General features: G+C 38.8%; 6 protein-coding genes, 78 non-coding genes and 2 pseudogenes across 85 annotated transcripts; 4 read left to right on the forward strand and 82 right to left on the reverse strand.

Moving 5' to 3' along the window:
* The first annotated feature begins 19,375 nt into the window (after positions 1-19,375).
* On the forward strand, positions 19,376-21,592 carry LOC114533077. The gene has a single exon (XM_028554662.1). The coding sequence runs from the start codon at positions 19,376-19,378 to the stop codon at positions 21,590-21,592; it is 2,217 nt and encodes a 738-aa protein (XP_028410463.1).
* A 341-nt stretch (positions 21,593-21,933) lies between these two features.
* LOC114533078 lies at positions 21,934-23,403 on the forward strand. The gene has a single exon (XM_028554663.1). The coding sequence runs from the start codon at positions 21,934-21,936 to the stop codon at positions 23,401-23,403; it is 1,470 nt and encodes a 489-aa protein (XP_028410464.1).
* Positions 23,404-28,124: 4,721 nt separating this feature from the next.
* On the reverse strand, positions 28,125-28,871 carry LOC114533079. Its single transcript, XM_028554664.1, has one exon. The coding sequence runs from the start codon at positions 28,869-28,871 to the stop codon at positions 28,125-28,127; it is 747 nt and encodes a 248-aa protein (XP_028410465.1).
* A 15,402-nt stretch (positions 28,872-44,273) lies between these two features.
* On the forward strand, positions 44,274-45,177 carry LOC114533080 (annotated as a pseudogene).
* Positions 45,178-52,254: 7,077 nt separating this feature from the next.
* On the reverse strand, positions 52,255-52,326 carry Trnad-guc. Its single transcript has one exon. It is a non-coding gene; the product is annotated as a tRNA-Asp (tRNA).
* Positions 52,327-52,451: 125 nt separating this feature from the next.
* Positions 52,452-52,523, reverse strand: Trnad-guc. Its single transcript has one exon. It is a non-coding gene; the product is annotated as a tRNA-Asp (tRNA).
* Positions 52,524-52,810: 287 nt separating this feature from the next.
* On the reverse strand, positions 52,811-52,882 carry Trnad-guc. Its single transcript has one exon. It is a non-coding gene; the product is annotated as a tRNA-Asp (tRNA).
* A 125-nt stretch (positions 52,883-53,007) lies between these two features.
* On the reverse strand, positions 53,008-53,079 carry Trnad-guc. The gene has a single exon. It is a non-coding gene; the product is annotated as a tRNA-Asp (tRNA).
* A 284-nt stretch (positions 53,080-53,363) lies between these two features.
* On the reverse strand, positions 53,364-53,435 carry Trnad-guc. The gene has a single exon. It is a non-coding gene; the product is annotated as a tRNA-Asp (tRNA).
* A 125-nt stretch (positions 53,436-53,560) lies between these two features.
* On the reverse strand, positions 53,561-53,632 carry Trnad-guc. The gene has a single exon. It is a non-coding gene; the product is annotated as a tRNA-Asp (tRNA).
* A 124-nt stretch (positions 53,633-53,756) lies between these two features.
* Trnad-guc lies at positions 53,757-53,828 on the reverse strand. Its single transcript has one exon. It is a non-coding gene; the product is annotated as a tRNA-Asp (tRNA).
* A 124-nt stretch (positions 53,829-53,952) lies between these two features.
* On the reverse strand, positions 53,953-54,024 carry Trnad-guc. Its single transcript has one exon. It is a non-coding gene; the product is annotated as a tRNA-Asp (tRNA).
* Positions 54,025-54,309: 285 nt separating this feature from the next.
* On the reverse strand, positions 54,310-54,381 carry Trnad-guc. Its single transcript has one exon. It is a non-coding gene; the product is annotated as a tRNA-Asp (tRNA).
* A 125-nt stretch (positions 54,382-54,506) lies between these two features.
* Positions 54,507-54,578, reverse strand: Trnad-guc. The gene has a single exon. It is a non-coding gene; the product is annotated as a tRNA-Asp (tRNA).
* A 285-nt stretch (positions 54,579-54,863) lies between these two features.
* Trnad-guc lies at positions 54,864-54,935 on the reverse strand. Its single transcript has one exon. It is a non-coding gene; the product is annotated as a tRNA-Asp (tRNA).
* A 125-nt stretch (positions 54,936-55,060) lies between these two features.
* Positions 55,061-55,132, reverse strand: Trnad-guc. The gene has a single exon. It is a non-coding gene; the product is annotated as a tRNA-Asp (tRNA).
* A 284-nt stretch (positions 55,133-55,416) lies between these two features.
* On the reverse strand, positions 55,417-55,488 carry Trnad-guc. Its single transcript has one exon. It is a non-coding gene; the product is annotated as a tRNA-Asp (tRNA).
* Positions 55,489-55,613: 125 nt separating this feature from the next.
* Positions 55,614-55,685, reverse strand: Trnad-guc. Its single transcript has one exon. It is a non-coding gene; the product is annotated as a tRNA-Asp (tRNA).
* A 123-nt stretch (positions 55,686-55,808) lies between these two features.
* On the reverse strand, positions 55,809-55,880 carry Trnad-guc. The gene has a single exon. It is a non-coding gene; the product is annotated as a tRNA-Asp (tRNA).
* Positions 55,881-56,356: 476 nt separating this feature from the next.
* Trnad-guc lies at positions 56,357-56,428 on the reverse strand. The gene has a single exon. It is a non-coding gene; the product is annotated as a tRNA-Asp (tRNA).
* A 125-nt stretch (positions 56,429-56,553) lies between these two features.
* Positions 56,554-56,625, reverse strand: Trnad-guc. The gene has a single exon. It is a non-coding gene; the product is annotated as a tRNA-Asp (tRNA).
* A 285-nt stretch (positions 56,626-56,910) lies between these two features.
* Trnad-guc lies at positions 56,911-56,981 on the reverse strand. Its single transcript has one exon. It is a non-coding gene; the product is annotated as a tRNA-Asp (tRNA).
* Positions 56,982-57,106: 125 nt separating this feature from the next.
* On the reverse strand, positions 57,107-57,178 carry Trnad-guc. The gene has a single exon. It is a non-coding gene; the product is annotated as a tRNA-Asp (tRNA).
* Positions 57,179-57,303: 125 nt separating this feature from the next.
* Positions 57,304-57,375, reverse strand: Trnad-guc. The gene has a single exon. It is a non-coding gene; the product is annotated as a tRNA-Asp (tRNA).
* A 125-nt stretch (positions 57,376-57,500) lies between these two features.
* On the reverse strand, positions 57,501-57,572 carry Trnad-guc. The gene has a single exon. It is a non-coding gene; the product is annotated as a tRNA-Asp (tRNA).
* A 125-nt stretch (positions 57,573-57,697) lies between these two features.
* Positions 57,698-57,769, reverse strand: Trnad-guc. The gene has a single exon. It is a non-coding gene; the product is annotated as a tRNA-Asp (tRNA).
* A 448-nt stretch (positions 57,770-58,217) lies between these two features.
* Trnad-guc lies at positions 58,218-58,289 on the reverse strand. Its single transcript has one exon. It is a non-coding gene; the product is annotated as a tRNA-Asp (tRNA).
* A 125-nt stretch (positions 58,290-58,414) lies between these two features.
* Trnad-guc lies at positions 58,415-58,486 on the reverse strand. Its single transcript has one exon. It is a non-coding gene; the product is annotated as a tRNA-Asp (tRNA).
* A 449-nt stretch (positions 58,487-58,935) lies between these two features.
* On the reverse strand, positions 58,936-59,007 carry Trnad-guc. Its single transcript has one exon. It is a non-coding gene; the product is annotated as a tRNA-Asp (tRNA).
* A 125-nt stretch (positions 59,008-59,132) lies between these two features.
* Trnad-guc lies at positions 59,133-59,204 on the reverse strand. Its single transcript has one exon. It is a non-coding gene; the product is annotated as a tRNA-Asp (tRNA).
* Positions 59,205-59,328: 124 nt separating this feature from the next.
* Trnad-guc lies at positions 59,329-59,399 on the reverse strand. Its single transcript has one exon. It is a non-coding gene; the product is annotated as a tRNA-Asp (tRNA).
* A 283-nt stretch (positions 59,400-59,682) lies between these two features.
* Trnad-guc lies at positions 59,683-59,753 on the reverse strand. The gene has a single exon. It is a non-coding gene; the product is annotated as a tRNA-Asp (tRNA).
* A 124-nt stretch (positions 59,754-59,877) lies between these two features.
* On the reverse strand, positions 59,878-59,949 carry Trnad-guc. The gene has a single exon. It is a non-coding gene; the product is annotated as a tRNA-Asp (tRNA).
* Positions 59,950-60,074: 125 nt separating this feature from the next.
* Trnad-guc lies at positions 60,075-60,146 on the reverse strand. Its single transcript has one exon. It is a non-coding gene; the product is annotated as a tRNA-Asp (tRNA).
* A 4,831-nt stretch (positions 60,147-64,977) lies between these two features.
* Positions 64,978-65,049, reverse strand: Trnad-guc. The gene has a single exon. It is a non-coding gene; the product is annotated as a tRNA-Asp (tRNA).
* Positions 65,050-65,174: 125 nt separating this feature from the next.
* On the reverse strand, positions 65,175-65,246 carry Trnad-guc. The gene has a single exon. It is a non-coding gene; the product is annotated as a tRNA-Asp (tRNA).
* Positions 65,247-65,370: 124 nt separating this feature from the next.
* On the reverse strand, positions 65,371-65,442 carry Trnad-guc. Its single transcript has one exon. It is a non-coding gene; the product is annotated as a tRNA-Asp (tRNA).
* A 284-nt stretch (positions 65,443-65,726) lies between these two features.
* On the reverse strand, positions 65,727-65,798 carry Trnad-guc. The gene has a single exon. It is a non-coding gene; the product is annotated as a tRNA-Asp (tRNA).
* A 125-nt stretch (positions 65,799-65,923) lies between these two features.
* On the reverse strand, positions 65,924-65,995 carry Trnad-guc. Its single transcript has one exon. It is a non-coding gene; the product is annotated as a tRNA-Asp (tRNA).
* A 125-nt stretch (positions 65,996-66,120) lies between these two features.
* Positions 66,121-66,192, reverse strand: Trnad-guc. The gene has a single exon. It is a non-coding gene; the product is annotated as a tRNA-Asp (tRNA).
* Positions 66,193-66,672: 480 nt separating this feature from the next.
* Trnad-guc lies at positions 66,673-66,744 on the reverse strand. The gene has a single exon. It is a non-coding gene; the product is annotated as a tRNA-Asp (tRNA).
* Positions 66,745-66,869: 125 nt separating this feature from the next.
* Positions 66,870-66,941, reverse strand: Trnad-guc. Its single transcript has one exon. It is a non-coding gene; the product is annotated as a tRNA-Asp (tRNA).
* Positions 66,942-67,225: 284 nt separating this feature from the next.
* On the reverse strand, positions 67,226-67,297 carry Trnad-guc. Its single transcript has one exon. It is a non-coding gene; the product is annotated as a tRNA-Asp (tRNA).
* Positions 67,298-67,420: 123 nt separating this feature from the next.
* Positions 67,421-67,492, reverse strand: Trnad-guc. Its single transcript has one exon. It is a non-coding gene; the product is annotated as a tRNA-Asp (tRNA).
* Positions 67,493-67,617: 125 nt separating this feature from the next.
* Positions 67,618-67,689, reverse strand: Trnad-guc. Its single transcript has one exon. It is a non-coding gene; the product is annotated as a tRNA-Asp (tRNA).
* A 125-nt stretch (positions 67,690-67,814) lies between these two features.
* Trnad-guc lies at positions 67,815-67,886 on the reverse strand. Its single transcript has one exon. It is a non-coding gene; the product is annotated as a tRNA-Asp (tRNA).
* A 125-nt stretch (positions 67,887-68,011) lies between these two features.
* Positions 68,012-68,083, reverse strand: Trnad-guc. Its single transcript has one exon. It is a non-coding gene; the product is annotated as a tRNA-Asp (tRNA).
* Positions 68,084-68,532: 449 nt separating this feature from the next.
* On the reverse strand, positions 68,533-68,604 carry Trnad-guc. The gene has a single exon. It is a non-coding gene; the product is annotated as a tRNA-Asp (tRNA).
* A 125-nt stretch (positions 68,605-68,729) lies between these two features.
* Positions 68,730-68,801, reverse strand: Trnad-guc. The gene has a single exon. It is a non-coding gene; the product is annotated as a tRNA-Asp (tRNA).
* A 124-nt stretch (positions 68,802-68,925) lies between these two features.
* Positions 68,926-68,997, reverse strand: Trnad-guc. Its single transcript has one exon. It is a non-coding gene; the product is annotated as a tRNA-Asp (tRNA).
* Positions 68,998-69,279: 282 nt separating this feature from the next.
* On the reverse strand, positions 69,280-69,351 carry Trnad-guc. Its single transcript has one exon. It is a non-coding gene; the product is annotated as a tRNA-Asp (tRNA).
* Positions 69,352-69,476: 125 nt separating this feature from the next.
* On the reverse strand, positions 69,477-69,548 carry Trnad-guc. Its single transcript has one exon. It is a non-coding gene; the product is annotated as a tRNA-Asp (tRNA).
* Positions 69,549-69,673: 125 nt separating this feature from the next.
* Trnad-guc lies at positions 69,674-69,744 on the reverse strand. Its single transcript has one exon. It is a non-coding gene; the product is annotated as a tRNA-Asp (tRNA).
* Positions 69,745-69,868: 124 nt separating this feature from the next.
* Positions 69,869-69,940, reverse strand: Trnad-guc. The gene has a single exon. It is a non-coding gene; the product is annotated as a tRNA-Asp (tRNA).
* Positions 69,941-74,755: 4,815 nt separating this feature from the next.
* Trnad-guc lies at positions 74,756-74,827 on the reverse strand. Its single transcript has one exon. It is a non-coding gene; the product is annotated as a tRNA-Asp (tRNA).
* Positions 74,828-75,491: 664 nt separating this feature from the next.
* Positions 75,492-75,560, reverse strand: Trnad-guc. The gene has a single exon. It is a non-coding gene; the product is annotated as a tRNA-Asp (tRNA).
* A 121-nt stretch (positions 75,561-75,681) lies between these two features.
* On the reverse strand, positions 75,682-75,753 carry Trnad-guc. The gene has a single exon. It is a non-coding gene; the product is annotated as a tRNA-Asp (tRNA).
* A 313-nt stretch (positions 75,754-76,066) lies between these two features.
* On the reverse strand, positions 76,067-76,138 carry Trnad-guc. Its single transcript has one exon. It is a non-coding gene; the product is annotated as a tRNA-Asp (tRNA).
* A 122-nt stretch (positions 76,139-76,260) lies between these two features.
* On the reverse strand, positions 76,261-76,332 carry Trnad-guc. The gene has a single exon. It is a non-coding gene; the product is annotated as a tRNA-Asp (tRNA).
* Positions 76,333-76,457: 125 nt separating this feature from the next.
* Trnad-guc lies at positions 76,458-76,529 on the reverse strand. The gene has a single exon. It is a non-coding gene; the product is annotated as a tRNA-Asp (tRNA).
* A 124-nt stretch (positions 76,530-76,653) lies between these two features.
* On the reverse strand, positions 76,654-76,725 carry Trnad-guc. The gene has a single exon. It is a non-coding gene; the product is annotated as a tRNA-Asp (tRNA).
* A 120-nt stretch (positions 76,726-76,845) lies between these two features.
* On the reverse strand, positions 76,846-76,917 carry Trnad-guc. Its single transcript has one exon. It is a non-coding gene; the product is annotated as a tRNA-Asp (tRNA).
* A 282-nt stretch (positions 76,918-77,199) lies between these two features.
* On the reverse strand, positions 77,200-77,271 carry Trnad-guc. Its single transcript has one exon. It is a non-coding gene; the product is annotated as a tRNA-Asp (tRNA).
* A 125-nt stretch (positions 77,272-77,396) lies between these two features.
* Trnad-guc lies at positions 77,397-77,468 on the reverse strand. The gene has a single exon. It is a non-coding gene; the product is annotated as a tRNA-Asp (tRNA).
* Positions 77,469-77,593: 125 nt separating this feature from the next.
* Trnad-guc lies at positions 77,594-77,665 on the reverse strand. The gene has a single exon. It is a non-coding gene; the product is annotated as a tRNA-Asp (tRNA).
* Positions 77,666-77,790: 125 nt separating this feature from the next.
* Trnad-guc lies at positions 77,791-77,862 on the reverse strand. The gene has a single exon. It is a non-coding gene; the product is annotated as a tRNA-Asp (tRNA).
* Positions 77,863-78,137: 275 nt separating this feature from the next.
* Positions 78,138-78,209, reverse strand: Trnad-guc. The gene has a single exon. It is a non-coding gene; the product is annotated as a tRNA-Asp (tRNA).
* A 125-nt stretch (positions 78,210-78,334) lies between these two features.
* On the reverse strand, positions 78,335-78,405 carry Trnad-guc. Its single transcript has one exon. It is a non-coding gene; the product is annotated as a tRNA-Asp (tRNA).
* Positions 78,406-78,530: 125 nt separating this feature from the next.
* Positions 78,531-78,602, reverse strand: Trnad-guc. Its single transcript has one exon. It is a non-coding gene; the product is annotated as a tRNA-Asp (tRNA).
* Positions 78,603-78,724: 122 nt separating this feature from the next.
* Positions 78,725-78,796, reverse strand: Trnad-guc. The gene has a single exon. It is a non-coding gene; the product is annotated as a tRNA-Asp (tRNA).
* Positions 78,797-78,921: 125 nt separating this feature from the next.
* On the reverse strand, positions 78,922-78,993 carry Trnad-guc. The gene has a single exon. It is a non-coding gene; the product is annotated as a tRNA-Asp (tRNA).
* A 285-nt stretch (positions 78,994-79,278) lies between these two features.
* Trnad-guc lies at positions 79,279-79,350 on the reverse strand. The gene has a single exon. It is a non-coding gene; the product is annotated as a tRNA-Asp (tRNA).
* A 125-nt stretch (positions 79,351-79,475) lies between these two features.
* On the reverse strand, positions 79,476-79,547 carry Trnad-guc. The gene has a single exon. It is a non-coding gene; the product is annotated as a tRNA-Asp (tRNA).
* A 125-nt stretch (positions 79,548-79,672) lies between these two features.
* Positions 79,673-79,744, reverse strand: Trnad-guc. Its single transcript has one exon. It is a non-coding gene; the product is annotated as a tRNA-Asp (tRNA).
* A 124-nt stretch (positions 79,745-79,868) lies between these two features.
* Positions 79,869-79,940, reverse strand: Trnad-guc. The gene has a single exon. It is a non-coding gene; the product is annotated as a tRNA-Asp (tRNA).
* A 125-nt stretch (positions 79,941-80,065) lies between these two features.
* On the reverse strand, positions 80,066-80,137 carry Trnad-guc. Its single transcript has one exon. It is a non-coding gene; the product is annotated as a tRNA-Asp (tRNA).
* A 285-nt stretch (positions 80,138-80,422) lies between these two features.
* Positions 80,423-80,494, reverse strand: Trnad-guc. Its single transcript has one exon. It is a non-coding gene; the product is annotated as a tRNA-Asp (tRNA).
* Positions 80,495-80,619: 125 nt separating this feature from the next.
* Positions 80,620-80,691, reverse strand: Trnad-guc. Its single transcript has one exon. It is a non-coding gene; the product is annotated as a tRNA-Asp (tRNA).
* Positions 80,692-80,976: 285 nt separating this feature from the next.
* Positions 80,977-81,050, reverse strand: Trnad-guc. Its single transcript has one exon. It is a non-coding gene; the product is annotated as a tRNA-Asp (tRNA).
* Positions 81,051-81,175: 125 nt separating this feature from the next.
* Trnad-guc lies at positions 81,176-81,247 on the reverse strand. The gene has a single exon. It is a non-coding gene; the product is annotated as a tRNA-Asp (tRNA).
* Positions 81,248-81,372: 125 nt separating this feature from the next.
* On the reverse strand, positions 81,373-81,444 carry Trnad-guc. The gene has a single exon. It is a non-coding gene; the product is annotated as a tRNA-Asp (tRNA).
* Positions 81,445-82,834: 1,390 nt separating this feature from the next.
* On the reverse strand, positions 82,835-82,906 carry Trnad-guc. Its single transcript has one exon. It is a non-coding gene; the product is annotated as a tRNA-Asp (tRNA).
* Positions 82,907-91,481: 8,575 nt separating this feature from the next.
* On the reverse strand, positions 91,482-93,104 carry LOC114533081. Its single transcript, XM_028554666.1, has one exon. It carries the CDS (start codon positions 93,102-93,104, stop codon positions 91,482-91,484), a length of 1,623 nt encoding a protein of 540 aa, XP_028410467.1.
* A 162-nt stretch (positions 93,105-93,266) lies between these two features.
* Positions 93,267-94,027, forward strand: LOC114533082 (annotated as a pseudogene).
* Positions 94,028-95,390: 1,363 nt separating this feature from the next.
* On the reverse strand, positions 95,391-96,809 carry LOC114533083 (myb/SANT-like DNA-binding domain-containing protein 4). The gene is made up of 2 exons (XM_028554667.1): positions 96,428-96,809; positions 95,391-95,767 (listed from the first exon to the last, which is right to left on the reverse strand). The coding sequence occupies exons 1-2, from the start codon at positions 96,807-96,809 to the stop codon at positions 95,391-95,393; spliced, it is 759 nt and encodes a 252-aa protein (XP_028410468.1).
* Positions 96,810-99,714: 2,905 nt separating this feature from the next.
* LOC114533093 lies at positions 99,715-108,570 on the reverse strand. Of its 2 annotated transcripts, none has more exons than XM_028554676.1 (5): positions 108,504-108,570; positions 103,036-103,049; positions 102,064-102,421; positions 101,463-101,485; positions 99,715-101,039 (listed from the first exon to the last, which is right to left on the reverse strand). In XM_028554676.1, exons 1-5 carry the CDS (start codon positions 108,526-108,528, stop codon positions 100,575-100,577), a joined length of 885 nt encoding a protein of 294 aa, XP_028410477.1. In that variant the 5' UTR covers positions 108,529-108,570; the 3' UTR covers positions 99,715-100,574. The 2 variants fall into 2 exon arrangements, with proteins under 2 accessions (XP_028410477.1, XP_028410476.1); XM_028554675.1 differs by lacking the exon at positions 108,504-108,570 and adding an exon at positions 107,595-107,788.
* Positions 108,571-118,354: the final 9,784 nt, after the last annotated feature.

Below are 118,354 nucleotides of genomic sequence, written 5' to 3' on the forward strand. Positions count from 1 at the left end.
TTTTCAACAAGATGTGCTGTTCTTGAGATCTGCAATATGTAGGCTGACTTGTTTTTTTAATTAAACTATGTACAATTAGTTTCTGGTAATTATCTTGTTATTTTTATTCTAATTATTCAAGATTTTTAATTAATATAAGGCATAGTGTGGCCATTAAGTGTTAAAGTCAGAGGTGTAATCAGATTTAAATGATATCTCCTAAAATTAAGTATGAAAACATAATAATTGATTCAAATGCTATAAGCCTACAAATTCTTGCTGAGCATGATTCTACATGTTATATATACAAATTAAGTGAATAGTTTATACCCTCACAGAGGAAAGGTCTATTATTCCAAGTTTAATAGCATGAATATGCTTTAGATAAATATATTGCAGTACAAAAGGAAGGAATATAGCAGTACAAAAGGAGGGAATTGGGCCTTTTTAAAGGTAAAACAGTAGGGAAAAGCCCCTTTCTGTCAAAATTGTAACATTATTATGTAGTGTCCTGAGGGGGAATTATTTGCCACTTTAACCTCTATAACTCTTTCCATCTGTTTCATGATTTCTTAGCAACTTTTTAATGGTTAAGTACAAATGTGCATACAGTTTCTATTGTATGGTAGGCTATACATACAAACTTCACACCTTAAACAATAACCTGTCCTGTAATTTAATAGTTTGTAAGGCTAAAAGCTACACCCCACATCTTCTATGTTGAGATTCCTTTTCTAATTCAGTTAGGATATTGCTTTTTGGTTGGCTTTTTATTCAACGCAATAAAATGTGTGCCATCAAGAAGTCAGCAAATACAACAGCTATCCCCACGTCTGAGCAGAAATGGTTTAAAACCAAGCAATGAATTTTTCTCATCTATCAACTACCGATATCAACAAAGGATGTCGAGATAGTCATGGCTAAATAGACTTATTAAGCGAGAAACTAATTTTTCGCCACTCTTCGCCAGCATTTGAATGCAATATTTTATCAGTATTATGTGGTATTAACGTCAAAGCTGTTTTGTGACACGGAAAAAGTTTCTTCGTGAAAACCTCAAAACTCTCTTCTTTCCTTTGTTTCTTAAGTGAGGTATTCGAAGAAATACAGGCCACTATATCTCTCCATTTAGGCTAAAATTAACAGCCGCCATTTTGTATTTTCGCTTCACCAGGAAACCTGGTCAGTCGGGTTTTTGTTTGTTCTACCAGGAAAATGACCAGAATCCTGGTTGACTGAAATTTATTTGACCCATACGTGGTCAAAAATTTTTGACCAGGATATCTTAACCAGGTTGTTTTTAGAGTGTGTGTATATATATATATATATATATATATATATATATATATATATATTATATATTCACTTAGCCAAAACATAAAAGCATTTTATGTCATGATCATTGAAAGTTTTGTACAGAAATTATAATTTCCTTGACATTGATATAAGAAAGCTTTGGGATCTGAAATAATATATACACAGAAATTTTAACTGTCAATCGGTCTAAGTGGTCTCTCCATCATGAACTGAAGATGTCTATTCCGTATGTCTCTGGATTAGTCTATGTATGAATTTACAATAAATAGGACTAAGGTAAATATAGAAAATTGTTTAGGCAACTACACTGTCACCAATCAGAATCAAGGAATTCACTCTATATTGCATGGTATATTAATCAAAGCTGGCCTTAGCTGGGGCATTCATAGTTACTGCCACATCAGTACAGTTTATGCAAGTGTTCTAAAAATGACATTTTACACTTCAAGATTAAACTCTCTAGAGACAGTCCGACTAGAATTTCTGTTTCTTAACATCTCATTTATCCATAGTTGCTCGGGGCACTGGTTTCCCTCAGTGCTTATAGGTGCTCTGTTATGCCCAGCTTTAAAATTTTCCAAACTATAGTTAATTCTTGGCTGGTAAACAAAATGAAGAGCTGCCAAATGGCATTCATTAGAAGCATCTAAAATCCCAGATTCTTCCATGTGAACAAAGAGATTATAAAATGTGGTTGCGCATCCAGAAAACACATCTCTCCATAATCGTTCGATGCGCTGGTTATGAACACTTCGTCCAGTGATATGACTTCCATGATTAGGGCCATGTAAGAGATGAGTCAACATGTACCTTGCAACATCGACATTTTCACCTCCTTTGTCCGAACGGACACGCGACGGCAAACCAAACTCTGCAACAGCATGCTCAAAATGCCTTAACACAGTGCTAGCCTTGTTATTTGTTGAGCAAGCCAAAAACACTATCATTCGTGAGAATCCATCTATGCCAGCGGTAGTAATGTACTGGCCCTATAGTGGGATTTAGTGGGATTTTTTGCTGACATTAGCATTTTTTATAGTGGGATGACGTCACATTTCATTTATGCACGTTTCGTTTTAAGAGTGTGGATTAAGAGATTAAGGGATTAAAGACATCATTTCAATAATGACGTCATATTATTGCACGTGTTTTTTTTAAAACGTGATAACAATAAAACAATAAAAGTTGATTAATTATTTTATTCATTTATTTATATCTTATGATAGGGAGTGTGAGTAATATTACGAAGTAGTAGTAGTAGTAAAACTTTATTTAAAAGTCACACGCTAGCCCCGTCAACTTTAAGCTGATTTCCACGAGGGCGTGTGATTTACATTTAAAAACATATACACAATTAACTAAATACTATTATACAATACAATTAACCACTACATACAACACGCCACTCTACAATACACTACGTAAACAACTTACATGTATTAATAAAAGTATTGAATATGGAGAGTTATAAAGAAGAATAAGGAAGTTAAAATTTATACCTAGAAGTGTTTGATTTGTATGAGTACGAATTCTTTCTTTAAACATTGTCAATGAATCCAAACTACGCATATCCATAGGTAGAGAGTTCCAGACTTAGCGCCATCGTATGAAAAACTTTTCTTTAGTTTCTCAGTCTTTGGCTGAGGCAATTGCAGCGAGGTGGAGGAACCCCTGAGGTTGTATCTGGTAATGTTTCTCTTATGTTCAAACAGTTTCGTAAGCGAACTCGGAGCCAAATTATTTAGAACCGTATACATTGTTTTAGCTTTAGACTTGGCTCGACGAGTCTCCAGATTTTCCCACCCTAGTGCTTTTATTGCTTCTGGTCCAAAAATATCGTTACTAAAGTTTATGATTACCCTTGCAGCTCTATTCTGAAGTTTTTGCAACCTGTTTGAAAGACCGATACCCATGGTATCCCACACCTCGCTACAATAGTCAAAATGAGGATTGATTAAGGCATTATAAATTGAAATTAAAGTGTCTCGGTTTACAAAATCACGAATTTTCCTAATGGCTCCTATTCCCGAAGTAACTTTGTTGGCCACTTTGTCAATATGTTCATTCCAAGATAATTTATCATCAAGCTCTACCCCAAGTAGGTTAGCTTTATAGACTTGTTTAATTTTTGCTTGATTTATTTTGAGATCTGGCTGTGTAATAATATTATTTAGTTTGCGAGCTGAGCCAATAAGTATAAATTCTGTTTTTGTGACATTAAGGCTCAGTTTATTGGCTAGTAGCCATTCATTTATACATATAAGATCACTGTTCATTCTTGACTCAATTCCCTGGATATGCTCACCGGCTATTGTAAGGTTTGTATCGTCGGCAAACAGCCGGGGAGTAGCATGGTTTAAACATTTGGGGAGATCATTTATATATATAAGGAAAAAGAGGGGCCCCAAAATTGACCCTTGGGGAATACCACATGTAACGCGCCTTGCAGTTGACATCACGGCACCCAACTGACACTTTTGGTTACGGTCAGGTAAGTATGAACGTATCATAGCCAAGGCACTTCCCGTTACACCGTAAAGTTCTAACTTTCTCAATAGAATACCATGATAGCGTGATCAATAGTATCGAGTGCCTTCTTAAGATCTATCAAAACAACCAAGTTGAACATTTTGCGGTCCATATTGACATACCAACTGTTCGTACTATCTAGTAATGTCGAGGCAGTAGAGTGATATTTTCGAAATCCAAACTGGTGTTCAGAGAGTAGAGAGTTATCAGTAAGATATTGGTATATCTCATCATACATTATTCTTTCCATTATCTTACTTATTGCAGGCAAGATAGAAATAGGCATATAATTTTCTGTTAAGTTACGCGGACCTTTTTTGTAGATTGGTACAAGTCTTGCCAGTTTCCATTCATATAGAAAACAGTTTGTAATTAAACCATTATTAAAGATATGCGTCAGTGATGGGGCAATGGTACAAGCAGCAGCTTTTAAAATTTTACCAGATATTTTATCAAGACCAGCAGCTTTACCATTGGACAAGCCATTCAAAAGCTTAATTACTCTACCCACCGACACCAGCGTGAAACGATCCATTTTTGATTCAGCAGATTTAACAAATGTTTCAAACGAAGAGTTTGAATCGTCAATAGAACTGGCTAAGTTCGGGCCAATGTTGGTAAAATATTCGTTGAAAGCATTAGCTATTTCTTCATTGGAAGTAATGTTAGAATCATTGACCTTCAATTCATTGACAACAGTGTCCTTAGAAGATCGGCCTAATAAGTCATTTATCGTTTTCCATGCCTCTTTACGATTATTTTTTTCATGAGCTATTTTAGTGTGATAATACTCAGCCTTAGCATATCGTAACGCAATGTTGACCCGGTTTCTGGATGCTTTATACACATCCCAATCGGCACTTTGTTTTGTCACAATTGCTTTACGTTTCTTTCTATCTCGGTCAAATATAAGTTTTTTAATATCCGCCGTGGGCCATGGTACACTAGACGATCGTTTCCTGATGTGTTGAATTGGGGCATGCTTATCAAGAACATTCAAGAATAGTTCCTTCCAACAGGCCCACATAGAATCAGTATCTGACTTTAATACAATCTGTTCCCAAGGTTGGGTCAATAAATCCTCGTTAAAGCGCTGTTTATTAAATCGTTTCATGTTTCTAACTTCAACCTTATTAGCTTTACGGGATTTAAAACAGGATTTATTTTCCTAATACCATAGATTATGTTATGGTCACTAATTCCTGTAGGTATTACTCCAGACTGCAAGATTTTTTCTGGCATAGATGTAATATAATGATCTATAAGAGTGCTCGAACTAGTCGTTATTCGTGTAGCCTCGATAATAAGTTGAGATAATTGATATGTTTCAAGAATACCTTATACTACACGTATTCAAATGGCACGTGCTATACTACACGTGTTCAAAATGGCTGACACGTCGATTAAGAGCTCTAACAACGAAAGCGAATTTGATGTGGATAACAACGAAAATAAAGAGCCTAATGCGATAATTAACGCCACCAAACATCTAACAGTTAACCACAAAGGCAAATTTAGCTGGCATGGTTCGTTTGAAAGCCTTCAAGCTTTCATGAGTAAAGTTACTGAGACAGAGACAAGATTGACCCTGCCCGGTGGCTCGTGCAAAATGCTTGAATTGAACGAGGCGGTGATCAGATGGTATGCCGATAGCAAATCACTGATAATTAAAGGGAAATCTAGCGACAAGATTATTACACAGCTTCGCATAATCCCAAATTTAGCTCAGACCAACAACGAGGAGATAAATATCATCGAAAAAGCAAACAACTCTGACGACACTTTGGTCGATAACACTAACAGTAGCGGGGGCGAGACCATAAATGGTCCGGCAGATGACAAATTAGAAAAACTAAGTGTCGCCGTACACGAACTTGAAGCAAAATTCGAACAAAAGATGAGTCAACTTGCATGCGAAATAAATGAGACAAGAATCGACTTATTTAACGAAAAAATGATCAGAGGAGAGAACGAAACCTTGAATAAATTAACGAACAATGAACAATCATCGGTTCTAAAAGGGTTACTCGCGAAACAAAACGAGAATTTGAAGAAAGAAAACGACAAACTTAAAGAACAGATCGATAATTATAAATGCGTTATGTCTGATCTTAACCAAAAAGTGAAAGACCTAGAAAACGAAAAAAGCAGCTTAGTCACAGTCATCAAAATTCTACAAAACGAGCAAGAACAACATAAACCTGAGTCAACATGGAATATCGCAAATAGCTGCAAAAGAACGTCTAAAACCCAAAACATCCCAGAACGAAATCCCAGCGGTATTAAAGTCAACGATGAACAATGTGATTTACATCTACAAAATCAATTCGACATTCTAAGCGACGACAGTGAAATTAACCGAGACGTCTCGATAGAAAGAACAGATAAACAAAACCAACGCAAACATATTAGTGGTGATAATACTAGACGACACCGAGAAACCAAAAGAAACACACAGGATCGTGGACCATACATGCACAAAAAAAAGAAAGCAATGACCCAAAAGCAGTAAAACAAAGTCAGCCCAAGAGTGACATTGTAATCTTGGGAGATTCAATGTTAAAGCATCTAAATCCTTGGCGAATTCAGCATGGAATTGACCAAAAGATTTCAATAAAAACCTTTCCTGGGGCTGGTGTAGATGATATAATCCACTATGTTAAACCGACCGTCCAAAACAAACCAAAGCATATTATTCTACACGTAGGTACCAATGACTTAAAAACGAAGTCTCCAGATGCGTTGATTAAAGCGGTAACGAAACTTGGAAAGGCTATTACGGAAGAAGAATGCGGCATTGAATTAACGATGTCTCAAATCATCACAAGGAACGATGATCAACAACTTGATAACAAGGTAAACTTATATAATAAGAAATTAGATGATTTATGCACTGAACGCAATTGGGGACTTATCTCTCATGAAAATATCACTAAGACTCATTTAAACAGTTATGGTTTACATTTAAACCAGAAGGGAACAATCACATTAGCTAGAAACCTGAAACAATTTTTAAAGAATCAATCCTTAAGTTGAAGTCAAGTTGAAGTCAAGAATACCGACAACCATAAAACTTTTAAACATGCAACCGGCCCTAAAGCTACAAAAGCTACAAAAGGATTTAAGATTGCTCACATTAACATACGCAGTTTAACGAAGCATATCGATGAGTTAAGATTATACCTAGATAAACAACAATTTGAAATAATTAGCATTAATGAAACTATGCTGACTCGTCGGTGTCTGACCAGGAAATCAAAGTTAAAGGCTACGATGTTGTAAGGAAAGACAGAAATAGACATGGCGGTGGAGTCGCAATATATGTACGAGACGTAATAAATTTTACAGTAAGAGACGATTTTAGTGATGATAGTCTTGAGACAATCACCCTTGAAATTTCGAAACCAAAATCCAAGCCATTTATAATTAATTCTTGGTACAAACCACCTAACACCACACTTGAAATTTTCGATGCATTTGAGCATTTAGTTAACCAAATGGACTCTGAAAACAAAGAAGTAATTTTACTTGGAGATTATAATTGTGACTGGTCTTGTCTGGCTTCTAATAACGCTAATTCTCAAACAAACAGGCTTGCCGAAATTACTCAAATACTACAATTTCAGCAATTAATTACTGAACCAACACGGATTACATCAGATAGCAAAACGTTAATAGATTTAGCATTCACAAATAAACCTGAATTGATTAATGGTTCGGGAGTCATTCACTTGGGGATTAGCGATCACAGTTTGATCTATATTCAGCGGAAAATCGCTGCCCCTAGTGAAAAACCAAAACTTATAAAATCAAGAAATTTCAAACACTATAATCTAAGTTACTTTAAGTCAGACCTCTCTACATACCTGTATGATCAAACGTATTATGATATAATACTTGATCCAAATATTATGTGGGAAAAATGGAAAACTATATTTCTGTCGGTTGCAGACTTTCACGCCCCAGAGAGAACAAAAAAAGCTAGAAGCGAATATGCACCATGGATAACTGATAAAATTAAACAAACAATGCATCGAAGAGACTTTTTAAAGAAAAAAGCGGTTAAAACTGGTTCGAAGCAATTTCATGACGCTTATAAAAGCGCACTGAATGATTTAAATAGACTAATTAAGAATACAAAAGCTATATACTTCACAAATACGTTGAATGGCTGCGAAAATAACCCAAAGAAAATGTGGAAAATAATTAATAATCTTACAAACAAACAGTCAAAAACAACCCTTATATCTGAAATTCATTATGAAAACCAAAATTTAACTGAAAGGAAAGATATTGCAAACGCCTTAAACCTACATTTCAATGAAGCTGCCTTTCGGCTGGCTGAAAATATGCCACAGAGCTCAAGGACGCCCGATCATACATAACAATTCCCAATGCACAATTTGTATTACAAAATGTTTCAGTAGATAAAACATATAAATTACTATCTACAATCAACATATCCAAATCAGCAGGACATGATAGAATATCAGGTAAACTTCTAAGAGATGCTGCCGAAGTAATAACTCCATCACTAACAGCAATCTTTAATACATCTATAAATACTGGCATATTTCCTGAAGATTTTAAGACAGCTATTATTTCGCCAATACATAAAGCTGGAAGCAAAACTGATTGCGATAATTATAGGCCAATTTCAGTTTTATCTTCTGTTGCTAAAATACTTGACAGACTTATCACAGAACAACTAGAAATTTTTCTTGAAACTAATGAAATACTAGTAGAACAACAAGCAGGATTTAGGAAAAATCACTCTACTCAAACTTCACTACTTAATAATACAAACCACTGGCTAATGAATATGGACAAGGGTTTATTAAATGGAGTAATTTTTTTGGATCTTAAGAAGCGTTTGATTGCGTTGACCATAACATATTATTTAAAAAAATGCATTGTTATGGAATAAGGGATCACGCGCTCGCCTGGTTCCAGTCTTATCTTTCTAATAGAACTCAAATGTGCAAGGTAGATCAAATATTATCTGAACCAAGAACTGTTAAATGCGGAATACCTCAAGGATCTAACCTTGGACCACTTTGTTTCTATTATATATAAACGACCTGCCAAATTGTCTAACTTCATCATCAGCAAGCATGTTTGCAGATGATACAAATATTTCAACCAGTGGCAAGACTAGTGAAGAATTAACTTACACTCAATAAAAATAAAACTGAATATATGATTATTGGCTCAAGACAACGAATTTCAAATCTAATATCAAATCCTAAAATTGAACTCGGCGAATCAGTTATTAAACAGGTCCAAAAATCAAAAACATTAGGTGTTATAATTGACCAAAATCTTTCATGGAGCCATCAAATCCAACACATTTTCACCAAAGCTTCACGAGGAATAGGAATGATGCGACGAATAAAACAGTTTGTCCCAAAATCAACTCTAATAAAAATTTATAATGCTATTGTGTTATCACACTTTGACTATTGTAGCCTTGTATGGGATAACTGTTGTGAATACTTAAAAAATAGACTTCAGAAATTGCAAAATAGAGCCGCTCGCGTCATAACTGGTAAAACATACGAAGTTAGTAGCGAAGATGTCCTAAAGGAATTGGACTGGAAGCCTTTAAATCAACGATACAATGTCAACAAAGCAATCTTTCTGCACAAAATGCGAAATCAAAAAAATCCATCATCAATTTCTAACATGTTCAAAAAAAAAGCAACGATAGATATAATCTAAGAAGCAACTATAACGATTACGATCTTGGGAAACCTAAAACAAATTTCATGAAAAAAAGTTTCAGTTACTCAGCTGCATCACTTTGGAATGGTTTATCCAATGAAGCGAAAGAATTAGGCATAAGTACTAAAAAATTTAAACGTATTCTTGACGACACTTGACTCAACACCAAATGTATATGTATAGTTATATTTGTATATTTCTGTAATGTATTTTAGTTCTTTTTAATTGCATGCGTGTGATACACGGCCCTTTGAAAATCAGGCTAACTGAAAGGTTACCGTGTTTAAATATTTTTAAATAATAATAATAATAATAACCTTCAAGTGTTTTGGTTGGATGATTAGGATTATTTGTCAACAAATTACAATTTAAGTCTCCTAAGATGTGGAGTTCTTTGTTTTCATCATCAATCATTTTAATAATTTTTTCAAATGTTAAAAAAAACTCAGGTGTAGAGTTCGGCGGTCGATAAACTGATACAACAATGAAATTCCTGGAATATGGCTTAGAAATTTCCAAACAAATTGCTTCGATACCGTCAGGAACCAGATCATTTCGGATTTTATAGTTGATAGTACTACGGAGGTAGATACAAACACCTCCCCCTCTACGTGATCTGTCTTTCCTGACTATATCGTAGCCCCGAATTTTGACTAGACCGTCCGAGATTGACGAGTCCAATCTAGTTTCATTCAAGGCAAACAAATCAAAATGGAGAAAGAGTTTAGATATGCGTAGTTCATCAACATGACTTGGAAGACTAATTATATTAAGTAATGCCATTTTAAAACCACTAGCATTAGGACAACTTGGGGTAAGGTTAGGGATTACATTTGAGGTAGGTTTGTCTAATTCATTTAATAAGGTAAGTTCATCTAACTCTGAATCAGCACTCATACTCTCAAACTGTCGCTTACTAACGGCGTCCTTAAAGTTATTTTGCAGTAACAGGCTGCCAGTAGGATTTAGGTGTAATCCTCTGACATTTAAGTGCATAATTTTAATGTTCAAATTTGGTATAAACATCAAGTTATTATGAACTAATCTATTTGTTTCTCTTACCCTGCTGGACGCACACGAATCATCCGATCTGACGATAACTCCCGAAACAATGATCTCGGTATTGGGACACTGCTGCTGGATAAAATGTGCAATATTGATTGTACCATCGGCAACAGTCTTGGCGTCATCATTTCGTAGATTGTTGGTTCCAATGTGAAGAATGATCTTTTCGGGTTTTTTACGAAGAATCGGCTTTATAAAAATCTTGCATGTCTTCAATACTGGCGCCAGAGAATGACTTAACTGTAACACGATTAGTTACACTCGATAACTCCCAGCCTTTTACGTAATTGATGATAGAGTCACCAATAATGACTGTATTCGTTTTTGTTTTCTTCTTATGGCCATTCTTCATAGCAGATGCCGATTTTTTTGAACCTGATTTATCATCAGCAGATTGTCTACCTTCGAGGCCCTCCTTTTCAATTGTGTCCACGTTTATCTCCGATATTTCCACATCCTCTACTTGCAAAGTAGAGTACTTGTTTTGTAGGAGTGGGGGCTGACATGCAGGACTACGTACATTTGCGGGATGTGCAGGAGCTGCGCGCCAGGAATTAGTGCTCGATGGATTATTAGCTTTAAGTTGAATGAATGATCCATCTTCGTTCAGCAAACGAATGGCTGTTAGTAAACTGGCTTTATCGTTTTCAGCGGCTGTTAATTTCGTGTTCAACTCAGTTACAACATTCTTATAGCCTTTTAAATTTTCTTTAAGTGATTTGTTTTCTTGTTTCAGTAAGGTAATTTCCTGCACTAAATTATCATTGCCAGTTAGGTTTCCACGGGTTTCAAGTGAATTTACAAGTTCATTTAAGACAATTGATGATTCGCTTTGGTGCCTTTCAAATTTATGTGTTAGCAAGTCCAGCCGTTTGGAAACATCGCGGAGAGAAGGTTCTTCGCAGTTTTTTCTTTGATCTATATTAGTCGATTCACGAGGACATATGCTTCGTTGATTGTAAAATCGTCCTGAGAGCCGTTCGATTTCAACGACTGGGTCATAGACAAGTTCGAATTATCTAAGCCGCGTGACAAAGAAGTGGGCGCCATGAATCTATTAAAATAGTTACGCTCCAGCGAAGGCATATGCAAGGGCGTATAATCAGCATCGCTAACACCCATATTCTGTTCGTTTTGACGTTTTCCGAACAAATCTTTGTTAATCGCTCTAGAATCTTTCTATATTCCTCAACCTTTGGTCCTTCTAACAATATGTTTCCATTTTCATAAGATCGGATGGTGATATTGTCCGTTTTTATCTGCTTGAATTTGAATTTAATCACTTTATTACCAGAAAGTAGAGGTAACAGGTGGCTGAACAGAGCATGGCCCCAATTGACATCAGCTACCGGTAATAACTATATATACATGGTAATATGATCCCCGAGCCGGTGCGGAGCACCGTGCGAGGGTACTAATTCCGCTCGGATATTTACACCCAGGATGTGCAAAGGCGAAATCAAAGTTGTCCGCCATTATGCAATGGACCTCACACCATGGACGGTCTTCTACGTTATGCGCATGCGCCAGTGTAAACTACTCAGCTCTTGATTGGTCGAGACAAATATTTGTATTCTTAAACCTGCATAACTGTCATTTCGCAAAATTTTGAAGAAACTTATGAATATATTTTCATATTACTTATATTTTCATAAATATGGAATATATATATATATATATATATATATATATATATATATATATATATATATATATATATATATATATATATATATATATATATATATATTAATCACATTAGAGGGAAACTCGAATGAGGTCAGGACTTTTAACGGTTTAACAAAGAAAAAGTAGACTAAATTTTCGACCGAATTCACCGTGTATAATGAAGTCGGAAGATTTTACACTTGAAAATAAGACCCGGCACAGGTATAAAAAGTCATTCTTTTGTGGTCATAACTTTAGTATTCTCAAACGTATTTCACTACAAATCTGAATGTATTATGTGATAGACGACATTATAATTTCATTTATAAACTCAGTTTTTTCAAAATATTCGCGTGCAAAAACCAGTCGAAGCGTAAACATAAAACTTCGGAAGTCGTATGAGACGTCTGATGTTATATTTCATGGTAATTAATAATTGAAATAATTTACCATAAGACTGACTATAGATGAGTAACTTAACTTCCAGAAAATGGTTAGAATCTTGTCGTATTTTTGCTTTTTTTCACAAAAATATGAGGGTAAACTTTGATTCTTTGAAAATATACGGCCGTTGCGATGTTGGTTGCGAGTTGCTATGACTACAGTGCTTCCGCTTCCAGAAATATATTTCCATACTTCTCTTCTCACATACCAACAATACCAAGTACCCTCCAAACACCCCAACCCACACAAAATTTTCCAACTATCATGTCACCATCCCTATGCTTAACTAATTTCGCTTAACCAAGGCGAGGGGTTGCTGCATGCATGTATTTCTAGTACTAACTATATAACTTAAATTATATACATATATAATTTTATAAAAGTATTTAGAATAGTTTAATATAACAGTTCTAAAGGTAATTTTTTTTCAATTTAGATAAATATGTATTCCTTAGAGCAGTTTTGAAATGTCCAAGATTTCTTATGCATATCACTTCAGGGAGCAAATCGTTCCATATCCGTATTGTTCTTGGAAAAAACGAATTTCCCAAATAATTGGTCTTGTATCTGAACTCTTTAAGGTGGTCATGGCCAGGTTCTCTTAAGTTATAACGAGATACTGGCTTCGGTTTAACGTAATCATCAATATTATTAAGGCTGTACAAGTTATTTTTACATTTAAAAATAAATACTAGATCCTTGATTTCCCGGCGGTACTTAAGGGGAAGAAGACCGAGCAACAGTAATCTGTTTTTATAATTTGTGTTATGAGCCGCGAGGGACAGACCATTTTCCTTTAATATTAAGCCGAAATCTTCGACAAGCTCCTGAAATGAATTTGGATCACCTTGCCACTTGAACTTCACACTATTTGCAGCAACTAGCGGGTTTACTATCTTGGTAGTTTCCTTCAAGTTGTATGCCATAATTTGCAGGAATATGATTCTAAATTATTTTAGTTCGGAGCTACAAAACACACGTCTGAGTCGTCTCTGAGAACTTTCAATTCGATTCAAGAAGCGAATCCAAGATGCTATAATTGATGTGAGAGTTCTTTCAATCTCAAGTTTTGGATGTTAATGTTGATTCTATGTTAACTTTTGTTTATGTTTTGAGGAATCATCCGTTCAGATATGTGCTTGTACAAGCAACGAGACCTGCCCTTGCCCCCGAGCCGGCGCGAAGCGCCGTGCGAGGGTACTAATCCCGCCCAGAGATTAGGAATAACACCCGGGTATTCTGACAAAATATAGGCGAATCCAAAGTTGCCCAAATGTCATGGACGTCCAATGGTCATGGTAGTTGTGCGCATGCGCGAAATTTGAACGAAGAAAGAATGTCGTCTACAACTTGCTGATTGGCTAAGACAAAAGGAGAGCATGCATGAGAGCGTCAGCATTTTAACCGTCATTTTGCAAACTATTTTTTAAAAATATAAAATGAAATCATGGAGTCAAATATTAAAACAATAACTAGAAATACATGCATGCAGCAACCCCTCGCCATTTCAAACAAAGCAAAATATTTCCTGAGCTAGCCAGACCTAACCTTCTATATTATGAAATGTCCTAAATGTAAAGCCGATAGCTGATGTTTCAAATTTTTCGGAAACAAACACAGTCGTAACTTTAGGTGAAGTGAAATCACCCGTTTTCCTGCTGCTTTCCGTTGCATTAAGTTATAGACTTTCACAGTTTAAGTGAGAGTTAATACTCCATTATAGCTAAACCTTCAAAACATCAAAAGAGCACAAATAATATAAATAAGAACTCTTTTTGAAGTTAAAACGATGATGTAAAGCCTTAAATAGTCGGTCACGTCTTCGCAAAACCGAGCAAAACAACATACTGTACCAAGGTCATAAAATGTATTCGTACAGCAAACACGAAAGAAACCTCGAAATAAACAAAATAGACTCCTACCATTTCAAGGATTATAAACCAGTTGTTCCTTTTCACCGCTAATTCTTCCAGTTCTGATAATATTTTAAACTCTTCCCAGTGTTTTATCTGTTATTTAATTCCACATTTCATATTGTGTTTTTGAAACATTTTTTTAAAAAAATAGTTTGCAAAATGACAGTTAAATTGCTGACATTTTTCACCGAAACACGAACGTTTCGTTTTAGCCAATCAGCACGTTGCTAATTACCAGTCGTCACTCGTTCAAATTTTGCGCGTGAGCAAAATGACCATTGAACGTCCATGACATTTGGGCAACTTTGGATTCGCCTATGTTCTGTCAGAATACCCGGGTGTAATTCCTAATCTCCGGGCGGAATTAGTACCCTCGCACGGTGCTCTGCACCGGCTCGGGGATAAAAGATTTAAAGATCATCACAGCACAGAAACAGTTGAAGAACTAGGAACGACTCGTAGTTTATAATCTTTGAAGTGGTAGGTGTCTATATTTTGCTTATTCAGTGTTTGCTGTAAGAATGCATTGTTATTTTGACAAGTACGAGCTTGGTATGTCGTTTTAATACAAGGAGCTAACCGACCGTTCAAGGCTTTACATCATCGCCTTAACTTTAAAAAAGTTCTCAAAAGTGTACTTCAGAGTTTTGATAAAACTTTGCAGCTTATATAGTCGCTAAAATCATTGAATAATATAAATAATCGAAAAACAACATTCGACGTTTAGTGCTTGTATGGTTATAATAATTATTTGTGCTGCTTTGATGTTTTGAAGGTTTAGCTATAGAAAAGTTTAACACTCACTTAAACTGCAAGGTAATGCAGCAGGCAAACAGGTGATTTCTCTTCACCTTTACGACTGTCTTTGTTTCCGAAAAATTTGCATGAGTTTTTTCATAATATTAGCGTAGAAAGTTAGGTCTAGGTAGCGCACAAAATATTTTACTTCGTTTAAAATGGCGAGGGGTTGCTGCATGCATGTATTTCTAGTATATATTATCGAGTATATGTTTTTGAAGCATATTCAGTAAAAGCAAATAAGTCGAGGGTATTCATTAATAACAATAAATATGAATGATGATGATAATGATGATGGCAATGGTGTCTTTATTAAAAAGCATGTGTATTTAATGTAAAAAACACGTGTAGTTAAAAGTATAAATAAAAAAGGGGAGAGACTTTTATGGAGTAATCACCATGTACGGTGTTGGCATGATAGGTGGTGTTGTGAATCAAATTCAAAATGTGATAATTAATGTTAAATCTCCAACAAAACGGGATATTAAAGGTATATTTTATCGTTATCACCGAACTTATGTTCGACCGCTTGATATATTGATTCTCTTTTCACATTTGTTTGGGTTTTGAGAGTTCACCTGTTTAGAAATGAGCTTGTGCAGGCATTGAGATCGATGTTCATGTATATGGTTCAACACATGCTCAAGAAGGACATGAAGGAGATTCTTATCGAGTATGCACCAGTGAACTATAATAAATAACTAGAACAATACCTCCTCATTGTTTTTGTGAAGCCAAAATTTGCGGGACACGCGTGTCTGGAGGTAAAGTCTCGCAAATTTTGGCAAATTTTTGGCTTCATTCGCGCGTGACTCGCGAGATCACTGTGGGGGTCGAAGGCCGCGAAGCGTGCTTTTATTCATGAAGAATGAGCGAGCAGAGCGATCCGAAGAATTTTTTTGTTTTATGTTTTTAATTGAATGTTCTTTTGTTTGGACTATAATGGATTAATCTTAAGTTCAACTGAGTGGAATGTTGTACAATTGGAGTTGCCGATCGGCTAGGAAACAAATTCTATTAACGAAACAAGTTGGCGATGTGCAAATATGACAATAATATTTGTACGAACAACACTATGCTGTGGAAGATTTTATCGAAACAAGTGGGTAAACGCTTTTATTTTAACATAGTATTTGCATTTAATAATTATTGAACAACGTAATTTTATTTAACAAGTGTCTGTCACTTTGTTTCCCCTCATTTACAACCTCTTTCACATATTTCTTGCCAAAGTTGAACAGCCGCAACGTGAAATATTTGTCTGTGACACGTTTTAATAAATTTGTTCTGTGATCGTCCACAAGAATTTCGTCGTCGTCATCTTCATGATCTGTGAACAGCGCGGATGTTGAGTCAATCGTGAAATGTTGAAAGACGTTTACGATCATCTTTTCTTTCAAGTTTCCCTCTTTACTTATTTGTTTACCGTCTTTGCCCGTAACAGTTGCAGTATTCAACCGTTCGAAACACATACGTTGATGGGATCTGCAAACCACCCTTGTTGACGAATGTTGTGAATGCTGATGCCTTTCCTGCTTCATGACATATCGTTGAGGTGTAATCATGTCCATTTGCAGGCAGTTCTTTTGGCAGAGGAAGGAGGCTCTTTTTGCATGCTGGGCAAGCTAGGTTCTTTACAAGTTTGAAAACAATGTACCCTGCGATGTAGAACAGTACATTTGAGGTAAATTCACTATGGCCGCCTTCGCTAAAATGTTCACAAATGGATAGTACGTCACTCGAATAATTTCTGGAAACAGGGGCCTCGTTGATAATCTCTTTTGATTTCTTGGGTTTTCTGATATGGAATATCGGAATGATGTTGTTACAGCCAGTAAAATCCACGCAGTTGGCATATTTGGATGCGGTGATGGCGTTTCTCATCAACATCTTGCGAATTGCATACTTGAACTGTTTTGATCTTCGTAATTGCTGCTGTAAGTTTCGTATTTTCTGTCTAAGTTTTGCTTCCAACTGATCTCTTTCCTCTTCTTTTGATCCATTCCTGGCAATTTTTTCTGGGGGCGATTGGTTTTCCAAATCGGTTGGAGGGGTTGGTCTTTTGTTGGACATATCTAGCCTACATCTTATGTTGTTGGGATTGTTGCATACAACCTGGTTGCTGCATCATTGGACTTAGGACTGCTTGATGGTATGACATTCTTTTTTAATTGGCATGTGCCATTTACAGAAGGAGGGAATGTGTAATCTTCTGTTTGGAAGTGCTGACTGCAGATACGGCTAGCACTGGTTGCACTCCAAGGTTCTTGAAGTATTTTGGCCCCATTGGCTTCTTGAACAAAATGCTCCCACTGCTCTAGGACATGCGTATTGTTCATTGGAAATCTATAGTAGTTACAGCATTTGTATTGTAAGTGGCATTTTGGCTAATTTGTGGGTTTTGTTTGATGCTATCATAGGCAATCCAAAAGATATCTTTTGTGCTATAGATAGCAAGTTAATTGAGGGTCAGTCTCAAATGTATCAATATTAAAATTTTATACTGAGAAAATGACACAAAAATTTACACATTTATCAGATACCTCACATACAACAAACAATTACTGTAAATCCCTCAGATTTTTGTGTTAATCTAGAGTTGACCCTCAGTTAAATTTATGACATCATATGAAATTCAAGAATAGGTTTTGTATTGTCAAAGTAAAATCGATTGAGTGGCAAAAGATAATGCAGTTTAGCATGTAGAAATATGTGCTTGTAGATATCTCTGTACAGGAAATGTCATTTAATCTGTTTTATTAAACATTCAGAGTTTTTTCCATGGTTTATTTTCATCCTTTAAAATAATGTAAGTCTAAATAAAGAATCTTGCCATTACCTTTGAAATGCTACAGTAGCATCCTGTCCATGGTGAGGAATACCCCTGTTTGTACACCCAAGTATGACACAGTGGAGTGGCATGATTTTTACTAATCAATACAGTGACAAATATATAAATTTCTACTTCAATTTAAATCTTTTTTACTAAAACAAGACAGTACTTTTGCGCTTTAAAAAAAAAAAGGACTGGTTAGAAATAAAACTTCTGCGTTTGGGACATCCTAAAAGCTAAAATTTCATCACAAAATGCACTCGATACGACATTACTTAATATTTATAGTTATATTTATTTAATTCCCATTCCCATTGTTATTTATAGGGTAAAACAAACACGGCTACATGGTCATGCAAAACTTCACGCTCTTATTCGCTCTATTCTTTCCTAGCAATTCTTAGTCTTACTCCGCATATCCATAAAAAAGTTCCAAAAAATGCAATCGACTAACATAAACCATGCCTCAACCGGCTGGAAGCACTAACAAACTCGGTTATTTATTTCCCTAAAACAATTTTTTTGGATTATTATAAAATCATATTTGCGAGATCGCTACAAAATATTTTGTTTTGGTCGTGTTTGTTTTTGCGTGGAAAGACTGGGGATGACTTGATTGCTTGGCTTCAACTTCCGGTCATAAGGTAGCGTTCCAGTTATATTAATTTCACTGGTATGCACATATGCGACCTGGAAAGTATTGCATAGAGGTTTCAATTTTTTTTTGCGTCCCATATATGTCATATGTACGAGGAGTACATTGATGTTTGGGGTCGTCTTAAAGATATGATAAGACTACTGTTTTGGAATTTATAGTTAATCCCATACCCCAAAGTTGCACGGGGGAATGGGGCGACGCGAACAAAAAACTGGGCGCGAGCATAATAATTAAGTGTGGTTGATAAAAACATTTTTTGTACGACATAGTGTGTTTCAAGAATAAACGTTTCTTTTTATATATTTTTGTACCGGGATAGATTCAAAATCCTCTGCCTGATTAAGACTGTTCAAATTCGTGAACAATTGGTCCTTCGAGCCGGATCTTATTCGAGGATTCTTGAGTCATTTCGGCGGAAAAACTTCGACTTTGAAGCGAGCGACTATGGCCGAGGCCGACGAAGATGCTGAAAATACGTTAAATACGGGACTGGATAGTGGCCAAGTGAGTAATCAAAATATAGAAGAGGACGTTAATAGTCAGGTAGGCGTGAAATCATCAAGATATTTGACTTTGAAAAGCAGAAAAAAGGCAGCAAAATGTAGACTAACTAAGGCGAGAAATCACATTGACGCGATGACCACAGGACACCCAAGTTCTAAGACAGAAATTAGACGAGCAATAAAGAAAGTGATTGCGGAACGAGACATTGTTGAAAAATTAATCCAGGCATTAAAAGAGACAGTCACATTAAGTGAAGACGAGACATTGGAAGGGATTGAAATTGATAATGTTATTGAAAACTTAGACCAGGAACTCTTGGAAATTTTAGATTTAGTGGACACTAGTGTCCAGGCTGCTAATGAGCATATCCGAGAGCGATTATTGAAGGGCGAAAATGAATCGGACTCGTCAACAATAAAATCAAGTAAATCATCTGTGAAATCAAACATAACCAGTTCCTCAAATGATAAGATCCCAAAGTCAGTGAAAGAGGACTCAATTGTTGAAGTTCGAGAACAAGAAGCAAGGGATGCTAATGAACGACTAGAAAAATTAGAGGAAGAGCAGAGATCTCTAGAGGAAGAAATGCGAAAGAAAGCAGATGAAGTTGAACTCAATCGAAAAAGAGTCGAGGATGCACGATCCATTGCCCTTTTAAATGAAACAAGGGCGAGAGCATACAGCAAGAATAGCAAAAAGGCAACATCTGTGACGGACGATCCGGAACCTCTTAAAATGTGCCTACCTCGTCCTAATCCCGATCCCCCATCTTATACACGAGTGAAACTAAAAGGCGTAGAGCTGCGAAACTTCTCTGGAGATGATAAAACCGATTTCGAGGCGTGGAACGCGGCCTTCACATCAGTTGTTGATGAGACCAACATGCCAGTAAAGGAGAAAATGCTACGGCTGCAGAACTGCCTGAAAGGAAAAGCGTTAGAGACGGTCAAGGACCTTGGATTCACTCAGCATGCGTACGAGAGAGCGAAAGAAAAGTTACAACGCAAGTATGGTGGTAAACGTAGACAGACCCTGACACATTTGGCAGCCTTAAGAGCACTACCCAAAGTACGACGCCATAACCTGGAAGAATTAGAAACCTTGTTGTCAACGTTAGACCGTATTCTTATCGCATTACAAGACGATGATCGTGGTGATGATGAAATTAGAAGTCAGCACCTTTGCTTAACAGTGAAGGAAAAACTCTCAGTGGAATACGTCAGAGAATACAAGTATTGGTTAAATGAGCGGGATGAAGATGATGATTTTAAAATGCTGGTCCAGTGGATCGAGAGGCGTGTTTGCATCATGGATGAGGCTAAGGAAGAAACGGAAGAATTCGTCAAAGCGTACCATGGAGGACGACGTCATAATCAAGGCTTTAATACAGATAAGAAAGTTAGGAAATGTATCGTTATGAATTGCGACGCTGATCATCCGCCTTGGGTTTGTCCAGAATTTAAAAAGCTCCCTGTAGCTACACGAAATCAACTAATAGCTAAAACAGGACGGTGCTTCTCTTGTCTAGCGGCTGGTCACCGAAGTAAGCAGTGTGGCAGAAAGAGAAAATGTGGAGTCAGCGGATGTGAAAGTAAAGGACATAGCAGCTTGTTACACGACCCTGAGAGAATGGAAAAACAGAATGAAGATAATGACAACAACAAAGATCAGACCAATCCTTCAATTGGAGGGACAGATGCAAGAACCTATACGACAAACCGAGTTGAACAAATATCATTGATGGTTCTCCCAGCAACTGTCGAAATTGGCGGCAAGAAGATAAAAATCAATGTTATGCTGGATCCTTGCTCCACGGGATCATACGTCACCGAAAGCCTAGTGGGAGAATTGCACTTGAAAGGAGAAAAACAGGATTTGACCATATCAGGAACTGGTGGGACGGAGATTAAGAGACAGTCGAAACGTGTAAAGTGTGTGATCACATCCGTCAATGGAACCTTCTCATCGCCTGTGGAAGCAAATGTGTTAACTAACGTAACGGGGAACACGCCGGCAATTGAGTGGAACGAATTAAAGGGCAATTGGGCACACTTGGAGACCATCCCATTTGAAAGAGTTTCAAAGCGAAAGCAGATCGATGTTTTAATCGGAAGCGATCACCCATTGGTGAATGGTATTTATTCCATAAAGTATTAAGAGAAGTTACGGGACACAATGCCAAAGACCCAGTAGCACGACAAACGCCCCTCGGTTGGGTCTGCTTCGGTCCAACGAGTAAGAACCCGTCGACATGGACTACCCAATCCCACATGACATGTACATACCATACCGAAGATATCCAAGAAGTAAGTGACAATCTTCGGAGTTTTTGGGAACTAGAAGCCATCGGCATTAAGGACGAGAACGTTCGACCACTGACACCAGACGAGAAAAAGGCAGTTGAAATTGTGCAATCAACCCAAAATTACACCAACGGGAGATATGAAGTAGGTGTTCCTTGGAGAGATGGTGAGCCAGATTTCGCCGACAACTACGACATGGCTCATTCAAGACTACTGAAGCTGGAGTCATCCCTACGAAAAAAACCGGATGTCGCTATGGCCTACAACCAGATAATCCTGGATTACCTCCAGAAAGGGTACATCAAGAAAGTACCAAAGAAAACGGGTGACCAGTGGTTGTTGCCGCACTTTCCGGTGATCAATCAGGAGAAAACGTCGACCAAAGTTCGAATCGTCTTTGATGCGGCAGCGAAGCACAAAAACAAATGTCTGAACGACGCGCTTCACCCTGGGCCCAAGCTCCAACGAGAATTGGTAGACGTGTTAACCAGGTTCCGAAGAGAACCCGTGGCAGTGTCAGCAGATATCTCTCAGATGTTCTTACAAGTCGGACTTGCCGAGAAAGATCGACCTTTTCATCTCTTCCTTTGGCGTGATTTGAACAAAGAAAGAGAACCCGAAATTTACGAGTTCCAGCGTCTACCATTCGGAAATACCTATTCACCATTCTGCGCACAATATGTACTTCACTCCCACGCGGAGAAGAATAAAGATCACTTTCCGAAAGCCGCAGATACAGTGGATAATGCAATGTACGTGGACGATGTGCTGGACTCTTGCGAGACGGTTCAGGGAGCCATAACCCTTAGACAACAAACATCCGAGTTGGTGTCTGGCGCAGGCTTCAATTTGAGGAAATGGATGTCAAACCAGGCTGATGTTATCAAAGATGTTCCTGTTGAAGATCGTCTTCCCGGATTAGAGCTCAGTGATGGTAGCCTGCCGATGTTGAAGACCCTGGGAGTTCTGTGGAATGCCCGGCAAGATATCTTCAAGTTCGTGGTTCACCCTCCATCGCTGACTGAAGGCCCGACCAAAAGAGAAGTCCTGAGTAGTATAGCAAAGCTGTTTGATCCATTACAGTTTTTGGCTCCCTTCACTATACGAGCGAAATTATTGTTGCAAAAGACATGGGCAGCTGGAATTGGTTGGGAAGACAAAATGCCAGAAAATTTGTGCAATGAATGGAACAACTGGGTAAAAGAACTGAGCGACTTAAACGGATTCGAAGTCCCTCGCCCTCTACGCTTGCCTGGACCTACGGACGTCTGGTTGCACACCTTCTCAGACGCATCCCAAGATGCTTACGCAGCAGTGTCTTATCTTGTCAGTAATTACGAAGATCACGAAGCCACCTCACGGATCCTCGCATCCAAGAGTCGTGTCACGCCACTAAAGTCAGTTACTATCCCAAGACTGGAACTCATGGGAGCAGTACTCGCCACCCGACTGGCCAACAGCATTCTCCAGACATTGACAGTCAATGGAGCAACGTACTGGACGGACTCAAGGAACGTCCTGTATTGGGTGCGTAACCAGAGCCGTGCATTCAAGCCATTTGTGGCCAATCGAGTGGCAGAGATACAGAGACATTCCAACCCAGAACAATGGCGACACATACCTGGTGGAATAAATCCAGCCGACATACCAACTCGTGGACTTTAGCAACCAACCTTTGTGAAGACAAATTATGGATGGAAGGACCAGAGTTTTTAACGGATGAAGAAAAACCATGGCCAGAGAAATTATCGAATCACGGTCCATGTAGTGGCACGGTAAAACAAGAAGAAAAGAAAGTCCAAGTTTATACAACGAATAAGGAAGCCAGTGACGACAGCCGCCTCGATCCAAAACGTTATTCATCTATGACCCGCCTTATTCGAGTTACGGCCTGGGTTAAACGTTTTATCAAGAATTGTAAGTCCCCGATAAATTCACGAGCTACGTCTATTGTTCTGCAAAACGTCGAGATTAAAACAGTGGAACTGTTCTGGATCCGAAAAGCACAAGTCGAAAGTTTCGTCAACAAACAAAAGGACAAACGCCTATTGAAATTCTGCCCTATAGTCGACAAAGAAGGCATATTAAGAGTGGATGGCCGCCTCCGCCTTGCTGAAGATTTACCTTACGACACAAGACATCCAATCATATTGCCCAAAGATCATCCGATAAGCCGACTGGTTATACTTGCTGCTCACGAAAAGATCGGACACGGAACGGGAACAGAATACCTCTTGACAGAACTTCGTTCGAGATTTTGGATTATAATAGGAAGATTGACAGTTAGAACCCTAATTGGTAAATGTCCTGGATGCAGACGAAGATTCCTCACGAGCCTTGTGGTCAAAAAATGGCTCCCCTGCCTACTTCAAGAATAACTTTACCCTTAAGAGCATTTGAACGAATTGGCACAGATTTCGCCGGACCATTTCTGACGAAACAAGGACATGGGAAGCCGCGGATGAAACGATACCTTTGCCTGTTTACCTGTCTAACTACCCGCGCAGTCCACCTGGAAATGGCGTACAGCTTAGACACCGATTCGTTTATAAACGCATTTGTGCGGTTATGTGCACGGAGGGGGACGCCTTCTTATGTTATCTCGGACAACGGGACGAATTTCGTGGCTGGAGAGAAGGAAATACGAGAAAAAGTCAAGAGCTTCGATCAGCAGAAGATAATGAATAAGACGACTCGACACCAGTTAATCGAGTGGAAATTCAACCCTCCCTCCTCTCCACATTTTGGAGGAGTCTTCGAGAGTATGATTAAGAGTGCAAAGAAGGCGATGAGAGCAATTTTAGGAGACGCTGACACACGGGTGGATCCAGCACTAGTGCACTAATTTGCATCACAAAACAAAATGGTTATTTTTAGCAGTTTTCTTGTGTCATGCAAATTAGTGCACTAGTGCTGGATCCACCCCTGCGCTGACATTACCGACGAAGAATTACATACAGCGATTTGTGGAGCAGAAGGACGCCTTAATTCAAGACCAATCACCTATGTCAGCTCAACTCCCGACGACCTGGAACCACTGACTCCTAGCCACTTCCTGGTTGGGCAACTAGGTGGACAATTCGCTCCTGACGTCACCCCCGAACAAGCCTTTAACCCCAAGAAACGTTGGAGACGTATTCAACAACTAATTGCTCAGATCTGGAAAAGATAGCGTAAAGAGTTCCTCCCAAGCCTCAACGTAAGAGGAAAGTGGTTCGAACCGAAGAGAGAGCTCAAACCCGGAGATGTTGTTTTGGTGGTGGATCAAAACGCTAAGCGATATGAATGGCCTCTAGGACGTATCCAGGAGATCTATTGAGGAGGTGATGGACTTATCAGAGTCGTAAAGATTCGAGTAGGAGACAACGAATATATCCGTCCTGTACACCGGCTGTGTCCGCTAGAACGGGACAACGGAAACGAAAGCGACAAACAATAATTAAACTTGCTAACCTTATTAATATTTTGACTCTGTTACGAATGTGATCACATTCGGGAGGGGGATGTTTTGGAATTTATAGTTAATCCCATACCCCAAAGTTGCACGGGGGAATGGGGCGACGCGAACAAAAAACTGGGCGCGAGCATAATAATTAAGTGTGGTTGATAAAAACATTTTTTGTACGACATAGTGTGTTTCAAGAATAAACGTTTCTTTTTATATATTTTTGACTTGTTTTGTACCGGGATAGATTCAAAATCCTCTGCCTGATTAAGACTGTTCAAATTCGTGAACAACTACCGAAAGGGATGATTAAGTGCGACTCCATTGCTCAAATTGAAGATAGTCATTACGGAATGAATATAAATTAATATGTGATGCGGTTAAGAGTGTTTACATGGATATAAGAGCGAATCGTGAGTCGAATTTTATTCATGTTCATGGTCCTTATTGGGTGAATAAATTATGTACAGATATTGACGACGTGTTATGGGATGTGATGGTTTGATGTGATGGAGAGTTATGGAGACAGAACAAAATAGCAAGGGTTTATTTAGCTCGTTTAATACCGTATTATCACGATATCGATTAAAAAGATGTGTTTTTATAAAAAGGTACGTGTTTTTTATTAAAGAGACACGTGTTATTAAGACCCCGTTTACACTATACCGGATTGCATCGGAGCGCAGCCATTATCGTACAGGATTGGGCTGCTTTTTACACTACTCCACTGTAATCCGGTACATGCCGCGGAGCGAAAATCACTCCGGTTTTGAGGTGATATAAAAAGTAATCCGGTATGTATCGGAGCAGTGTAAACAGACCAATCCGGTACAAAACTTATTTTGGGGCGAAATTTGTGAGCCAAGTCGTGCCTTACGAGAATGACTCAGACAGTATTTAGCGGGAAACTGGCTTTGTTCTATGGCAACATCAAAAAGTGATGAGCTGGTAACAAAGCGAAACGGTGCAATCCGGCATAGGGTAAACACCCTTATTTTTTGCTTCGGAGTGAAAATTAATTCGGTATGGAAAGTAATCCGGTATAGTGTAAACGGGGCCTTGATGTATAAATATGTGTGGGTTTTTTAAAGAATCAATTTTCGTTACATTATGAGGTGGGAGAAGATTGTCAAACAGTGGTACGAAGGGAAGAAGAGTTGCAAAGATGTATCCAATTGTATCCTGTGATTCCAATTGAGTCGGACATTGTTACCGAGATGACATTCACAATTGATTCCAACATAAGTGTTCCGGTGGATGTTGATGTGCTTTTAAATCTTGTAATTAATATATAATTAATCTGTTCTTTAATAGAACTTCATTTACAAGATGTCAGAGTATATATAGAAAGAACTCTTTCGTTTATTCAAGTGCTAGCAAGATCAAAACCGCAAGTACAAAAAGCCATTTTTCAATACGGATCACCCCATTTAATTTTAGCAATTTGCGAGATTGTTTTAAATGCCCTTAAAAGAGTGATTGAAATAACTCCACGTCAGAAACGTTATTTGACACGCTACAAGAAACAACTACCAGCTCTAGTGAAGAAGAACGTTTCAATTAAGAGGAAGAGAAAGTTCCTTGTTCAAAAGGATAGTGGTGTTCTTTCAATACTAGTACCGTTAGCTTTATCTGTTTTGCTTGCCTAAAATTTTATTTTTATTCATGAAACGTATGGTATTATTTCCCGAGGGGAGACTTTTACGTTATGAACAACGTGAGAGTGAACAATTAGGAGGTCAGACTGAAAATTCATTTGAACCGGAGAGCGAGTTAACGGATGATGTAATTGTACGTTGGATTCCAAAGACCACGAAGGCAAGAGCTTTAGCTCTTTTAGAACATTTGAAAACAAGACCTGAGATTATTTCATGGGATAATACAGGACAAGTTAAGTTGGATAGTGTTTTTATCCCAAAGTCTAATATCTCCGATTTGATTTCGGATGCTATGAGATTTCGTAAATCTTTTAATCCAGAGGGTGTACGTGAGTTTTTTCGAGTGTTAAATAAGATTAATGCTCCAAGAGATTTGGTGAGAAACGACGAGAGATGGAAAAATGCAGAGAGCAAGGATAAATACATAGATTTATTAAGGACAATAAGGAGAGTGATAAGAAGAAGAAGAGTCAAAAAGGGGGAATTATTTTTATGCAACGGGACTGGCTAGGGCTACGATCGTCCCATAAAAGATTTTCGATGAAGAAAACGAGGACGAGGAGGGTTCAAAAAAGGAAAGATGATAAGATAAAGAGGAAGACGATGAAGAGGAAGAAGGTGAACTAAAAAGGAGGTTATAAGCGCTATGAAGCAAAAAGGAGACCTTTTGGACTTCCAGTGTATAGTGAAAAATGAAAAATATGAAGTTGTTATTAAAGGATGTATTAAATTTTTTTTTGAATAAATACAATTTTTTATTAAAAAATGTCTTTATTTTTATTTTTCAAAGTAATTTTTTACAACATTGACTAAGCCCACAAACGGGTTGGTTAGATATAACATCATTAAAATGTTTCTTAACATAGCATGCCACTTCACAATCATTCACGACGTATTGTCTGTAAACATGTTTACAATTTTGTTCATGGTATATCCACGACATCGTTGATATAAATAGAAAATACAGTATTGTCCGCATACTTCGGTCCAATGACTTTGTAAGGTACGCCTATTCCATTTGAGATTTTCAAAAGAGGGTCTGAATAAATCTTTGTAGTAATGAGGAGGTTTTCCATAACTATCGAAGAATTCTCCCTTATCTTTAGAGGAGAAGTAGAAAACGACCCAATGCATCCCAGGTTTTGAACTAGGGTCGGTATTGACAACAAATCCACATGGAAAAGTATTTAAATATTTAGGTATTTCATCTGCAGCAAATACTCCGCAAAAATATTTTTTAGTTATAGGATGATGTTCAAGTACGTTCTTGATTTGGTTAGTATTCATGAAGATATATCGTAGATTACATTCCTTTCGGAATCGATTTGTATAACATTTTCAAAATCTCCATAGCATACCAAGGAAAAAGGATTAGTTGGAACATCCCCTGCAGCAAACGTGATGTCAAGTGTCAACGATCCTCGCTGTACTGTATTAAAATAAGGAGAGGCACCACACATATCTGGAGTGAGATCCCATGCGTAAATGGTGAATCCCTTGAAATAATCTTCTCTAGAGATATCGACACCTGTGTTATAGTTCATTTTTTCTGTACCAGAGAATAATGTGTTGTACGCTTGAATGAAACTCTCTTTGTTTTCTTTGTAGTTAAGGACAAGTTGTTTGAAGGGTATTTCTTCACCGTTTGCAGTTAATGTCACCGACGACACATTAAAGTGTTGAAAGTTATATGGATTTTTTCCATAGACTCCGCTGAAAGCATCAGCGTCCACAAATCCACATACAAATGTCTTAGGAATGATCCCTGCGAACATATTATCTTTTCTTATCTGTGGAAGATTTCCGGGAATGGTAAAAGCTTTATATTCCACGCGACGTATAGGATAAGTGGCAGGTACTGATCTCAAATCTAACGCGTGTGCTTTACTGATAGTTTCGCTGACTTTAACTTTACGCACTTTAAAAGTTGCATCCATGAGCTTGATTTTAGCATTCATAAGATTTGCATTTTTATCCATCAAACAGAATTTGTCAGAGTTTCGATTTATGACTATTTTGAGATCCACCATGTTAAGCAATAATCAATCGACCATAAATGCATCGCAAAAAATAGGTCCTGCCATTACCAACAGTTTTCCATCTTGAATAAATTTATGGCGTTTTGCAAAGCCTTGATTTCCACTTCCAGGTACTAAGAATTTCAGAGTTTTTTTTGTGGGATCGCCCCAAGTTTTACCACTAGTATCAGTTTTTGAATGATTTACAACAACTTCAACCGATTCTTCCGTTGGAAGACTTCCAGTACTGTCCATATGTCCAGGGGTATCTTTGTAGTATAATGCAGAGGTGAGCTGAGATTTTTTCGCCGATACATCATAGTTTAGGAGGGTTTCCAAATAGGCACGATTAGCATAAGTACCCATGGCGGGGGTGACTTGTTTTCCATTCAAGTAAACATCGACTTGTTTAAACAAGCTGTGCAAGAAATTGTTAATAGGAGCCACACTTGATTGTTCACCACCACCTAAGGGGGTTCCATCAGATTTTGTAATTTTTAGTTCAACCACAAGAATCATTTTTGACATATCGATGTAATCTTCGGTGCCAGCCGTTAAAAATATAATAAGTCCGTCGTCATTTTCCACACTAGAGAGAGCATGATAATCAATCCATCGTCCTTTTTCCAAACTTAGTTGTGTGGTAGGAATATCGAATAAATCGATTTCACTTTTATCGCATCGAGCAGAATTTGGATGCACGTAATTCTTCATTATTATTATTAAGTATATGTGGACTTCTTGTTTACTTCAATATCAAGTGAGATATGATTGCTTTTTCAATGTTCATTCATATATAAGTTCTATAAGTCTATTTGGTCGTCGATTTCTTCGATTCTTTTACCAGGGAAGGATCGTTTATGTACTGTTTTTTTGGAGAGCTTTCAGGGGTCTATATTTTTTCATTCACCAATGATTAATACTGACTTCCGTTTATCGCCTAGCTTGTCGAGACCTTGGCCATTTGTTTCTTTCTGAGGGGCACCATTAGGCATTTCTACTTCAATAACTTGCGTTTCCTGAGTAGTTTCAACAGGTTTTTCTACTTCGACAACTTGTACTTCTTTCTCACTCGCTTTGGTTTGATTTTTGAAAGAATTTCCTGCTTCAGGGATTACTTCTTTCTCACTCGCTTCGGTCTGAGTATTTTTGAGAGACTTTCCTGCTTCAGGGATTAGATTAATAGCTCCACTTCGTTGCTGATAATGACTTGGCTGTTGTTGTCGCTTTTCCTGTCGCTTTTGTTGCTGTTTGGGTGCTTGTTATTGAGAAATCCTTTTATCATTATTTGCTAATTTCCATGGATCTTGTTCACAACTATTTGCTTGTTCATTTCTTATCAATTTAATAACCATGGTTAAGTTGCTATTTTGATCTTCTAGCTCTTTAACTTTCAGTTAAAGTCTGAAGCTACGCATTTATAATTATTCAGTTCATCGTTTAGTTTCTCATTCTGTTCTTTGACATAGGGATTTTCCTCTATAAAGAATTCCCTAATTGCTGTACTGGATTGTTCACAGTCCGTATCAGCGACGTTATGTTTGTCACGCCATGTTTTTTCTGAGTTCAGGTTGGATTTTAAATCAGAAATTTCGCTTCTAGAATTGCTTAGTTCACTGCAGACTTTTTCTTCGATATTTCACATAATGTTGAGCGGCTTTCTGATCGTCACGCGCTGTGGATTCAATACTTCCCGACTTTACTACATTCGATAGGGCACGGAGTTTTGATGTAATTTCTTCTTTCTTGTTTCCATTAACAGTCAGTGATTTATTCTTTGCATACCATCTCACCTCTGCTTCCTTTAGAACTAGCATTTTACAGTCACCACCGCTTAAACACCAGGCATGCTGACCTGTTAAAGTGGCTCCCTACAGTTTTAAGAATATTGAAAACTAATGATTTACATTGAAATTTTTGGCAGGAAATTTCTTGCAAAACGAAATGAAATTTTCCAGATATATTAACCAACATTCGAACAGTCAGAAATCGCCCATAAGCATGACGTCATTACCGTTGTTATGGTAACAATGGCGCTTCAATATGGCCGACATTTTACCTATTCACGCATTTTACTCGAAAACAAGTTCGGTTACCCCAATTTTTTATTTTATAAAAAGTTTTCTTACAAAAAAATGGGAAATTTGAGCAAGTTTAAAAAAATTCTATACAGCCAAAAAATTTCTATAACGAAAAGTCACGTTTTTTAATTTTTAATAATTTTGGCTCTATAGAATTTTTTTTAACTGGTTCAAATTTTCCATTTTTTTTGTAAGAAAACTTTTTATAAAATAAAAAATTGGGGTCACCGAACTTGTTTTCGAGTAAAATGCGTGAATAGGTAAAATGTCGGCCATATTGAAACGCCATTGTTACCATAACAACGGTAATGACGTCATGCTTATGGGCAATTTCTGACTGTTAGAATGTTGGTTAATATTTCCGGGAAATTTCTTTTCCTTAGCAAGAAATCTCGTGCTAAAATTTTTAATAAAAACCACAAGTTTTCCATATTTTAAAAAATTGTAGCGAGCCACCTTAATTCAGCCATGAGCTCTTTAAAGTGCCTATATCACTTGTGGGATCTTTACGGATTTGAATAGGGCTTGAAAAATTTGTTTATAAGTTCTACAACCTTTTTTGATAAAATTAAATAGTTTCGAAAATACGTCGGTTGAGGGGACTGGGACTCAGGAATGATTTGCAAACACGCCGTCTTTTATAATGTAAACATGAAGAGTTTCACTAGGCACTTTAAGCTTTTCGAAGGAACCATTCCATTTAATTTTACCGTTATCTCTTACTACAATATAAGTAGCGATTTGGCTTTTACTTTTCTCTTCATTAGTTTCATCAACTACAATAGATAGCTCTTCTAAAACGTTGTCAACATCGGAGCGTAAATTCAAACATCCTTCAGCCATGGCTGTTGACACGTATGACGTGGCGGGGATATTCACCGCTATGCTAGAACACACGTAAAAACGCACGAGATGTAACAAGCCTGCAGCAAGCTTGTCGCAAGCTCGTTTCAACAAGCTTATTGCAACGTTTATTTGCACCGCTTGTCCCAAGTTGTTGCGACGGACTTGTAGCAAGTTGTTGACAGACTTGTTGCAAGTTTGTTGTGACGATGCTGTAACAAGCATCGTCATTTATACATTCAACAATATTCATTTATACGGCCATTGAATGGCTTCTTTTATAATATAATAACTATTCTCAAATTTGTACAAATTATTTAAAAATATATACAGATTACTTCGTAATACACATATCTACAATCTTATGTTAATGAGGTAAGAATTATAACCATTGAATTAATTTAGCGTCAAACATCAAACATTTTAAATTTTCATCCGGCAACATCTTAAAAGAATTGCTTTGAAAATTCATTAATTGTACATTTCTTTCAACAACTGACAACTGGCAAATTCATCAAAATACAATTAAATTTCCATCATGTGAGTTGTGAAATTTGTCAGACATGGTGACCATATACGTATTTTTGTATATAATATGAACTGCTTTTTGAATAAGCCTATTGTTGCTGTTGATCAGGAATGTAATGGCATGCTTCCCAAAGGTAAAACCTATTTAAGAGGTACCTCTTGTTTGAATAGTCATGTTCGTAGGTAATCCTTTCCAAAGTAATGATCTCTCTCTGTTCAACAACTTGCTTTTCTCCATTCATATACATGCAATTGCCATCACAGTTATGCACTAGACTTTATCACTTTTTCCAAAATTGAATTGGAGTCCACCAGATCTTTTTCTTCACTCTCCTCAAGAACGGGGCATATGAATTTTCCATGAATGACATCACTAAGTTCATCTTTTAATGGGTAGATTGGTGTTGTTAAAATCCAGTTTTTGACATGTCCTTCACCAGAAATTTGGACTGCTTAGTCAAACCTTCCAAAACAAATCTGTAATGATACAAAATTTATTGATCTTATTTATTATGAACTTAACTGTTAATATTCTTTTTATTATAATACTTATTGGAGACATAACTGCATCAATTGCAGCAAACCCGGCCTTTAGTTAGTGTTCCATTGATATAAAAGAAAACAAACGCCCCAAAAAACTTTGTTGTGATAAATATTTTCAAGATGATATTTTGACTTTTAATGCCATAATATGGCATATTTGAATGCACTAGCTGTTTACAAGCATACCAGATTACCAGTGTACAAGTTTAAATAGCTTTCATGGAAAGAAAAATAAGAAGAATTTCCAATAAGAAGCAAATCATCTGGTTTTTGTCCAAACTCCATAAAAAAGTACCATAGGGCTGGCACATTTGGGGCACAATGCAGCTTTAAGAGTTAATTAACACTCATAATGACTCTTTGTATATATAGATTATTATCTTATATACCTCATTGTTCGAGTTTAAATACACAAATGCGTCTCCAGTTTGAACAAGCGTTTTGTCTTGTGCAATGCATCCTTTAAATTTCTTGCATTTCTGATGTAGGTTGTGAGTCAGAATATCATCTTGAAGAACATTCGTCAAAAAAACTAAAAATATTTGCTTAATATTTACTACTTACAAGCCTTACGCCTGTATTCTAAAAGCTCACTCACACTCACACTTAACGAGTGGACGCTTATGCTCAATGAGTGAAACTTACAACTCAATGAGATCCCCCTCGAACTCATTGAGTTAATTGTTACACTCACCCTCCAGTCATTCAAAGACGTTACTCACCCTCCAATGAGGCCTAAAAATGGAGTGAAGTGTGAGTGAAATGTATACCTCCCTTGACCTGCCCTCACGAGTGTGTATGTCATAAAAACATGGCCGGCAGATGGCTAAATAGACTGAATGCCGTCGATAATATTATATTCAATAACAGAAATAAACGGAAGACATGTACGTTCAATATAGACACGTAGGACGATGAGCAATTTAGGAGGAGATATAGGTTAACAAAGGATGCTTTTCAGGAGTTGCTGCGAATTATTCGACCACATATACGTGCACATAACGACAGGGGAAGACCTACTCCCGCTGATATTCAACTGCTGATAACTCTCCGATTTTATGCGACTGGTACGTTCCAGTTAGCATGTGCGGACTTATGTGAAATATCCCAGTCATCAGCAAGTCGCATTATAAAACGCGTGTCGGAAGCTATTGATCGTCTAAAGAATAATCACATAACATTCCCTAATGAGAATATGCTACAGCAAAGCAAGCTTAATTTCTGGCGGATTGGTGGATTTCCCAACGTTGTTGGAGCAATAGACTGCACCCACGTTAAAATTACATCTCCCGAGGGTCAAAATGCAGAACTGTATCGAAATCGAAAAGGGTATCTTTCCATTAACGTGCAAGTTGTTTGCGGAGCAAATCAGTTTGGAAATTCTAAATATTGTCACACGCTGGTCAGGTAGCGTTCACGATGCGAGAATTTTTGATAACAGTCGCTTATGTGCAAAGTTTGAACGAGGGGACATTGATGATATTTTACTGGGCGACAGTGGCTAATTTCTAATTCTTGCGATAACGTTTTCCACAACGCGTTTTTCTGGAATATTGTTCCTAAAATAATTTCTTTTACTTTCCAGGGCATCTTTGTGTTTTGCCACTATAAACTCTGTAAGAAGTGACTTTTTTAGTTGTGAAAAATGCTGCCTGCCTTGGGACATCTCACTGCACGTTGTCTTTGGACACAGCTGAGAAAATCAAACTCTTATATACATGATTGTTTACTGAACTGCACTCCAGTTAGTCACACTTGAGTAAGCTTTTTGAATCCACTTTGACCAGTTTGCTTAACAAATGAGTAACCCCTTTCAAAGTGCAAAGTTATACTCACACTCCACTTATTCTCACACTTCAATCACACTTGGGAGCAGCTCACTCGAGTTTAACTTGAGTGTGAGTGTGAGTGAGCTTTTAGAATACAGCCGTTAGAGTTCCTAGCTGATAGATTTCTTTGTTTGGTTGACTGCATTTAGCTTCAACCAGGTACTTATATAAACTTTTGCACTACAGGTTGTTGGCTTACTTTAATCAGTCCATGAGAAGCAGTCAATCTAAAAAGAAAATCCTGTGTATTAGTGTGGTGTGAGAAAACAAATCTATTGATTGTTTATGCCAGGGCGCTCATATACCGGGCGGTGAAACGGCTCACTGCGCGCCGATCGATATGTGATGCGGCTTAGGACTGGCACTAGCGTGTTTTTGTTGAAGAAATGCAAGGAGTGCGATTTTCCAGGGTTGTGATTTCATCGATTTTTCTCTGATTATACATGACGTTTCACAGGATTTTTTACAGGAATACTACAAATGGCATTTAATCCAACTTCTATAACTTTTCTGTCGTGAAATAATGTTTTAAAAAGATTTTATTCGGGATAAAAACCTCGATATTTTTACGTGCTGGAGGATGCTTTTTTCAACGTAAGAATACCCAATGTTTACTTGCTGTCCCCGGATTAAAGATTCAAGGTAAGTTGAGATAATTTTATTCTGTTTGTACTGATGTAATGTCATAGAAATCGAAGTTGACTTTTTTTGTTTCATTAGCTTGAGCTTGACGATTTTATTCCTCTGTTATTTGTCGTTTTGAGCGAGACATAATAAGCGACTATCTTTCATTGCAATATTGTCTGTGTGGCCCAAGTAATCAAATTTATTGCTATTTGTCCATTTTGAGGCACTTCATACCATTAAAACGAAACAGTAATCAAACTTTATACAACTTAAGAATCAACCCCAAAACCCTTTGGAACCAAAAGACGTAGCGCGTTGTGTAATAAAATGTCGTCCACACTTTGCAAGTTTGTGTGGTTTGAGTTCAAACAGTTGCCTGACAATTCACTTTGAGAAAGGGTAAATTTAGTTGACACTTTCTTTCAAAATAATATGGAAGGTTGGATAGGCATAAAATGGAACGAGATAAACATTCATGATCATTCTATCGAACATTGCTTTTGAAAGCCTACCGTTTGCAAAAGATGGCGATTGATATCGCGTCACATTTCTTGTTTGCTGGCTTTATTATAAACAAAGTTGTTTGAGATAGTATATTGAAACTTTATCTAAACTTTATTGTTTTTAAAAAATTCTCTTATGCGTGATAAACGGCAAGCTGCTAGAATAATTGGTCCGTTCCAGTAAAAGGCATAAACATACTTACGAATTTGATGCGGTAAACTCTACCGAGGATCAGAGTACATCATCGATAAATGACAACAAAAGGATTGCTGTCAGTCAGGCTGTTGCTGACTTTAACATATTATTTGAAAACACTGTACCTACTTCAGTGAACTATGATGGAAAATTACCTTTACAACCCGAGGAACTCCTGCTTTATTTGTTAATAAATGTTGTCTGTTCTAAAAACCTTACTTCTTTAAAGGCAGAAGAGTATGCAAATATTTTAAAAGCTATCTATTTTGCATTTGGTGTTCGTTTTGATTGTAAAAGCCTGCGAAACTATTTCTATCGTTCAGTCAACAATTTGACAAAGGGACTTGGCAAGTATAATGGTCGTTTAAGATGGAAATTTTATTCCAAAAGCATCCAAAAATATGTCACAAATCAAGAATCCATTTTACTAGACCTGCTTGAGGCAGAGTGCAGTGACGATAGAAGATATGAGGAATTGCGAAATGTTATTGAAGGTGAATGCTTGATATGTTTGCATGAAAGCAAGCTGTCAAAATGCCTGGCATACAAAGTTAGCAAGAATCTTGTCAACATAGAAAAAAACTTTCCTAAGTGGAAATACTTGTCAAATTTACCAAATATCAGTGAACATTTATTTCATTATGGTATTGGTACCAGTCACAGTGATAATTACGAAGTGGTTATTACATCTGATGGAAATTACAAGTTATTTTACATGGGAAAGGAAAGAATGTTAAATGTTGATCAATGTCCATTACCTCCTATGATTAATGAACTTGATCACTTAACTTTGTTAATGAAAACTCTAGAAAACTTTAAGATAGGCCCTGGTGTTTCTATTGAGCACTATCAAAATATCCTACCCCTTGCTCCCGACATTCCAGTGTTTAAAACATCTGATGGACAACCTGGTGCTTTTTTTGAATGTGATCCAATCAATGTTGAACAAAAGGTAATCCGGTCGAGCAAGTGTTGTATATTTCTTAGTCCTGGTGCTAATCATTGTTGCAAAGCTTGTTGTGGAACAAATCATTATATGAGGACTTTGAAGTCTCGTAATCAACAATCGAGTACCAAAGTAAATTAAAAAAACTGCATGGAATGCAGGTAAGGATAAAGAGGCTTGGGGAATATCAAGAAAACATAAGTACAGTTGGCTCTCAAACTGATTCTGAACTTAGGAAATTGTTTGAAGATCTATTGCACGGGTTGAATAAGAAAGTAGAAAGGAATAATGACAAAGCATGCTATTGGACAAATTGTAACAATAACGATGATTTTAAAACTGCAGAGCTGTTACTAAAACATGTTAAAGAATCGCACCTTGTGAATGGCAATGAATATTGTGATGTAGCACCTATAGACAGACAATATATATGTGAATGGTTTGGATGTGGCAAACACTTTGGAAAGAAAAAGTTGCTTTTAACGCATCTTGATGAACATACTGGAAGTGAATCAGATATGTTTTTTATAACTCTTTTGAAAGACCAAGCCAAGCAAAAGCGTTAAATGTTCCTTCTAGGCAGATGCGATGGCACCCCTTAGTTATTAAATGGTGTTTACGATTGTATTCAAATTCACACAGTATATACACTGATTTAAGAGATTCTGGTTTTTTCAAATTACCAAGTGACAGAACTCTTTCTGATTATAAGAACTACTGTTCTTCCAAGTCTGGTTGGCAAACATCAGTACTCAAGTCGATGGATGACAGTTTTAAAGATCAGAGATTTTCGGAAATTAGTAAATTTGGTGCATTGTTTTTTGATGAGGTCAAGATTAAAGAGGGCTTGGTGTTTGATCCTTCCACATGGGAATTGGTTGGTTTTGTTGATTTGGAACATGAGGAAGTTAATTCCACGATTCAGAAACGTTGGCTACACATGTGTTACAGTTTTTTTTTAAGAGTATATTTTCCAAATTTCAATTTCCTTGTGGCTATTTCCTAACACGTGGGGTTTCTGCTCAAAATTTGAACAAGATATTTTGGCAAGGTGTTGGGTTACTGCAAGGGTATGGATTTACAACCATTCTTGCATGTTGTGATGGAGCAGCTGAGAACAGAGCATTCATGGTGATGAACAATGTTGATGAGTCTGTAAGCCAGACAATCAATTCATTTTCAGGTCTTCCTCTGTTTTTCATTTCTGACCCTCCCCATATCACGAAAAAGTTACGGAAAAATATTTATAACAGTGGGGGAAAAGATATTTCTCCAAGATACACAAGGTATCTTTTGTTGCATTCAAAGCCTATCTTATGGGATCATATTTACTCTGCCCATCAAAAAGACAAACATAGGCATACATACTCGACAGATCTGAGGAATGCACATGTCCAACTTGATAGTGTCAGTAAAATGAGGGTTAAACTTGCAGTGCCAGCGCTGAATTCGAAGGTCAAGGAAGATATGGAAAGACATGATCATGTTGAAACAGAGTCCACCCAAGAGTTTATCACAAACTGTGAAACCTTTTGGAAAGTATTGAATGATAATACACCTCTTTCATCATCAAATGATCCACGGATGGCAGACCTTGACAATGTGATTAGATTTTTCGACAATTGGAAACATGAGCTTTTACTGATATTTAAAACCAAATCTGAAATAGCATCACATTTTATCTCATGGCAAACAATGTTTGATATAAAGGTATCATTCATAAACTGGAGAACTTGTATACACCCTTTATGCCAAGTTTTACCCTGTTATTTCTTAAATGGGGTTTACCATAAACAATTTAACTGCATGAAAGTTTAGTTTGGAGCTGCTTTAGAACACAGAGATCTTGGCAAACTTTTATTGGTTTGTTTCAAGGTCCTATCATTTTCCGGTCAAACATGATCTTTTGAAACTTTTCACCTATGGATACAACATCAACAGTGTGCTAGCATCATCAAGCAAGATTGCGTCAAAGCAGCAAACAAATGTTTTTGACAATGATGATGTCGAACTTGGACAGCACAAATGTGAACCAACCCTTGCAAGAAGAATAAATGTTGATGGGATGATGAAGAAAAGCCTCTGGCCTATACGTCTCGAATGATATGATTCAAATACAAGTATACTGTAGATCGGTTAAAGTGCCTATATCACTTGTGGGATCTTTACGGATTTGAATAGAGCTTGAAAAATTAGTTTATAAGTTCTACAACCCTTGTTCTTTGATATAGTTAAATAGTTTCGGAAATATTTACATCTAAACATGACGATTTGCCTAAATTTCCGTCGTGCTCGGGGGCCTGGGACTTAGGAACCGAGCTCTTGTAAAACATAATATAATCAATTGTAATTTTACTTTGATCTTCCAATAACGTAAAATATTTTGAGAAAAACTCGCCCAATTGCTACAGCTACACAACGGATCGTTCCCGCATTTTTTTCTTGAGAAGCGCAAACTATATCGCCAGGAAACGCTTCGTGTTTACATTATAAAAGACGGCGTGTTTGCAAATTATTCCTGAGTCCCAGTCCCCCCAACCGACGTATTTTCGAAACTATTTAGTTACATCAAGAAAGGTTGTAGAACTAATAAACAAATTTTTCAAGCCCTATTCAAATCCGTAAAGATTCCACGAGTGATATAGGCACTTTAAAATATGTGAATGTTTAAAATCAGAGTGTCTGCAAAAATCACAACACTCCAAATTTTCACTCATTTGCATTTTCGCTTCAGGAAATGCAGGAATACTTCAAAAGGTTTAGAAATTAACCCTTGAAGTTTTTTAGTGACTTGATTCTTTAAGGTGGCTCCCTACAGAATTTTGTATACTTTTTCAAATTTTCCATATTTTTACAAGAAAGCGATTAATGTAAACCTCCTTTCAAAAAATTAAATCATCCAGTCACAACTACATGTTTTCCTTCAAATTTGGGCTTTGTCCCACTCAGAACGCGTCATTTGGATGCGCAGTCGGATTTCGCGATTCGTGTATTTGAAAGAAACGTTTGTGTATTTCAAGGAAACTCTTGAAGTTTTTGAGCCGAAGTGATCAAGTGAATTGCTTAAATTAGCTAATGAACTAATTAACATTTTTAAGAACACTTCTATTTGCCAAAACTGTTACATTTTGCAACCCTTAACACCCTGAACCCCTTAAATCTTTGAAGATGAGTATATTTTTAGCTGATCTCAATTGTAAAGATTTCTTGCACTTCTTTGACTATATGAGGTAATTCAATTCAGTATATGTCATTGAAAATGTCAAATAATGAAATAATTGGTTTAAACCCATACAAGTACAATAAATCCAAATAATTGGCAAAAAGAGGCTAAGTAGTGATTGCATTTCTTACCCTGTTCAGTCATTTCACTGTGACTTAATATCTTGAAAAAGACGTGTCCTTTCAGGTTGTTTAGAGTTCAGAACTGTATTTAATCATGCTTTTGAACCATGTTGCTTTCTACTATAATTTGACTCTCATGTTGACTGTTCGAGTATCTCTCATGATTCTGTTACTTTCTGTACTCCTTGTTTACAAATGAGAAAGGGGTTTTAACATCAGAAGTGAAGAAGCATTAGACAACAGCAAGTCTGTCCAAAAAAATGAGCTTCCATTAAGTAATCTGCTTTGGTTGAAGTTTGTTTTGTTTTGCTAAAGACCAAATATTCTCCTTGGCTTCATTTTTGATTAGCCTGTAATAGCCCTATCTGGTGCAGGGCACTTATATACCTGTATATAAGCACCCTTATCTGGTGTATCCTGATCAGTTGTACAGGTTGACAATGTTTGGGAAAGTTCAAGAGCTGTCAAAGAGCTATCAAACTCACTCTCATCACAAACAGCAGGTACTGGAGCAAATGGACCTTCTTTAACAGTAGCAGTGTTAATGATACGACTGCGACTATTTGAAGACCAAAAGTGCTGAAGAACCTGCTGTAACAAATTATCCGAGGCTTGAAGATGCTCACTGGTCTCACTTGCCCTATCGAAAACAAACTTCATCCAAGATTGCCGTATAACGAAGTGGTGAAAACTACAACTTCGTTTACTAGCAAATGCTTTTTCTAGTTTTATTGAATAATTTTGCGAATTTTTCTCGGTTTCTGCCTCGCTAAAACATTCTTCAACCAAACGCAAAATCTCTTGTAAAAACTCTTTTTTAAGGACAGACTTCTTCTCGTCCAACACTGCATCCATTGCTAACGTTAAAACACAGTTCTCGATTGAAGGTGGTTTAAAGACGTCGGAAAGTGTTTGCAAAAACGTCAAACTTTCTGCCGTAATATTAAAAGTCGAGCAATCAACACGAGAGTTAGATGGCTCGGAAGGACCACTAAGTTCGGTTTCATCTTCATCGTCCACAGAGAAAACCCCAAAATTCGAAGAAGACTCAGACAAACTTAATGCGCCCGCCAATTTTTTATTCTCAATTACTTGCCCTAGTCCTAAGCCGCATCACACATCGATCGGCGCGCAGTGAGCCGTTTCACCGCCCGGTATATAAGCGCCCTGGTTTATGCTAATGAACATTAATGTATGGCTTATTTATTATTTCAATAGAGAATTTATGAAAGTTTATACTGATAACATTTGTTAGATTATTTTCCATTATCCCATAGTTTTCTATAAAATAAAATATTACAACTTTCAGGTTAAGTCACAAGTTTCAACTACCTTTTGTTGGGGCCCAAGCGTCCTCTGTTTATTAAAAACTTTAGGATATGATGCTTGACAAACTTCTCACCAATGTCTTTGCTACTTGTATGGCGGTTTGAATAGACATTAAGTTGTCTTATAATGAATTAAAAGCCTCAAACCTAAAGTATATATAATAAAAAATAAACCTGATTATTAGAACATGATTTTCTGTACATTTTCTATTTTAGTCCCCTTTTAAACTCTGAGGATTAAAGACGATTAACCCAGATAGATTAAGACAGATATGTACCGTGCAGAAGCCAAGGGGAGGAGCATATTTCAACATATCATTTTTAAGGTGAAGTAGCATATGAAACTTTTGTTTTTGCAACATTTCTGGATGGACTTCAATTAGGTTAGTCACGTTATCGCAAACTTCAACATCTACTTCTGACCCATATGCCATCGCAAATGCCTGGAAAACATATACAGCATATGAACAAAAAGGGTTGATGTTTAGTTTTTTTCATAAACGTAATGTGTTAATGTATCTTAATCAATTGCATATTGTTTGTTAAACTTACCTCGCAGAGATAATGCTAAACTTGAAGTTCATTATCCGTTATTGATCCATCAAAATGAATACGGCAATCTGAGCCCAGAGTTTGAAGTCTCGACCAACGCAGGATCCACAGTTTTTGACGAAACTGCTCGGCAAACGTCTTGAAAATGCAGAGAAATCAAATGCTTCGATCTTTGCTTTGATATGTTTCTTCTCAAGAGGACGTAAGCTAAGTTTTTCATCGTTTTCCGGACTAAGTACTTTACAGGTCCAAGAAGGATAGTATGAAGAACCTCCACAGGTGTCTGCCTACAGTGTGATAGTTAAAAAACACTGAAACTTTATATATCTATCAAGGAATAATAAGTCTACTGATTCACACTATTTGTTTATTATTATAAATAGTACTCACTGGTTTGGCCCGAAGCTTAATAATGTATCAAACTGTCCTCCTTTTTCTGTAGTTCCTGTAGACTTACGTATTTCCTTCTTCGCTTTCTCATTACTATTTTGTTAAGAATTAGTAAAGATCGTTATTTATTCACCTTGCTAATATTTATTCCAAGAAACTTTTTTTTTAAGTTGGAAAAAATTTCAATGCGGTTTTATTAGTTTGCCTCAAAACTGTAGTATATGTTATATTATAGTCTACAGTCTAGCTTACGTTGCATTGTTTATCCTCTGGATAGTTGTTTGTATTCCCTGTGTTGTTCTTAAAGTACAAACTTCAGTTGAGGTTTCTTTTGTTGCCTGTGAAAGAAGATAATGTATAACAATGAGTTATGAACGTTTTAGCTTGTCTAATGAGTGTTATATCAAAGCACAGACCACAAAAATTGTCTCTGAAACCAACATTAGATGAAAGTTTATGTATATGATGGTTAATTGATGGTTAACCAGTATACTGTGCTAATTGATTAAAAAACTTTGACGTACGTCGCATATCCGACCAAAATAGTTGGCAGAACTACCCTTATGGTGATCAAATTCCGACGCCCTTGGGTTGTCGCAAGCGACAAACAGAATTGGACACTGGGCAAACACTTGACAATCGTTCATAGCGTCACACATCATCATTCCCTCCTCCAGACCTGTAAACACACATTAAAATAGGTAGTACCCACTGTATCCGTAGTAATATCGACAAGTTAGTTTGGGGCACCATCATGCAGTATGTAGTATGATTGATTTAACGTCGGAAATGTAGGAGTCGGTTGCCCAATCTCCCGAATCAAGGACTCGTGTTTAGGCGCGCGACCTTGTAAGTACAAGATTAGAATCACTCGCTAAGAGGAAGCACGCTAACCACAACCGCCACCCATGCTCCCCTGCATTCCTCCCTTATAAAGATAGATTGCTTCCTTTAAATCCTTTGCGATTTCTTTCCTAACCAGATTGAATCTACCTAGTTAGAAGCACAAATGAAGTGTATATTGCTAAATTTTGCGACTTCTTTTTTTGGTAGACCAGCAAGAAACATCGAGTATGATTCGATATGGTTCCACTTCTTCACTCCTGTTTCCGCTTGTCTCGTCAGAAAATATCACGAGTGGAAGAGTCAGCGTTGATTTTCCATATATATTCTTTTATGTGATTTAAGCTATAATAATATAACTGGAAATGATTCTCGACTGTGATTGGTCGATTTCAGTGCAATTAATCTCAAACAGCAGTGCAAAAATCTGTAACAGCAGTGCAAAAATCTGTAACAACAGTGCAAAAATCTGTAACAACAGTGTAAAAATCTGTAACAAACGTATCTGATTAGTTGGAGTTAAGAAAATAGCCAATCAAATTTCACCAAAAATTTTTATCCAAAATACAATTTTTTTGTGTTTTTTAAAAACAAACATGGCGGGCGCCAGTAATGAGCAAAGATTTTCAAACGTTGAGACAAGTACAATACAGGAGTTACAAAATAATGCCAAAAATAAAAACACAACAAGCAGCACTAATTTTTGGCCAAGCGTTTTTAAGACATGGGCAAAACAAAGAGGATTTTTGGAAGAAATTGAGTTGTGCGACGTCAACACCTTGGACATAGTACTTCAACAATTTTACGTCGAAGTGAGAAATAAAGACGGGCAAGGCTACGAGCCAGACAGTCTTCGAGTTATGGTTGCAGCTCTTGACCGCTATTTAAAAGAACACGGATACAAACATTCAATAATTCGGGACAGAGAATTTTTTGCATCAAAGCAGGTCCTTGAGGGTAAAGCGAGACGACTTCGTCAAGAAGGAAAAGGAAAGCATCGAAACAAAGCGAGAAGCTTGTCCGAAGAAGAGGAAGAGCTACTGTGGAGAGTTGACAAACTTGGGCGGAAAACTCCAGAAAGCCTAATAAGCACAATTTGGTGGATACTCACCCAATACGTTGGTTTACGTGGCCGCCAGGAACTCCACAGTATGAAAGTCGAAGACTTTGCTTTTGGCAAGGATGACGAAGGTCGTGAATACATTGAATTTACCGAAGGGCTGACAAAAACAAGATGTGCTGGTTTATCCAAAAAGGCTCGGGATTTCACACCAAAAATGTTTGCTGCAGGAGGAGAAAGATGTCCAGTTTCGCTTTTCAAGGAGTACTTGTCACGACGACCAGTGCAAATGAAAGAAACGGGTCCCTTTTACCTCTCCATCAACTACAAAGCCGAAGCTAGCCCAAGACGAGGTTTGGTACAAAGCACAACCAATGGGAATAAACCGAATTAACGAAATGATGAAGAAAATCGTTTCGGGAACACAATTGGAAGCCAGTTGCAAGAAATTGACAAACCACAGCGCCCGAAAGACTTTGGTGAACAAGTTAAAAACAAGTAACGTCGAGCGATCGTCCATCGTTAAAGTTACTGGCATCGGAACCTACAATCCCTTGACAACTACGATGAAGGGGACGAAGGCGAGCAACGAGATCTTTCCACAAGAATGTCCCGTCGAAATAACATCGCGAGCATCATGCCTCAATCAGCAGCTTCGTCTTCAAACACTGGCTGTCAACAAGGTTCTTCGCGAGGTTATTTGACAATATCTGAGATAGGCTTCGCAAATTCATGCCTTAGTCAGTCCGTGGTGAGACAACAAAGCCAGCATCAGATGTTTAACAACTCATTTCACGGTTGTCAAGTCACCTTTTCTGTTAAACGACGTCGCAGGTTGATAATAGAAAGTGATTCCGACTAACTGTTAACTGTTACTATAAACTGTTATTTGATTCCACATTTTATATTGTGTTTTCGAAACATTTTTTTAAAAAAATAGTTTGCAAAATGACAGTTAAATTGCTGACGTTTTTCACTGAAACACGAACGTTTCGTCTTAGCCAATCAGCAAGTTGCTAATTACCGGTCGTCACTCGTTCAAATTTTGCGCGTGCGCACAAGTACCATGACCATTGAACGTCCATGGTCCAAATTTAGGCGACTTTGGATTCCGCTATGTTCTCCCGGGTCCCGAGTGCAATTCTTAATCTCCGGGCGGAATTAGTACCCTCGCACGGTGCTCCGCACCGGCTCGGGGAAAAATCGAATTATTGCGTGACTTGTAAATAAGCCAATTAAAATTTACCGGAAGTTGTTATCGGCGGATGTTGTCATATTTTGTCTCGATCATTTCCGGTTATATCATTATCAAGTAATAGTATGGTTTCCTGTGCAATTTGGATATAACATGCACTCGTGAGTTTTTCAAAGACCCAAAATAACACTCGTCCTTCGGACTCGTGCTATTTTGAGTCTTGGAAAAACTCACTCGTGCAGGTTATATCCAAATTGCACTCGAAACCATACTATTACCTATACTAATTTAACCTTCATAAAGAACCCGTTGATCTTTCCATGACGTATACATCACCATTCCTGTAAACGACTAAAACTTTCACATAATATGTGTTTCCATTGATTGTAGCCGAGGATGTTTGGAGCTGACCTTCAATATGCCATTTTCGTCCCTAAATTAAAAAATAACAGTTATTTGGTAAAAATTATGTGCTTTGTATGTAGACTGATAATTCGGAAGATTAATAACGTCGCAACTGCTTAAAATAGGACCAGGGATCGGAAGCCATTAACACCTCGCTCGTAACCTCTAATTTGCCGCGTGCTTTAGCCCCACATTAATTGTGCATTTAATTGTAACAATAATGGTTTCCCGAAGTAATTGCATTTAGTCACGTACTTGATAGAGTTGTTTAATGAACCTGTCGGGTTTTTTCTGGATATCTGGCCAATAGAGTTGCAATTGATGGTGTTGACATCTGCAATTTGATGATATCCGAAGGAGCGATCCAATAGAAAGGATGTCCGTTTCCATAACTCTTTGAGCGTAAAACAAAAAAATGTTCGTTAAACTCGCTTTTAATGGCATTATTTATTGAAAAGGTAAAGCATTGTAGCATCTCGATTTAGCATCTCAAAGAAAATGAAAGATTAATTCATTACTAAAATTAAAGTTTATTCTTACGTTATCGCGTCGCACGAGCAAATCTTTCCAATGAAAGACGATCTAAAAAGCTTAACATCATGACTCTATATGATAACCACACCTTTTTTAATGGGATACAATCTTCTAAACTATCCACTTTGAAGGATAAAACAGACGATAATGATGGAAGTTTTACACCAAAACGGTCTAACATCATCCAGAGGAACTCTAAATCTGATCTTGACTAAAACAGTAACAATTAACATTGCTACAATCATTTAAGGTCTGTCAAATATATGATGACGTCACAACTAATTTGACTTGGGCTTTCATATGTGTTAAATAATTTTTACCTTCGGCCTCATAATACTGTGAGCATAACAGTACAAAAGAAAGAATTTTTCGTTTAGGAAGGGAAAGAAATTGTCTCCATCTCCCTCTTCATGATTCTCACCGCATACGAGCGCAAATGATTCTTCATCCAATAAAAGGTCTCTCAGGTCGATTGATAAAATTCCGCCATTATCATCAACATCATCATCATCAAATCCATCATCTTCAAACGCATGAAAATCTGATCCGTCATCATCGTCAAACCCATCATCAGATCTTCCATCATCAAGGCGAACCTGTTGTTCGTCGTTTTGCCCAAATAAGCGGTCAACCTCGAAAACGTCGGGAATATCATGCGCTTTCTCCGCAATAGCAAACGTAATCATTGAAAGTGCATTTTTCGCAGCTAACAAACATTGTAAATGACCACGCGAAGAAAGATGCCTTTCTGATGCTTTTTGCGACTCGAAGTTTATATCACAGTTCACACACGTTGTTACTGCCCTTCTCCTTCTTTTCATAATCTAAAATATTTATATTTTTAAGCTATAAATGATCATCTTTAGGCGGAAGGTGATCCTCGACAAAGCTCGCAGCAAATCGGTTGATTTTCCGTTAATTTTTACTAAGAAATTTGAATGACCAAATGTTTGCTATTGGTGGCTAAACTGCTTGCTTTGAACTTTGCCTCCTTATTAGGAGAACAAAATGAACATACTCTGTCATGATTGGTTGATTGGAAAATTGAGCCATTGTTCTAATTTTCCCGCTTAAACAATAGACTGCGTGCGTTTGAAGCGTTTGAGCGTTTTCAGGTTTTTTTCATTTGCTTGAAATAACGCAGAAAATCTGAAATGTTTCGTGGTCAATATCAGCCATTTGTTGACGAAGATGCGGAGACGCAGGACATAAACAATACATAAGTACTCAAATTTACTCAAATTATACACACATATTTACATATTTCATACCTTTTCTAGTGACTCATATGAAACAGAGTTGACGGAGCTGGAGACGCCAGTAAGACAAGCCATAACAAGCAGACCGATGCAACCGCTTCTTGGTCAGTAAGGTCTTTTTAAAATTAAAATGGCTACGTATATCCGGCACACTCGTCGTCAAATAATTTATTTCGCTTATTTATGTAGGTTCGTCATTGAACAGCAGACGCGAACTTTTTACACCAGAGCAACAAAACACACGCTTGCCCGGTATCTATTTTTTTGTTCCTTTTCCTTTTTTTTGTTCTATTTATATTGAATAAATTCTGCCTTAATTATCATTCTTTTCTGCAACGCCCCCCATTTTCAATCAATCAAAATAATCAAACCCTGGCTCATAAACATAAAATGGCTGCTGGGAATTAGCTTTATAAATTTTATTTTAATATCCCGTATTTATCGTGGCATGGCATGTCTTCACGAACAAGCTAATAGATACTTTCTATTTATCATGAAAATCGCATTCTTTTCAAACTGTGTTTATATGATTTCCTTTTAATCAAATGTTAGTTTTTCTAATCTTTTTTTTGCTTCCTTTCTTTTTTAGAAAATGCCGATCGTCCACATGTCGTACAGCAAACTAACCACCACGAAATTTTGAAAAAACTTCAAAGTGATGTGTCGTCTTTGAAACGGTCTGTTCTGGCATTGTCTGAGATCCAGCAAGAGATTTTGGACAACGTCAAGAAGATAAAGAGAGCGGCTGAATCGGAGAATTTTGATATGGCAAATTGTTCCCATACTGTAAGTTTATAGGTGTTGGGTTTCATTATACTGGTATACTTTTGATATACTTTAGATAGAGTTGACCCCAGTGAAATTTATGATGATATTGTGTATAAAAAATTAATAGGACAACATCCTCCGACTTCTCGGGAAATTCTATACATGTAAGGGGAGATTCACGGTGGAATCTCCTGAGAAAGAGTTAAGATGAGTCATAATCTAGATATTTTCTCTTCCCCCTCAAATGGATTTATTCATTACAGTGCATATGGCAGCTTAATTATGCCTTGAACCATCCAATTTGCTGCCAATCATGATTTTTATGTCATTTTTTAATGCATGTGTTATGCAGTGAGCTGAATAATATAATTCTTTTAACTTCTAGAGAGCATTGAAGTTAGAGTTTTCCAACTCTCCTTCAGGCCTTTCTACTCAAGAGTTAATGCTCAGGTTTAAGAAGTTTGAAAAGGCAAATTTTCTTATTGGAGAAGCAAGGAAGAAAAAGGGTGAGAGGAATTCTCAAACTATTGAGTGATTATAATAATATATGTATCATTCGTTGCATTATTCATATTTTAAATAGAAAGTTTTTCTGGGTTGTGGGCTGCAACCTCCCATAACTTCTATAAACAAGATGTTCTCACCCCTAGAATAAATTAAAATTCCCAAATTTTCTGTATAATCAATGGTCATACAGCAGATAACTAAAAGATCGAAAGTATTCTCGTATGACTTAATTGTGTGTCTTGAATACAGTACAAGTCAACTGCTTGCAAATACTAGCTGTTTCCGCGTAAAATGACACTGAAGCGAACATAGAATATGTAGGTTTAATTTTGTAATGCTTCATTAGTTTTGCTCTCTCTTTGATCCATATATACAGCGTGTCTCAAAAAAACGCAACCACTTAATATTCTAAAATTCATATTGTTCGTAAGCTCAATAGATTTTATGCCCCTGGGATTTTAAAATGGCTTCTAATCGTACAGTTCAACTGCTAATAGTCAAATCCGCTAAACTAATAATGGTGCAGGTAACAACCGAACAACGAGTTTTTATTGTCGTGCATGATAACTTGAATGCTAACTGTCGACCTTGTAAAATAAATTGTAAATAAAATTTTACTCGTTAAATACTTTCAATTCAGATCGTTGGTTTACGCACCCGACTTTGTTTACCGACGATTGTGCCGCTAGATTATGATTCCAAGCTTTCTTGCATTCCAGGGGCCAAACGTCTTTTGTGTTGTAGAACAAAGAGGATATTCATGAATATTAAGTGGTTGCGTTTTTTTTGATACACCCTGTATATATCTGCTGAAAAGATTCACCCTCTAATTAGTAAAACTGCAGATCATTTGGAAACTAGAGATATATAATTACTTGTAATTCTGATTTGCTTCCTTAATTTCTCTAATGTATTAACTGAATATAATCTGATAAATTACCATGCTATATAAATTGCTTAAAAATATTGTTATTCTGTCACATATAGCTGCTTGGAATAGCTGACTATGCATCATTACTAACTGGCTCGACTGATGTAGTAACCGACAAGGTTTTGCAGTTGATTGGGCAAAAGCATGTTATTGGAGCACACAAAGCCCAATTGCAAAATGAGATAACAATCACGGTATGTTGCATATTGTTGATTCAAGTTTAGATTTGATTCAAATTGATTCAAGATTAGAATATGTTAATGTTGAACAAAAGAGATGTAGAGAGATATGAAAAGCCTCAGATGGAAACTACAAGTATTTAGTCTTTCAATGGCAGGTTCGATCGCCTGCAATATCAAAAGAAAGATGTCATATTTGCCTTTTGAAAAATGTGTGCAACAATATGCATTAATTACTCCGGCGTCAGCGACGGAGTTGAAAATTCGCCCCGGTTTTGTTTTGTTGTTGTTTTTTTTTGTTTTTTTTTTTTTATTTTTCGTCGTCGCAAGTCTGAATGGCGCGAAACATTATAGTATTTAAAAAGTGTATGTAACCGTATTTATCTACGTCCCAGTCTTATCTGCCAAGAGTTGTGGTGCACAGCTTTGGCTAGTTTTCCGATGCGCGATTCGATTTCGCTCGCATGATACGGGAATTCCCCCAAGAGCAACAAATAAACCGTTCTTTTCATGCTTTTCGACTAAGTTGAGATTGAATTGGGGTAAGAATATATTTAATACATGTAGATTTTGGTCCTATTTTAATAATATCGCTGCTATTTCGCCGTTTACCAAGATGATGTGGTCGTGTATGGGCGCGTTGAACGTCGTAGTTTGCACAGGATTGAAGATTTAATATAACTATATAAGCGCGAATTCCAAAGGCAAAGTGTAAGACAAAGCGAATATATTATGCGGTTTATTTACATTTTTGAACAATTGAACTTCTATACTTTTTAAAGTACGATGTCCTTTTGAATTTCGCGATCGAACATTAAGGTTCGCAAGGCATCTAAATGCGAATATGTACTGTATTGTTTACGTGCGCCGGAGTTAACGCCAGAACAGGCGTCTTGTTTACCATAATTTAATTAATAGCTGTCTGGTATTTAGATAAAGACTACATGGAATTCAGGCATGGGGAGGTGGCATGAGGATGTCCATACAGTTCTGGTATATTTATTAGAAACATTTATTTATTCATTATATCTCAAATGCTTAATTACAGGACCTAGGAGCTTTGCTCAATAAATTAAAATATATCACAGAAATATATCATATAAATGTATGTATTTATATTATTTAAATGAACAACAAGAGAAACCGAAACATATATGATCAGTTTAGAATCCTGAACGATTTCAACAGTGTTGATAGATTATGGAAAAATTGAACAAACATTTTGTGATCGACAATGGCGGTACAAGTTGTTGGGACCAGCAGGAACAGTGTGGCTATTAACCATGTTGCTGCAACTTGTTGAAAAAGACTTGTTACAAGTTGCTGACTCCAGCAACTTGTCAACAACTTGTTCCAACAGATTTGATACAGTTTTTCTTCAACAAACTCGGTACAAGTTGTCTCAACAACTTGGTACAAGTCTGCAAGCCAACAAGTTGTAGCAAGCTTGATGTCAACAAGCTTGCTACAATCATGGAAATAATATAGGTAGACTTTGCGTTGGACACGCTACATGACCACAGTAATTGTTAAAGATGTTGATTCAACGGTCAATAGCTGTTCTCCCCTTCTCTCTAACACACAATGTTGATTGAAAAGACATCCCAATGTGATAACACGCACCTATACCAACATTGTTCAAGGGGGAAGGGGGGTATTTTATTATGTAGTAGAGAAGTCTACGAATTAATTTCCATGATTGTATACTAGCGAAGATACGGATGAAAATAAAACATATCGAACACTTGAAATAAAAAGGAATGAGTGCTATGGATAAGAAATTGAAAGAAATTGAAATTCAGGATTAAAATATGCAAGTGATGATTAGGCCTTTTACAAAAGATATACCTTTTCCCTGGCGAAAAATCAAACCCCTGACTCGTGCGTGAAAGGCGGGGGTACTCACGACTATAATACCGAGGATTATGGTTTGCCAAAAACTTGAAAATTCAGGATTGAAATAAGCAAGTAATAATTATGCCTTTTACAAAAGTTATACGCTTCTTCCCGGCGGGGAATCGAACCCCGGTCTCCCGCGTGACAGGCGGGGATACTCACCACTATACTACCGAGGACTACGGCTTCAAACAGGCTGCAACCCAAGGAATGGGTATCATGAATAAAAAATTGCGAAGAAATTGAAAATTCAGGATTGAAATATGCAAGTAATAATTATACCTTTTACAAAAGATATACCTTTCTCCCCGGCGGGGAATCGAACCCCGGTCTCCCGCGTGACAGGCGGGGATACTCACCACTATACTACCGAGGATTATGGCTTCAAAAAGCTGCAACCCAAAGAATGCCTATCATAAATAAAAAAATGCGAAGAAATTGGAAGAAATTGAAATTCAGGATTAAAATATGCAAGTGATGATTTATAGGCCGTTTACAAAAGATATACCTTTTCCCTGGCGAAAAATCAAACCCCCGACTCGTGCGTGAAAGGCGGGGGTACTCACGACTATAATACCGAGGATTATGGTTTGCCAAAAACTTGAAAATTCAGGATTGAAATAAGCAAGTAATAATTATGCCTTTTACAAAAGTTATACGCTTCTCCCCGGCGGGGAATCGAACCCCGGTCTCCCGCGTGACAGGCGGGGATACTCACCACTATACTACCGAGGACTACGGCTTCAAACAGGCTGCAACCCAAGGAATGGGTATCATGAATAAAAAATTGCGAAGAAATTGAAAATTCAGGATTGAAATATGCAAGTAATAATTATACCTTTTACAAAAGATATACCTTTCTCCCCGGCGGGGAATCGAACCCCGGTCTCCCGCGTGACAGGCGGGGATACTCACCACTATACTACCGAGGATTATGGCTTCAAAAAGCTGCAACCCAAAGAATGCCTATCATAAATAAAAAAATGCGAAGAAATTGGAAGAAATTGAAATTCAGGATTAAAATATGCAAGTGATGATTAGGCCGTTTACAAAAGATATACCTTTTCCCTTGCGGGAAAACAAACCCCCGACTCGTGCGTGAAAGGCGGGGGTACTCACGACTATAATACCGAGGATTATGGTTTGCCAAAAACTTGAAAATTCAGGATTGAAATAAGCAAGTAATGATTATGCCTTTTACAAAAGTTATACCCTTCTCCCCGGCGGGGAATCGAACCCCGGTCTCCCGCGTGACAGGCGGGGATACTCACCACTATACTACCGAGGACTACGGCTTCAAAAAGGCTGCAACCCAAGGAATGGGTATCATGAATGAAAAATTACGAAAAATTTGAAAATTCAGGATTGAAATAAGCAAGTAATAATTATGCCTTTTACAAATGTTATACCCTTCTCCCCGGCGGGGAATCGAACCCCGGTCTCCCGCGTGACAGGCGGGGATACTCACCACTATACTACCGAGGACTACGGCTTCAAAAAGGCTGCAACCCAAGGAATGGGTATCATGAATAAAAAATTGCGAAAAATTTGAAAATTCAGGATTGAAATAAGCAAGTAATAATTATGCCTTTACAAAAGTTATACCCTTCTCCCCGGCGGGGAATCGAACCCCGGTCTCCCGCGTGACAGGCGGGGATACTCACCACTATACTACCGAGGACTACGGCTTCAAACAGGCTGCAACCCAAGGAATGGGTATCATGAATAAAAAATTGCGAAGAAATTGAAAATTCAGGATTGAAATATACAAATAATAATTATACCTTTTACAGAAGATATACCTTTCTCCCGGCGGGGGATCGAACCCCGGTCTCCCGCGTGACAGGCGGGGATACTCACCACTATACTACCGAGGATTATGGCTTCAAAAAGCTGCAACCCAAAGAATGCCTATCATAAATAAAAAAAATGCGAAGAAATTGAAAGAAATTGAAATTCAGGATTAAAATATGCAAGTGATGATTAGGTCTTTTACAAAATATATATCTTTTCCCTGGCGGGAAATCAAACCTCTGACTCGTGCGTGAAAGGCGGGGGTACTCACGACTATAATACCGAGGATTATGGTTTGCAAAAAACTTAAAAATTCAGGATTGAAATAAGCAAGTAATAATTATGCCTTTAACAAAAGTTATACCCTTCTCCCCGGCGGGGAATCGAACCCCGGTCTCCCGCGTGACAGGCAAGGATACTCAGCACTATACTACCGAGGACTACGGCTTCAAACAGGCTGCAACCCAAGGAATGGGTATCATGAATAAAAAATTGCGAAAAATTTGAAAATTCAGGATTGAAATAAGCAAGTAATAATTATACCTTTTACAGAAGATATACCTTTCTCCCCGGCGGGGGATCGAACCCCGGTCTCCCGCGTGACAGGCGGGGATACTCACCACTATACTACCGAGGATTATGGCTTCAAAAAGCTGCAACCCAAAGAATGTCTATCATAAATAAAAAAAATGCGAAGAAATTGAAAGAAATTGAAATTCAGGATTAAAATATGCAAGTGATGATTAGGTCTTTTACAAAATATATATCTTTTCCCTGGCGGGAAATCAAACCTCTGACTCGTGCGTGAAAGGCGGGGGTACTCACGACTATAATACCGAGGATTATGGTTTGCAAAAAACTTAAAAATTCAGGATTGAAATAAGCAAGTAATAATTATGCCTTTAACAAAAGTTATACCCTTCTCCCCGGCGGGGAATCGAACCCCGGTCTCCCGCGTGACAGGCGGGGATACTCACCACTATACTACCGAGGACTACGGCTTCAAAAAGGCTGCAACCCAATGAACGGGTATCATGAATAAAAAACTGCGAAGAATTTGAAAATTCAGGATTGAAATAAGCAAGTAATAATAATGCCTTTTACAAAAGTTATACCCTTCTCCCCGGCGGGGAATCGAACCCCGGTCTCCCGCGTGACAGGCGGGGATACTCACCACTATACTACCGAGGATTATGGCTTCAAAAAGCTGCAACCCAAAGAATGCCTATCATAAATAAAAAAATGCGAAGAAATTGGAAGAAATTGAAATTCAGGATTAAAATATGCAAGTGATGATTTGGCCGTTTACAAAAGATATACCTTTTCCCTTGCGGGAAATCAAACCTCCGACTCGTGCGTGAAAGGCGGGGGTACTCACGACTATAATACCGAGGATTATGGTTTGCCAAAAACTTGAAAATTCAGGATTGAAATAAGCAAGTAATGATTATGCCTTTTACAAAAGTTATACCCGTCTCCCCGGCGGGGAATCGAACCCCGGTCTCCCGCGTGACAGGCGGGGATACTCACCACTATACTACCGAGGACTACGGCTTCAAAAAGGCTGCAACCCAAGGAATGGGTATCATGAATAAAAAATTACGAAAAATTTGAAAATTCAGGATTGAAATAAGCAAGTAATAATTATGCCTTTCACAAAAGTTATACCCTTCTCCCCGGCGGGGAATCGAACCCCGGTCTCCCGCGTGACAGGCGGGGATACTCACCACTATACTACCGAGGACTACGGCTTCAAAGGCTGCAACCCAAGGAATGGGTATCATGAATAAAAAATTGCGAAAAATTTGAAAATTCAGGATTGAAATAAGCAAGTAATAATTATGCCTTTTACAAAAGTTATACCCTTTTCCCCGGCGGGGAATCGAACCCCGGTCTCCCGCGTGACAGGCGGGGATACTCACCACTATACTACGGAGGACTACGGCTTCAAACAGGCTGCAACCCAAGGAATGGGTATCATGAATAAAAAATTGCGAAGAAATTGAAAATTCAGGATTGAAATATGCAAATAATAATTATACCTTTTACAGAAGATATACCTTTCTCCCCGGCGGGGGAACCCCGGTCTCCCGCGTGACAGGCGGGGACTCACCACTATACTACCGAGGATTATGGCTTCAAAAAGCTGCAATCCAAAGAATGCCTATCATAAATAAAAAAAATGCGAAGAAATTGAAAGAAATTGAAATTCAGGATTAAAATATGCAAGTGATGATTAGGTCTTTTACAAAATATATATCTTTTCCCTGGCGGGAAATCAAACCTCTGACTCGTGCGTGAAAGGCGGGTGTACTCACGACTATAATACCGAGGATTATAGTTTGCAAAAAACTTGAAAAATCAGGATTGAAATAAGCAAGTAATAATAATGCCTTTTACAAAAGTTATACCCTTCTCCCCGGCGGGGAATCGAACCCCGGTCTCCCGCGTGACAGGCGGGGATACTCACCACTATACTACCGAGGACTACGGCTTCAAACAGGCTGCAACCCAAGCAATGGGTATCATGAATAAAAAATTCCGAAGAAATTGAAAATTCAGGATTGAAATATGCAAATAATAATTATGCCTTATACAAAAGATATACCTTTCTCCCCGGCGGGGAATCGAAGCCCAGTCTCCCGCGCGACAGGCGGGGATACTCACCACTATACTACCGAGGATTATGGCTTCAAAAAGCTGCAACCCAAAGAATACCTATCATATATAAAAAAAATGCAAAGAAATTGAAAGAAATTGAAATTCAGGATTAAAATATGCAAGTGATGATTAGGTCTTTTACAAAAGATATACCTTTTTCCTGGCTGGAAATCAAACCCCCGACTCGTGCGTGAAAGGCGGGGGTACTCACGACTATAATACCGAGGATTATGGTTTGCCAAAAACTTGAAAATTCAAGATTGAAATAAGGAAGTAATAATTATGCCTTTTACAAAAGTTATACCCTTCTCCCCTGCGGGGAATCGAACCCCGGTCTCCGCGTGACAGGCGGGGATACTCACCACTATACTACCGAGGACTACGGCTTCAAAAAGGATGCAACCCAAGGAATAGGTATCATGAATAAAAAATTGCGAAGAATTTGAAAATTCAGGATTGAAATAAGCAAGTAATAATTATGCCTTTTACAAAAGTTATACCCTTCTCCCCGGCGGGGAATCGAACCCCGGTCTCCCATGTGACAGGCGGGGATACTCACCACTATACTACCGAGGACTACGGCTTCAAACAGGCTGCAACCCAAGGAATGGGTATCATGAATAAAAAATTGCGAAAAATTTGAAAATTCAGGATTGAAATAAGCAAGTAATGATTATGCCTTTTACAAAAGTTATACCCTTCTCCCCGGCGGGGAATCGAACCCCGGTCTCCCGCGTGACAGGCGGGGATACTCACCACTATACTACCGAGGACTACGGCTTCAAAAAGGCTGCAACCCAAGGAATGGGTATCATGAATAAAAAATTACGAAAAATTTGAAAATTCAGGATTGAAATAAGCAAGTAATAATTATGCCTTTTACAAAAGTTATACCCTTCTCCCCGGCGGGGAATCGAACCCCGGTCTCCTGCGTGACAGGCGGGGATACTCACCACTATACTACCGAGGACTACGGCTTCAAACAGGCTGCAACCCAAGGAATGGGTATCATGAATAAAAAATTGCGAAGAAATTGAAAATTCAGGATTGAAATATGCAAGTAATAATAATGCCTTTTACAAAAGTTATACCCTTCTCCCCGGCGGGGAATCGAACCCCGGTCTCCCGCGTGACAGGCGGGGATACTCACCACTATACTACCCAGGATTATGGCTTCAAAAGCTGCAACCCAAAGAATGTCTATCATAAATAAAAAAAATGCGAAGAAATTGAAAGAAATTGAAATTCAGGATTAAAATATGCAAGTGATGATTAGGTCTTTTACAAAATATATATCTTTTCCCTGGCGGGAAATCAAATCTCTGACTCGTGCGTGAAAGGCGGGGGTACTCACGACTATAATACCGAGGATTATGGTTTGCAAAAAACTTAAAAATTCAGGATTGAAATTCAGGATTAAAATATGCAAGTGATGATTAGGCCGTTTACAAAAGATATACCTTTTCCCTTGCGGGAAATCAAACCCCCGACTCGTGCGTGAAAGGCGGGGGTACTCACGACAATAATACCGAGGATTATGGTTTGCCAAAAACTTGAAAATTCAGGATTGAAATAAGCAAGTAATGATTATGCCTTTTACAAAAGTTATACCCGTCTCCCCGGCGGGGAATCGAACCCCGGTCTCCTGCGTGACAGGCGGGGATACTCACCACTATACTACCGAGGACTACGGCTTCAAACAGGCTGCAACCCAAGGAATGGGTATCATGAATAAAAAATTGCGAAGAAATTGAAAATTCAGGATTGAAATATGCAAGTAATAATAATGCCTTTTACAAAAGTTATACCCTTCTCCCCGGCGGGGAATCGAACCCCGGTCTCCCGCGTGACAGGCGGGGATACTCACCACTATACTACCCAGGATTATGGCTTCAAAAGGCTGCAACCCAAAGAATGTCTATCATAAATAAAAAAAATGCGAAGAAATTGAAAGAAATTGAAATTCAGGATTAAAATATGCAAGTGATGATTAGGTCTTTTACAAAATATATATCTTTTCCCTGGCGGGAAATCAAATCTCTGACTCGTGCGTGAAAGGCGGGGGTACTCACGACTATAATACCGAGGATTATGGTTTGCAAAAAACTTAAAAATTCAGGATTGAAATTCAGGATTAAAATATGCAAGTGATGATTAGGCCGTTTACAAAAGATATACCTTTTCCCTTGCGGGAAATCAAACCCCCGACTCGTGCGTGAAAGGCGGGGGTACTCACGACAATAATACCGAGGATTATGGTTTGCCAAAAACTTGAAAATTCAGGATTGAAATAAGCAAGTAATGATTATGCCTTTTACAAAAGTTATACCCGTCTCCCCGGCGGGGAATCGAACCCCGGTCTCCCGCGTGACAGGCGGGGATACTCACCACTATACTACCGAGGACTACGGCTTCAAGAAGGCTGCAACCCAAGGAATGGGTATCATGAATGAAAAATTACGAAAAATTTGAAAATTCAGGATTGAAATAAGCAAGTAATAATTATGTCTTTTACAAAAGTTATACCCTTCTCCCCGGCGGGGAATCGAACCTCGGTCTCCCGCGTGACAGGCGGGGATACTCACTACTATACTACCGAGGACTACGGCTTCAAAAAGGCTGCAACCCAAGGAATGGGTATCATGAATAAAAAATTGCGAAAAATTTGAAAATTCAGGATTGAAATAAGCAAGTAATAATTATGCCTTTACAAAAGTTATACCCTTCTCCCCGGCGGGGAATCGAACCCCGGTCTCCCGCGTGACAGGCGGGGATACTCACCACATACTACCGAGGATTATGGCTTCAAAAAGCTGCAACCCAAAGAATGCCTATCATAAATAAAAAAATGCGAAGAAATTGGAAGAAATTGAAATTCAGGATTAAAATATGCAAGTGATGATTTGGCCGTTTACAAAAGATATACCTTTTCCCTTGCGGGAAATCAAACCTCCGACTCGTGCGTGAAAGGCGGGGTACTCACGACTATAATACCGAGGATTATGGTTTGCCAAAAACTTGAAAATTCAGGATTGAAATAAGCAAGTAATGATTATGCCTTTCACAAAAGTTATACCCTTCTCCCCGGCGGGGAATCGAACCCCGGTCTCCGCGTGACAGGCGGGGATACTCACCACTATACTACCGAGGACTACGGCTTCAAACAGGCTGCAACCCAAGGAATGGGTATCATGAATAAAAATTGCGAAAAATTTGAAAATTCAGGATTGAAATAAGCAAGTAATAATTATGCCTTTTACAAAAGTTATACCCTTCTCCCCGGCGGGGAATCGAACCCCGGTCTCCCGCGTGACAGGCGGGGATACTCACCACTATACTACGGAGGACTACGGCTTCAAACAGGCTGCAACCCAAGGAATGGGTATCATGAATAAAAAATTGCGAAGAAATTGAAAATTCAGGATTGAAATATGCAAATAATAATTATACCTTTTACAGAAGGTATACCTTTCTCCCCGGCGGGGGATGGAACCCCGGTCTCCCGCGTGACAGGCGGGGATACTCACCACTATACTACCGAGGATTATGGCTTCAAAAAGCTGCAACCCAAAGAATGCCTATCATAAATAAAAAAAATGCGAAGAAATTGAAAGAAATTGAAATTCAGGATTAAAATATGCAAGTGATGATTAGGTCTTTTACAAAATATATATCTTTTCCCTGGCGGGAAATCAAACCTCTGACTCGTGCGTGAAAGGCGGGGGTACTCACGACTATAATACCGAGGATTATAGTTTGCAAAAAACTTGAAAATTCAGGATTGAAATAAGCAAGTAATAATAATGCCTGTTATGGCAGACGCTAGAGTATTATAGTTATTAACATACTAATGAGATAACGTGGGTGGTTGGCTATAAAAGAGAACAGCGATACATAGCTGGCCATAGCTTACAATAACGAATATTGCATGTGAACGTAAAGGTGTAACGAAGTGTACAAAGGTCACAAACTTTTTGAACCGTGTTTATCAACTACAACATCGTGTCAGTGTCTTTGATTGTCTAAACGGATTTGAACTAAATACGCGTCTCTTTGTGCCCCTGTAATCGCTGAAGTCAACGTATAACGGGATTTGGCCCTTACATTTGTTCAAAAAGTTTTAAGCAAGGTAAATCATGCAATTATGAAGAAGTTTAGTGCCGACTATAATCAGTCAACCGATGTTAATGGCGATGCTTATGGCGAAGTTCAAGGAGATACTGCTAGTGAGACTAATACAAGAGAATCTCGTACTAAAAGGTATACGGAAAAAGGACGAGAATATAGATCTCAGCAGTTGAAAGGCAAACAAACATCAAGCTTAGCAGCCGTGACACTGAAAGAACAGACTAACTCGATTAATGACAGACGATAACGATTTACACTTAGTTAAGTCTGCACTGGATCATTTCAATAACTTATTCATGGCATACCAGCAAGTACATTATGAATACGTAGATACGTTATCATCAGAAGTGAATTTAGAACTTGAAATACAACGAATCAAGAGAGAAGTCTACTTTGGATTTCCGTCAGCAGGTTAAAAGAATGGATTTCGCGCGCTGAAGATCGACTGTCTGATCAGTTAGCTAAGGACGAAGAATGGAAAAGCTCTAAGTCTAACAAGTCAGCCGGAACATCTAAGAGCTCTCGAGAGTCTAAATCGTTTACAAGATCATCAGCTTCATCTCGTACAAAGGAAAGAGTAAAATTGGCTGAATTATTGGCGGAAAAGACGATGCTTAAACGTAAACAAGCTCTTAAGGCGGCTGAAGAGGATTTACAGTTAGAAACAGAAATTGCAAAGGCACGAGCGAGAGAAAGAGTTTATAAAGAAATGGTTCAAGTCGTAGATGAGGAATCAACTAAAGTAAAGGAAAAAGACGAAATCCCTCAAGCCCAAGAAGAAGAGAAGCCGAGACCCTTAACAACGCCAATGAAGCCACCAACTACGCCAGTTGTGGAACCACCGAGAAGAACATTACCAACACCAGAGTTATCAGTTTCTACATTATCTGATTTCAGAAGTCCACCAAAATCACCCCGTAAACCAAAGTATGACCCTCGACTAGACCCTATGGTGCCAGAGTTCCAAAATCGTATTACCTCCACAAATACCAATAATTCAAGATTCCAATCCCACAACGAGAGAAATTCAACACCAGTCTATCCAACTACAGTATCACATGAAAGGTCTTTACAACAAATAGTAATGGCGCAACAACAGCAAACTGAACGTATAATGCTCGCAAATATGCAACTTGCTGCTGCTATGAGTCTACCAAAACCAGAGGTGCCAAAGTTCAAAGGTGACCCAGCGGAATTCAGTTCATTCATAAAGGCCTTTGACGCACGTATAGAATCAAAAGCCACTAATCACGCGGACTGTTTATATTATCTGAATCAGCACCTTATAGGCGAGCCTAAAGAACTAATCGGAGGATGTTTATATATGGAACCGGAGCAAGGGTATCTAGAAGCAAGAAATTTACTTGCACAAGAATATGGTGATTCCTACAAGATCTCAACAGCATACGTGAATAAGGTCCTTGGTTGGTCTACAATCAAATATGACGACGAAGTTGGACTTAAACGTTTTTCACTGTTTCTAAAGAAAATTAAAAATGCCACGACTGCTATGTCTTACATGACTGTGCTAAATCATCCAACGAACATGCAAACAATTGTTAAAAAGTTACCAGCTAACCTTCAATCTAAATGGCGAGATCAAGTTACAAGATTGAAGAAAACGCAAAGGAAGATCGCACAATTTGAAGAATTGGTTGCCTTTGTGGATATGTGTGCGGAATCTGCTAACGATCCCATATATAGCAAAGATGCTTTAAGTGGAAAACGTAGGAGATCAAAGACAAAAGAAAATTAGGTGACCAAAGTTCAAGCTTTGCAACCAATGTGGAACAGTCTACTTCCTTAAAACCAGAAGAAAAAATAGAAAGCGAAGTCTCAAAGATGAATCGATGCCCTTGTTGTAAACAAGAGCATCAGCTAGATGAGTGCGATAACTTTACGAAAAGGTCAATTGAAGACAAAAGGTTATTCCTTAAAGAAAGACGAATGTGTTTCTCGTGTTATGGGCATAATCACATGGCCAAGGGGTGCCTTCAAAAGAAAAGGTGCAAAACTTGTGGTAAACTTCACCCTACCGCATTGCACATTCCTGGATTTAAGTTACCAATCAAGAACTCTGAAGGCGATATACATGACAAGGAAAAGTTAAATACTGGCTTTGTCGGTGTTCCTGTAACCAACAAAAAGGACGACAAAGAGATCTCCCTAAATGAACCTGTTATTTATCATGCGATTCTTCCAGTAAAGGTGAAAAAAAAAAGGTAGTGAAAAGACAGTGACCACTTATGCATTTTACGATAACGGCAGTGGTGGGTCCTTCATTACAGAGAACCTCCAGAATCAGTTAGATGCAATAGGTGTCAAGACAACGTTACAGCTTGGTACAATGCACGGACAGAGCATAGTAAATAGTTGTATTCTCACTGACCTTATTGTCACTGATATAAACGACGAGAACCCCATCGAGATAAACAAGATGTTCACAAGAGAATTTATTCCTGTGGAACACAACCAAATTCCAACCCCAGAGATTGTTGCTGACTGGATGCATCTTGAACAAGTTGTTCACGAAATGCCATGCTACATACCTGGTCTAGAGATTGGCCTTCTCATTGGTAGCAACTGTATTTCAGCCCACGAGCCTTTGAGAGTAATACCAAGCACAAGAGAAGGTCCCTTCGCTGTTCTACTACGACATGGATGGACGATTAGTGGTCCACTACGCCCTGAACCACAACGAAAGACCGAAAAGATTACGGTAAATCGAATAACAGTTCGTGAAATACAACACGTTAAAGAAATCGTCACACCCAAATTATTATTAAATGCACTTGCAATCGACTTCAACGACCAGAACATAGTTTCCACCGATCATATGGAGAAGAGTTACTCCCAACAAGATAAATTGTTCATGAAGAAAGTGGAGGAAGGCGTTCGATACATTGATGGTCATTATGAAGTTCCGTTACCATTTAAAAATGAAGATGTCATAATGCCAAATAACAAGACGCAAGCTATTAAACGTGCTGAATTACAGAAAAGAAAGATGCTGAATGATGAGAAATATCGAAAGGACTACATTAACTTCGTTGAAAATGTTATCGCTCAAGGGTATGCGGAAAAGGTTCCGAGAGAAACGTCGTCATCAAAACTCGGGCAAGTGTGGTATATCCCTCATCACGGCATCTATAATCCAAAAAAGCCAGAAAAGATCCGTGTTGTGTTTGACTGTAGCGCTCGATTTTATGGAACGTCCCTCAACGATCAGTTGTTACCTGGTCCAAATCTTACCAACAGTCTAGTCGGTGTATTGACAAGATTTCGAGAAGGTTCCATTGGCTTTATGGCTGATATTGAGGCCATGTTCCACCAGGTGCGTGTTCCCAGACTCCAAAGAAACTTCCTTCGCTTCTTATGGTGGCCCAATGGCGATCTTAACGCTGAAATGGAAGAATATCGTATGGCAGTGCACCTATTTGGCGCTGTTTCATCACCGAGCTGTTCCAACTTTGCTCTAAAGAAAACCGCCACAGATAATGAGAAAGAATTGGGTTCATTGGTCGCAGAAACTATTAAAAGAAACTTTTATGTAGACGATTGCTTAAAGGCGGCTAATAATTCCATCCTGGCTATCAAACTGGTTGATGGCGTGCGTAAATCGTGTGATAAAGGGGGTTTTCACCTAACCAAGTTCACTAGCAACTCACGTGCTGTATTGCAATCAATCCCTGAAGAGGAACGTTCCAAAGGACTAAAAAACTTGGATTTGGACCATGGAACCTTACCTATCGAACGGGCTCTTGGTGTTTATTGGTGTATTGAATCTGATACCTTTGAATTTTGTATAACCCTGAGTTCTAAACCAGCAACAAGAAGAGGTATCCTTTCCACTGTTTCATCAGTGTATGATCCTCTGGGTTTTGTCTCGCCGTTTGTGTTAATGGCGAAAAAGATTCTCCAAGATCTATGCAAAGAAGAATCGTTGGGTTGGGACGATGAGATTCCACAACAATATCAAGCCAGATGGTCTAAATGGAAAACCGAGCTTCAAGACCTTGAGCAATTTAGAGAAAGCCGAAATTCAGGATTAAAATATGCAAGTGATGATTAGGCCGTTTACAAAAGATATACCTTTTCCCTTGCGGGAAATCAAACCCCCGACTCGTGCGTGAAAGGCGGGGGTACTCACGACAATAATACCGAGGATTATGGTTTGCCAAAAACTTGAAAATTCAGGATTGAAATAAGCAAGTAATGATTATGCCTTTTACAAAAGTTATACCCGTCTCCCCGGCGGGGAATCGAACCCCGGTCTCCCGCGTGACAGGCGGGGATACTCACCACTATACTACCGAGGACTACGGCTTCAAGAAGGCTGCAACCCAAGGAATGGGTATCATGAATGAAAAATTACGAAAAATTTGAAAATTCAGGATTGAAATAAGCAAGTAATAATTATGTCTTTTACAAAAGTTATACCCTTCTCCCCGGCGGGGAATCGAACCTCGGTCTCCCGCGTGACAGGCGGGGATACTCACCACTATACTACCGAGGACTACGGCTTCAAAAAGGCTGCAACCCAAGGAATCGGTATCATGAATAAAAAATTGCGAAAAATTTGAAAATTCAGGATTGAAATAAGCAAGTAATAATTATGCCTTTACAAAAGTTATACCCTTCTCCCCGGCGGGGAATCGAACCCCGGTCTCCCGCGTGACAGGCGGGGATACTCACCACTATACTACCGAGGATTATGGCTTCAAAAAGCTGCAACCCAAAGAATGCCTATCATAAATAAAAAAATGCGAAGAAATTGGAAGAAATTGAAATTCAGGATTAAAATATGCAAGTGATGATTTGGCCGTTTACAAAAGATATACCTTTTCCCTTGCGGGAAATCAAACCTCCGACTCGTGCGTGAAAGGCGGGGGTACTCACGACTATAATACCGAGGATTATGGTTTGCCAAAAACTTGAAAATTCAGGATTGAAATAAGCAAGTAATGATTATGCCTTTTACAAAAGTTATACCCGTCTCCCCGGCGGGGAATCGAACCCCGGTCTCCCGCGTGACAGGCGGGGATACTCACCACTATACTACCGAGGACTACGGCTTCAAAAAGGCTGCAACCCAAGGAATGGGTATCATGAATAAAAAATTACGAAAAATTTGAAAATTCAGGATTGAAATAAGCAAGTAATAATTATGCCTTTCACAAAAGTTATACCCTTCTCCCCGGCGGGGAATCGAACCCCGGTCTCCCGCGTGACAGGCGGGGATACTCACCACTATACTACCGAGGACTACGGCTTCAAACAGGCTGCAACCCAAGGAATGGGTATCATGAATAAAAAATTGCGAAAAATTTGAAAATTCAGGATTGAAATAAGCAAGTAATAATTATGCCTTTTACAAAAGTTATACCCTTTTCCCCGGCGGGGAATCGAACCCCGGTCTCCCGCGTGACAGGCGGGGATACTCACCACTATACTACGGAGGACTACGGCTTCAAACAGGCTGCAACCCAAGGAATGGGTATCATGAATAAAAAATTGCGAAGAAATTGAAAATTCAGGATTGAAATATGCAAATAATAATTATACCTTTTACAGAAGATATACCTTTCTCCCCGGCGGGGGATGGAACCCCGGTCTCCCGCGTGACAGGCGGGGATACTCACCACTATACTACGAGGATTATGGCTTCAAAAAGCTGCAACCCAAAGAATGCCTATCATAAATAAAAAAAATGCGAAGAAATTGAAAGAAATTGAAATTCAGGATTAAAATATGCAAGTGATGATTAGGTCTTTTACAAAATATATATCTTTCCCTGGCGGGAAATCAAACCTCTGACTCGTGCGTGAAAGGCGGGTGTACTCACGACTATAATACCGAGGATTATAGTTTGCAAAAAACTTGAAAAATCAGGATTGAAATAAGCAAGTAATAATAATGCCTTTTACAAAAGTTATACCCTTCTCCCCGGCGGGGAATCGAACCCCGGTCTCCCGCGTGACAGGCGGGGATACTCACCACTATACTACCGAGGACTACGGCTTCAAACAGGCTGCAACCCAAGCAATGGGTATCATGAATAAAAAATTCCGAAGAAATTGAAAATTCAGGATTGAAATATGCAAATAATAATTATGCCTTATACAAAAGATATACCTTTCTCCCCGGCGGGGAATCGAAGCCCAGTCTCCCGCGCGACAGGCGGGGATACTCACCACTATACTACCGAGGATTATGGCTTCAAAAAGCTGCAACCCAAAGAATACCTATCATATATAAAAAAATGCAAAGAAATTGAAAGAAATTGAAATTCAGGATTAAAATATGCAAGTGATGATTAGGTCTTTTACAAAAAGATATACCTTTTTCCTGGCTGGAAATCAAACCCCCGACTCGTGCGTGAAAGGCGGGGGTACTCACGACTATAATACCGAGGATTATGGTTGCCAAAAACTTGAAAATTCAAGATTGAAATAAGGAAGTAATAATTATGCCTTTTACAAAAGTTATACCCTTCTCCCCTGCGGGGAATCGAACCCCGGTCTCCCGCGTGACAGGCGGGGATACTCACCACTATACTGCCGAGGACTACGGCTTCAAAAAGGATGCAACCCAAGGAATAGGTATCATGAATAAAAAATTGCGAAGAATTTGAAAATTCAGGATTGAAATAAGCAAGATAATTATGCCTTTTACAAAAGTTATACCCTTCTCCCCGGCGGGGAATCGAACCCCGGTCTCCCATGTGACAGGCGGGGATACTCACCACAATACTACCGAGGACTACGGCTTCAAACAGGCTGCAACCCAAGGAATGGGTATCATGAATAAAAAATTGCGAAAAATTTGAAAATTCAGGATTGAAATAAGCAAGTAATGATTATGCCTTTTACAAAAGTTATACCCTTCTCCCCGGCGGGGAATCGAACCCCGGTCTCCCGCGTGACAGGCGGGGATACTCACCACTATACTACCGAGGACTACGGCTTCAAAAAGGCTGCAACCCAAGGAATGGGTATCATGAATAAAAAATTACGAAAAATTTGAAAATTCAGGATTGAAATAAGCAAGTAATAATTATGCCTTTTACAAAAGTTATACCCTTCTCCCCGGCGGGGAATCGAACCCCGGTCTCCTGCGTGACAGGCGGGGATACTCACCACTATACTACCGAGGACTACGGCTTCAAACAGGCTGCAACCCAAGGAATGGGTATCATGAATAAAAAATTGCGAAGAAATTGAAAATTCAGGATTGAAATATGCAAGTAATAATAATGCCTTTTACAAAAGTTATACCCTTCTCCCCGGCGGGGAATCGAACCCCGGTCTCCCGCGTGACAGGCGGGGATACTCACCACTATACTACCCAGGATTATGGCTTCAAAAAGCTGCAACCCAAAGAATGTCTATCATAAATAAAAAAAATGCGAAGAAATTGAAAGAAATTGAAATTCAGGATTAAAATATGCAAGTGATGATTAGGTCTTTTACAAAATATATATCTTTTCCCTGGCGGGAAATCAAATCTCTGACTCGTGCGTGAAAGGCGGGGGTACTCACGACTATAATACCGAGGATTATGGTTTGCAAAAAACTTAAAAATTCAGGATTGAAATTCAGGATTAAAATATGCAAGTGATGATTAGGCCGTTTACAAAAGATATACCTTTTCCCTTGCGGGAAATCAAACCCCCGACTCGTGCGTGAAAGGCGGGGGTACTCACGACAATAATACCGAGGATTATGGTTTGCCAAAAACTTGAAAATTCAGGATTGAAATAAGCAAGTAATGATTATGCCTTTTACAAAAGTTATACCCGTCTCCCCGGCGGGGAATCGAACCCCGGTCTCCCGCGTGACAGACGGGGATACTCACCACTATACTACCGAGGACTACGGCTTCAAGAAGGCTGCAACCCAAGGAATGGGTATCATGAATGAAAAATTACGAAAAATTTGAAAATTCAGGATTGAAATAAGCAAGTAATAATTATGTCTTTTACAAAAGTTATACCCTTCTCCCCGGCGGGGAATCGAACCTCGGTCTCCCGCGTGACAGGCGGGGATACTCACTACTATACTACCGAGGACTACGGCTTCAAAAAGGCTGCAACCCAAGGAATGGGTATCATGAATAAAAAATTGCGAAAAATTTGAAAATTCAGGATTGAAATAAGCAAGTAATAATTATGCCTTTACAAAAGTTATACCCTTCTCCCCGGCGGGGAATCGAACCCCGGTCTCCCGCGTGACAGGCGGGGATACTCACCACTATACTACCGAGGATTATGGCTTCAAAAAGCTGCAACCCAAAGAATGCCTATCATAAATAAAAAAATGCGAAGAAATTGGAAGAAATTGAAATTCAGGATTAAAATATGCAAGTGATGATTTGGCCGTTTACAAAAGATATACCTTTTCCCTTGCGGAAATCAAACCTCCGACTCGTGCGTGAAAGGCGGGGGTACTCACGACTATAATACCGAGGATTATGGTTTGCCAAAAACTTGAAAATTCAGGATTGAAATAAGCAAGTAATGATTATGCCTTTTACAAAAGTTATACCGTCTCCCCGGCGGGGAATCGAACCCCGGTCTCCCGCGTGACAGGCGGGGATACTCACCACTATACTACCGAGGACTACGGCTTCAAAAAGGCTGCAACCCAAGGAATGGGTATCATGAATAAAAAATTACGAAAAATTTGAAAATTCAGGATTGAAATAAGCAAGTAATAATTATGCCTTTCACAAAAGTTATACCCTTCTCCCCGGCGGGGAATCGAACCCCGGTCTCCCGCGTGACAGGCGGGGATACTCACCACTATACTACCGAGGACTACGGCTTCAAACAGGCTGCAACCCAAGGAATGGGTATCATGAATAAAAAATTGCGAAAAATTTGAAAATTCAGGATTGAAATAAGCAAGTAATAATTATGCCTTTTACAAAAGTTATACCCTTCTCCCCGGCGGGGAATCGAACCCCGGTCTCCCGCGTGACAGGCGGGATACTCACCACTATACTACGGAGGACTACGGCTTCAAACAGGCTGCAACCCAAGGAATGGGTATCATGAATAAAAAATTGCGAAGAAATTGAAAATTCAGGATTGAAATATGCAAAAATAATTATACCTTTTACAGAAGGTATACCTTTCTCCCCGGCGGGGGATGGAACCCCGGTCTCCCGCGTGACAGGCGGGGATACTCACCACTATACTACCGAGGATTATGGCTTCAAAAAGCTGCAACCCAAAGAATGCCTATCATAAATAAAAAAATGCGAAGAAATTGAAAGAAATTGAAATTCAGGATTAAAATATGCAAGTGATGATTAGGTCTTTTACAAAATATATATCTTTTCCCTGGCGGGAAATCAAACCTCTGACTCGTGCGTGAAAGGCGGGGGTACTCACGACTATAATACCGAGGATTATAGTTTGCAAAAAACTTGAAAATTCAGGATTGAAATAAGCAAGTAATAATAATGCCTGTTATGGCAGACGCTAGAGTATTATAGTTATTAACATACTAATGAGATAACGTGGGTGGTTGGCTATAAAAGAGCCCAGCGATACATAGCTGGCCATAGCTTACAATAACGAATATTGCATGTGAACGTAAAGGTGTAACGAAGTGTACAAAGGTCACAAACTTTTTGAACCGTGTTTATCAACTACAACATCGTGTCAGTGTCTTTGATTGTCTAAACGGATTTGAACTAAATACGCGTCTCTTTGTGCCCCTGTAATCGCTGAAGTCAACGTATAACGGGATTTTGGCCCTTACATTTGTTCAAAAAGTTTTAAGCAAGGTAAATCATGCAATTATGAAGAAGTTTAGTGCCGACTATAATCAGTCAACCGATGTTAATGGCGATGCTTATGGCGAAGTTCAAGGAGATACTGCTAGTGAGACTAATACAAGAGAATCTCGTACTAAAAGGTATACGGAAAAAGGACGAGAATATAGATCTCAGCAGTTGAAAGGCAAACAAACATCAAGCTTAGCAGCCGTGACACTGAAAAGAACAGAACTAACTCGATTAATGACAGACGATAACGATTTACACTTAGTTAAGTCTGCACTGGATCATTTCAATAACTTATTCATGGCATACCAGCAAGTACATTATGAATACGTAGATACGTTATCATCAGAAGTGAATTTAGAACTTGAAATACAACGATATGAATCAAGAGAGAAGTCTACTTTGGATTTCCGTCAGCAGGTAAAAGAATGGATTTCGCGCGCTGAAGATCGACTGTCTGATCAGTTAGCTAAGGACGAAGAATGGAAAAGCTCTAGTCTAACAAGTCAGCCGGAACATCTAAGAGCTCTCGAGAGTCTAAATCGTTTACAAGTTCATCAGCTTCATCTCGTACAAAGGAAAGAGTAAAATTGGCTGAATTATTGGCGGAAAAGACGATGCTTAAACGTAAACAAGCTCTTAAGGCGGCTGAAGAGGATTTACAGTTAGAAACAGAAATTGCAAAGGCACGAGCGAGAGAAAGAGTTTATAAAGAAATGGTTCAAGTCGTAGATGAGGAATCAACTAAAGTAAAGGAAAAAGACGAAATCCCTCAAGCCCAAGAAGAAGAGAAGCCGAGACCCTTAACAACGCCAATGAAGCCACCAACTACGCCAGTTGTGGAACCACCGAGAAGAACATTACCAACACCAGAGTTATCAGTTTCTACATTATCTGATTTCAGAAGTCCACCAAAATCACCCCGTAAACCAAAGTATGACCCTCGACTAGACCCTATGGTGCCAGAGTTCCAAAATCGTATTACCTCCACAAATACCAATAATTCAAGATTCCAATCCCACAACGAGAAAATTCAACACCAGTCTATCCAACTACAGTATCACATGAAAGGTCTTTACAACAAATAGTAATGGCGCAACAACAGCAAACTGAACGTATAATGCTCGCAAATATGCAACTTGCTGCTGCTATGAGTCTACCAAAACCAGAGGTGCCAAAGTTCAAAGGTGACCCAGCGGAATTCAGTTCATTCATAAAGGCCTTTGACGCACGTATAGAATCAAAAGCCACTAATCACGCGGACTGTTTATATTATCTGAATCAGCACCTTATAGGCGAGCCTAAAGAACTAATCGGAGTTTATATATGGAACCGGAGCAAGGGTATCTAGAAGCAAGAAATTTACTTGCACAAGAATTGGTGATTCCTACAAGATCTCAACAGCATACGTGAATAAGGTCCTTGGTTGGTCTACAATCAAATATGACGACGAAGTTGGACTTAAACGTTTTTCACTGTTTCTAAAGAAAATTAAAAATGCCACGACTGCTATGTCTTACATGACTGTGCTAAATCATCCAACGAACATGCAAACAATTGTTAAAAAGTTACCAGCTAACCTTCAATCTAAATGGCGAGATCAAGTTACAAGATTGAAGAAAACGCAAAGGAAGATCGCACAATTTGAAGAATTGGTTGCCTTTGTGGATATGTGTGCGGAATCTGCTAACGATCCATATAGCAAAGATGCTTTAAGTGGAAAACGTAGGAGATCAAAGACAAAAGAAAATTAGGTGACCAAAGTTCAAGCTTTGCAACCAATGTGGAACAGTCTACTTCCTTAAAACCAGAAGAAAAAAGAAAGCGAAGTCTCAAAGATGAATCGATGCCCTTGTTGTAAACAAGAGCATCAGCTAGATGAGTGCGATAACTTTACGAAAAGGTCAATTGAAGACAAAAGGTTATTCCTTAAAGAAAGACGAATGTGTTTCTCGTGTTATGGGCATAATCACATGGCCAAGGGGTGCCTTCAAAAGAAAAGGTGCAAAACTTGTGGTAAACTTCACCCTACCGCATTGCACATTCCTGGATTTAAGTTACCAATCAAGAACTCTGAAGGCGATATACATGACAAGGAAAAGTTAAATACTGGCTTTGTCGGTGTTCCTGTAACCAACAAAAAGGACGACAAAGAGATCTCCCTAAATGAACCTGTTATTTATCATGCGATTCTTCCAGTAAAGGTGAAAAAAAAAGGTAGTGAAAAGACAGTGACCACTTATGCATTTTACGATAACGGCAGTGGTGGGTCCTTCATTACAGAGAACCTCCAGAATCAGTTAGATGCAATAGGTGTCAAGACAACGTTACAGCTTGGTACAATGCACGGACAGAGCATAGTAAATAGTTGTATTCTCACTGACCTATTGTCACTGATATAAACGACGAGAACCCCATCGAGATAAACAAGATGTTCACAAGAGAATTTATTCCTGTGGAACACAACCAAATTCCAACCCCAGAGATTGTTGCTGACTGGATGCATCTTGAACAAGTTGTTCACGAAATGCCATGCTACATACCTGGTCTAGAGATTGGCCTTCTCATTGGTAGCAACTGTATTTCAGCCCACGAGCCTTTGAGAGTAATACCAAGCACAAGAGAAGGTCCCTTCGCTGTTCTACTACGACATGGATGGACGATTAGTGGTCCACTACGCCCTGAACCACAACGAAAGACCGAAAAGATTACGGTAAATCGAATAACAGTTCGTGAAATACAACACGTTAAAGAAATCGTCACACCCAAATTATTATTAAATGCACTTGCAATCGACTTCAACGACCAGAACATAGTTTCCACCGATCATATGGAGAAGAGTTACTCCCAACAAGATAAATTGTTCATGAAGAAAGTGGAGGAAGGCGTTCGATACATTGATGGTCATTATGAAGTTCCGTTACCATTTAAAAATGAAGATGTCATAATGCCAAATAACAAGACGCAAGCTATTAAACGTGCTGAATTACAGAAAAGAAAGATGCTGAATGATGAGAAATATCGAAAGGACTACATTAACTTCGTTGAAAATGTTATCGCTCAAGGGTATGCGGAAAAGGTTCCGAGAGAAACGTCGTCATCAAAACTCGGGCAAGTGTGGTATATCCCTCATCACGGCATCTATAATCCAAAAAAGCCAGAAAAGATCCGTGTTGTGTTTGACTGTAGCGCTCGATTTTATGGAACGTCCCTCAACGATCAGTTGTTACCTGGTCCAAATCTTACCAACAGTCTAGTCGGTGTATTGACAAGATTTCGAGAAGGTTCCATTGGCTTTATGGCTGATATTGAGGCCATGTTCCACCAGGTGCGTGTTCCCAGACTCCAAAGAAACTTCCTTCGCTTCTTATGGTGGCCCAATGGCGATCTTAACGCTGAAATGGAAGAATATCGTATGGCAGTGCACCTATTTGGCGCTGTTTCATCACCGAGCTGTTCCAACTTTGCTCTAAAGAAAACCGCCACAGATAATGAGAAAGAATTGGGTTCATTGGTCGCAGAAACTATTAAAAGAAACTTTATGTAGACGATTGCTTAAAGGCGGCTAATAATTCCATCCTGGCTATCAAACTGGTTGATGGCGTGCGTAAATCGTGTGATAAAGGGGTTTTCACCTAACCAAGTTCACTAGCAACTCACGTGCTGTATTGCAATCAATCCCTGAAGAGGAACGTTCCAAAGGACTAAAAAACTTGGATTTGGACCATGGAACCTTACCTATCGAACGGGCTCTTGGTGTTTATTGGTGTATTGAATCTGATACCTTGAATTTTGTAAACCCTGAGTTCTAAACCAGCAACAAGAAGAGGTATCCTTTCCACTGTTTCATCAGTGTATGATCCTCTGGGTTTTGTCTCGCCGTTGTGTTAATGGCGAAAAAGATTCTCCAAGATCTATGCAAAGAAGAATCGTTGGGTTGGGACGATGAGATTCCACAACAATATCAAGCCAGATGGTCTAAATGGAAACCGAGCTTCAAGACCTTGAGCAATTTAGAGAAAGCCGAAATTCAGGATTAAAATTGCAAGTGATGATTAGGCCGTTTACAAAAGATATACCTTTTCCCTTGCGGGAAATCAAACCCCCGACTCGTGCGTGAAAGGCGGGGGTACTCACGACAATATACCGAGGATTATGGTTTGCCAAAAACTTGAAAATTCAGGATTGAAATAAGCAAGTAATGATTATGCCTTTTACAAAAGTTATACCCGTCTCCCCGGCGGGGAATCGAACCCCGGTCTCCCGCGTGACAGGCGGGGATACTCACCACTATACTACCGAGGACTACGGCTTCAAGAAGGCAACCCAAGGAATGGGTATCATGAATGAAAAATTACGAAAAATTTGAAAATTCAGGATTGAAATAAGCAAGTAATAATTATGTCTTTTACAAAAGTTATACCCTTCTCCCCGGCGGGGAATCGAACCTCGGTCTCCCGCGTGACAGGCGGGGATACTCACCACTATACTACGAGGACTACGGCTTCAAAAGGCTGCAACCCAAGGAATCGGTATCATGAATAAAAAATTGCGAAAAATTTGAAAATTCAGGATTGAAATAAGCAAGTATAATTATGCCTTTACAAAAGTTATACCCTTCCCCCGGCGGGGAATCGAACCCCGGTCTCCCGCGTGACAGGCGGGGATACTCACCACTAACTACCGAGGATTATGGCTTCAAAAAGCTGCAACCCAAGAATGCCTATCATAAATAAAAAATGCGAAGAAATTGGAAGAAATTGAAATTCAGGATTAAAATGCAAGTGATGATTTGGCCGTTTACAAAAGATATACCTTTTCCCTTGCGGGAAATCAAACCTCCGACTCGTGCGTGAAAGGCGGGGTACTCACGACTATAATACCGAGGATTATGGTTTGCCAAAAACTTGAAAATTCAGGATTGAAATAAGCAAGTAATGATTATGCCTTTTACAAAAGTTATACCCGTCTCCCCGGCGGGGAATCGAACCCCGGTCTCCCGCGTGACAGGCGGGGATACTCACCACTATACCGAGGACTACGGCTTCAAAAAGGCTGCAACCCAAGGAATGGGTATCATGAATAAAAAACGAAAAATTTGAAAACAGGATTGAAAATAAGCAAGTAATAATTATGCCTTTCACAAAAGTTATACCCTTCTCCCCGGCGGGGAATCGAACCCCGGTCTCCCGCGTGACAGGCGGGGATACTCACCACTATACTACCGAGGACTACGGCTTCAAACAGGCTGCAACCCAAGGAATGGGTATCATGAAAAAAATTGCAAAAATTTGAAAATTCAGGATTGAAATAAGCAAGTAATAATTATGCCTTTTACAAAAGTTATACCCTTTTCCCCGGCGGGGAATCGAACCCCTCTCCCGCGTGACGGGGATACTCACCACTATACTACGGAGGACTACGGCTTCAAACAGGCTGCAACCCAAGGAATGGGTATCATGAATAAAAAATTGCGAAGAAATTGAAAATTCAGGATTGAAATATGCAAATAATAATTATACCTTTTACAGAAGATATACCTTTCTCCCCGGCGGGGGATGGAACCCCGGTCTCCCACGTGACAGGCGGGGATACTCACCACTATACTACCGAGGACTACGGCTTCAAAAGGGCTGCAACCCAAGGAATGGGTATCATGAATAAAAAATTGCGAAGAATTTGAAAATTCAGGATTGAAATAAGCAAGTAATAATGCCTTTTACAAAAGTTATACCCTTCTCCCCGGCGGGGAATCGAACCCCGGTTTCCCGCGTGACAGGCGGGGATACTCACCACTATACTACCGAGGACTACGGCTTTAAACTGGCTGCAACCCAAGGAATGGGTATCATGAATAAAAAATTGCGAAGAATTTGAAAATTCAGGATTGAAATAAGCAAGTAATAATTATGCCTTTTACAAAAGTTAAGCCCTTCTCCCCGGCGGGGAATCGAACCCCGATCTCTCGCGTGACAGGCGGGGATACTCACCACTATACTACCGAGGACTACAGCTTCAAGCAGGCTGCAACCCAAGGAATGGGTATCATGAATAAAAAATTGCGAAGAATTTGAAAATTCAGGATTGAAATAAGCAAGTAATAATTATGCCTTTTACAAAGTTATACCCTTCTCCCCGGCGGGGAATCGAACCCCGGTCTCCCGCGTGACAGGCGGGGATACTCACCACTATACTACGGAGGACTACGGCTTCAAACAGGCTGCAACCCAAGAATGGGTATCATGAATAAAAAATGCGAAGAAATTGAAAATTCAGGATTGAAATATGCAATAATAATTATGCCTTATACAAAATATACCTTTCTCCCCGGCGGGGAATCGAAGCCCAGTCTCCCGCACGACAGGCGGGGATACTCACCACTATACTACCGAGGATTATGGCTTCAAAAAGCTGCAACCCAAAGAATACCTATCATAAGTAAAAAATGCAAAGAATTTATAAGAAATTGAAATTCAGGATTAAAATATTCAAGTGATGATTAGGTCTTTTACAAAGATATACCTTTTCCCTGGCTGGAAATCAAACCCCCGACTCGTGCGTGACAGGCGGGGGTACTCACGACTATAATACCGAGGATTATGGTTTGCAAAAAACTTGAAAATTCAAGATTGAAATAAGCAAGTAATAATTATGCCTTTTACAAAAGTTATACCCTTCTCCCCGGCGGGGAATCGAACCCCGGTCTCCCGCGTGACAGGCAGGGATACTCACCACTATACTACCGAGGACTACGGCTTCAAAAAGGCTGCAACCCAAGGAATAGGTATCATGAATAAAAAATTGCGAAGAATTTGAAAATTCAGGATTGAAATAAGCAAGTAATAATTATGCCTTTTACAAAAGTTAAGCCCTTCTCCCCGGCGGGGAATCGAACCCCGGTCTCCCGCGTGACAGGCGGGGATACTCACCACTATACTACCGAGGACTACAGCTTCAAGCAGGCTGCAACCCAAGGAATGGGTATCATGAATAAAAAATTGCGAAGAATTTGAAAATTCAGGATTGAAATAAGCAAGTAATAATTATGCCTTTTACAAAAGTTATACCCTTCTCCCCGGCGGGGAATCGAACCCCGGTCTCCCGCGTGACAGGCGGGGATACTCACCACTATACTACCGAGGACTACGGCTTCAAACAGGCTGCAACCCAAGCAATGGGTATCATGAATAAAAAATTCCGAAGAAATTGAAAATTCAGGATTGAAATATGCAAATAATAATTATGCCTTATACAAAAGATATACCTTTCTCCCCGGCGGGGAATCGAAGCCCAGTCTCCCGCGCGACAGGCGGGGATACTCACCACTATACTACCGAGGATTATGGCTTCAAAAAGCTGCAACCCAAAGAATACCTATCATATATAAAAAAAATGCAAAGAAATTGAAATTCAGGATTAAAATATGCAAGTGATGATTAGGTCTTTTACAAAAGATATACCTTTTTCCTGGCTGGAAATCAAACCCCCGACTCGTGCGTGAAAGGCGGGGGTACTCACGACTATAATACCGAGGATTATGGTTTGCCAAAAACTTGAAAATTCAAGATTGAAATAAGGAAGTAATAATTATACCTTTTACAAAAGTTATACCCTTCTCCCCTGCGGGGAATCGAACCCCGGTCTCCCGCGTGACAGGCGGGGATACTCACCACTATACTACCGAGGACTACGGCTTCAAAAAGGATGCAACCCAAGGAATAGGTATCATGAATAAAAAATTGCGAAGAATTTGAAAATTCAGGATTGAAATAAGCAAGTAATAATTATGCCTTTTACAAAAGTTATACCCTTCTCCCCGGCGGGGAATCGAACCCCGGTCTCCCATGTGACAGGCGGGATACTCACCACTATACTACCGAGGACTACGGCTTCAAACAGGCTGCAACCCAAGGAATGGGTATCATGAATAAAAAATTGCGAAAAATTTGAAAATTCAGGATTGAAATAAGCAAGTAATGATTATGCCTTTTACAAAAGTTATACCCGTCTCCCCGGCGGGGAATCGAACCCCGGTCTCCCGCGTGACAGGCGGGGATACTCACCACTATACTACCGAGGACTACGGCTTCAAAAAGGCTGCAACCCAAGGAATGGGTATCATGAATAAAAAATTACGAAAAATTTGAAAATTCAGGATTGAAATAAGCAAGTAATAATTATGCCTTTTACAAAAGTTATACCCTTCTCCCCGGGGAATCGAACCCCGGTCTCCCGCGTGACAGGCGGGGATACTCACCACTATACTACCGAGGACTACGGCTTCAAACAGGCTGCAACCCAAGGAATGGGTATCATGAATAAAAAATTGCGAAGAAATTGAAAATTCAGGATTGAAATATGCAAGTAATAATTATACCTTTTACAAAAGATATACCTTTCTCCCCGGCGGGGAATCGAACCCCGGTCTCGCGCGTGACAGGCGGGGATACTCACCACTATACTACCGAGGATTATGGCTTCAAAAAGCTGCAACCCAAAGAATGCCTATCATAAATAAAAAAAATGCGAAGAAATTGAAAGAAATTGAAATTCAGGATTAAAATATGCAAGTGATGATTAGGTCTTTTACAAAATATATATCTTTTCCCTGGCGGGAAATCAAACCTCTGACTCGTGCGTGAAAGGCGGGGGTACTCACGACTATAATACCGAGGATTATGGTTTGCAAAAAACTTGAAAATTCAGGATTGAAATAAGCAAGTAATAATTATGCCTTTAACAAAAGTTATACCCTTCTCCCCGACGGGGAATCGAACCCCGGTCTCCCGCGTGACAGGCGGGGATACTCACCACTATACTACCGAGGACTACGGCTTCAAAAGGGCTGCAACCCAAGGAATGGGTATCATGAATAAAAAATTGCGAAGAATTTGAAAATTCAGGATTGAAATAAGCAAGTAATAATAATGCCTTTTACAAAAGTTATACCCTTCTCCCCGGCGGGGAATCGAACCCCGGTTTCCCGCGTGACAGGCGGGGATACTCACCACTATACTACCGAGGACTACGGCTTTAAACAGGCTGCAACCCAAGGAATGGGTATCATGAATAAAAAATTGCGAAGAATTTGAAAATTCAGGATTGAAATAAGCAAGTAATAATTATGCCTTTTACAAAAGTTAAGCCCTTCTCCCCGGCGAGGAATCGAACCCCGATCTCTCGCGTGACAGGCGGGGATACTCACCACTATACTACCGAGGACTCAACTTCAAGCAGGCTGCAACCCAAGGAATGGGTATCATGAATAAAAAATTGCGAAGAATTTGAAAATTCAGGATTGAAATAAGCAAGTAATAATTATGCCTTTTACAAAAGTTATACCCTTCTCCCCGGCGGGGAATCGAACCCCGGTCTCCCGCGTGACAGGCGGGGATACTCACCACTATACTACGGAGGACTACGGCTTCAAACAGGCTGCAACCCAAGGAATGGGTATCATGAATAAAAAATTGCGAAGAAATTGAAAATTCAGGATTGAAATATGCAAATAATAATTATACCTTATACAAAAGATATACCTTTCTCCCCGGCGGGGAATCGAAGCCCAGTCTCCCGCACGACAGGCGGGGATACTCACCACTATACTACCGAGGATTATGGCTTCAAAAAGCTGCAACCCAAAGAATACCTATCATAAATAAAAAAAATGCAAAGAATTTATAAGAAATTGAAATTCAGGATTAAAATATTCAAGTGATGATTAGGTCTTTTACAAAAGATATACCTTTTCCCTGGCTGGAAATCAAACCCCCGACTCGTGCGTGACAGGCGGGGGTACTCACGACTATAATACCGAGGATTATGGTTTGCAAAAAACTTGAAAATTCAAGATTGAAATAAGCAAGTAATAATTATGCCTTTTACAAAAGTTATACCCTTCTCCCCGGCGGGGAATCGAACCCCGGTCTCCCGCGTGACAGGCGGGGATACTCACCACTATACTACCGAGGACTACGGCTTCAAACAGGCTGCAACCCAAGGAATAGGTATCATGAATAAAAAATTGCGAAGAATTTGAAAATTCAGGATTGAAATAAGCAAGTAATAATTATGCCTTTTACAAAAGTTAAGCCCTTCTCCCCGGCGGGGAATCGAACCCCGGTCTCCCGCGTGACAGGCGGGGATACTCACCACTATACTACCGAGGATTATGGCTTCAAAAAGCTGCAACCGAAAGAATGCCTATCATAAATAAAAAAATGCGAAGAAATTGAAAGAAATTGAAATTCAGGATTAAAATATGCAAGTGATGATTAGGCCGTTTACAAAAGATATACCTTTTCCCTGGCGGGAAATCAAACCCCCGACTCGTGCGTGAAAGGCGGGGGGTACTCACGACTATAATACCGAGGATTATGGTTTGCAAAAAACTTGAAAATTCAGGATTGAAATAAGCAAGTAATAATTATGCCTTTTACAAAAGTTATACCCTTCTCCCCGGCGGGGAATCGAACCCCGGTCTCCCGCGTGACAGGCGGGGATATACTCACCACTATACTACCGAGGACTACGGCTTCAAAAAGGCTGCAACCCAAGGAATGGGTATCATGAAAAAAAAATTGCGAAGAATTTGAAAATTCAGGATTGAAATAAGCAAGTAATAATTATTCTTTTTACAAAAGTTAAACCCTTCTCCCCGGCGGGGAATCGAACCCCGGTCTCCCGCGTGACAGGCGGGGATACTCACCACTATACTACCGAGGACTACGGCTTCAAGCAGGCTGCAACCCAAGGAATGGGTATCATGAATAAAAATTTGCGAAGAATTTGAAAATTCAGGATTGAAATAAGCAAGTAATAATTATGCCTTTTACAAAAGTTATACCCTTCTCCCCGGCGGGGAATCGAACCCCGGTCTCCCGCGTGACAGGTGGGGATACTCACCACTATACTACCGAGGACTACGGCTTGATGCAGGCTGCAACCCAAGGAATGGGTATCATGAATGAAAAATTGCGAAGAAATTGAAAATTCAGGATCACTACAACTCACCACTATACTACCGAGGATTATGGCTTCAAAACGCTGCAACCCAAAGAAAGCCTATCATAAATAAAAAAAATGCAAAGAAATTGAAAATTCAGGATTGAAATATGCAAGTAATATAATCATACCTTTGCATCAGAGGTAAAGCTTATCTTGCAGTTGTAACGTAAGAAATGGGTCTCATGTATAAAATTTGAAAAATAAAAATTCATGATTAAAATATGCTGGTCATAATTATTAAGAAGAATTAACAAGAATTAAGAGAAATGAAAATTTATGATTCAAATATGGTAGTTTAATCACACTTAGCATAATCGCATGAAACCTTCGTTCCCGGCGAGGAATCGAACCCCTATCTCCCGCATGATCTAATATTAATATTAACAAGATCAGATGACACATTTGTGTCCGGCATAAATGTAACTGATCCTGGTATCTCGGACCATTTTGCAGTAAATTGTAAGTTACTGTTTACTAAACTTTATTCTGTAAAGAAAGGCATTAGCTTCAGGAACATCAAGTCGATAAATTTTGATTTGTTCTGTGCCGATATAAGAAGATCAGCTTTTGCCCAAAAAAGCAACACCGCGATCAACACTTTTGCTTCTGTTGATGCCTATGAAAACACACTGGTAACGTTACTGAATATGCATGCACCATTAAAAGTAAGCTTAAAGTATTACGTCCTGATACCTCATGGTATACCCCCGAAATTCAAGAACAAAAAATCATAAAAAGAAGGTTAGAGCATCGTTGGAGAAGGTCACGATTAACCGTTGATAGAGAATTATATACTCAGAAGTGTGTTGATGTTAATAGGCTTATTACAAACGCAAAAACCAACTATTATAAAAAATTAATAAATGACTGCGGATCTGATCAAAGGGAACTTTTTAAGAAAGTAGAGAGAATTTTTAATGGATCAATAGAAAGAAAATATCCACCATGTAGTTCATCTGAACAACTTGCAAACAATTTTGCAGACTTTTTTGAAAACAAAATTGACGCTATCAGAAATGATTTGTTAACACATTCCACGATTCCAATGTGTACCAACACCATAGAACCATCGTCGATGAAATGCAGTGAATTTAAATCCTTTCTACCGACATCTACTGAGGATCTGACTGTCATAATGAAAAAAATGGCCCAAAAATCGTGTGTTCTGGACCCAGTTCCTTCTAAGATCGTGCAGGAGTGTTTGGCTGATTTGTTACCAAACTTACGCAGTCATAACAAAAACTTGAAAATTCAGGATTGAAATAAGCAAGTAATAGTTATGCCTTTTACAAAAGTTATACCTTCCTCCCCGGCGAGGAATCGAACCCCGGTCTCCCGCGTGACAGGCGGGGATACTCACCACTATACTACCAAAGACTACGGCTTCAAAAAGGAATAAAATACATGCGAAGAAATGGAATTGGATTGAGATATGCAAGGAATATCGAGGACTAAGTCCTCAACTAAAATAAAGCATAACTTGAACATGCTACCCAAGGATAAAGTATCATGGATAAAAATTGTCAAGAAATTGAAAATTCTTGATATAAATATGGAAGTAATAAGTATGCCTTTTACAAAAGATATACTTTTCCCCCCGGCGGGGAATCGTACCCCCGTCTCCCGCATGACAGGCGGGGATACTCCGCACTATACTACAAAGGAATACTGTTGCATCCGAAGTAAAGTTTATCGTGCAGTTGCAACGTAAGAAATAAGTCTCATGCATAAAATTTGGAAAATTGAAAATTCATGATTAAAATATGCTAGTCATAATTATACCTTTAAGAAGAAATAGAAGAATTGAAAGTTCATGTATGGAATGGTTTACTTTTAAATTCAAATTGTTTCGATATCGTGTTGAATTCATTCATCATCGGATTATTAAACCTGTATGTTTTATGTCATGAACAGAAACCTTTTTAATATGTTGTAAATGCGCTCGCTTTTACCAAAGTAATTATTCGAGTACTCTACGGGATATAGTCACTCCGACGGAAATTATTCAATAAAAGTACCTTTACCTTTTTTTCAGCTGACCTCTATACAATACCTGAATGCAGCGTTATACATTTTACTATTAAAGCGCCTGGGTACAGGGTACGAGGCAGATATCGTCCACTTGCAACCCAAGAAATGGGTGTAATGGATACAAAATTGAAAGAAATTGAAAATTCAGGATTAAAATATGGAAGTCATAATTATACATTTTACAAAAATAAACCTTTCTCCCCGGCGTGAATCGAGCCCCGGTCTCCCGCGAGATCTTACACAAGCCGCATTCGGGCATCAGGGCTTATATTAGAAAAGTGTCAGTGCACGAGAGTGAGGAGAACGAGAAGGATGAACCAAACTTTTTTGTGATATTAATATTGACAGCGAAGAGACTAAATTAGTCTTTTAAAGTAGTCGAGACTACAACATTGTGTTTGCACATCCGGAGTCATTGGTTTCATGTGAATATGGATGGAGCACATTGTATTAATGTAGAATGGTAAGTGAAATTAAAAACTTTACTAGTATTTAACCTCGTTTCATTAAAAGCGCCCATTAAATAGGATTTCAAGATGAACAATATACACTTTTGCAACCATTCTTCATTTCAGGGGGACTGACTTCAGAATCGACTATAGTAGATTGAGCGTTTTATGTTCAACATTTTCAAGCATTCCTATTGGTCACAACTGCCACAGCTACCAAAGAAGATAGAGAATGCATCAAGAAATCTCTGGGGCTTGAAGCATGCAATAAAGTGATTGGGAACCCAGACCGAGTCAACATAAAATACATTTAACATTTTAGAAGTGGGTCGGATGTGGATTCACTAGTAGATATTCTGACTCCCATAGCCAAAGGTTTGCTCAAGGAACAGACAAGTTACCCTTTGACAATCATTTACCTACCTTTAAAGTGGTGTGGATTTGCATACAAGATCTTCGAATCATGTTTGGGAAACAAGCAGTATTACCCTGAAGGATCTTTGCCAGTTCCTTAGAACAGGTTGTTCGCACAATAGACAATTTTCGGTAATTACGTCACAACATTATCGTTTTTAATTTAGAACTACCTTAAATGAGATGGATTTCAAGTTTTACTCTCACAAGCTATGTGCAGATGTAAAATATCCTTCTACAACCTTGCATGAAAAAAATTTTTCATTTTGACTTATAAGTATGGAAATAATCTATAACGCGGGAACGAGGCTCGCGGTCTTTGCCCCTTAGCCTCGTTCTCGTGTGATGGCTTATTTCCACATTTTCTGGTCAAAACAAAAAATATTTTTCATGCACGTGTTGAAGAAGGATGTTTTGCATCTTTGCACGTGGCTCGTGAGAGTAAAACTTGAATTCCATTTCATTTAAGGTGGTTCTAAATTTAAAACGTGATTTTAAAATGTTGTTGTCCGAGAAGGTCTATTCCATTCACCAAAAACAAAAGAAATGAAGGATGAGGTTCTGAGTTAATGGTGCTCTTCTGTAAGCATTATACGAGTGGTATTTGCTACAGTGGCCCTTGGTATGGGTGTTGATATTAGAGGCATTCGCAATATTGTCCATATCACTCCACCGTATACAATACAAGCATACTTTCAGGAAACTGGAAGGGCTGGAGGAGATGGAGAACAAGCAACTGCCATCTTGTATTATAACAATCAGGATATTGCTAAGAACAAACATAGGGTGCAGGAAAACATAAGATTGTATTGCAGAAGTGAAGGCAAATGTCTTCACTGGATGCTGACAAAAGACATATACATAGTACCAGTTTTACCCAAACACCTATGCTGTAATGTTTGCACCCTAGAATGTGATTGCTTTGATTGCTGTAGTCAAATTTAATTTAGACAATACGATTGAAAAGTTCACCAATTAAATATTGTATTAAATTGATATATATGCATTGGTACTTCATTTCCAAAAAATGTGAATAAATTCCATTGAAAAAAAAATCCTTAATGAATCACTACTGTTAAATATAAGATAATTGCATTTGTCACTGACTCAAGCTCAAACTGCTAAAATTACAATTTACAATAATTAATGTAAAATCACACATGGTTCCAACCTCATACCCAGTGTCTGTTATCTCTGCTCTTTGCTGCAGCTTGGGCCGTGGAGCGAAGGTAAAAGACCCTGGCTACTAGATTGAGATGGTTCAATGATTTCCCCCAGCAATATACAACAAAAAGTCAAAGAATTAACTTTAAGATATTCACATAAATCAATCCTATTTATTTTCAACTGCCGATATTCAAACCATATATTCTGTCATTCAGTGTCTTTCAATAAGGGTCTATTAAATATATGTATATATATACATTATAATGCACAAATGTAATATCCAGTGATGTAAACCAATGCTTTTATTGCCTTTTGAACTGTTATATTTACATCAAAAACAGTATCGGTTCCTATGGTTCTAAATGAGTAAAACGAAGGTTTGTCTCGAAAATTTAAAACAAGTGATCACGCATAACTTAACTCAAGCAGAAATTACTTTTAATTAATAGTACATATAGATCTATGTGTCATCTACCTGAAGATAACCTAGCAGGTTGGAGATACCATCACTTTCTTGGGAAGTGGAAAGCAATTTTCTTTTGGTGTCTCAGCAGCCATTCATTGATTTGCTCCTCATTCAATTCCTTGAACGGGTTAGCCGAAATGCCAACAAATGACCGGTGAGAACTTCCTGATGATAAGGAAAACGGCTTCAACTTTCGCAGGTCCGAAAGAATTCTTTTCAACCTGTGCAGAGGACTTATGTGTGTGCGCTGAAGATTTTGCTTTTATCTTTGCTTGGTCCTCAAAAATGTCAACAACTTTACGCACTCCTGTAGCTGCTTTACTGACTCGTTCAATAGACTTATCCGTCTTATTGGCCCCATCATATTGATTAGTTCTTTTAGGTTACTATTTTGGTTTTCCCGAAGTAAATCAATTTCAATGTTCTTGTCCCGTCCACCTTTCCAGTTTGCAATTGCTGCCCATTTACATTGGTGTGCTTCAGCAGGTAATAAAAGTTCCTCATTCTGAATGATAGCAATCAACATCTCAATTGCATACATGTTATGTCCAGGAACAGCTGAAAAATGAAACATCATTTGTTTTTGGATTAGAAAAGTGATTTTCCTGATGCCACTGCATCTTTGCAGTCTAGAATGATCATGTATTACTTCAGCAGCTTGATTGCATAGTTTAGCACAAATTCTTGATGACTCTTCTGTGTATAGTAGCATGGAGTTTTATACCTTTAGAAAGCTTCGCTTTGTGTACCATCCAACAATTTTATATGGATACAAATGATCGAGGCGTTGTTTTGCTGTATGACATCCTGAGCGAAGATCGCGTGCACCAGCAAACCTTACTCCCGTCAACTGATCGCCAAAGCAAGGACTTTTTACTTCATGTAGTGGATTTGATTCTGAAGGAACAGGTGAAATGCGGAGCCTTGGTTGGTGTGGTTTTGTTGGAACCACCACAATTGGGTATTGGATAGATCTAGACCCTTCAAACTCCTACTAGCCTTATAAATATCATGTGCCTAGTCCTCCAGCTGGTCAAGAACATCTACACGATCACTGTATTTCTTCTCATCCTTCATGAGAACAGGCATAGTGATAATCTCTGATTACGTGGCGGTTGCAACAGAGTTTTCATGTTTCAAGTTGAGTTCCTCTAACATACATGATTTTATACCTGAAAATTTTGTGAGTTTCTTCAGCAGAACTCTTGCAAGTAGAATCTTGTAGCGGTATTTAATAATGTTAATCTCGTCATCAGACCTGTTTCACGCATGTTGCACTTTATAATATCTTTCTGTGGAGTGTGCCCCATCATCATCAAAGGTGATCAGTGGACACTCTGCTGAAAACCATACTTGTGGCAACTGCATGTACACTCTTGTTCTGATGATGTTTCTGCATATCATGCACTCTTTCCTCCCAATCTAGATTGTAAACAACATAGACAAACTTCATGCCAGCTTTTACTAATTCAAAAGCACGCTCAAAGAAATGATTGCCAATTTAATCTAAAACAGCATACTTTTTAAAAGAGCTGAAACAAAATCGAGAGACGATTAATCAGCTAAATGAAATGGTTATTAATTAGTATTATTATGAAAATAGTTATTAACTAGTTATTACATCAAATATGGATAATTGCTCGGAATATGTTCATTTCTGTCATTCTGAATGTGACAGTTATGATAATAAAGTCTGAGAACGCGGTACATTCATTTTTTGGACTCCATGCAGTTGCAGTTCAGGATTTATTGAAATTTTGGCTGAATCAGGTTTGAGAATTCGGAGTCCAGTCCTGAGGCGAGTTTTTGAGTCCAATTTTGAGTCCAATTTTGAGTCCAGAGAAACAAAATATGGACCAGTCCAGTCCAGTCCAGTCCAGTCCAGTCCAGTCCAGTCCAGTCCAGTCCAGTCCAGTCCAGTCCAGTCCAGTCCAGTCCAGTCCAGTCCAGTCCAGTCCAGTCCAGTCCAGTCCAGTCCAGTCCAGTCCAGTCCAGTCCAGTCCAGTCCAGTCCAGTCCAGTCCAGTCCAGTCCAGTCCAGTCCAGTCCAGTCCAGTCCAGTCCAGTCCAGTCCAGTCCAGTCCAGTCCAGTCCAGTCCAGTCCAGTCCAGTCCAGTCCAGTCCAGTCCAGTCCAGTCCAGTCCAGTCCAGTCCAGTCCAGTCCCAGTCCAGTCCAGTCCAGTCCAGTCCAGTCCAGTCCAGTCCAGTCCAGTCCAGTCCAGTCCAGTCCAGTCCAGTCCAGTCCAGTCCAGTCCAGTCCAGTCCAGTCCAGTCCAGTCCAGTCCAGTCCAGTCCAGTCCAAATTCAAACTGTATTCAAGATTCAGACCGTAATTTTTCATATTTTCAGTTAATTTTTTCGTTAATTTCGTGTGAAAACTTCGGAATTTGGTGTAAAGACTATACGGAATTTCTCATTCCTCGATGCTCCCCCCAGTTCTTTCGAAGGCGTGTTTTGCCTGCGCAGCTCTGCCATGTATAATTAGCAAATTATATTCCAATCGGCTTTATCCAATGACTGAACTATTATGCAAGGTGTATAAAAAAACGCAGCACGTAGTTCATGAATATCCGATGTTTTTCACATACATGTCCAATACTCTCGCAAGGATACCGACAGAAAAGATTATTCACCATCGGTAATACACGCTCACTGAAATGATATCAATTCTTCTTCCTAGTAAAAAGTTAACGAAAAGTTGCAGTATACTGTGAAATCATATTAATTCTTCGTTCTCGTAAAAAGCTTTAGCATATAATGGTATATAATTGCACTGAATGGAGTAAAATTTGGTGTAAAATCAAACGCGTGATTACAAAATCAGAATAATAAAATTTTGTGCATTTTCCCCTGTAATTTGATTAGATAGTTACACTGAAATACTAAATCTGATTGGTTATTGTGGCGCAGAGCTTCAATCCTATAGACTTATAAATGATGTGATTAAAAACTAACTCAAACTAACTCAAAAACTAACTCAAAACTGAATGCTTTGCCAACGGACTTACATACCGACGGCAAATTTAATTCTCTGTAAGCTTCAAACGGCTCCCTTGCTTACTTTAAGAGCAAGCATTGCCAGTACATATAAAACGAGACACGCGTACAACATACACCGAGATTTTTCGTCTTTAATTTTAAACAATCTATTTCTGGGTACGGTTCTATCAACAATAAATTTTTATCGTTAAAATCTTAATTATCTTTCTAAACAAAAATTACAAATTTATAATGATTTTTACCTCGTATTTGCTATCAAAAAGGATCCATGTACAAAAAGGCGTCCAAGCACATGGAAAAACAAATTCTACATCCGGGATTTGCACAATCTATGATAATTAATTACCCTTGATCCTACATACCAGCCCCGAACGACCTACATATGTCGTTCCAAATTTACAAAAGGATCGAGGTCTACAGTACAATTAATGTTCTATAGTCTTTTACTTGCGCAAGTTACTAAGTTCCAATTTCGACCTTCTGAAAGCGTCTCTTATGAGCTTTTAAACAACATGACTTCTATCCAGGTTTATCAGGTAAATAAGATTGAACGATTAAACTTAACATTAACGACAACTGTTTATATCATGTTCACAAGGTTAATTTCTTCACCCTTCCGAGGGTTTTTCCTTCGATCCTTCCAAAAGACACAATTTCCTAATATCACGCCGATATCGACTCTGGTTTGCAGTACGGATTGTTACTTGTCTAACATGACCATTGCTATCTGGGAATGTTTCTTCGACAACAGCGAGAGGCCAGTGACCTCGCGGGGAATCTTCCTTCACCATCAGAACAATATCACCTTCGGTTAGATTTCTTCTAGGGGACAGCCATTTTTGCCTCTCTTGTAGACTTGGGAGGTACTCTTTCAACCATCTTGCCCAAAATATATCAGCTAGTTTCTGTGCTTGCTTCCATCTTTCTCGGGGATGGTTAGTTGACGATGTGGTGTTTGCTGAATTACTTCGATTTCGGTAACTAAAGTAAAGAGTAACGTATTAGGTGTCAAGGCTGACATATCGCGCGGGTCGTCGCATTGCCGGGTGAGAGGACGATCGATTTTCTCAACTTCACACATCACCGTTAGAAGAGTTTCATCATCCACAATACGGTCTCCAATTAGAGCACGCATGTTTTTCCTGATTGTCCTTATCATGCGTTCCCATACACCTCCAGTATGACTTGCACTCGGTGCTGAAAAATGCCATTGTATACCTTTATCTCTGAGGCGATCCAAAATTCTAGTTTGATTCCAACTCTGCAACATCTGTTTTAATCTCGATTTCTGCACCCCGAAAATTTGTTCCGTTATCGCTGAACAGTTCTTGGGGTGGACCACGTCTGCTGACGAATCTGCACACAGACTGAATAAAGGAGTCCGTTGAAAGGTCGTGAGATATCTCGATATGTATGGCTCTTATAGTTAAACAGGTGAAAACGCAGCCGTAGCGTTTCACAGTTCCTCTTTTATACTTTACTTTGAGTGGGCCGAAATAATCGATTCCCACCGATGAGAACGGAGGCCCCCCTGGTGTCACTCGGGCTGCTGGGAGTGGAGCCATAATCTGCTTAGCTGGAGTTTGATTACGACGACGACACGATACACACTCACTAAGAACCTTCTTTACTGTACTTGGTCCCTTTACGATCCAATACTTCTGTCGGATTGCTGCGAGGGTTTGATTAGCGCCGGCGTGTCCTTCTTTCGCGTGATAATGACGTACGATAAGCTTCGTAAAGTGGTGGTTTGATGGGAGGATAGCCGGGTGTTTCGACTCTTCAGGTATAGGAGACTTTTCCAAACGTCCACCAACTCTAACAACGTTGTCTTAGATAACTGGGCTCAGTTTAGCAAATCTATCGCTGGCAGTTTCTTTGTTGACGGATGCTTCTTGTTGGGTAATTTTCAAGATATCCTTAGCTGCCAGTTCGATTTCCTTGACGTTCAATGGACCGCGTCGTACCTCTGCAATCCCTTTGCATCTGGACAATAAAAATTGTTTGAATCTTAATAACCATGCGACCGACTTTTGTAAGCGGTACCAACAGGACGGCCGATGAATAAGACAGCTTAGTGACTCTGGAATGGCGCCTTTCGTGTCGGAAACTGCTCCGATATTCGCTTTGGGTTTCTTCACTTCTTGATCTGATTCGTCTACATCGGGTAGGTCAACTGGTTGCTCCGGCCACGATGAGTACTCTTGCCACAGCAAGTTACGTTGATTTCGATCTTTACTTCCGATTGTAAGTCCTCTGGATGCGAGATCTGCCGGGTTAAGCTTTGTTGGCACATGCCGCCATTGATGTGGTGGTGACGCGTCATGAATAATCGGAAGTCGGTTCGCAACGAAGGTTTGAAACCTCTTTGATTGGTTTCTAATGTATCGTAGCACAATGGTCGAGTCAGTCCAAAACACTACGCGTTAAATTTGAAGATCTAGTTCCTCGCGAATTTGCTTGTCTACCTTCACGGCTAAAGTTGCAGCTGTCAACTCCAGTCTTGGTATTGTGACTGTTTTCAGAGGCGCTACTCGTGATTTCCTCATAACTAGACTGCAGTGGGTTCTTCGATCGATGTCTTGATAGCGAAGATATGACGCCGTGCCGTATCCTTCGGATGAAGCGTCGGCAAAATGATGGAGCTCTATACTGTTGATCTCCTTGAACTCTAGCGGTTTGTAACATCTCGGAATCTCTATTGCAGCGAGTGATTGGAATTCGTCCTGCCAGACCTCCCATTTCGTGGCAATCTCTTTAGGAATCTCTTCATCCCATCCGCAATTCTTGCGACAAAGTTCCTGCAGCACGTGCTTTGCTGGCAATACCACAGGAGCGACCAAACCGAGTGGATCGTACATTGAAGCGACAAAGGACAAAATCCCTCTCCTCGTATTTGCCTTTAAATTTCCGTTTCGGAATCCTAGACTGTCCGTCTCCGTATTCCACAACGTCCCTAAGGCTTTATCCTTTGGTAACTTCTCCAAGTTAAGACTCACGCACGGTGCTCTTTCGTTGTCTGGTACGTGGGATAAAACCTCTCTTTCATTCGACAACCACTTCGTCAGTCTGAAACCGCCTCGCGAGAGTAATACCGGGAGTTCTTTCGTCAACCCGATGGCTTCATGTTTCGTTGGCAACGATTTTAAGCAATCGTCCACATAGAAGTTTCGGTTTATCGTATCGACGGTTTCTTGGCTAAATTCTAACGCATTGTCCTCCGCAGTTTTCTTTAGTGCATAGGAACAACAACTGGGTGAAGACGTCGCGCCAAATAGGTGGACTGTCATTTGATATTCAACTGGTTGTTTAGAGAAATCGCCTTCTGGCCACCACAAGAACCTCAGCGCATTACAATCTTCCGGTTTTACTTTAACTTGGTGAAACATCTTTTCTACATCAGCTGTGACCGCTACTCTCTCTTGTCGGAATCTCATCAAAACGCCTACCAACGAGTTCGTAAAGTCGGGTCCTTGCAGCAATTGGTCATTGAGGGACACGTTGTGAAACTTAGCGGCACAATCAAAGACGATTCTAACTTTCTCTGGCTTCTGCGGGTGAGTTACGGGGTGGTGTGGCAAGTACCAGGTTGGTTTCATCGGCGGCGCGTCTTTCGGTTCCTCGACTGGGTTAGGCTGAACTCTCTTAGCATGTCCCTTTAAAATGTATTCTTCCATTGTTGCTTTATACTTTGATCGGAGGTCGGGATCTCTCTCCAGCCTTTTCTTCAAATACTCCAACCTCTTTTCAGCCATGGGTTTGTTATTTGGTAAGGATGGTTCGTCATACTTCCACGGAATGCCAATCTCGTAATGCCCATCTACTAGTTTAACGGAACTGTCCATTATCGCCTTTGCCCGGCGGTCCTCGATGGAGAGACATTCCATAGGATCAGCTGTCGACTCATTAAACTCAGTGTTGTACAGTCTTTGCAACTGTTCGTTTATGGATCTTATACCTTGTACATCTTCTTTACAACCAAGTGCTTGATCCACCTGAATCAAATTCATCTGAGCTTCTTGATAATTCTTCCCATTCAATGGCCCCATTACCGTCCAACCTAAAATCGTTCTCACTGCGTGAGGTTGATTCTTCTTTCCAGAGCGCACTTCATGAGGACAAAGAGCTTCGGGCACATCGCTGCCAATAAGAATAGTGACTTTCTTATCGACCAGGGGCCGGTTGTATCAAAGGCGTTTAAGTCGCTAACCACCGTTTAAATCGCTATCCACCGTATAAAATTTAAACGCTCGAGAAATCGCGTTGTACGAAGCCCGTTTAGCACTATCCGTCGGTTAAATTTTGCCTATCCACCGTGTAAACTTAAACGGTCTCTTGAGACCGTTTAAGTCGTTATACGGCGGATAAATAGTTATTTTCTTAACAAAATGGCGTACAGGTTACCTGGCGTTCATTTTTATGCTCTTCCAAGAGTTAATAGACGAGCCGATAGAATTTTCAGGCGTGAAATAGACGATGTGTTGATGTACTACAGCGACAACGAGTTACAGCGACGCTATCGCTTCGGTCGACAAACCATTAGGTACATTACTCATCTAGTTGAAGACGAATACGTCCAACAACAAACCGTAGCCAGCCAGTTTCCGCGATAAATCAGGTGCTAATAACACTACGATTCTTGGCATGTGGTAGCTTCCAACAAGTTACCGGAGACACGCTAGCAGGCTTGGATAAATCTACAGTGTGTAGAATTATCCGGCGAGTGACGGTGGCTCTTTCTCGGAGGCTTCATGAGTTTGTGAAGTTTCCAGAGACCCAAGAAGAACGAGACATCGTGAAGCAGGGTCTGTACGAGATCGCAAACTTTCCGTGTGCAATCGGTGTCATTGATGCGTCCCATATCCGAATCATTGCGCCAACAGTCAACGAGTGGGATTTCGTGAATCGCAAACGATATCACAGCATAAATGTACAAGGAATTTGTGACCACAAAGGTACTACATCTACGTAAAACTTTTACACTCTTTTATCACCATAATTTTAAAAATGCCGCAGGCCGCAAGCGTAAATATTAATAGGCCACGCATGCTCAATAGCTTTGTTATTGTCAATAAATATAATAGAATATTAAAGTAAGCCGGGTGTTTGTTCCGGGTGTATATACGTGCAGGAAATAATCAGGGAAAATCATGTTATATTGTTATCATGACATGAAATGAATCAAATCAGTCATTGCATGGTCACATTAAAATATTATACGTCAAGGAAAAATCTTCAATGGACAACACGCTTATATCATTACTGCTCAATTAATTAACAGCTTAATGCTAACTATTTTTTTTAATTTTAATAGGGAAATTCACCAACATTGTTGCAAAATGGCCAGGATCGACACATGATAGCCACATCTTCCGGTCATCTAACATCCACCATCGGTTAGAGGGCACAAATTTTGAAAATGGTGTCTTGATTGGAGACAGTGGGTATGCTTGCCTACCATACCTTATGACCCCCTACGCCGAACCTCAAACCCAACCCCAAAGAAGATTCAACCGAGTATTAAAAGTAACCAGATCCCTCATTGAACGAGTGTTTGGTATTCTAAAACGACGTTTTCATGTTCTGCATTCGGAAGTTCGAATGAGTCCAGAAAGGGTGTGTACCATTGTTACTGCGTGTTGTATTCTGCACAACATTGCTATCGACCACAATGAGCCATTGCCTGAAGTTGAGGATGACAGGCACTGGAATGAAGATGAGGATGATGAATTCGTGGGGATCGAGACAGGGCAAGCAGTGAGAGAACACATTGCACACACTTACTTTGAATGAATTGCAACAATTAATAATTTAAAATATTGAACAATTTGCATTTACATTAATTATATGAAATACTGTTATTTATTTTCATGTGTTATTTATACAAACTGAAAGGTTTTGGTTCATGGCAACCTGCAAGATAAAACAAACTTCTTGACATTTCCAGCTAAGGCAGCTCGATCCCTATGAAGGGCCTAATTAGCTCAAAATGTCAAGAATTAAGTTAGTCTTATCTTGCAGGCTGCCATGAACCAAAACCTTTCAGTTTGCAAACTTTGCCATTTTTGGCAAAAGTTGTATCACATGTTTCAACATTATATGTACATATTTTATACAATTTTACATACATTGTAAACTTAAAAATATTAAAATGAAATTATTTTTTACAAAGAATAGTTCAAACGAAATAAAGCACCACTTTCTGTTGTTTGCATGGTAATATGTTTACAATTGTTTCCTTATCTGGGCAAGGTTTGCTCCCCCAAAAAAATGTTAGGCCAGTCACTATACTCTAAAAATTTCGAAGACAACAGAAAGTAGTGCTGTGCAATATTCTAATTGTTGTCAACAATGGTAATAACAGGTTGACTCCTTGCCAAAAGCTCTTGAATCTCAAGCCTTAACTTCTGATTCATGAGTTGCATGTTCTCTACCTCCATCTCAATTTTCTTCTTCTCTATGGTCAGGACCTCCAGTTGCATTTGCTGGATGTCCTGTGTAGAAACCTTGCGTTTCTTTGCAGCCGGTGGTTTCACTGGTTTGGGTGGAGGAGATAAATCACATATCTCTTGCGATGGCTCAGACAGCTCTGATGTTGTTGGCTGTGCTGTTGCTTCAAGTATTTCCGTTATTGAGTCAGATATTATACTATCGGACTCAATAACAGAATGGCTCATTGCACATTCAGGCTGGGATGTTGTAACACAAGTTTCTATAAAATACATATACTGTAAGTTTTAGGTTGCATAGTCTTCAATATTAGTGTATAATTTTTCAGTTAAAATGCAAATATTAAAGCTGTTTAGGGCTGCATCAGTGGTATAAGGCAAAAGGCTAAGCATTTAAATGTTGTAAATGCAATCATCCCAGGGTGTCAGCTAAGCTTACTAGTATTAATACAAACATTACAAGGGTGATAAACTGAACGAAACATTTTGCAACAAAATACTTTGTGCTTTTTATACATTTTGAAGTATTTGAGATTACATGAAAGTATGACTGAATGATGACAATCTTTAGAAAGAACCCACTAAGCACTGCCTGAATGTTGCAATATTAGTGAAGAAAACCGCAACAACTATTTTATTAACTGAAGCGTTAATATACTTATCTTTCAAATAGTATTGTATTGTGTATTTATATTAAGTAGCCTGTCAGCCTGCCAAACAAAGGATATGGTTCCATTGTAACTATGTAATTTCCATAAGGTCAGGTATCACTACTTTGAAAACAATTTAATATGAAACAAAGCCATAAAGTACAAAAAAAACAACGACGAATCGACGATATGGCTCGCGAGTCGCGAAATCTGTTGCCATATTTATTTTAAAATATTTACAGAATTTTTTTTGCGCATGACACTGGCACTTACCTGACTCAATGCCACCTACAATCCCTGAGAACCCAGGTTCGTCCCCAAAAAGGTCTTGGATTCGCAAACTCGTTGCTTTCGGCGGGGCTGGCGGCCTTCCTCCCCCGGTCTTTCCCATAGCATTTTTGTCTCGGCAAAAATCTTTTCGCGCCTCATTTCTCATAGCCCTCCATTTCTCCCGTACGTCGGACGAGCTCCTTTTCGCTACGCCAAGAGAATTGACCTTGTCGGAAATGTTTTGCCAAACGGCTTTCTTTCTTTGATTCGTTAGGGTTGACGAGAATTTTTCACGAATTGTTCCTATATTTTCTTCGGCCAATTGCAAAATTAATGCACATTCAGCCGAAGAAAAATTTGGCTTTCTTGCGCGTTTGCTGTCCATTTTTTGTTTTTCCCGCCCTTACTACGGGCGGAAAAAACCGGTTTACTCTGGTTATATCTGATTTATCCAGCGGATAGTTAAACGCGACGCTAAACGGGCTTTGTACAACGCAATTTTATCCACCGTTTAACTATCCGCCGGATAACAAATTTATACGCTGGATAGCAGCTAAACACCGTTTAGCTTAAACGCCGTTGATACAACCGGCCCCAGGTCAATAATATCAACGTCCTTGAGGTGAGACCATTGTTGAACGTCCGTAGCAGTTGGAATACTCTCTTGAGCAACCGGGAAACTTTCAGTTGTCCACACTTTATTTAATCTAACGCCCTTACCAGTGGAAACCCCAACAACATCGAGAGACAACTGATGACCTCTACTCTTCTGCTTTCCAGACACGGTTGATAACGTGAATTCAACAGGTGTACAATCAGCACCCAGTTCTTCGGCTAAACTGGATAAACACATAGTTGTGTTGGACCCACTGTCCAGGAATGCATACGTTTCTATCACGCGATCGCCGTAGGGGGCGCTAACCTTGACTGGTACGACTTGTAAACCGACGCGCCCGTTGCTGGATGAGGAATTTGTTACACCAACTCCTGATATAGAGAGCCCACCGTTTGGGGTATGTTGCGTAGACGTTGTGCTGTTTCAGAGGGTGAGCCCGAACCGGATCCTGTTTGACCAGGCTTAGTTTCCTGTTTGGGTGCAGCTTCGGAGGAATGTAACAAGGGGTGGTGTCTTCTTTAGCAACCTTCATTGCCGCATATGCGAGCGCCTCTGCAGTTCTTTACGAAGTGCCCTGGACTTAGGCAAGCGTGGCAGACTCTCTTCGACTTTACCAATTCACGTCGCTGTTCAAGACTTTGGGCTTTAAACTTATGACAGCGCTCAAGATGATGTGTGCCTTTGCATAAGACACACGATAGATTCCTTCCCTTTGACTCGTAGACTTGCTCAATATTCTGCCCGTGCATTGCTAAGTTCGTGTTGTTTCCGTGGAAAAAAGGTGGTTTTCTTCCTTTGTCCCCTCCGTCTTTACGCATTTCCGCTCTTGATGTGATGATTTGACCAAAATAGGTATTGGCTACCGCCGCTCGGGATTGAACGAGCTCCGTGAGATGAGAAAAACTGGGTGTGATGTGATTATCGTACAACTGACTTGCCTTTTCGGCCCACTTCGATCTAAGGTGGATTGGGAGGCGTCTGACTACCTTACCGAGAGTATCAATAGAGTTAATGTTCGCTCCATTGCCCAATTGAGTAGAACCGAGGAGACAGGTTTCCATATCACGGGATAGTTGTGACAACTTGTCATTTTCATTTACCTTGTTGGGCGGTCCACCGACGACTTTGTCCAAGAAGGCTTGAGTTACTATATGATTACGACCAAAGTTTTTTTCTCAAGATTTCCTTCGCGCGTTTGTATCCCTCTTCTGGCGGCATTATGATGCAATGTTCTATTGCTTGTCTTGCTGCTCCCTTACAATACTGAATTAAGTAATTAAGTCTATCTGCATCATTGGTTTCCTTACTTTCGACATTCACCTCGAATTTTTTTATAAACAATGGAAAATCACGTGGTTCTCCATAAAAACTCATGTATTCTCTCTGTGGCATTCGTAAGCCCTTAACTACTTCATCCATTGTAATCTGCTGTTTCTCTAATAAGTGTTGTAATTGAAACGAGCTATCTTGCTGTGTGGTTTGTGGCTCAGATACTGTAGGTGTCGCAGGGCTGACAACCGAATTTTGCTGCCGGGGACTGTCATGATTGGTGTCATTTCTACGGTCCAAGGCCCTATCTAGGACCCCCCCACCGTGGCCATAGGTTTCCTCTAACTGAAGCAGCTCAGCTTGTTGTCGCGCTATTTCTTGTCTTTTCATCATTATCTCGTGCTCTACTTTGGCTCGACTCATTTCCTGTTCTAGCTTAAGCCTTGCATTTTTCATTGTTTATCTAAGCTTCTCTATGCGCTTTTTGTATTTCTTCTAACTCGCGCCACCTTTCTACCCATGTCGTGTCAAACAAATTCGTAACGCCAGCCCCGATTCCCTCATAATTCACCGTCCGAGTGGGAGTTTCCCCCCTGGCCCTGGCATCAATGCTCGTGGTGCTCGCACGCGCTTGTTCAGGTGTATTTTCTTCGTGATTGTCACGCGCGGAACTATCGTGCGTGGTGTCCACGCGACCATGCATGTTTTTGTCGCGTATATTATTTAAATTTGCCTCAAACACAGCGGCTAAAGGTGACAAAACTGAGTTATTTTGCGAGTAGGAGGCGACACGACTTAAACCAACCTCTAGCTGTTGTTGTTCTTCATATCGTTCATCTCGTTGTGGACTAAAACTCGTCGTAGCCTCTTCAGAGGCGACATGTATCGGGTCTTGCGGTTGAGCGACACTTAACACTCCCTCGGCTTGTTCACTCGATTCGCTGTTGTTGTCTTGCAATGGTTCCGGCGTATTTTGAGGTTCTGGAGCGTTTGTATCGTTCAGCTGTTCTTCTCCGGACTTATCTCGACACGTATGGGGTGCAGAACTAGATTCTCGCCCAGACAACGGCGACTGTACGCTCGATCGTACGTTTTTCGAAACGTTTGCTTTCTTGCTCGAATTTTTTCCTTTCTTTTTCATAGGCATAGCGTGGTCAGTTCAACATCATTCAAATCCACCGAAACGAGAACTATGTAAGCTTCAAACGGCTCCCTTGCTTACTTTAAGAGCAAGCATTGCCAGTACATATAAAACGAGACACGCGTACAACATACACCGAGATTTTTCGTCTTTAATTTTAAACAATCTATTTCTGGGTACGGTTCTATCAACAATAAATTTTTATCTTTAAAATTATTATCTTTCTAAACAAAAATTACAAATTTATAATGATTTTTACCTCGTATTTGCTATCAAAAAGGATCCATGTACAAAAAGGCGTCCAAGCACATGGAAAAACAAATTGTACATCCGGGATTTGCATAATCTATGATAATTAATTACCCTCGATCCTACATTCTCCATCAGCACCGATGGACAATATCTCTTTACCGATCATATATTCAATTCTCCATCGGTACGACGGACACTAGTGGCAGGAGTAATTTTAGCAAACTAACCACCGGTATGCTTGCTGGAGTATTGGAATTGGACAATACTCGTTCTTCAACACAAAGACATGGCTGACAAGCCACTGCAGTCCCGATTTCTCAGGCCTAAAATTGTGCTTAAAAAAAAAGTATGTTTATAATATTAAGTGGTGGTTGCCTTTTTTCGATACATCCTGTAGAGTTATCGTTCCAATTTCATTTGCGTTCACTGGTGCATACTGCTTTACACACGCGCGCCACAATTATTGGTCCACTGTGGTTTTAAAGAGCAGCAATCCTGTTTAGGACACAAATGTACTAAAATTAAAAATACGGCAAAATTTAGTCCAAGACCACCACCTTTCTTATAGTCTAGGAAAATGTCGCAAATGGTTTGGTCCTTGTCAACGCTTAGTAGAGCGCCGTATTTCTTGTTCTCCGATACAATATTGAAGACTTTGAATTAATTAAAGCCATCCGCAAGATTATTTATTTTCATTCTGTATAGGTACATATGATTATGATTCATATAACACACTTAAATGTCACAATTGACCGAAAAGACAATAAAAAATACATCGCATCTTAAATCTCAAAAAACTCCTCAAATTAAACATCTATCAAAAATGACCATAAATTCATCCGTACAGGTTCACACTATCATTCGTTCGCGCTTCACAGGATATGATAACAGCAATCTCGGGCAAGGTTCCCAATAATTATCAACAATAATATGTTTAAGCTTTGAGAGAGCATCGTGCCCCCTTCTCCTGATGTTGTTGCTGCTTTTGTGCTGTTGGTGGGCAATGTATGATTAAGGTTCCTCCATAATCGGTACTCATACTTCAGGGTATCTCCATTTTTTGGTTTGAGTAAATCAGCACCGACTGGGGAAAGTTGACCATTTAAGTAAATAAACCAATAATAATTCGTAGATACATTTTCTTCAACGCAACATATTGTGGTAATGTAACGGCCAAAACTGAACGTCGTGTAGTTGAAAATATAACACGGGTTGATCTGTGAGGCGAGTTGAAGGAATTCAAAGGCTGTCGTTCCATTTGGAGCTACGATTTGTTGTGGAGGTAAAACATTTGGGTCTGGATAATTGTTGAATGTAAGTTTGACAGAAACGGAAACCTAAGAAAATCGTTCAAGAGGAATTTTAATTCGATGGTAAAATGCGCAAAACGGGAAAATTGGAGGGCAATATTCTACAACTTAATGTGTATTTAGGCATTATATCTAGGCATTTCTGTTCTAGGCAGGTCTGTTTTAGACGTCGAACGTTTCATATGCCAGATCGAATGCGAATGAACTTAAACAAAGACGTTGGCTCATCCACAATTACGTTCGGTACAGTAAAAGTTTGATTCAAAAATGTCGCTACTATCCTAAGAAAAAAGCTGGTTAAATTGCTCTATATTATATATATTTGGTTCGCAGCAAAAGTTCAAGAATGAGAAGAATCAAGAATGTCGCTTAGAAATTTCCAAGAGAATAATTTCTTTCAAGATAGAGCAAAATGCACGATGTAAGAATGTTATGTGTATAATATCTTACCGTTGCAGTAGCGTTATCAGCTCCTGTATAAGGAATATTTCAGGTTAGAATTGTGCTAATAGATCATAAAATATTTTTTTGGGAATTATTGATGCGTGGAATTAAGCCGGTTTTCCACTAGGCGATATTTTTTGATGGAACGAAATTTTTCGCTCAATTTTCTTTTCAATTGTGACCGGTGATGCAAGGCGTCCGCAACGGTCGATTTCTCGCAATTGAAAAGAAAATCAAGCGAAAAATTTCGTTCGATGAAAAAATTTCGCCTATACTGGAAAACCGGCTTTAAAGGCGGTTTTCCCCTAGGGGGAATTTTTCGACCAAGCGAAATTTTTCGTCCGGTATTCTTTAGACCAGGTCTATCATGACTTTCTGCCGATGTAGGTAAGATTGCATATATGCATATATCCGTACTTCAGTTCCCAAACATGAACAAACTTTCTGGGGTGAGCGTTCTTAGATATGAAAGTAAGCACGTCGAGAAGTTTTTGTCTAAATGCATTCACCGTATATTTCCATGCATGCAAAGTCGAAATGTACTTCACATAAAGTTCTGAAGGTATAATAAACTACTAAAAGTATTACTTTCAAGGTATAAACATACCTGCAGAAGTTGTATTAGAATGAGAACCACCAGTAGAGTTTATAAACCGGTACTCAAATTTAAGGACATCTCCATTATTTGGCTTTATAAGATCAACTCCAACGGGAGATTGGGTGTTATTGATGTAGACGAACCAGTAGAACTTTGATGTTGTGTTTTGTTCTACACAGCATATGGTGGTTATGTAATGACCAAGACTCGGGTATGTTATGTATTGAAATAGATAACATGGGTTTTGATCGGAGGCAAGCTGGAGAAATTGAAAAGCTGTTGTTCCCTGTGCCGCAGTCACATTTATAGCTGGTATGACATCTTCATTTGTGAGGTCAGTAAAACTGAGTTGAACTTGAACATAAATCTGAGCCAAGAAAAACAATATATGAATATTCGCCCCCCACCCATTATCGTTCTAGTTACGCCCCTGTATACACTTAAACTTGAAGATTTTAGGCGGAGGTTGAGTTTGAGTTTTCTCGTATATGCATGATTAAAACAAGAAATTCTCTTAGTTCTGTTTTTAACTTACCAATTTGTAGTCGAACTCATAAGTTTAATTCACTTTGCGTGCTTGTTTTGATTACCCAGGGAAACGTATTTTAATTCAAATCCCAGAATAGAAGCGAAATTAGTTGCACAGGCATTAAAATAGACTTTTCTTATAATGATGTGAAATGCGGTAAGACTGATGTTGATACTAAACTATCGAGCCAATTAAACTTGGTGTAACATCAGACTTTGCGCGTTTGACGTCATTATGAAAAAGTCTATTTCAATGGCTGCGCAAATAATTTCGCAACTAGCGTAAAGTTCATTTTTTGGATATGAATAGCAAATTTTTATTCACCTTTCGACAGATCGTAAATTTTAATACGTAAATATATAATAATGGCAGATATACAAATTAAACAAGGTCATATATATACATATATAAACATTTATGGTCATGCGATAGGTATATTATTTCAAACTTACCGTTGGACTGGGGCCTGTGAAATAAGAATAACATAAACTTAATTAAATCAATAGGGGATATATAATTATAGTAAAATATAGTAAAAATGTGGCACAATAAGAATGAAATAAAATAATGCGCGAGAAATGGCGTCGGAAACACGATAATCGGCGGGCACATATTAATATGTTCATTGAAAAGACAATCGATTTGGGAAAGAACGTATATGAAAATGCCCCTCCTCCGAATTATCGTGCTTCCTGCGCCAATGTGCGCGAGACATTAATGTAACGACGAAGGCTTGCTTTTGAAAGTGCGGATTTTTACTCCAAAGTGCATAGTAGCGGAACAAAATATTTAAATACTATTAACCTTGAATCTAGACTGCAGCCTCTTTTGCACGTTTATATATTTAAATAAAAGAAGCTGATCTGAGTCTTAAAAGCAACCAATCAGAAACCAGATCTTTGACAAAAGTATATATTATTATTTTATTGGACCGAATCGAAAATATCAAGTAAATTTACTATTTTTATGCGGAAACACGTTTAATTTTTTCTAACTGTAAATTATGATTGTGATTTTTCGCCCTTTATACTATTAGTTAGAAGAACGGGGACAAATAACACCAGGCACATGATAACTCAATTTGTCGGAGCGCCTTATGACGCCATAATCTCATATCAGTCGGAAATGCGTCGACACTTTGTTCGAGCTTAAAGCATTTTACTTTAAAAAGCCCTCTTTTAGAATGACATCTAAATTAGTTATAGTAAAAATATTATGACCCAGTCCATTTCGAAAAATCTGACCCTTCACAATGACGTACGTAATGATTCTTCTTGTTTGGTCGATGACGTTTCTAGGCGGATTTTGACAAGTCTCTAGGGCGTGGCTTCAATGTTTTGTTCAAAATTCAAACGTTGTTGACAAAGCTGACCGAAATAGAAAGCCAAAATTACAGAACGTTAAAGCTACGCCCTAGAAACGTGTCAAAAACCGCCTAGAAACGTCATCGCTAAACGGTTAACGACAAACATGTAAACTTAAATGTATCCCTTAGCAATCCCGAATATTTTTTCTAAGAAAATACACAAAGAACGTGGGAATTAAACAAAAAGTTTTATTGCTTAGTGTTTTACTACGACTGGTTATTTCAGTCGTTATTTTCGTCCAAATAGTTTTTTCCATTGCATGGTTGTTTCACTAAATCTCGCTAAGTTTTAATTGCGTTTATATTATGCATCATTTGCAATATTCTTAGTGCAATATGATAAGTCGATCTTTTGAGGTGTCATATAAAACAAATAATTAATGTTTTCATTCATGCAATGGTAAGAAAGGAAGGAATTTTTGGAACATTCCATCTTACACCTCATGAAATTATTCTTACCATTGCATAAAATTCATTATTAGTATACTATTACATGCAATGTGGGCAGATGTTAACAGCACTCCTGCATAGGTGCACCCGGTGGGGGAAGGGAGCTGCTGGGGGAAGCTACCCCTAGAGACATTTGAGTCTAGGGCTGTTGGGCAAATTGTTATCGAATTGTATCAACATTCGCGCAATTTTTGCTAAAATTACATATACGGTGACATGTGGGGTAAATCAGTTTCTCCTGCGTGATTCGAGAGGTTTTTGCTGTAATATAATTAATGAAATAAATAATTTTGCTAAGTAGGGACGTAAATCCGGACAACGTTCAGTGAAACAGATTATAGATATCTTATCAAGTTGACACGGCGAGCCAGAGATATGATACAGTTTTTCTGGTTTATTTTTCTATTTACGATTTAGTTATTATAACTGTTCGTTTCTTTAGAAATTGATTATTATCGCAATATTAGCCTAATATTAATGCCGAAATATTAGCCTATTTATTAATTAATAGGACAAAAGCCGATTCCCCACTAGCGATATTTTTCGCGCGAAGCGACTTTATTCCTTTGTATTCAAGCAATTTATTCCAGATGGTTGCAGTTGAGAGCTCTGAAACAAAAGTGAAATGTCGCTCCGCGCGAAAATTATCGTTAGTATATAGGAAACTGGCCTAAATCGATAGGCTGGCGACGCTACTAAAATTCGTACGTTTCCGAGATAGCGGACAAAATACTACATGATAATTATGATAAAAAGTTTTAGATAGTTTGTGTAACCTTTTATCACAGTTATTGAAATATACATGGTTTGGAGACTAAATAAAAGTACAATACAACTCATTAACTATGTTATTGTCCAGGTTTATGCAAAAAATGGTTTCTTTCTCGTCACGTGTCTATTGCATTTTAGCCAAATTTACCAATGGCATTCGTCTTGCTAAGCTCCTCAACCTTGACTTGAAAAATATGTTAATTATAAGATTGCTTTTGGTTTATCTGTGTAAAATACAATAGACACGTGATGAGAAAGGAACAATTTTGTGCATAAATCAACCTCAACATAGTTAATGGTTGTATTGTTTTATGTCGTCGCCAAACCATGTATATATTCTATCAACAGTGGCCACTTTCAGTCTTTACATGCAGTAGCGTAGCCAGCCTGTCGATTTGTCCCGCTATGCTAATATTTTTGTGTTCACTGACTGTGAAAACAATAGATTTCTAAAGACATGAATAATTATAATAACTCGAAATTTGCATAGCGGGACAAAATCGTCAGGCTACGCCACAGTTTACATGCATGCATGGCCATGGGGATTATTTGCGGTAGCGTAGCCATGTGATGATTTCTTTCGTAGACGTGGGCGCTGCAAATATAGCAATTAAAAACAACCAAAGTATTATGATAATTAATGAAATGCTTTATTCTACTTAACTACCCTTATCTATATACTTTTTCCTACATTATTTTTAAACAAACCCGATCGACCCAGACAGTGGCCGTCTCGATTCTTCGACTAGCGTCCAACACTTTGTCTGACATGTATCACCAAGCGATTTCCAGCGAAACCCCTCGTTTCGTGTATTTTGCTTTATGACTAAATCAGTTATTGCTTCCCTGATTCGTTCAGTTTCACGAAACTTCTGGGTTTTGCCTTGATCAGTACTGAAACCCATCGCTTCAATTTAGCTTAACTTTCAATGCTTTACTTCAACTTTATCAAATATAGGATAAATTTCCAAACGGTTCACTACGATACCCCGCTTACTCTACTCAAATTTTCTTTATAGCTCTTAGGACCGTTTTACTCATTTACTGACTTGTCATGTTTCAACTTCTCGCTTTAAACTCTCTCCTTGGTTTTTATATCCATATATATATCCATATATATATTTATTTCTATTATATTACCATATTTACACCCAATTAACATATAATTATAATATACAACTATCTTTCGTAGTCTCTTAGCACAGGTATAACGTGCAGTGAAATCTAAGTTAAAGTAAACTTAATACATAAATAAAAACATCCTTTGTGTGCGAAATCGACTCTCGACATTTTACTCTCGACTCCCGACATTTTATTATCGACTCTCGACAATTACCTAGACTCAAATAATGTTGAATTGCGCACTATATAAGGAGTCATCTTAAGTACACCCACGCACGTATTTGTCTTCCTCTAAGTTTTTAGCTAATGTCTTCATCTGTGTCAGGGCATATTATCAGTTGGCAATATATATATATTTCGTCTTTATTCTCATAGCATTTTTGGCAGCGTATTTATGTGTATTTGCGATGATATTATTTCAGTTTCCTTAGATAGAATCGATTTTTTTCGATTTCTTTATATATTTCATGACAAACATAAGGACTTATTTCATTATTGACGCGTTTATAAAGCTCCATACCAATGTTGGCAGATTTTAGTTGTGATTGATTAATTGCATAGCACCGAATATATAAATATTAATAAGGTAAAGCAAATCAACAAAACAATAACTTAGAAACTAGTAGAATTCCGGAGGAAGCTATTCGCCGTTGAGTTAAAGATATTTAATATGATTTGCATTATACATTTTTACTAATACCCCCCCTTGTATATAACGCTTAGGCATATTTCTTTTCTTCAATTATAAGGAAACTTTTATATCGCAAGTCACAACGTCAACGTATCTATGAATTCCTATGCATACACTAACTTAGTGATTTAAACTAAATATATACCAGGGTCTTTCGAGTGGAATTATACATACTTCAAATTCAAGCCAGGAAAGTGTGTATAATTTACTCGAAATCAAGACCCTTTGAACCTCTAGAATTTACCTGCATCGAGTGAAGTGTCAATTTGATCTACCCTAAATATATAAAATTATAGCTTCTGCATTTTAGGAAGTTAAGCTACGGCGATGCGTTGTTAGTTCGATTCTAATAGCTACTACCATCTATTTTCCATCTATAGAGAAAGATTTCCACCTGGATCTTTCTAACAAGCCCTATGGGGCCTGATCGACCCATATCTGCATTCTGTTTATGTAAATCTAGCAACAAGGTAGGATAGAACAACGAACTAGAATGCTGATGTATTCAAAACAATTTAAAACAACATTTCTACTTGTTGTTGTGTATTATCAACGACACATTCCTAAATGACGCAGTCAAAAGAGAAGAATCAGTACTCTACAAAACCTACCGACAGAGCCGTGAATCTTCGCCAATGACCCCAAACATGCTAGGAATAGTATAATCAAGTTAAATTTCATGATTTGAACGTCTTCGTTTGTGTAGCACGTCTTGACAGGAATGAGGTAACGCAGTTATAGTTTATTCTTAGAAGGATACAAGACTTACAAGTGTTTACACACACCCTGGGTGATTAACAACAAGAAGTCGACATCCGTTTACGTCATAGTTTCTTTTTCATCAGTCGCAATGTCTAGCGTGCGTGGGTGATGATAACTGGACATTAAAAATATCATGATATTGGTATTTCTTCTGAATATTTTGGTTTTCTTTTTTGATTAGGAAAAGGAAAGCCAGTGATTACTCATATCTTGTATTATCTTAGTTATACTTGATCGAAAGAAAAACTGACAATCAAGAAAATAGAAAAAAGTTCTGCGAAGCTTATTGTCGCCCTTTATAGATTATCATCGAAAATTAATGACAATTAAGATAGCTGCCACTTGTATACTAAGATAGCCTTGTGTAATATGTATTAAAATGCTAAGGATGAAGAAGTATAAATGCAGAAAACATCGTCATTCTGGACCTTACAAACGCAAGTGAGGTCATCGATCGAGCCGGAAGTTTATCTCATATGTATTATACATGATAAAATTTTAAAAATATAGAAAGTCATTATGGGACAAGTGGAATAGAAATATGTAGGCTCGTTACGCTTGCAAATTTTACGGTGATAGTCGGCGCTGTTTTGGTCATTTGATGGATTTGACAAGTATCTGTATTCGCACATCTGTTATTTATCCGCTCGTTCACATTACTCAAAAGAAGAAAATCGTACTTATATCAATGACATGGGAGATATAATTGATTTTTGTCACAAAATGCGTATAGGTAAATATAATTTTTGGCTACTCACAATCATTAATTGCTTTTCCTTCCATGCATGTTCTTGTGGCAAAAAATCCTTATTCACGTATGCCAAGTGATATTTCCCACTGTTCTCAATACTCGTAATTATATGCGAAGGTGATTTTGGAATAAATTTAACACGTACCTAATAAGAGGTTTAGTCAAGGATATCGCGGTTTCTTTGGGATTACTAAGGGATCGTAGTTCTTGAAGTTTTAGTATATCGGTGTGGCTGTTCCAGCGGAGGCCAAGCAATTTCGTTTCGGTGTTTTCTTCGCGAGCGTTTTCTTCTTCGGTGAGTGTGCGAATTTTTGGAACTGTTTGAGTTCCATTCTCGTAAGTTGAACTGGCCGACAGACATCATCGATCTACTGTGATTGAAGTAAATCGAGGCTTCGTCTTCGTTATCTGTGCCAGATGCTAAGTTGTCTACACAGATGTCAGCTTTCATTCTTCGCGTAATGTGGTCGTCCTGGTTATGAAGGTGCTTCTTGATCGTGGCGTTCAAGATAAAGGGAGAACATGATGCACCGAATAAGATCGACTTGAATCGATACACGTCGAATTTACGTTCAGGGTTGGATGGGTCACATAACCAGAAAAATCTTGTTGCGTCCCTGTCGTCAGCATCCAACGTAATATTTAGAAAGGCTTTCTCTATGTCTGCAGTTAAGGCATACCGATAGCATTGAAAACGGACGAGCTCGAGGTTGGCGGTTATGTCATTAGGGATGTCAGGACCAGTGGAAAGGCACGAGTTTAGGCTCGGTTGGCTGGAACTGGAGCTACAACTACAATCGCATAGGTGTGGTCGGGTAATCCTTTAAAACAGCGTGATGTGGAATGTAATAGCAGTAACCGTTTGTTGTTTTGGGATTGGTAACCTTTTCGATGAAACCTCGTTGTAGCTGTTCCTTGATAAGTTCATCGTAAATTTTCAGCATCTTTGGATCCTTAGCTAGTCTCCGTACAGTGGAGCGGGTTGTTCCTCGTGCTACTGCTTCCGGCGTTGGCGGGAGGGGATCGTGGTTAGGTTTCCATGGTAACTTTGCGCAGTATCGACCATTCTCTACTCGTATTGAGAAGTCCATGTATGTTTGAACAAACTTCTCTTCGTGTTTTGTTGTCTCGTAATTATAATTAATAATGTTCTGGCACTCATTTATTCGAGGTGCCAGAGCATCTTTAAAAACCTGCCACCGCTAAAAGTTTCATGGAAAAGCGATATACTCTACCATGGGTAATCAGACTCGATTAGCTATGCTATTTTTGATTACCTGTGCCAAATACATGCTTTATATTTCAATATAATATTGTAAATAACAGTGATGGTGTGTATGAGGTGCATTAAATTATTGTTGTTGTTGTTATTGTTGTTGTCTTGTTTGGCAGGATTCCGATAGACTCGAGGTTCCAGAATTGGACTCGAGGTTCTAGAACTTTGTCCTCGTGTTCGCTTGAAACGATGGCCTTTAAAATAGTCACGTTGAGTGATGTGGTCATTAGAGTCTGTCCGGTTGTGGCTCATGAAAGCAATTAGCCTATTCTTAATTTCGCTGCGGTTGGGCCGGGTCCTCTAACGATTTCGTCTTGGACAACGCCCAGTAGTGGTCTGCACCGATCAAGAGAGACATGCATGTGGAAGTGATCGTCAGTCGTCATTGGATATGCGAATTTTAAGCCGTTAAAGTGTGGGAGGTTTCGAATTTCAGCGGTGATGAAACTTCTCTGTGGAACTGGGACTGTAGGAATTATCAATACTTGAATAGGAATTGTTTCCCCATCTTCCGTGTTTAGATTGATCGTAGCTGCATCCACATGTTTGATAGAACCCAATCGAAGTTCGATCGAACTCCTCAGCGACAGAAGAGGAAAAGTCCACCGTCGACAAAGATCTGGATGAAAAGAATCCCTCAACAAATTCACAACCACATTACGTTACCGGTGGAGAGTCAAGTAGACCTGTACGAGCAAAGGCACAACAGGCAAAGGAGAAATTGAGACATGGGGCATCCATACTCTCGCACCCTTCAGAGGATGTCAAGAATTGACAGTATATTGGCACATTTGCTCTTAATTCTACACACTATATCGCACATGATTGGTTAGTTACGAAAGGATAGAAATACACTCGCACTAGGGGTAACGGGGACTTTTGGAATATTAATTTTTAGATATCAATAGCTATAACACTTTTGTAATTAGTTCGAATTCACTTGACTTTGAACTTGTGCGTTCTTGTATATATATATATATATATATAATTATATATATATATATATATATATCTATATATATATATATATATATATATATATATATATATATATATATATATTCAAAACTATGGTGTAGATCGTCTATGATTTTATCGGAAGAACCTAATATATATTCAAAACTATGGTGTAGATCGTCTATGATTTTATCGGAAGAACCTAAGCATTCTTAAGATCTTGTTATCGTCGTAGTAATTGACACAGCGCAAGACTTGGTATTTCAAGTGACGAACGAGGCACGTATGTACCTATGATTCGGATCGACCGCCAGTGTCTCATTTTTCAAATAATCCTTGTCGTCCGTTTGCCCAGTTTATTCGCGCAACGTTGATGGAATGGACTAGGAATGGCACTGTATCGTAACTTGGGAGAGTTGGTGAAGTAGGAATGATTCGTTTGGTTCTTCCATTAACCGTTGACCCAAATAAGCCTAGATTATGCTATGATGCACATTTTTTTGTTGTGTATCAAAGACAATCTTTTTCAGTTAGGCCGGCTAAGTGACCTTCTTCGGCATGTTGAGCGTGATTCTTACCAGACGGTCCTCGATGATAAGTCGGGTTATGATCATCTGTTGCTTGACCAGGATACGCGTCGATATTTTGGTATACAATGGGGCGGATGGGTTTTCGTATATAATTCTCTTTCTTTTGGGTGAAAAACGTCTCCATACTACCGGGTTGGTGGTATCTCATTACTTCCGTTCGATTCATATACCGTGTTCGTTGTATATTGATGACCGACACGATGGCCAGTTACGCGTTTCCTTAAACCAGGGGGCATAAATTATTCACTTGTGGACGATGTTGACCAGCGCTGTTTTTTGGCCGCGAAATCAAATCTGTTTTTAGTGACGTATTTTTTTACCCGGTTGGGATATTTTCTCAATTTGTCGAAATCTATTCTGGTACCTCGTAAGGTGGTGCGCTATATCTTGGGTTTTTGGTTAATCAGTCTTTGGAGGAGATATTTCAAATGATTCCAGAGAAGCAAGCTAGTTTTTTGGCTTTAGTGTCGGAGATTTTAATGTGGAGGACGGTCACTGTCAAAGTTTTGCAAACATTGGTAGGGAAACGTGTGTCTTTCTCGCTGGCCGTTCCTGCGCTATTTTATTCACCCGTGAAATAAATGCAGCTATTTCGAAGGCTCAAAGAACGGGCAAATCGATTCGGTTACGTGGTCCATCGTGAGAAATGGTTGCTCATTGGTCTTCGTTGGATGCTTGGCGTCAATCGTTGCCTTGGAGGGAAGAACGCCGTACTCAGGTGACAGTTGCTTCAGATGCATCGGCGTTTGGCTGGGGTGGTCAAATGACCTCACCGGCGTTTTTCGAGGTGTCCGACTATTGGTCTCCGTGGGATGCACGATGGGATATCTCGGTTAAGGAGGCAATTGCTTTGGAGACAGTGTTATTCTCAGAGAGGAGATTGAGAATACCCGTGTAGATGCTACAGTCGACAATCAAGCGGTGATTTGTGCGTGGACCAATGGTGGTGGACGTGGTCCCGCACTGAATTGCGCACTTAAGCGTTTGCTTTTCATGCATGATCGTTACCTTTAGGGAGATTTGGGGGATAAGGAATGGGATTTAGGTATTGGTGAATTAAGAAGGATTGTCTTTAAAGGCGACGTGTGTATAGGGGGAGAAGGATGAAACAGGCGTCCGCTGACTAACGTTCATTCCATACCTAAATCAACTGAGCTAGAATGCGAGTATTGAGAAATAGAATACTTTTCTCAATACTCGTAATTATATGCGAAGGTGATTTTGGAATAAATAACACCTAATAAGGAGTTTTGAATAAAAGATAAGCATGGTGATGGAGAACCGCATGTATAAGAAGGCGATTCAACTCGGTTTTAGCTCAGTATCTTCAAGTCAGCAACAAAGTGAGTGTATTAGCATAGGCAGCCCAATTGCGACTCGCGTGCCTGACAGTGTTCAGGCAATGTAGGCATTATACAGGGTGTATCAAAAAAAAGTGTCCCAAATGTAAAATTTCGTTTTTCAGGATATTTTGCAGAATTTGGCAAATTTTTGTGTTCCTAGAGATAGTTAAGACTTATCTGATATACCTAGGCCAAGTTTGGTTTTTCATTAACAAAATATGTTACCGGGGGGGTGGTTCCTTTCCACTGATGTTGAGAGGGCTTGCGCGCGAAAATGTGAAGCTGAAATTGAGATATTATTTAGATGTCTAAAAGTAGGAAAGCTTTTTAATAAACTGTCAAAGTTTCAGAAAAAATAATGCATACTGGGAGCAACGCGCGACCCCTAAAGGTGACAAATATTTCATTGCGCGCAGTGGATTAAGTGCATCGTTGATTTTAGCGTGACCGATCTCATGCAAGGCTGGGCAAATGAATAAATTAAAGCGAGAAACTGAACAAAAAGACTGCGGTTCGTCTGAGCATGGTAAACACTGAACGGCGAACCATTTGTCTATCCTGCCTTAAATTCTCCATTTCGTTCGAAATTCTTTCTTGCAAATCGCCTACGCTACCACCGGCAAATGTAGGCGAATGGACAAACAAATGGTTTGCTGTTCAGTGTTTACTATGCTCAGACGAGCCGCATTTTGCTTAGAATGAAATGGTGGACATGCTGAGGATTAACATCACGAATAAATCGCTTTGTTTTTGTGTTCAGTTTCTCGCTTTAATTTATTCATTTGCCCAGCCTTGCATGAGATCGGTCACGCTAAAATCAACGGTGCATTTAATGCATATGCACTGCGCGCAATGAAATATTTGTCACCTTTAGGGGTCGCGCGTTGCTCCCAGTATGCATTATTTTTTCTGAAACTTTGACAGTTTATTAAAAAGCTTTCCTACTTTTAGACAGCTAAATAATATCTCAATTTCAGCTTCACATTTTCGCGCGCAAGCCCTCTCAATATCAATGGAAAGGAACCACCCCCCCTGTAACATAATTTTGTTAATGAAAAACCAAACTTGGCCTAGATATACCAGATAAGTCTTAACTATCTCTAAGAACACAAATATTTGCCAAATTCTGCAAAATATCCTGAAAAACGAAAATTTTACATTTGGGACACTTTTTTTGATACACCCTGTATAGTATAGGATATATAGCGATTACTTCATGGTTGGCAAGTGCGTACGATTTTTATGCACGAGTTGTGAAGGATCGCAATACGAACGAGTGAGCGCAGCGAACGAGTGAGTTTGCGATGCTTCGCAACGAGTGCATAATAAAAATCGTACAAACGAGCCAACCATGAAGTAATTTGTTTATTAAATGTGTATAGAGATCAATTTGACAACGACACGCTTTTAATATACAAAAACACAGCGAGCAACAAAATCGAAACTTTATGCATGAAAACATTTTTATTACCGTTCAGTTTCTTTGTAATTTTGTTCAATAGAAGTTAGATATTCTTTCCGAAAGATTTGAGAATGTGCTGAATGTAAAAATGTTTTGAATATGAGAATTTTTGTTTATATTACTGTATCATTCTTATTTAACGAATAAAAAACAAAGTTTTGGAAGCCACTTCAGTGCTTGCTTGGCGACTGGCTGGCGAAAGAGCCGAAAGAGCGCATTGAATAAATAAATAAACTAAATACTGTATGCCTCGCTGTATGCTATATAATAAATCCCTTATTAACCGAATACGTTCGGTCCGCACTGTCAAGACCTCGGTTTGATATTTTTCTAGTACGGACCTCAAATTCGGTTAATAAGTGGTATATGTACTGCAGGTTTGCGTAAGGTCTACAAATCTACAATATCAATGACCTTTGTACACATCCACGCTTTGATTAAGGAAGCACTCGTTTTCCAGTTAATATTATTCGCAAAAATGCGAACCCACGCACGCTACTCCATTTCCGTCTTACGTTTTCACTCCGAAAACTGAAATAAAGAAAATAATTATTCATTTAAAAAAAATCCTAAATCAGACATAAACGCAATGCAATCACACATAAAAGCATAGTTTGGGATGCTCTTTCAAGCTGTACTGATGAATATTCCTAATTACTCCGGCGTCAGCGACGGAGTTGAAAATTCGCCTCGGTTTTGTTTTGTTGTTTTTTTTTTTATTTTTTTTTTTATTTTTCGTCGTCGCAAGTCTGAATGGCGCGAAACATTGTAGTATTTAAAATGTGTATGTAACCGTATTTATCTACGTCCCAGTCTTATCTGCCAAGAGTTGTGGTGCACAGCTTTGGCTAATTTTCCGATGCGCGATTCGATTTCGCTCGCATGATACGGCAATTCCTCCAAGAGCAACAAATAAACCGTTCTTTTCATGCTTTTCGACTAAGTTTAGATTGAATTGGGGTAAGAATATATTTAATACATGTAGATTCTGGTCCTATTTTAGTAATATCGCTGCTATTTCGCCGTTTAACAAGATGATGTGGTCGTGTATGGGCGCTTTGACTAGTCGTAGTTTGCACAGGATTGAAGATTTATTATAACTATATAAACGCGAATTCCAAAGGCAAAGTGTAAGACAAAGCGAATATATCATGCGGTTTATTTACATGTTTGAACAATTGAACTTCTATACTTTTTAAAGTACGATGTCCTTTTGAATTTCGCGATCGAACGTTTAGGTTCGCAAGGCATCTAAATGCGAATATGAACTGTATTGTTTATGTTCAGAAGCTCTATATTGAAGACTGGCACGTGCGCCGGAGTTAACGCCAGAACAGGCGTCTTGTTTAAAATTTAATTTAATGTAGAAATTATTTCTCTTCATTTACACTTTCGAGTTTCACTTTGTAGCCGGGAACCACTATGTGAGTTTGAGTTTCTAGCCGTATAATCAATATCCCGGGGATCGATCGTAGGCAGAGATGGATTGTACCTGTAAATCGCGATAAAGTTGTTCAAACAGATGTCAATAAGTTGCCCAAAAAGGCTGAAAATTTGCTCAAAATAAAAAAAATTTCGTGATAAAATGGAAAACAATTATTTTAAAAATGAGTGTTGCCCGCATAGAAATTGATTGCTTCTGGTTCATATGTTTATTTTTGATATTTTGATATCAAACTTGCGCTTTAGACTAATTTCTTATCTCGTATCCATGTTCTTTTTTGCTATCTGTCATGCTTCATATATCTTCTTTCTTCTCATTTTATTTTATGAATATGAATTATGAAACGCTTTTACAAAAAGGTTTACGAAATCACAGTTAAATTGTTGACGTTCTCATTGAAATACAAACTTTCTGTCTTAGCCAATCGGAACGTTTGTTGATTACCAGTCGTTACTAGCGCATGCGCATAACATACAAAACCACCGAACGTCGACCTTCCATGACAGAATTTGGACAACTTTGGATTCAGCTATGTTCTTCCGGGTTCCGGGTGTAATTCCTACTCTCCGAGCGGAATTAGTACCCTCGCCCGCTTGGGGACAACGGCGATGACGTCATAGTTATGGACAATTTCTGACTGTTCGTGACTGGGAAATTTCTGGTTTTTAGCAAATCAGCTAAAATTTTAAATCTGACTCACGACTTACGAGTGTTCAATATTTTCCCCGAGCCGTTGTGGAGGGTACTAACTCCGCCCGGAGATTTGAAATTACACCCGGAACACGGGAGAACATAGTTGAATTCAATGGACGACTTGCGCTTGTAAAACACAGGTGGCTCGAAGGTGGCTCGCTACAGTTTTAAGAATATTGAAAACTAATTATTTAGATTGAAATTTTTGGCAGGAAATTTCTTGCTAAACGAAATGAAATTTTCCAGATATATTAACCGTCATTACCGTTGTTATGGTAACAATGGCGATTCAATATGGCTGTCATTTTACTTATTCACGCATGCAGTTTGCTCCAAAACAAGTTCGGTTACCCCAATTTTTTATTTTATAAAAAGTTTTCTTACAAAAAAATGGGAAATTTGAGCAAGTTTAAAAAAATTCTATAGAGCCAAAAAATTTCTATAACAAAAAATCACGTTTTTTAATTTTTGATAATTTTGGCTCTATAGAATTTTTTTTAACTGGTTCAAATTTTCCAATTTTGTAAGAAAACTTTTTATAAAATAAAAAATTGGGGTAACCGAACTTGTTTTCGAGTAAAATGCGTGAATAGGTAAAATGTTGGCCATGTTGAATCGCCATTGTTACCATAACAACGATAATGACGTCATGCTTATGGGCAATTTCGGACTGTTAGAATGTTGGTTAATATATCTGGGAAATTTCTTTTTCTTAGCAAGAAATCTCGTGCTAAAATTTTGAATCAAAACCAAAAGTTTTCAATATTTTAAAAAATTGTAGGGAGCCACCTTATCTAAGCGGCAAAAAAGACATTTTCTGAAAGCGCTTACTAAAATTAGTAAAACTGCCAACTTTGGCTGCGAAATGGTGTAAATTACGGAAAATATAGCCATGCGAAGTTGTGGATTTTTGTATACTTTTGTATTACGGTCGAAAGTTTATTGTAACTAAACTAGTTACACATTTCCGCACGTAATACGTATACAAAATATGCCAACTTCGCATGGCTATATTTTCCCTATTTTACCAAATTTTGCAAACAAACTTTGCATTTGCACAAATTCAAGTACGCTCTTTCTAGCTGTGGTGACTTATTTTCATTTTATTACTTCGATCAAAAATTAGTCTAAAGCGCAAGTCGTCCATTACGTTGTCCAAAATGTCATGGACTTTAGACGTTCGATGGTCATGGTATTTGCACGCATGCGCAAAATTTAAACGAGTAAAGACTGCTAACCAGGAAATTGCTGATTGGCTAAGACAAAAAGTTTGTATTGGAATGAAAAACGTCAGCAATTTAACTGTCATTTTGAAAACTATTTTTCTTAAAAATGTTTCGAAAACACAAAATGAAACGTTGAATCTAACAAAATGATATAAACACTAGGAAAATATTAAAAATTCAATACTAGCGGTGAAAAGGAAGCACTCGTAGTTTATAATCGTTGAAGTGGTAGGTGACTGTCTATTTTGTTTCTGAACGCATTTTATTTTCATTGAGTTATTTGAGTATGAGCCTGGTATGTCGTTTTGCGATAACCTAACCGACTATTTAAGGCTTTACATCACGAGTTCTTGAAAGTGTAATTCGTAGTTTTGATGTAACAAATAACACGTTAAAGTTTTTATAGAGTCGACTGCAATCTCTGCATGAATTCAATAATCGAAAAACAATATTCGACGTTTAGTGCTTGGGGATTTAGGTTATTTGTGCTGTTTTGAAGGTTTAGCTGTAGTGAAGTATTTAGTCTCACTTAAACTGTAAAAGTCTATAAACTGCATGCAAGAAAGGTAATGCAGCAGGAAAATGGGTGATTTCACTTCACCTTTAATTTCATATGACTGTGTTTGTTTCTAAAAAAATTGAAACATCAGCTATTGGCTTCATTTTATAATGTAAGCTTAGAGGGTTAAATATTTTGCTTGGTATGAAATGTCGAGGGGTTGCTGTAAGCATGTATATATGTCTAGTTAAAATTGTAGAAAGCCATTTTAATTAGCTTTTTTGAAGGATGTTTATATAAAAGCTTCGACTGCCATGTACAATATGAATTGCAAAAATGTTTAAAACAACAAAACTTATAGTAATTCT

Source organism: Dendronephthya gigantea, unplaced genomic scaffold (genome assembly GCF_004324835.1).
Source record: "Dendronephthya gigantea isolate DGI-Jeju-01 unplaced genomic scaffold, DenGig_1.0 000085F, whole genome shotgun sequence".
In the NCBI taxonomy this organism is placed as follows: Eukaryota; Metazoa; Cnidaria; class Anthozoa; order Malacalcyonacea; family Nephtheidae; genus Dendronephthya; species Dendronephthya gigantea.

What these genes read in the sequence shown, in the direction of transcription:
- LOC114533078 (XM_028554663.1), top strand. Translation starts at nt 21,934, where the DNA reads ATGGCTCATTCAAGACTACTGAAGCTGGAGTCATCCCTACGAAAAAAA.
- LOC114533093 (XM_028554675.1), bottom strand. Translation starts at nt 107,664, where the DNA reads ATGAAATTTAACTTGATTATACTATTCCTAGCATGTTTGGGGTCATTG. An exon ending in TTCTAATACAACTTCTGCAG is followed by an intron (nt 101,486 to 102,063) that starts GTATGTTTATAC and finishes TTCCTTATACAG; the next exon opens with GAGCTGATAACGCTACTGCA. An exon ending in CTGATAACGCTACTGCAACG is followed by an intron (nt 101,040 to 101,462) that starts GTAAGATATTAT and finishes CGATTTTCTTAG; the next exon opens with GTTTCCGTTTCTGTCAAACT.
- LOC114533079 (XM_028554664.1), bottom strand. Translation starts at nt 28,871, where the DNA reads ATGGTGGATCTCAAAATAGTCATAAATCGAAACTCTGACAAATTCTGT.
- LOC114533081 (XM_028554666.1), bottom strand. Translation starts at nt 93,104, where the DNA reads ATGGGGCCATTGAATGGGAAGAATTATCAAGAAGCTCAGATGAATTTG.
- LOC114533077 (XM_028554662.1), top strand. Translation starts at nt 19,376, where the DNA reads ATGGCCGAGGCCGACGAAGATGCTGAAAATACGTTAAATACGGGACTG.
- LOC114533083 (XM_028554667.1), bottom strand. Translation starts at nt 96,809, where the DNA reads ATGGACAGCAAACGCGCAAGAAAGCCAAATTTTTCTTCGGCTGAATGT. An exon ending in TGTAGGTGGCATTGAGTCAG is followed by an intron (nt 95,768 to 96,427) that starts GTAAGTGCCAGT and finishes TGTATTTTATAG; the next exon opens with AAACTTGTGTTACAACATCC.